Consider the following 144,179-nt stretch of genomic DNA (forward strand, 5'->3'; position numbering starts at 1 on the left):
AGGTTCTGTACCACTAGCACCACCTTCTGCTGCTGCTAAGTCACTTCAGTCGTGTCCGACTCTGTGCGACCCCAGAGACGGCAGCCCACCAGCTCCACTGTCCCTGGGATTCTCCAGGCAAGAACACTGGAGTGGGTTGCCATTTCCTTCGTCAATGCATGAAAGTGAAAAGTGAAAGTGAAGTCGCGATGCCCCAAATCAACTATCAGTTCAGTTCTTTTCAGTCGCTGAGTCGTGTCTGACTCTTTGCAACCCCATGAATCGCAGCACACCAGGCCTCCCTGTCCATCACCAACTCCCAGAGTTCACCCAGACTCACGTCCATCAAGTCAGTGATGCCATCTCATCCTCTGCCATCCCCTTCTCCTCCTGCCCCCAATGCCTCCCAGCATCAGAGTCTTTTCCAGTAAGTCAACTCTTCACATGAGGTGGCCAAAGTATTGGAGTTTCAGCTTTAGCATCATTCCTTCCAAAGAAATCCCAGGGCTGATCTCCTTCAGAATAGACTATACATCAGTATAAATAAATATGTACATACAAAATTCTACAAAAAATAAAAATTTAATCTGTTATAGTCCTCCCAAAGATAAAAGGTTTGGGGGGGGTGGGGAGACAAAGAGTGCAGGGAGAGATCTGAGACTTTACTGGGGAAAGATGGAAGAGGAAGACCCAAAGGCTGATAATCAACAGAGATGGAGAAAAAGGTAATGTGATTCTGTAGTGAAATATCATACATTACCTGCTGCAAGTTCTCCTGTCTTCTCCTCTACAAAACCGTTAGTAAATTTGCAGTGCTCACTTATGCTTTATAGAGAATTCTTTTGAGGGGGAACTGGACAAGAACTGAATCCAGCTCCAAGTCTGATGTGAGGTTGAAAGTAGCTGTCCACAGAAGACATCTGGGCTCGATAATGGACAGAAATGGTATGGACCTAACAGAAGCAGAAGATATTAAGAAGAGGTGGCAAGAATACACAGAAGAACTGTACAAAAAAGATCTTCACGACCCAGATAACCACGATGGTGTGATCACTGACCTAGAGCCAGACATCCTGGAATGTGAAGTCGAGTGGGCCTTAGAAAGCATCACTAGAACAAAGCTAGTGGAGGTGATAGAATTCCAGTTGAGCTATTCCAAATCCTGAAAGATAATGCTGTGAAAGTGCTTCACTCAATATGCCAGCAAATTTGGAAAACTCAGCAGTGGCCACAGGACTGGAAAAGGTCAGTTTTCATTCCAATCCCAAAGAAAGGCAATGCCAAAGAATGCTCAAACTACCGCACAATTGTACTCATCTCACACGCTAGTAAAGTAATGCTTAAAATTCTCCAAGCCAGGCTTCAGCAATATGTAAACTGGGAACTTCGTCATGTCCAAGCTGGTTTTAGAAAAGGCAGAGGAACCAGAGATCAAATTGCCAACATCTGCTGGATCATCGAACAAGCAAGAGAGTTCCAGAAAAACATCTATTTCTGCTTTATTGACTATGCCAAAGCCTTTGACTGTGTGGATCACAGTAAACTGTGGAAAATTCTGAAAGAGATGGGAATACCAGACCACCTGATCTGCCTCTTGAGAAATTTGTATGCAGGTCAGGAAGCAACAGTTAGACCTGGACGTGGAACAACAGACTGGTTCCAAATAGGAAAAGGAGTACATCAAGGCTGTATATTGTCACCCTGCTTATTTAACTTATATGCAGAGTACATCATGAGAAACACTAGACTGGAAGAAACACAAGCTGGGATCAAGATTGCCAGGAGAAATATCAATAACCTCAGATATGCAGATGACACCACCCTTATGGCAGAAAGTGAAGAGGAACTCAAAAGCCTCTTGAGGAAAGTGAAAGAGGAGAGTGAAAAAGTTGGCTTAAAGCTCAACATTCAGAAAACGAAGATCATGGCATCTGGTCCCATCACTTCATGGGAAATAGATGGGGAAACAGTGTCAGACTTTCTTTTTCTGGGCTCCCAAATCACTGCAGATGGTGATTGCAGCCATGAAATTAAAAGACGTTTACTCCTTGGAAGGAAAGTTATGACCAACCTAGATAGCATATTCAGTAGTAGAGACATTACTTTGCCAACAAAGGTCCATCTAGTCAAGGCTATGGTTTCTCCTGTGGTCATGTATGGATGTGAGAGTTGGACTGTGAAGAAGGCTGAGCGCCGAAGAATTGATGCTTGTGAACTGTGGTGTTGGAGAAGACTCTTGAGAGTCCCTTGGACTGCAAGGAGATCCAACCAGTCCATTCTGAAGGAGATCAGCCCTGGGATATCTTTGGAAGGAATGATACGAAAGCTGAAACTCCAGTACTCTGGCCACCTCATGCGAAGAGTTGACTCATTGGAAAAGACTCTGATGCTGGGAGGGATTGGGGGCAAGAGGAGAAGGGGATGACAGAGGATGAGATGGCTGGATGGCATCACTGACTTGATGGACATGAGTCTGAGTGAACTCCAGGAGTTGGTGATGGACAGGGAGGCCTGGTGTGCTGCGATTCATGGGGTCACAAAGAGTCAGACATGACTGAGCGACTGATCTGATCTGATGAGGTGAGAAAGGATTTCTTTTTTTTTTTTTTAAGATTTTTTTTGATGTGGAAAAAAATCTAGTCTTTTTTGAATTTGTTACAATATTGGTTCTGTTTTATGTTTCAGTTTTTTGGCCTAGAGGCCTGGGGGATCTTAGCTCTTGCTTCTTTACTGAATTTGTTACAACATTGCTTCTGATTCATGTTTCAGTTTTCTGCCCCTGGGCATGCCCGGTCTCAGCTCCCCCAGGAGGGAGCAAACCTGCACCCCTGCCCTGGAGGCGGAGTCTTTACCACTGGACTACCAGGGAAGTCCCAGAAAGTGTTTCAAGGATATGATTTTCAAGTTAGCGAATCATTTTCTTACCTAAGGCCCAGAATCTCTCATAATTTGTATAGACAGAACAAAATCTTGACTTTTCTAAGGAAAGCAAGCTTTATAGTATTTGAAAGAGAATGCTTAGTGTGTCCTGCCCTGAGTTTGTCAGGGAGCAAGGACTGTCGAATATATAAATACAGTTCCGTAAGTACCTTAAACCCACAGTATTGAAATTATGTAAACAAGTTGGTTTGCTTTGGATTTCTGTCCCTTGCAATGAAAAATCTACTGTTTTTGACCCAAAGGACACTTCTAGTTATCACCAGTAGGTCAGTCAGGACAAGGAGGGTCATAAGAGAGGGTAGAGTTAAAAGGAAAGAATTTGGTAGCTGAGGCAATTTGCCATCCTATCTACTGGGGTCTGACCAGTATCAACCTCTAGTCTCAGTACCAGGCTTAATACAAGAGGAAGAAATCTAGGGACTGCTCAATGAGAGAAATGTCCTCTTAAACTCCAATCATGCCTTAAGTACTGAGGAGCTTTCCAGCTGTTGACTTGGATGTGGAGGACCAGTTGGGGAGAAAGTTCTTTAGGGATGGGGTTAAGCTGGCTGAGGAGGAAAGATGTGAGTATTCCATATAAAGGTGTATAATGAATTGCTAAGGCTATTCATGGTCTAAACATCTGGGTCTTACTACTGAGCTAACATTGACCTTACTACCTTGGCTACTTCAGCCAGTTTTTCCCACCTAACTGCACCTACTTCCCATTCATGATCCTGGCTGAAGCCACCACTCCATCCTTGACCCTGCTGGCACAATCATTCCTTCCGCATAACTCCCCTGGAGATTGCTGAATCTGGGCTGACCGTGCCTCCCTTCTGTGTTTGTGGTTGAAAGTTTAGACTCTTACTGTTTGCCCCCTTATCCTGCAGGCCAGTATGCAAGCCAACACTGACAAGTTTTATCCAGGCACTAAATTTTGTCTTCTGGAGATTTTTTATCCCATCTTGTACTGTGAAGGTTATCTGTAAAGCCTGGTGGTGGTCGTTTAGTTACTAAGTCGTGTCTGACTCTCTTGCAACCCTGTGGACTGTAGCCTGACAGGCTTCTCTGTCCGTGGGATTTTCTAGGCAAGAATACTGGAGGGGATTGCCATTTCCTTCTTCCTGACCCAGGGATCGGACTTTCATATCCTGCTTGGGCAGGCGGATTCTTGAGATCCCATGGACCGTAGCCTGTCTGGCTCCTCTGTCCATGGGAGTCTCCAGGCGAGAACGCTGGAGTGGGTTGCCATTCCCTTCTCCAAAGGAGCCTCCCAGCCCAGGAATCAAACCCGGGTCTCCTGCATTGCAGGCAGATTCTTTACCAACTAGTGGATGGTAAGAACTAAAGTTTCAGTCCAGGAGAAAATATAAGGACGGAGAGAAGTCACAGCTTGGAAGAGAGTGGGAAAGTGGAATTAAAGATAATAGTATGGATTTTCACTTTTTCTCCATGAAAGGAAGACCTCTGCTTTCCTTTATTCTATCTGCCAAGATTAGTGGGAGAGTTCTAGTCATGATTCACCAGCGACTCAGGATGGTGAGCTGCCTTGATGGTTCAAATCTTCATCGTCTGGCCCATCTAGGCTGGAGCAGAGAAGACTGTTGACTTTAAACATAAAACAGCCCGCTATTCCACCAGCAAAGTGTGTTTATTCGGGAAGAGTAGAGGAACTGCCTTTGGGGATAGGCAGGCTATGGCAAAACCACAGGCAAAGAGGAAGGTTAGTTGCTATAGGAAAAGGGGGAAGTTGGGAGGAAACAAAGGCCGTTGGAAGAAAGTGAGAGTTCAGGCTGCTGACAGTTTCTCACTGGCTGGGGCTGCTGCTGATCAAGGAGCAAATTTTCCCTCCTCTTGGAGATGCAGGTCTCTTCCTGCTTGCCCTCTTTGAATGGCAATGATGGGTAGTGCCTGGGAGCGCCCCTTTCGAGACTCCATCAAAATGAAGTTTCCTTTCATCAGTTTTCATAGGGTCAACTGAACAGCAGAATGCTGTTAGTATTAAAACTTGTTTTGACTCCCCACATCTATTTTTTCTGTAACTCCTTCCAATCTGTCCTTCACCTCAGCTTTCTAAAAATCTGCTCATGTCACAGTCACCAAAATGAACTTTTGAAAAATCCAGTGGGAAATGTTGAGGCATTCACTCCTCTCTCCTCCTGGATACATTCTCTTCACTTGCCTTCCAGGGCACCACACACTCTAATCCTCTCCTCCTTGCCCCAAGTAGTGCTTCCTTCCAGTTTTTTTCCCTGACTCCTCCTCTTTCTCATTCTTTCAACACAGGGCTTAGTCTCTGGACTTTTTTTTTTTCCTACACTCACTATGTTGGTAATATTTCATCTAGTCTCGGGGCTTTAAGTACTTGCTATATACGAATGCTTCTTTAATTAATATATCTGACCTGGACATCTCTCCTTAACTCCCAGCTAATATATATATAACCACCTACTAATAGAAATAGTCTCAAAATCAGATTATTTTGTTCCCCTCTTCAAAACTATTCAGTGTCTCCCAGAGTAAAAGCTAACAGCTTTTCAAAGGCCAAGAAGCCCTACACAATCTGCTCCTCATACCTGTCTGGCCTCGTCTCTCCCTCCAGCCCACACCCTCCCAAGACCTTTGCTCTTGCTGCTCCGTCTTCCTGGGAAACTCCGCTCCTGAGAGCCACATGCTCACCCACCTCACCTCCTTGGTGTCTTGGCTTGACTACCATGTTGTCAGTGGGTCATTTATCACCATCTGACATAGTCTATGTTTTACTTGCCTGTTCTATCTCTCCGGTTAATGTTCTGTCTCTCCAATTAATCTTGTGTTCCACTAAGGCATGGAATCTTGTTCTGTTGTCTTCTGGTCCCCACCTAGAACAATGTCTGGCACAGAGTAGGTGCTAATGGAGACTGGTTGAATGAATGAATGAATGACAAAAATAAATTGCTATTTCTATTGCATGACCTTCCCCCTTCCTCCAAAGAGAAAAATTCAATTAATAATGTTACTCTGCGTAGGCAGTTTTAAAGACACATTTTCTCTCCACTCATTTGTTTTTTATCATGGTTTTATCATATATGTTTAAAGACATTTAAGTGTTTTTAAAAAATGAAGTTGATAAGGAAAAAAATCTGATGAGAGCTAAGTTTCCAGGAGACTAAATATAAACAATTATTTAAATATACAATGATTATAAAAGATTTGGGGGGGAAATCACACTGGGGGGATATAAAGTGAAAGCAAGCATTTAAAGAATTAAACAAGTAGATACAGATAGGTTTTTAAAAATTGAAGTCAAATGATAATTTTTTATTCCTATTGTTGATCTGCTATGAAATCTTTAGATTATGGATAAGATAGTAATTGGAGCCAAAATAGGCTTTGCTTAATCTACATCATCCACATAATGCCAATTGGAAGAGCCCTGAAACTATTACATTCAAAGCCTCTGACCAACTTTAACACAATGTGACGATATGTCTAATACACCGTTTCCCTACTAAAGCCTTAATGATATCTACGCCAAGGCATTGAGCAGAGGAAAAGTTCAATGTTAAATGGGGAAGTTCCACTGAAGTATCACAAGAAATTTTCTTTGTTAAATTAAAAGCAGGTTAGGGAATAGCTTACCTAGAAATGAATTAAATTTGAGATTTTTTCAAATATATTTTTGTAAAATATATCCTACAGCCTTTTTTTCTTTCACAAAGGGAGTATTTAAGATTATCCTCAAGGGACTGGTTTTCAATAATATGAGCTTAATGCCAGGAATCCAGGAGACTGAGATGGCAGAATGCAGGTTTAAATTTGATAATAATGAGGAGGAACACTGAGGGGAAGATGACAGATAAACCAAAAGATAAATCTGTAAATGTCTTTTACTGCCAAATCCATTGCATAATATTTGTATCTATCAACCCGAGGCTTCCAAAAGCTAAAAATACCCGAGGAATCCATGTGGCAGTGCCCTTCTTCCCCTGTTCACCTCTTTTCTCTCAACCTTGGCCTGCGCTCCTGGCATCTTCTCCTATCTCCTGGAATCAACTTCCAGAAGCACTCTTAGTTAAACAGATGCAAGCATGCTATGCATACACGACCCCTTCCTTCACACGCACATGCATACACACACACAGACACGTCTTATCCTATGCATATACATTTTATACTATAATATATGGTACTTATAGACAACAGTACCAATAAACTAGTTTATAAACCTTAGGACCAACACTGGTGGAAGCTAAAAAATGAAACATTATTTAAATTTTTTTGCAAAATTTTATGTATTCATTTATTTTTGGCTGTGCTGGGTCTTCATTGCTGTGCAGGCTTTTCTCTAGTTGCGGTGAGCGAGCTTCTTATTGTGCTGACTTCTCCTATTGCAGAGCAGGGGCTTTAGGCATGCAGACTTAGTTGTAGCACATGGCCTAACTGCTCCATGGCATATGGGATTGTCCTGGATCAGGGACAGAACCCATGTGTCCTGCGTTGGCATGCAGATTCTTTACCACTAAGTCACCAGAGAAGCTGAAAAATGAAATATTAAATCCACATCTATTACCATTTTGTCAATTATACCTCAACAAAGCTGTGAAAAGTAAAATACTTCATTTCACATAGAAAAATAAAGATTTAATAGGATTGTTAATTATATATAATTCACTGATGTCAAATAATTGAAGAAATGTTATATGTGAAGATACAAAGATAAGTGAAAGGCTATAATTTGCTTGAGACTATTATTTGTTGAAGTTATTTGGAGCTTCCCTGGTGGCTCAGATGTAAAGAATCTGCCTGCAATGCAGGAGAGCCAGGTTCGATCATTGGGTCCTGAGAATCCCCTGGAGAAGGAAATGGCAACTCACTCCAGTGTTCTTGCCTGGAGAACTCCATGGACAGAGGCTATAGTCCATGGGTCGCAAAGAGTCAGTTACGACTGAGCGACTAACACTTTCTAAATTTTCCTTATCTTATTATTCTAGTTAATGGGATTTCAACCCCCGCCCCTTTTTCCTTTGAATGTATCCCTTGTCTCCTGGAGATTGTAGAAATAGATGTTTTATTCAATCTACAGTCCACATGGTTGCAAAGAGTAGGACACCACTGAGCGACAAAACAACAACAAATATATAAATATATTAGCAAAGTGAAAGTCGCTCAGCGGTGTCCGACTCTTTGCAACGCTATGGACTATATGGTCCGTGGAATTCTCCAGGCCAGAATACTGGAGTGGGTAGTCTTTCCCTTCTCCAGGAGATCTTCCCAACCCAGGGATCGAACCCAGGTCTCCCGCATTGCAGCTCTTTACCAACTGAGCTATCAGGGAACTTTTAATCCAATAGCTTGTGAGAGAAAGGAGACAATCACAGCAGGGAAGTGTACATGAGAATGTTTGTTTCTCTAAGGCAAAGGGTAAGTTCTAACCTCAGCACAATTTGAAGTTCCCTACGTCCCTGGGAACATCCTCACCCTTCGAAGAAAATGCAGACAGATTATTTTCACATCTAGCGACTAGGCTCCTTTCTCATCAGGTTTTTGTAAAATTCCCTTTATTTTAATTGCCCAAATTAAAGTGTTAGAGGCTTCCCAGATGAAGCAGTGGTAAAGAATTCACCTTCTGATACAAGAGACACAAGAGATGCAAGTTTGACCCCGGATTCCTAAAGATCACCTAGAGGAGGAAATGGAAACCCACTCCAGTATTGTTGCCTGGAAAATTCCATGGACAAAGGAGCCTGAAAGGCTCAGTCCATAGGGTCGCAAAGAGTCAGACACAACGGAGCATGCACACACACACACACACACACACACACACACACACAAGTTAGAAAAGCAGTCATAAAAAAAAAGTTTCCCACAAAATCATCATTCATTCTTAATTTTTTCATGCATCAAGTCTCCTAAGTTCTAGCACTGTCTTTGATACATGAATTAGTTCATATACAGACGAAGTGGACTGTGTTTGTTAATTTTTGTTAACTAAATGTCTTTTTCTTTTTTTTTTCAATTCTTTATAGTCTTTGAGTCTTTCACACACAGTGGCCATTCTTGAAAGACGTTTTCTAAAAAGAAAACTACTTTTTAGAGGAAGCATAAATGAAATAGCCATCAAAATTCTCTGTGCCCCTGCAAAGGGTTGAATTCAGAGACTTAGGTACTTCATCCAGAAAGTGTCACTATGATGTGGATGAAATGAAATGAAAGTAATCTTTATATGAGAAAAAAATCTAGTCCCTTAGAAATCTTATAAATGCTTACTAGTTCAGTCTTTATGAGTCATGAGCCATGATTAGTGAAGCATTCCTCCTCAGTTTTCAGTAACCATGAAGGTAGTTTTTATAAAAGTAGTTTTTACTCTACCCGTAGTGATAGCTAGAAAAGATAAACTCCTACACAAAGCAGTGGTGGGGGCAGCGTGGGACGAGGTTCCGATCTCTGTGGGAAGCTGTAGGTGGTTGGGGACGCCTCAAAGTCCAAAAGGGTACTCCGTCTCATCTACTTTAGCAGTTCCCAGCTACGTTCAGTTGCTTGGCTGGTCTGTTCTCTCTCTGTGTGTCCCTTGATTCAACACAGACATTCACGAAACACCTAACAGCTCTCACTAAAGCACTTGCGTTTGTAATCAACCTGCACCAGCAAGTGGAATAAATTATTAAGAGCTTATTCACACACATTTTATCATTCAAGCCACGTGTTCCTGTAAATTTCTTATTGAGTTGTTCCATTGAGAAATAAAGAAATAAAGATGCTGTGTCATTCAACATATTAAACTCAGCATTTCATCTGAAATTCTTCAAGGTCTTGGGTCATAGTGTTCATGTTGTTGTTTTTTGTTTGTTTGTTTGTTTGTTGCCAAGGATATAATGTCTATCTTTTGCATCATTCTATTTAAGATTGTGGCTCAAATTTACCTTGGCAGAGAATGCACTCTTCCACAGAAACACTTATCGAACAGGAACTGGTATGCTGAATGTTAATTTTTACCTCTTAAAATAGGAAATTCTCCAAGGTCTTGGGTCAAAATTTAAAAGAACTAGTTTTTAAATCTTGATTTAAAATGTAAGTTAGCTTTTATTCTATCAAAAACCAATCTCAACCTTTTGTATTATGTGTGTTTTATGTAAATGTGTTCATATGTGTAAATTTCTATGGCTTTACATGTATTCTGCTATTCTGCATATGTAAACGCACACACATAGAGAAAGAGAAGGGTAAATGAAATAAAAAAGTAAACAGAAGTCAAATTAGAACATTACATTCTCACAACTTTTCTGTTATTTTTGCATGCCTACCACTCCCAGAAAAGATGAATGGTAGGCATGGAGAACTGAGCCGATGGAGATGACTGCATGCACCCACAGTTTCCCCAGAGCTTTGAATGATGGTGAGGCCATGCCCCTCGGTCATAAGGAGCCGTCTTGCTCCTCATCAATACAGGGCATTTCAGCTGATACACGCTTACTTCCTTGATGTACCACTGCAACCTGAGGAGGTAAGGCGGTACTCCCTATTTGTCCACAATTATGGCACACATTTCTTTGGCCTAATTTCCAGAAATTAGCTCCAATTACCAGTCCAGTTATATCTGAGAGCCCTAGGGAATCGTGTCACATGCCCTCCACAATGAGAGCCTCGGGTTTCCAGATTCCTACAGAGTTGACCTGCAGTCATTCAGCGGCCGTGACTGAGAGGCCCTCACAATCCTCTGGTCCTTTGAGGTCAGTCCTGCAGTGCGACTCTGCTAGTGCTCCCTTCTCGGCCTTGGAAGTGTGCTCCTCTCCCTAACTTTCAGCACCAGCGAAGACCAAGATGTGATTTTTGCAAGAATCTCCTGAAGAGTTAAAGATAACAAACACGTAACTCCCAACGTGTTTTACAGCTGCCACTAGAGACCTCAGAGATGACCCTTTATAACTCTAGGGAGCCTGCTCTTGAGGACAGTGTAGCCCCTGACTCACAGGAAGCTTCAAACATTGGGCACTCCAGGCCCTGATGAAAGGACGTGCTCTCTCTGGCCCAGGCTGGTTGACAGAACGTTTGCTGTGTTCTGATTACTTTTTATGCTCCATTTTCAATCCTCATAGCAACCATGTAATAATGACAATAGTAATAACCACCACCATAACAATCCTCTTTACAACAGAGGAAAATCAAGTGAAAATAGATTAAAGTCATCTTACTCAAGATCATAAAGCCAGAATTTGAAATCCAAGTGTCTGACTCCCTAACTTCAGGAATCTAGCTGCTGCTGCTGCTAAGTTGCTTCAGTCGTGTCCGACTCCATGTGACCCCATAGACAGCAGCCCACAAGGCTCCCCATCCCTGAGATTCTCCAGGCAAGAACACTGGAATGGGTTGCCATTGCCTTCTCCAATGCAGGAAAGTGAAAAGTGAAAGCGAAGTCGCTGAGTCTTGTCCGACTCTTAGCAACCCCATGGACTGTGGCCCACCAGGCTCCTCCAGCAACTGCAATTCTGGCAGTGTTCAGAAAGCTAACCTCAACATGATTTATTGAAATTTTGACAGATTATTGGGTAAAGGGAATGAGGGGGGCACTTGGCCATGAGGAGGGAGCCAGGAGAGGGAAAGAGGAACCCCCTACACTCTGGATGGGCTAGGAGGAAGCACTGACTCTGAAATAGCACCTACTATTTCAGCCCTCCACTCTTTGCAGTGTTAAAGTATGCACTCTGAATCCAGAGGAAAAGACCTTCCTCCAGCCACACAACTGAGCGCCATCTGCCTTACCTTGTGACAAAAATCACAACATATCCTAATATTCCACTCCCAATGTCATGAGTATCAGGGGGGGAAGAGAAAGAGATGATGGGGTTATTTCTACTCTCCTTGAGAAAGCTTCCTTCTTGTTCCAAAGAATAGAAAGATACTTATAGGTAAGCAACAAGTAAGCCATGATCCATCTGCTGGCTTGGACTATGAAGGTGAATATATGTGTACATCAGAAGTTACAGTGCTATCTTGCAGAGACATGAAAAGTGATGTGGATGCTATAGAGCCAAAAACCAGATCCTGGGGACCCAAAGGCAAAGGCTGAGGATATGGTGTGTGAACTCCACAAAAGGATGTTCACCCCTGGAGGGAACAGAGGCCAAAGGTGAACAAGAAACAGTAGGTCTATGCCTGGTGGACAGTCAGGAGTCAAGCAATAAGATCAATGCAAAATATTCATCAGTGACAGCAAGAATGCACATTCCCTCCTCCTCAAAAATATGGGTAGCAATTTGTAGTTACGCCCATTTGGCTTAATTAAACTCACTGGAGATGGTATTCTTTGTATTGTCGTGTAGAGCATACAACCACTCTGAAAATATAGCCCTTTTAATGGTTCATTACTTTGGTTCCTCTGCTCTCTCAAATTAATTGATGCAACAGCTTTCAAGTCACAGCACTGTTACCTTCAAGATTTTGCAAGCACTGAGTATCAACTATAGTAATAACAATTACTGTAGAATTTGAGGAGTGTGTGCTCAAGTTAAAATCTGAGCTGAGAAAGTAGAATGCTTCATGAGATTTTATTGCAGAAATCTATCCTAACAACATAATATTTACTGTCTTCAAGATGATTAAAATAGGAACAAAATAGCACACTTCTTCCTCAGACAGGCTATATAGATGATTACTAATGATATACAGATATTCCTGAACAACATATTTTAGCTCTCCCTCTAAGTATAACTAAAGTGAAGTCGCTCAGTCGTGTCCAACTCTTTGCGACCCCGTGGACTGTAGCCCACCAGGCTCCTCTGCCCATGGGATTCTCCAGGCAAGAATACTGGAGTGGGTTACCATTTCCTTCTCCAGAGGATCTTCCCAACCCAGGGATCAAACCCAGGTCTCCGACATTGCAGGCAGATGCTTTAACCTCTGAGCCAACTGGGAAGCCCCCCCTAAACTTGACTACAATCCAAATTCTCAGACTAACAGTTGAAGAGCATCTTTCAAACAGCCAAGCAACAATCCTGCCTAAAGAAAAGTGTCCATGTGCTAACACTAGAATCTACCCTACCTAAAATGACCTTCCCCTGGAAGTTAAGTTTTACTAAACTTTTCAGATTCTGACTCAATACAATTTAGTGCTTCTGTTCAACTAGCCACATGCATGATCTCAAGTCATGCTTTCATTGGTCAAGATTACTAAAAAAATGGCAAATGAATGAAATCATACTGAGAGAATTTCTCCATGTCAGCGATAGACTGTGATTCTCATTTCTTATATGTATATATGTTCAGTCATGTCCAGCTCTTTGCAATCCCATGGACTTTGTAACCCACCAGGCTCCTCTATCCATGGGATTTCTGAGGCAAGAATATTGGAGTGGTTTGCCATTTCCTTCTCCAGGAGGTCTTCCTGACCCAGAGATGGAACCAGCGTCTTTTGCATCTCCTGCATTGACAGGCAGACTCTTTACCAGTGTGCCACCTGGGAATGCATATATATGTTATATATAACTGTTTACTTATTAGAAAATATATATACATATATAACACATATATATAATTCCTAAAAAGTACATATATGTGATTTCTAATAAGTAAACAATTATTTCATTGATCCCTTTCAAATATTTTCAACTCTATTTAACTGCTTCATTTATGTCTACCTTTATTCTTCAACATTTTTGGCCAACTTAGTTTTGCCATCTACTTATAACCATCAAATGAAGAGTCAAAAAAAGAATTCAGTCCAGGATAAGACCTTTAAGCTCCAGCACTTCTGTTCCATGACTATGATGAGGTGGACCCAAAGAAAGGACCTGGGAATTGGATGATTTCACTTGAGGTTTTGACCTTTTCCACCTTCTGCTCATGCCCAGCAAGCTTAAAGCCTCACTTCAGTCTCCCCCTGGGGCTTTCCTAACAGTGGGCAGGAACATTTGTTTAGCTCTGCACAACTTTCCACTCACAGATACAGATCCATTTTAGGAAGGAAAGAACCAAGTAAGAAAGTTTAGCGTCTCATCTCAATGAGGTTTGGATTACAATAGCTTTTCTTACTCCTGACCTTCATGGCTGATTCCAAAATGTGATAATGGACTCTGACCCAGTTCCCTATCTGAATACTTTGGCTTGTTTATCCCTTGGTTCTTGTTCCTGAATTTCTCCAGTAACTTAATATCCTGATTCATTGTGTTGACTGAGTTTTTTCCTGTACTAATTGGCAAGTCAGACCTCCCAGTCTACCATAGAAACCCCCAATCCCCATAGCTCACCTGTACCGCACTCTAGTAGTACCAGTACTACGTGGTAGTATTAATACTGTCTAGCAATGCTAGCAGCTAAAGGTGACTCTACGATGAGACATTTCCATTAAAGTTCTGGCAACTACTATAACCACTGCTTTCTAATTTCCACTTGTTTTGGAGATACTTACCCACTTGAAGACACTATGCATTTTTAGTTAAAAGTGAAGTTGCTCAGTCAAGTTCGACTCTTCACAACCCCATGGACTATAGCCCACCAGGCTCCTCCGTCCATGGAATTTTCCAGGTAAGAATACTGGAGTGGGTTGCCATTTCCTTCTCCAGGGGATCTTCCCCACCCAGGGATTGAACCCAGGTCTCTGGCGTTGCAGGCAGACGCTTTACCATCTGAGCCACCTTAAGAAGTTATCTTCTATTTGGGAATTCTGTTTGCTCATAGCCTCAACTCACCCTTTTTTCCCCAATCAAGTTCCAAGTCTGGGTATGCTCTTGAGGGGTGACCATGGCCATACATCCAGTAGAGAGTCTAGCCAGCCCCCAGGTGAAGGTGTGAACGAGTTTCCCACTTCCAGGCTCCTTCTACATCTCATCTTCAAATGTGGACATGAGGTGGTTTTTTGGAAACATTTTAAAGAGTTTCTCTGTGAGAAAAGTCATCAGAGTGAGGAAGGAGCCCAGCTTTTCCAGGAAGCCTGGGCCACGGCTGTCTCTGGGAGCAGGCAAGGACAGGAGGCAGGCTACTGGGCCCTGGGGCACAGCTGAGCAGGCAGGGCAGGTCCACAGTCACTCTCTCACTCAAGGAGGGTGACTTTTTGAGAGACAGGAAGTGAGGAGCGTGGGTGGGCAGGGCCTTCGACAGAATTTTGAGGAGTGGTTTCAGAATGAGGCAAGAGGGGCTCCAGGTCAGCTTGAGGGACTAGAGAGTGAAGGATAGGGGACGGTTTGTGCTGTTTTGTTTATTTTTCTCAGAAGTGGGGCTGTGAGCTGTGAATTGGATACCCTTTCATGTTTCTCAAAAGACAAAAATAAAAGCGGATTTAAAGTTTAGTGTTAGTGTACATTCTTTAGTATCTCATAGGCCAGTCTATCACTTAGTTTTTGCCGTGAAACAAATCACTCTAAAACTTAGTGATGGAATAAAATGGCTAATTGTTTAACTCACATTTCTGTGCATTGTCCTGGGCTCAGACAGGCAACTTTTGTGTCAGTGGAACTCATGTATGTTGGCAGTCAGCAGCTGGTCGAGAAAGGCAGTCAAGCTTCGGGGGGCTGCTGGTCTTAATGAGGCAGGAGATGGGGCATCTAGGATGCATGTCCCTCCTCTTATTGGGAAAGACTGAAAAGTTGCCTTTCTTCTCCCAACGGTAGGGTAGAGTCTATTTCTCTGTGCCCTGCGTGTGGACTGTGTACCTTGCATTGCTGATTTAACAGGTAGGAAGCCAAGTTGTGTCATTTCTAAGCCTGTTTGCTCTCTTTTTGTAGAATCTTGATTACAAGTCACAAAAGTCACAGAGGAGACTGGTGGGAACCTGGCTCCTCTGCCCATAGGATTTTCCAGGCAAGAATGCTGGAGTGGGTTGCCATTTTCTCCTTCAGGGGTTGTTCCCAACCCAGGGATTGAACCCACATCTCCTGCATCTCCTGCGTTGGCAAGCAAATTCGTTACCACTGAGCCACCTGGGAAGCCAATGAAACACTAACGAGATGTTACGGAAATCGGAATTGCAATAAGCAGATAAATGCATAGTTCAAAATTGGCTCTGTCAGATAGAGAATAAAATTTACATGATATTGTGTTGCTTCAATAACTTAAGGAAAACTCAGTATTTCTCTTATAAAATTGTCGAGCTGTCATCACTTTTCACCCAACATCCATGAAGCTCTGTTTCCTGAGAAGTAATGTATACCTATGTGGGTATGCTTCTTGATTTGATGATTGTAGACCTGTGGCTGTTTCACTAATTGATCCCAGATTCTTCATGGAGGTGGCTATTACCATGTAACTTGTAATCAAGCAAGCTTTGAATTATGGGCATAAGGTATTTCACCATAAACCAGAGAAATTCAGAGAGTATGTATCTCTAAGAGCCTAAGGAGAAGACTGAGTCTTGTTAAACTTTATCAGTGACACAAGACAGTATGGAAGTCTCAGAGGCTCATGATCTCAGAGACATGAACACCGTGTAGAATGATCTCAACTCCCAAGAACAAGTGATTCAAAGTACAGTGACTAGGATTCTCGTGGCTTCAACTTCCCACTCCAATTGGAGGGGATTCAAGACACTGGCCCGAGATAGCTAAGGTGCACATCAAAGGAGAGATTTCAATGAGCCTAGGCTCTTGCATCTTCCCATAGGTGTGTGTGTGCTTAGTCGTTCAGGCTCCTCTCCCCATGGGATTTCCCAGGCAAGAATCCTGGAGGGGATTGTCATTTTCTTCTCCAGGGGATCTTCTTGAACCAGGGATTGAACCAGGTTTTCCTGCATCATGGGTGGATTCTTTACCACTGAGCCATCAGGGAAGCCAACAGGGGGCTAGTTACTGAAAAGAATAAATGAGATAATGTGTTCTTTCTCAGACTTTCAGTTCAGTTCAGTTGCTCAGTCGTGTCTGACTCTGCAACCCCATGGACTGCAGCATACCAGGCCTCCCTGTCCATCACCAACTCCCATAGCTTGCTCAAACTCACGTTCATCAAGTCGATGACGACATCCAACCATCTCATCCTCTGTCAGCCCCTTCTCCTCTCGCCTTCAGTCTTTCCCAGCAACAGTCTTTTCCAGTGAGTTGGTTCTTCATATCAGGTGGCCAAAGTATTGGAGTTTCAGCTTCAGCATCAATCTTTCCAATGAATATTCAGGACTGATTTCCTTTAGGATGGACTGGTTGGATCTCCTTGCTGTCCAAGGGACTCTCAAGAGTCTTGTCCAACACCACACTTTAAAAGCACCAATTCTTTGATGCTCAGCTTTCTTTATAGTCCAACTCTCACATCCATACATGACTACTGGAAAAATCATAGCTTTGCCGAGAAAGACCTTTGTTGGCAAAGTAATGTCTCTGCTTTTTAATATGCTGTCTGTGTTGGTCATAGCTTTTCATCCAAGGAGCAAGCATCTTTTAATTTCATGGCTGCAGTCACCATCTGCAGTGATTTTTGGAGCCCCCAAAAATAAAGTCTCTCACTGTTCCCATTGTTTCCCCATCTATTTACCATGAAGTGATGGGACTGGATACCATGTTCTTCATTTTCTGAATGTTGAGTTTTAAGCCAACTTTTTCACTCTCGTCTTTCACTTTCATCATCTCAGATTTTATCTTTCATTAATAAGATTCCCTCTCATACCTACCTGGATATCTTGTTAAAATGCAGATTTTCATTTAGTAAGTTTGGAATGGGGCCTGAGATTCTGCCTTTCTTACAAGCTTTTTGATGGTCCAAAGACCTTACGTTAAATGTTTGTAAAGCATGTGGGATGTAACGGATGATCTGAAATTACTACTAGTCATTATCCCAATTAACCTCATCAAATTCATAAATGTAAACTGCTTCCATTTATATTTAACTATCATGCCACACAACAAAGATAAGTTATCAAATTACCCAAGATAATTTTTCTTATAAACTTGGCTTAATCTCAGCAACAGTCTCTGTCTCTATGTGTTTATTTTCATATCACCTGGTTCATTATGCACAATTTTAAAGACCAGAGAGAATGACCATGAAAATATCTTTAACTTATAATTTGGTTAATTATCTATGTCCATTTTAGTATATAAATAAGAAAATATAATTTATTGAACTGCAGGAAGTTCAGTTCCTACTTTACCCAATCAAAAAATATTATTGTCAATAGTAATACTGGTTGATTTCATTCAGTAACAAAATATTATGCTCAACAATGACACCAATTGTTACGTGTACCAACAAGAAAAAAATTGGAGGAACATGGCCTAAATCATCTAAAAATGCATTATATTTGGAAATCACAGCCTTGTATCAGGAGTTAACCTCTCCATTTTTTTTCTTTCTTTAATGCAGTTTTATTACTCTTAAACTTTGCATAAGTCGTATGTTTGACATTTGTAATATTTAAATTCAAGGAAAAAGTATTATTTTCCTTGTTTACTCTTGACTTTCTCAAATTAGCATCTTTGTAAAATAGAGAAAATATCCTTCAAAGTGAAGTGTTTTCCTTTACAGTTAAACATTTTTACAGAACAATGAAGGACATGATAATTTTTCCCAAGGCCTAGTTACTCCTTGGCGGTAGATAATGCATTCCAGTATAAAGCTTTTTAATTGTGCTGGGAGTTCAACTCTTCTGTCTTTGATACTTTGGATTAGGAGCTGAAAGAGTTAATATAATTCCATGAGTAAAATCAACTCAGAGTAGACACATTGCACAACAATAGAAAGGTTAAAATTTTGTAATTTTTTTCCTCAACTATACAAGAGAATTGAAAAAGCATAAAACCAATCAAAATGGAAATGTATTGTTTACTATTTAGGGTGATATCAAATTATAGTATCTTTGACCTGAATGGGATTTTCAGGCATCATCTGGTTCAATCTCATTTTTAGGTAAAGGAACTGAATCTCCAGGGGTTAAATGAGTGCAGTTTGTAGTGAGGTTGTTAGGATGAATGCCACAGAATAATGCATTGGCTTAAATTAAACTTCTATAAACAGATCTTAGCATTTTATTCTTTTGTGTACAAAATTATTTCCAATACAAGCTTCAAAATTATTTTGTGAGTTTCAAAGTGCTGAAGGTAAAGTCTTACATTTGTTTATAACCTTCTGAGTCCTATGGGATAAAACATTTATGGCCTCTCCCAAACTTTAGCAAAGTAAATGACTTTTCCTTGAAATATCCATTTTAGGAACTGTTTCTACAAAAGTTCCTGTCTATTCCCAAGTGTGTGAACCCCATGATGCTATGGATTTGGAGTTAAGATCTGAAGATCACATGAGACCAATTGGCTTTAAGTGAGGGTCACAGAAGGTGGAAATTAGAACTTACGATCAGAGATTATTTTTCTGTTTTAGATTTTCAACTGTAAACAAGAAACTGCTATAAGAAAAATGTCTCTTCAATAGGATGTGTAGGCCTTCCAATACCCAAACTCAGCTTTTGCACAGATGGAGAATGTATATTCACTGTTGGTCTTATAAAATTTGGTCCAAAATGCCTGATTTCTAAGTGAATGCTCTTTGGGTGGTAATTCCTGTTAAGATAGGAATGATCAAAGCAAGTTTAATGTTGAAAACAGGTATGATTCCTGAATTTGGATGAGAAATTTTACTCATAAGTATCAGAAACAGAAGGGATACAGTCTTGTTGAGGGTAAAAGTCTAAGGGGTCGAGTGTCAAAGAGTTCCCTTGAGATGTCTCTGCAGTGTCAACACCTGGGGTTGCTCTTTAAAGATCATCACGTCTTTAGGCCTGGTGTAGAGCAATAAGGAGACTTAGGTTCCAAACAGCTGCATTTCTGATTTATCTAGATCCATGATTCATATCCATTTTTTCATTCTCTTTAGAAATGAGATCTATGCCTCTTCTCCCACCCAATTGTTTGCCTGATATATCTTCTTTTTGGCAGAATTTTTTTTTTTTAAGTTGAATCTCAACCTTACTAAAAAGTAGATCTGTGATATTTTAATGATTTGTATTATTTGCTGTTCAACCCTTTGTTTTCTATACCGGAGTCTTTTTTTAAAACAGCATGCAAACACACACATACATGCACATGGTAATGAGGAAGAAGTCAGTGAAAATGTATGGAACTACTCATTTTCTTAAAATGATAGTTTTATTGAAAAAAAAATAATGTACAAAAACCCTTTACCACTATCCCAGGAGTATAGCTGTTCCTAGAGCTTTATGGAAAAGTATTCCATTTTACCAAGTGACGAAAAAAATTATTTTCTGTGTCAGTTTTTACCCAGGTGAAATTTTATCAAATTTCTAATCAGCTCTAACTTCAGCTCTAATCCTGGTTGTTACGGGAATTCGAGAGGAAAAAAATGCTATCTTGTATGAAGTAGAAAGCTGTGGGGAGAGAGCAAATTAGCGAAGACGGCACGTTCAGGCGCTCTCCCCCCACGTTTTGTAAATAATTATGCAATGGCTGAGATCGCTCATAGCACTAAGGTGAGGAGCTGCTTTGGGTGATATGGATATGAGCCCCACCCATAAAATGGCGGGAATTACTGCTGCCTCACAGCGGCGTCCCTTCAATCCGCCAGAGAGGGAAGAATACAGCGTGTTTACTGTTGCGGCTGGCGTTAGCCAGGAGAGAACGCTGGTGTGGCTGCTGTACCAGTCAGGAGACAGGTTGTGTTGTGTTAGGTTGTGCTGTGGCCGCTGCCAAGAGAGAACAAACGTGCCTGCGGTTCCTACAGCTCCTCTCATCTCCTTCCACCCTCTTAGCTCACGCCTTGCCTACCCTAGGTTCAGTGAACAGTGCAAAGAGTATAAACAGCGAGACAACTGGCATCAGGAACAGAATGAACAGAGATACAAAAGCCCAAATTAATACTAATGTCTATTCTTCATAAACTACGCGAGGAGACAGTAGAGCAGAAGTCATGATATTACTCTTCTGGTTTGATAGCCATCCAGCTGGGGCTCCTGGCACAACCATCCCCATCCTGTAAGTAATATCGCAGGTGACGTCCTGAAGTTGTAATGGAAATACACTCTCTGGTTTGAATCTCTCAGGGAAACGATGACCAAAGTTTGGCAAGAGGCCATGGCCTCCCTCTTGAAGGACTCTGGAGGACTATCAAAAGTCTCCAACCTCCAGAAAGCTCTCACCCAACAGACAGAATCTAGTTTGAACAACTCCCAAGGACACTGTATTTTAATGGGACCAACATTGCTGGGTTGGTTTTACCACATTTCTTAAAAAACCTTATGACAATAAAGCCTTCAGAGGTGAATTTCTCAACGGTGGTACCTACATGAATTGTCTCCATTCAATCACCAATCTTACGATTGAGAATCTGGGAAATTAAGAAGTTGAGAGGGAAAGGAACATGAGTAAGTGGTAGAGAGGGAGAGAAGTCTGGAATCACGCCAGAGAGCAAGCATGTGGAAACGCTTTGTCTTCCTGAGGACGCCTGTGGACGGCTGCACAGGAGGCGCAGCTGAGGTCCATGGGAGCCTGATTATTGAGTGACATGTTCAGCTCATCTTTAAAGACAGATTGGACTTGCCCTTTCTCGAACCTAAAGCTGGAAGACTTCCTTTCCTTAGCCTCTTTAATACTCTTCATATTACTTCCGGACAAAGGATGAAATATTGAATATGACTTTTCTTTTCCCAAACTCAACTCTCAATGGCCTTTTCTTTCTTAACCAAGTCTCATTTTCTCCATTTCTCACCTTTTCCCTCAGACACTTGTGCCCTCAAACCATGTGAAATTAATTTTGGATCAATCACTTTAGGTACTAGTCTAGCTCATTTCCTTATTTTTCCCTGAAGGTAAACCTCTAAACAAAATGCTCTTTTGTGAACAGTAAAAATCGTTTGGTCAGCAGATCGCCACCTTTTGCTTGCAGTTGATGTTAACTGGCTTAGATGTGTACCCTAAGCAATACGGTGCTTTATGGACCGTACTTCAGGACAGGATTCTAGGGAAGGTCCAGCTTCCCTTTCACAGTCAGAGTGGTGGGAGGTTGAGATAAGAAGATCTGTCCTTGTGTTTTAGAGACTCGCCCTTCTCCAACATTTTCATGAAGTAAATGAAAATGATGTCTACTCCATCTTCCATTGCCTAGAACCACCACCGCCATTGTCCATCTCATAGTTTTGTGTGTTTTTTTTTCAATTTTTTAACAAAATTATTTAGTTAGTTTCAGCATTCAGGCTCAGCTGCAGCTTATCTGCTTAGTTGCCCTGAGGCATGTGGAATCTTCTTACACTATAGATCTAACCCATGTTCCCTGAATTGGCAGGAAGATTCTTAAACACTATACCACCAGGGAAGTCCTCTAGCCCATAGATTTAAATGGAAATAATCTTGCTTAAACTTCAATAAATTCTGAAAGAAACTTCTATGTTCTCTCCACATACTTTAATTTATAGGATCATCCCAACGTTGGTCCTGAGACTCATTCTGGGAATACTTCAAAGTTTTAATCAGTTCAGTTCAGTTCAGTTCAGTCGCTCAGTCGTGTCCGACTCTTTGTGACCCCATGAATCGCAGCACGCCAGGCCTTTCTGTCCATCACCATCTCCCGGAGTTCACTCAGACTCACGTCCATCGAGTCAGTGATGCCATCCAGCCATCTCATCCTCTGTCGTCCCCTTCTCCTCCTGTCCCAATCCCTCCCAGCATCAGAGTCTTTTCCAACGAGTCAACTCTTCACATGAGGTGGCCAAAGTACTGGAGTTTCAGCTTTAACATCATTCCTTCCAAAGAACACCCAGGGCTGATCTCCTTTAGAATGAACTGATTGGATCTCCTTGCTGTCCAAGGGGCTCTCAAGAGTCTTCTCCAACACCACAGTTCAAAAGCATCAATTCTTTGGTGCTCAGCTTTCTTCACAGTCCAACTCTCACATCCATACATGACCACTGGAAAAACCATAGCCTTGACTAAAGGGACCTTTGTTGGCAAAGTAATGTCTCTGCTTTTCAATATACTATCTAGGTTGGCAATTAATAGCAGCAATTGTGTGTGCATTTGTATAGCACTCTGTAGTTTTAAAAGAAATTTCAGAAAATGAAAGCATCAGATCTAAAACTTCCAGTCTATAAGAATAACTTGACTTTCCACCTTATTGCTGTCACCTGATAAATGTCTCCTTGCTCTTTTGCAATTACACTAAAATGGCATACTCTTGTGAAATACTAATTATTTTTCTCACATGGAAAGAAACTGACTGGGTAAATGTAATTTTGTGTTAATTCGAAAGACCTTTTAGAAGACATGTTATAAAGACTTTAGGAGATCTTAAAATAACAATATTGGTATTTTCATATCAAATATGTTTACTTTAGTAACTCAGATTAAAGACAGATTGCATACTTCTTAGTTTCTGTTTAGATTTTGTAAGTTGATGGTATATGCAATCTACATTGCCGTATAGATTTTTTCTTCTAAAAATTTTTGAAAATACAGGGGGAAAAAAGAAAAAAAATACAAGAAACAGTCATGATTTTGCCACTCAAAATTGATATTTTTAACATTTTTGTCATTAAAAAAAGTCAAAGTCCTCTTTGAAATTCATTGACTTTCTAAAGTGTGTTTGTAGAAGTGGAATTATAAAAGTGGGATCTTCTCATGATGTCAATCTGTTTTTCTGAAGTATAATGCCTGTTGTGATAAAAGCTGAAATATACCAACAGTCAAACTCTGATATAATCTGACTTCTCCAGTGTGTTGCCCACATGCTATTGGCTGTTACTTACTCTCACCATGACTACCAGATAAATTAATACATCAATATAATCAAATGATATAAATAACCACTAATGATACCTGTTGGGTATTTTATCCACAATGATTTCATTTCTGAACTCATACAAACTTTTTATTACTTTGGAGAGGTTTGCCACTGCTAATAATTATATTAAGTATTTTCTTGTATGATGAAAAAAATATACATAATTCCTATCCTGTAATGCTAGTAAAGCAACACAGAGGCCATAAATACAATTTCTCCTGTAAGAAAACACTCAGCAACTCTTTTTTTTTTTTTTTTAAAGGGAGTGGGCTTATTTCTAAATTACTTTAAAGAACAAGTATTTAAGTGTTAACCTGGGTGCTAGCTCTCTCAGGGAAAGAAATAGGAAGATGAAACAGAGGAACATTCCTAGAAATGAGTGCGTGACCTATGTGGTTCTTACAGTAAATTATACTAATTCTACATTGATGTTTATGTGTTGTGGCCCTATTAAGCTGATATAACTTTTCCATTAAGTGGGCAGGTGGATTTCCTGTAGTACCCCAAGTGCCTGAAGAGGTATATTGTTTTCTTGTGTTTCCATTACAACATAGCGACTCAGAGGGAATCCTCTGTGGTATTTTCACATAGGTTGTGAATCTTTTATCTGTAGGTTGTGTTTGTATCTGGGAGGTGAGTATTAATAGCCTGTTGGCAGCAGAGCGACTTTCTTAAAACAGGAGTTTCCCTGTGTATGGGTGGATTAACCTTTCAAAATATATGTTTCTACTTAAACCACTTGGTTGCTGTTTGATTCAAAGGCTGTCATAAAGACACCCTCTCCACGTCTCTATTAGAGCTTATAGTACACTCCCCTAGATCTGAGAGGAACTTTCAGTACAGAACAAGGTAAGTAACGTACCCTCCTGCCTGTACTTTCATTTCGCTTCCTTATCAGAGTTTGCTGTAACTTAATTTCTTTTTAAAATGCCTAGAGCTTTCATGTCAAGCTGGTGTGCATGATTGATTTTTGAGTTTGGTAATATTAGCAATTAAGATCTGGTTTCGTGTATTCCAGGGGAAATGAGATAGGATTTATAAAATGTAGTATTGTGTGGTGTTCTCCTTCAAAATTTTTACAGCGTTCACCCGTTAGTCCTTTGGGGCATGTCAGATAAGAGAAGCTTCTGAAATGACACATTTAACTAAGTGACGGTATCCTATTTACTATTTCTGACAAATCTTTAAATAATAGCTAATTTAGGCATTCATGAATAGTTGTACTACGTTTGTCCTCTTAGGTGATGTTGCAGGGTTCAGCAGTCTTGAGTATGCTGTAATCAGTGCAAGGCTCCAGGCAGCGTGTGTCACAGTGGTGGAGAGCCTTCATGATACGTTTCATGTATGATTCATGTAGCATCGTGTTGATGGGAAGCATAGAAAGTTCTAAATATAAAGTCACTGGGTTGATTTATTTAGTCAAATTTTCCAAAGGAGAGTGGAAAACAGACTTTCATAGGTATAATTTTAATGTCAGCAATCAGATTGACATCCCAGGAACATTCATTCTTAAAGCCAACAGTGAACAAATGTACTCAAGATGACTAGGACAGAGTCATGATTTTTTCACTGATGTAGCAATATTAGGTGTCTGGTTTAGTCACAAAATTTTCTACTGTGAAATACTAAGGGACTTCATTCCTGGGAATCTCAGGCAATGCCGTGTTGCAGAAACCCGGAAAGACCTTTTTAAAATGGCAAAGCATCCAAGGACTTGCTCTCACAGCAGAAGGTCTGCACAGGATCTTAACATTATGTGTGACAAGCAAGTATTTGTAAAATGGATCAGTGTGTGTAAAATGGATCAGCCTGTGTAAAATAACACAGGCTATTTTCAGAAATGTTCTCAAATTTTGAAATCTACTTTTTTTTCTTAAATAAGAATTGTAATACATTTCTAAAATCCAGAAAATGAAGAGAAACAAATCTTCTCATTTTCTCCTTTCTTTTTCACTTTCTTTACATCTCTCTCTGATTCTTTCCCGTCTTTTGGTCTCTCTCTCCTCTCTGCCTCCTTCTCAGCTGGTTTCCCTCCCTCTTCACTATTTATATTTTAATTAATACATCATTGGCTTCCTGTATAATTTTTCCATTGAGATTTTTAGCCACTGAATAGTTTCCCAATTTTAATGAGATAAATGAGGCATGAATGGGAAAGAAATAGTATCTCTTAAACATAGGAAATTTAGTATTAAACTCAATTCCTTCTGCTAAAGGAACCCAAAAGACAGACGTCAGAGGGACCCGAGGAACAATGAAGAGACAGGCACCATCCTAGGTGCCTCATCAGTCAAGGTCGTGACAGACGCCTTGACCACCTTCTTCCACTGGGGTTAAGTGTCTTTACCTACATAGTAAGGGGGTAGAGGGAGGAGGGGATGAAGATGCTTACTAAGTTCTTTGTCAACTGAATACTTCCTGCCAAGGATAAAGCCTGAGGCCTTATTTTAACTGTTAGCTTTAAAAAATTGCTTTTTCATGTTTTAAGTGCTTTAGCTATCCATTTGTAAACATTGCTTCCTCATTAAGATTAGATAATGAAGAAATCTCAGAGGAAAACCTGTTAGTCACAGTTGTTCTGCCATCTGTTTGGAGTTGTGACAGTTGAGATATTTCAAATTTTGTTTTCATGAAAGAAGAAGGATTTAAAATAAAATAACATATTTTACCCACATATGTCCTCAAGTCTTTAAGAAAGAGGACAGAATTTTTAAAATGTCTTTCTACTGAAATTGCCCAGAGAATGAGTAAAAAATCAATTTTATTTGAAAACACTAAAACATGAAGCATTCCCAGGTTTTAAAATAAAAACAACATATGAGTGCAAATTATTCTAGTGACTGCAAAGCACAGTTCCAACAAATGGATCCCTTAATTGATTTAAGAATGTAAAAAACCTTGGGTGACAGATAAAGAGTCAGAGTGGGGCAGTTAGTCCACAGTTAGTAGATTATTATGTAAGTATTTAAAGTTATGGAGAAGGCGATGGCACCCCACTCCAGTACTCTTGTCTGGAAAATCCCATGGATGGAGGAGCCTGGTAGGCTGCAGTCCATGGGGTGGCTAAGGGTAATTGTTCTATGCTTTTGCTAATCTGATGCACTAAATTCTTCAAGAAGAAACATATTAAGTAGAGTAATTCATAAAACACTTTAGAAAGTAAATTACTTTTTTCACAGTTTTAAAATATATCTTAAATTACAAAGATGGTGAAATGTTTCCTTTTGATGTGAATAAACATTCATAAATAGTTATGTCCAGATGACGGATTATATGCTTACAAGGTATATCAGTAGATTCTCAGTAGTTTGCCATATTTGCTATTTTTCCTTCAGTTTTAAGGAATACATTATCACTTTTTAACCAACTCTTGACTAGGAGAAAAGTGTTCAAAAGTGTTCTGGGAAGAAAGCTTACTTTTTTTTTTAACTACAAAAGGCAAAACAACTGTATTTATTAAAACATACAAAAAAACTGTTCAGTCTAAACTATAGGAAAATGTGCTCCCCTTTTTGAATTTTTCTTGTAGAGAGGAACATAAAATATCGGAAGAGTATCAAAAAAATCAAATTTGATTTATAATTGAAAAATATGAGTAGGAAGATTCTTAACCTTAAGATGTTTCATGTAGACAAATTTAATCCTACTTAAATGTGTGTTAAAAATAACAGATTTCTAATTAGAGATTATTCTGTTGCATATAAAAACAAGAAAGAATATCAAAAAAATAAAATCATAAATATTAACATTAGATAAGGCTATAACAGAGACTGTATAATTAGTCTGAAAGGATCTTGAATTTCATAGTGAAGATGAAAGGATAGATTCTCTCTCTATTTAAAATCATCTGTCCAGGGGTCAGGTTTCATCTCAACTTCTTATTAAATCAGAAAGTATTTATTAAAATCTCAGAACTGAGCTTAGTAATTATTAATTTTTATTATACATGCATTTTTGTTAAACAGTAATTTATTTTCATTTGAGTCATATTGAGATAGCTTAGTTCTTTATATATACGTTTGTTAATCTGGTGCTAATTACCTGGACTTTAAAATTCCAATGTAATTTATATGTAGTCATAGATATTTAGATTTATCACAATTCCTTGATATTAATAATAATGATAATAACATGTTATTATTATTCTTTTGAAAGTATAGTCACTGATATGGCTTCTATTGCTAAAAATTTGGTGCATATTGCCATAAAACAATACATCATTAATCTCCTACTTTCATGATTATCAACAAAACATAAATAAATAATAACGTACATAAAACATTCATGTCCAGTTAGAATCACTTTTTCTCCAGTTTTCTAGTGAGTTTTGAATGTTAAAGCATATTTAAATTCTACAGTATTTATTTAGAACTTACTATTCACCAGACAAGTCAGGGCAAATCTTGTAGTGGAGGCAAGCTGGCAATGATTTCAAGAGTAACCTCTTGGCTAACCTTTATGTTTTTCCGTTTGAGGATAGGAAGTATTACTGTTACTTCACAAATGAGGATACTGGGGGTCAGAGAGTTTAATTTGCCAAGAGTCACAAAGTTTGTTGAGTGTTAGAGATAGACTGGAACTCACATCTTTTGACATTTACTTAATCTAATATTTTTTGTAATAGGCTCAGATGGTAATGGAGAAGGCAATGGCACCCCACTCCAGTACTCTTGCCTGGAAAATCCCATGGACAGAGGAGCCTGGTAGGCTACAGTCCATGGGGTCGCTAAGAGTCGGACACAACTAAGCGACTTCACTTTCACTTTTCACTTTCACACATTGGAGAAGGAAATGGCAACCCACTCCAGTGTTCTTGCCTGGAAAATCCCAGGGACAGGGTAGCCTGGTGGGCTGCCGTCTATGGGGTTGCACAGAGTCGGACACGACTGAAGTGACTTAGCAGTAGCAGTAGCAGATGGTAAAGAATATACGTGTTAAGAAAGGTGAATTTATAAATTAGGGGACCTCAGTGAAGTTCTTCAACAGAAATCTGAAGTTTGAGAATAATTCCTTAGACAGAATTGGATAAAGGTCCAGAGTAAGCACATCTTTGTCCTACTGTAGAATAAAGGGTCATTCTATGGACAATGCATTCCTCTCTATAGGGTAAGAATTGGCCATTGGTCACATTTCAGCAAGCATATAAGATTTATGTGTCACAAGTGATACTGCAATATATGTCATTTTAGGACGACCAACTTCACAGCACCTAAGTGTCGGAAAAGCTCTGAGCCATCGTGATATCCTGGAGAAGGAAATGGCAACCCACTCCAGTACCCTTGCCTGGAAAATCCCATGGACTGAGAAGCCTGGTAGGCTACAGTCCATGGGATCTCACAGAGTTGGACACGACTGAGCGACTTCACTTTCACTTTCACTATTGTGATATCCAATCTCTTGAAACTTGAGGGACCAACTTATCCAGGGATGAGCAAGTTTAGTGACAGCCTTGGTGACGTAATCTTGGTCTCTTGACTTCTGATTCAAGAACTTTTCCAATTTCAGTCCTCAAATGTTAGTTTTTCATATAGAAGTAGTGTAGGTGCCCTGAAGTTCTTGAACAATAGAGAATCTGTGGTTGTGAAGAATTTTACTTTACTACCATAAAGCAAAAAAGGCTTCTTAGAAGGAAATAGATGATAAAAGTCCCCTAATTTGGCACCTTTCTCAGAAATATGAAGTGGAAAAAAAAAAAAAACACGGCCCTTCTTTTAAGTTTTTTTTTTTGGTTTAGCCAAACAATGGGTACCCCAAAATCTCTTTCTTATTTTTAACTTCCCTCATCATTACTGTAAATGAGAGTAAAGTGTAATTTTCCTCTCTTCCAATTTCTTCTGCATCTACAATCAAAGGGCCTTAAATACTTGTTTAGGAATCTTTCTCACCAGAGAAAGTAAATGAATGAAAACCTAGAACAAATGCTTATTTTTTTTGAATGGCATTATTGTATTCTTTAAAAGCCTTGAGCATATGTCTTATTTATTTATAATTTATAGAAATTTTGTGAAATATTTCAGTGAAATATTAGCTGTTTGCTTATAAATTTAGGTTGTTCTTTTAAACACCTGGTATGCTTTATAGACCCTTTTCCAGGCTAAGGGAATCCCTTTTTCAATATAAAATGGTTTTAATAGGGAGCTCTGGGGGTAAAACTTGAACAGAAAAAGGTTTCAAGAGTGATTTAGACTAAACTAAGGTTGTACTCTTGCCTGGAGAATCCCTTGGACAGAGGAGCCTGGTGGGCTACAATCCATGGGGTCACAGAGTCGGACACGACTGAGTGACTGACACACACACACACGCGCAAGGTAGTATTAGGAAATCTTATTCAATATTTTGTATTAAAAATGTTACAGTTCCATGTACAGCTAATTGCTGGCATAATTAATATTCTTCAATTCATTCAATAGTGTGGTGCATTTAGCATATTACAGGCACTGTACCAGACACTGGGAATTCAAGGTACGCAAAACACATGAAAAAATAGAGAATTTACAGTCTAGTGGAGAAGAATGGCCTTAAACAGATACTCAATCATACATCAAAATAGTGAAATTAAAATTATGATAAATGCTCCAAAGGAGAGATGCATACAGCTGTAAGAATCATGCTAAAGGAACCTGTGCAATAGAAGTCAGGAAAGATTTACTTTGAGGGGAAGAGCCATCCAAAAGGAAGCAACAGCAGCTTCAAAGTTTACAGCAGAAGGGAGAACGGCACCTTCAGGGAACTGACAAAAAGTCTAGTGGGTGATAAGAAAACTGGTTGGAAGGTGCTTCTGGGTCAATAGGGGAGAGGGGAGCATTTTCAGTTATCATGACTGGGTGCCGGTGATGTCAAGCATCTTGCAAAACCAGGAGATTTGCCCCACAAGAAAGAACCATCTCTTCCTACATCCAATAGTGACCAGTTTGAGACAAGCAGAGCCTTTCAGTGATGATAAGGACTTTAGTCACTGTAATGGAAAGCCATGAAGGTGGTTTATTTTAGGGGTAGAGAGAAGGGAGATGACAAGCTCAAATATGTATTTTGGAAAGATCACTAGGTCTACAATTTAAAGAGCAGACTGAAGGGAGCCAAAACTGGGATGAAGCAAACTAGTTAGGATGCAACTTTAGTGGTCCAGGTGAAATATCATCAGTGGTTTGCAAGCATTTGGTAAGAAGCTATAAAATACTTGAAATAATTTCTTACCAGCAAATGTAATAGAATAGTAAGCATAAACAGAAGTTTATTTGGCCCCTTTTCCCAATTTGTTCTTGAGTTTTGTACAAGTCACTTAATTCTATTTTAAGGAGAACCAAACACAGAAGACTGGCTTCCAAGGTGCTGCAGTGGTAAAGAATCTACCTGTCGATGCAGGAGACAAAAGAGACACAGGCTCAGTCCCTGGGCTGGGAAGATGCCCTGGAGCAGGAAATAGCAACCCACTCCAGTATTCTTGCCTGGGAAATCCCAAGGACAGAGGAGCCTGGCAGGCTACAATCCACAGGGTCACAAAGAGTTGAACACGACTGAGTGACTGAGCACACACGCACAGAAGAGCAGCCCCATGTCCACTTCCCACTGCAGAGGCTCACCCAGCAGTGATTCTGGTCGTCGTCCTCAGTGCTGGCAGCGCGTATTTGGCAGTGATTATCACAGAATTTTAGAAGTCAAGGGACATTAAAGGTAATCCAATTGGGCCCTGATTCTGCAGAAGAGGGCTGAAATCTAGACAAAATAATTAAAATGCTTAAAATTTTACATCTAGTTAACTTAGGAATTGGGGCCAGAAAAAAATAATAAAAGTTCCTACAAATTCTACTTTCTAATCTAGTGTTTTTCTCATGTTTCTTTCTTACTAATAATTGCAAGTATCTAAAAAAGTATGCATGATTATCTGCATATTGGGAACAAATAAACTGGTGCTTTGAAAATTATAAACGGCTATGAAAAATAGATCTAATAGTTGTGGAAAGTCAATAGAAATATTTTTTAAGAGCATTGTTTTTGTTTGTTCACTTTGCTTTTGTGTGTGTGTTTGTGTGTGTGTGTGTGTTAATGAATTTTAAAGCCTTTAGGCAGGACATTTATTTGCTTGTTCTCCACAGGCCCTTCCGCCACCTAATGCCATCAATTTATCTTAGCTTCCTGACCCTGCAGGCATTTTCCCACTCCTGACTGAAACCATTGCTCTTTTCCCAGATTCTACTTAACCAGCTCAGCATGGACTAACCATGCTGTCTATTCTCTCTCTAAAAATGTAGACTGGCACTCAAGGCATACTGCATGCTCATAGCTAAGGACATTCACTTATTTCTGCCTCTAAAAGTTGAGCGGCACATTTACCAAGAGTAGGTCTTATTTGTTCCCCCAAGCAATGTATGACCAGTTTAAATTTTTTTTTGTAATTACATAATTTAAATAAAATGTATATAAGCTGATGATTCATGAGTACAAAAAAGATAAAAGAATTGCTCAGTGCAAGCTAATTTGAGTACCTTGGAAACATCCAATGAAGGTAACTTGCCAAATTTAAATTAAATGTGGGTGAGGCAAATTTAAAAGATTGGAAAAAGATCATAAAGTTCTAAAAGCATTCTATTTTCAGACAGCATTGAAATGGCTTACAATTCTAGTTCCCTTGTAAAGAAACTAAAACTAGAATTCACGGAGGGTTTGTTGTGGGCCTGACTGTCTATGTGAAATACCATCAGTAGACCCCTTCTGAGAAAAGAAGGCTTGGCAACTCATGCACACTTGTGTATCTTAAGTGACAATGAATGAATATGGTATTAATGTATTATTCTTCATGAGTCTCAGTTTTAACCAAGTTTTTGATCCACTGAGTACCTGTAAAGTCTCTTTTGTGATGATGAGAAAGCATTTATGTATATTAGACTAAAATATATCATTTCTTTTAAAATCAATATAACTGATTTAAAATATGAAAGTATGAGTGTATATATGTATATGTATGTTTTTCAGCATACTGTCTTATAAAATATTATTTATCTCATAGCTATAAGGATAATAATTTTCATGATGGTTTAGTACTTGCCTAGGACATTTCATCCTAAATGTATTTGAACCTGGTTAACATTTAATTTTTAATTTAGTTAAAGTGGCCTCTGGAATGAAACAGGTTTTCTGGGTAAGAATTATGAGTTCTAAATTATATACCCCAGAGGGCAGAGCATTTTATGTTGATAAAAATCACTTGCCAGCTTCAGGTTCTGTTTTAAGTAAAACTTTCATGCCTTTAATTGCACATTTATTTTGACACATTTCAATGCTATAGCATAGTCTTGATCAACAAAACAAACTTATACAGTGGTAGAAGAATTCTTTGGCAATTTTTTAATGTGATATTTTCAAGATCTGTAAAACCCATTTCTGCATTGTTGACTATGACTGGTAATGCTCACACCCTAGTCCTTGAACCCGACTTTAAAAAGCCAAGTGTATTAAAAGCTGTCACCACAAATGGCAAAACATTCATAAAACTTGGTTTACTTCCAAAAGTAAGTTTATCCTCTAAAGTTGGGTTATTTTGGAACTGTGAATTCTGTAAACTTCTGCTTAAACAATCAGTTTATGATCTTCACTGAGGTACTGAAATCCATCCAAGAATCCAAGACATCTTTCGGTTTAGTTAAACAGAAAGCAACAGCTGTTTCTTGAGCAGTAAGAAACTCCTTGAAAAGAGGAAAAACTGGTAGGGGAAGAGAAGAGGGGGAAAAAAAATTAACCAAATTATGTAAACAAATGTTTTTGGTTTTAGCCGAGAGGATGCTGTAAACCAGTTAGGTACTCTAACTTCCGTGGTCTTTAATTGTAAATCTTTTGGTTTCCAGAAATTACACATGGCTTATACTAATTTTCCCTCAGGAAATCAAAAGTATAAAACAACTTTAAGTAAAAATTTAAGTTATTTTGTTTTCAAATTTCTTTCATGCAAATGGTAAAAATAAATCCACCAAAAATATCTGAGCAACTGCTGTTGGCCATAGTAAAACCTATTATCCTCAAACTTTTACTTGTCAATATCAGTCATTTTTTATTTTCACATCTCTCTCACATTTTCACATTTCACACATCTTTTATACAATTAGGTATCCTTCTTAATTCTACTGTTAAAATATTTGATCCTCACTGTGATATAAGTACCAGGTAGGATCCTGGTTATATGAAAATAAGAAACACCTAGATTTGGGCCTCTAAGACTTAGCATCCTATTTTCTCAACCAGATGATGAATTCTTTGAAAGCAAATACCTATTTACTTGGAATCTTAGAAGAGAGAAGCTTAGAGTCAAAATGAACCTTAGAAGATATCATCTATACCGATCCCCATACCCCAAGCTCTCCCAATATGAGATCCTTTCACCCACCATGAGTCAAGGGGGTGAAATGATCACCATTATTTGCCTCCTTCATCCTAAGACTCCATTACAATGATACCCATCAACAAGTATAGTGTGCTAGCTACACACGAGGCACTACTGTATAAATATTACATGGATCAACATATTTTAGCCTCATTACAGCCCTAATGAGGCAGATACTATTATCCCCACCTTACCCAAGAGCAAACAGAGACATACAAAGGTTGTAACACCTCAGTCAACAGTCATCAGAGGGGAAAGGATTGCATTTGGGCAGTCTTGTTTCTGAGTCTGCTCTTAATCACTATGCTATACTCTGCTCCTGTAGATGCAAAAAAAAACCAAAAGTTTGTAAAATTTTAAAAGTTAAAAAAAAAAAGTTTACAAACTAATATTTTTCACTAAATATAAAGTTTACAAACTAATATATTTAGACCACTGATATTACTTAGCTTTACTGTCTTCACCTTATTTACCAAACTTTTAAAGGCCAAAATAATTTAGGCCTTTTCCAAACATTTCCAAAAGAATGTGCCATGGATTCTAGAAGCAATTTCAGAAGAGAGGTCTTAGTATTTAACGCACAGTAGCTTTGTTTGCAGGGAGCAGTCATGTTATGGTTACACTTCTCATCAAGAATGATAGTGTAAGGTTCTGTGTCTCATGGACCACATATGTCAACATATCTGGGAGAAACTATGGCTTCTCAGATGTCCCTGCAGGGTAGAGACAAATGTCACAGTATGAAAGAAAGGAAAGAACTGTTAATTTCTACCTGAAAGTTAACAGAAATAAGAGTATAGCAAGCAGACATCAAAATCAACAGTGTAAACTTGACTGGCTTATGTTTTAAGTAGTTCAGGACAAGCTATCTGAGAAATTCACATTGAGTGGGCCAAGACCAAGGTTAAGAGGTATCCTATCTTTTCTTTATCTTTTCACTATTTGATAGGTACAGTTCTCTTTAATGAAAGCTCACCATGCTCTGTGTCTGATTTAGTTATCCCAATTAGGATCTGCCTCAAATATTGAACATGTTTAGCAAAGCAAAAAGTTTGAGTTACACATTTTACAAGGAATGAATGAACCTCAGTTGAGCTGCAGAAGGATGAGGTGTGCTGCTCTAGAATAGGGAGTTCTGAAGACTGTGTCTCCTAGTTCCATGTAACAGATGCCTTGTTCCTGCCTGTTCTCATGTCTCCACATTAGCCAGTTCAAATCCAGGAAGTCCATGGTCTCCCAGGCTGATTTTGTAAAAAATTAAAGGAGCAAGAACTTCAGTAGAATTCCTTATTTTATGGTTTAATGCCACTGTAACTTGTAATTAGTAAAGTGCAGAGAGGCACACACATGTTTGCTAAGTCTTATGAGACTTCTCAAGTGGTTCATTTTCTCTACAACTGAAAAAAAGTGAGGCCTTGATACTGAGAAAGACCCTGTGTCTTCAGGGTTGACTTGGTTAATTTGTTTCCACTTGAAAGAGAATCCGTTTAATTGCTGAGTGTCTTTCTCTGATTGCCTGTTTTTGTTCCAATGGAAAAATACCTGCCATGGGAGAAGTGGATAAATTATTAGAAATTATGATTATTCCTATAATAGTGACTTTTCTGATTATCACTCTTTGATATTTTGACTTCCTGGGTAGAAGCATAAGAAGTGTAAAATTTCAGCCTATGAAAAGGCTCTTTAGAAGAAAATACAGTGTTCAGTAAATTACACATTTGAGACTATCTATTTCATCTGTTTCTAGTGCCTTGGAGGTATTATCTGTGAGTTTTAAACTATAACATTTTTAAGTCTGGAAATTGCCTCTCCACAGGCTGTTTTGGGGTTTTCTTTTTTTACTGCTGCTGCTGCTGCTGCTGCTAAGTTGCTTCAGTTGTGTCCGACTCTGTGCGACCCCATAGACGGCACCAGAATTCAAATAAAGCAATGTCCTTGCCTAAGAAATGTTTTTTTAATGAGGTTTCATTTATATATTACTTTTTAAATATTTTAACATTAACACTAGATCTCACCTATTTCAAACTTAAATTACATGTGACTTATACCTGTATAGTGTTCACTTGTGCGACAGCAATAAAAATTCATGGACTAGGGGTTGAATGGTTTAGCATCTAATCCTAGGTCAGTCATTAATTAGCCAAATCATTTGTCCTCTTTGAGCTTCTGTTTCCTCTGTAAAAATGATGGTGTCATAATTCTCAGTATTCTCCAATGTCTCAAATTCTATGATTCTCTGAAACTCGGATTCCATGTGCCATTTCAGGTCTGCTGGAAAATTAACATTTTTTAAAAAGTAATTTTAGGAATAATGAAACAATTGAGGATATTTTTTAAACCTCAGTTCAATTGTAATTTATTAACAAATTAACTTTTAAAAACCTCATCTTCCGGAAATTTCAGAGTGCACCCTTATTGCAAGTCATGCTTTGTCAGGTAGCATATCCCTTGCATGCCTTTTCAAGCATTTGCAGAATTGTACGGTATTTCCAAAATGCCACATGAAGAAATGGGGCAATTTTGCAATTTTATATAGATAAAAGATAGCTCTACTAGTTGGTGGCCTGATTCCTACAGCAGTCCTTAAAGGCATTTGCTTTCATCCAGTAACTGGCTGCTGCTCCTAAGTCGCTTCAGTCGTGTCCGACCGTGGTGGTAATGGATGACTTTTAAATAGCTGTCACAAGCTGAAAACAAAACAAAATTCAAAGCCACCCTCCCACACTATGTAAAGACAGCTTGCCAATACCTAAAACAAATCCTTCTTGGAGCATTTTAACAAACAAACTTTTTTTTTTTCGGGCTGTTGTTACACTTAAATAGAAACTCATAAAACTCAAACAAAGGGGCTTCACATTTCCCGCAGACCTGAACTGCCTAACATTTCTAATGGGATCACAGCAATTAGTGGTTTCCAGATGCATTTCAAATGTGTTAAGTGCATGCAGGAATTGGCTTTTAAAACATACACAAGTCTTCCAGTGCTTCAGTCTCAAGAATCTACTTTTATCCCCACAAGGGACTATGATGTCTGTATAATGTTTGGCCACAGTTTGGTGCTTAAGTTACAATTAATATTAAATAAGAAAAAAAGTGGAAAATGGAAAAAACTTGGTGTCTTACATACATCTCTAAATTTCCTACTTTTTTTTAATAATCACGTTACTAGTTCTTTGTACCCTAAAAATCATGGAAATAATCACTAACTCCTATGGGAGAAAAAGTTGGAATGAATGTGGTTCTGAGAAGAAAGCTCTTGGTGTCATTGGGTCATTAGGCTCTCCTGGAAAACTCATTCATAGACTGTGGCTAATTGAACTACAAACATGTCAGTCTGACAACATGAACAGTTTATGACTCGTGCATTGGAATGTCCAGCTTTCTTCACTTGCTCCTGGACAATTTCTCCCTGTCAAGGGATTCTTCCTTAACTGAAAGACCAGGTCCTCGTGTTTACACCCAGTATTTTACCTCTGATGGAAACTAGACAGAAGGCAAGTTCACAGTCTGTCTTCTCATAACTGGCAGTGCTGAAAACAAGACATTAGAATAAAAACATGGCTTTGGGGGAAATATGTGTTTAATAGGTGGTTTCTCCTCCACTGATGGATATATTTATCTTCCCATGAGATATGGCCAAGTCTCAAGTCCTTTTTTTTTTTTTTTTTTTTTGTTAGATTCTATGTGGACAACTCTTAAATAAAAACAAGAAACACGAAGAGAAACTGGTCATGTTCGCCAATCAGTCAGAAGATTCTGAAAGGTAATTGCAGACACTTTATTTACAGAATGTATGCCTGTAGTAGAAATATTCTAATTGGAGGACTTCAGCTTTCAGACAAAAGGTTTGAGTCTACTAAGAGTAGATGAGAACTTATCTGGTGTTAATCACTATCATGTCCAACTCTTCGCGACCCCCATGGACTTTCGACTGCCAGGCTCCTCTGTCCATGGAATTTCCCAAGCAAGAACACTGGAGTGGGTTGCCATCCCCTTCTCCAGGGGATTTTCCCAACCCAGGTATTGAACTTGGGTCTCCTGCATTGCAGGCGGATTCTTTACCATCTGAGCTACCAAGGAAGCCCTGGAACTTATCTGGATACAGATATCCAGATACAGGTATCAACTCTTGAGTTGATAAGAAAGCTGACATTGTGTATAACAACATGGAGTATTTGAACAGATTTGATATTTTTTAACATGTTTGGTAAATTTCCCTTGACAAGTTTGGATCTTAAGATAATTTCTCTTGAAGAGCACACATTTTCTTCTAGGAAGCAACCTATTTCATTAATAAGATGAAGAGTAGCTATATCTTCTCTCCTGAGTTATTAAATCCTTAGCTCAGGTATAGGGTGAGAAATTTATTAAGCCCCTTATCAAAAAACTCCTTTTTCAGTCACTTGCTATATTCTATGATCGTTTCTGGCTTTTATCAAGCTTCACTCTATTCATTGACATCGAAGTTATTTCTTCGACTTCTTATTTGGCACAAGATGTTGTGCCAATCACTTCTAGATGGTGAATTGGATCCAGTCCTTTTCCTCTAGCTGTTTGCAGTTTAGAAGTAAAAAACCATGCATACACACACACCCCTAAGTATAATGTATGTTGAATGTTTTGTCTCATAAAAAAGAGGCACAGATAATCTGTCTTGAGATATGAGAGGAAGGTAAGAATCCTATTAATGAGCATCAAGATGTGTGTGGAGGATTTATTTGACTTAATTTCTGGCAAAAAAAAAAAAAATAGGGGGATAGATGGAAAAAGAGAAAAATGAAAGAATATTCCAGGCTAAAGGCACAAAGTATACAAAAAAGTCATGTAGGTAAATTGAGGACTTGTATTGGACCAATGAGTAGTTCAGCTTGACTTCCACATCCAGTATGGAATACAAACTATGTCTTGACTGAGAGACTAAATAGCTGAGGGTTAATTATACAGGCCAATGTTTCTCTGGCTATGAAGACAACTTCTTTCAAGTGAAGGGTAATTTAAAGAAATAATTACCCTCAGGTTCTCAACTCAGGAGTACTCAAACTTGGATTCTCATAAGCTATGCATCTGGAGACATAGTCTCAGGATTCTTAGATCATGAAATTTTTTAATTAAAAGAAGCTCATGTGTACTTCCACTGTGAATATCACGACTGTGCACAAGGGAAGCCATTAGGATTTCTGAACAAGGGTTCACAATCAGCTAATCTGGTCACAGTGTCTGAAATTGGCGGCGGGGAAGTGGGGGAGGGGGGCGGGGGTGGGATGACCAGAAGTTTGAATATATGTAGAAATGCTGATTTCTCCCATTCCTCTCTACCAGTTGTATTCAGTATCAATAACAAGCATTTTAGTCTTTAATTATACAACAAACATTTTACTATGTACTACTCTTTATTATTCTATAATTTGTGCTGTATGTATAAGTCTTGTCTTCTGAATAAGATTTTATCTACCTCAAGGAAAAGAAATTGGCATATAACCCACTTTAGCAGTAGGTCTACAATCAGCGTTGATCAATTTCATATAAATTGTTATAAAATGTGTAAGTAAAATAGGAATTCACTTCACAGGAGTAGTTTGAATATTAACTGATTTTATTGACAACCTCTAAGATACTGTAGATATTATAGAAGTGTAGAAGACAAAATATGACATTGAATGATTTCTAGGAAAGATGATACCCCATTCTCCTTTGGTAGCAAAGGTCAATATTTGGCAAATTTTACCAGTTTAAAATGAAACGAGTGGAAGAAAGGAAAGGAAAAAAGAAGAGAGGAAAAAAGGAAGGAAGGCAGACAAATCTATTGTTTCTGTGTTTTGAAGATACGTATACCCTATGTATCTTTATATACCCTACGAAGCTTTTCCTTCTGTATAACCATGATGCAAAAAGGTAGGGATCTCCTTTTTGGGGATCCCCTCTCTCCCTCTCCCACACACACACCATTTTTTTCTATGTGGACAATTATAAAGACTGTAAGCTCCTGAGTCCCATTCTATTGCTTCCTCTCCTCAGCAACCCAAATTAATGTTTAGATTCTCTCCATTTACCTATGATGAAAATTACTCAGAATTTAGTAGTTAACATAGTTTTTTCTACAGTAGTAAAATTTTTGATTTTCTAAGAGAATGAGAGACATAGGTCTTTTGACAGTAATTTAAAATGCTCAGGAGATGGTTTTCAGGTTAATGTTTTTAGTGTATATGACTTGGGGTCCAGAAGAAGGATAGGTGGATGAAGGCTGCAGCCCATGCCTTCATCTCAGGGGATGTTGAGAGAGACAGGAAGAAAGGAGAGCTGTGAGAGACCACAGAGTGGGAACTGAATAGTGAGTGCCGGTCATCTTCCCCTACTTCTCTCCTAAACCAACCCCTTTCTACTTGAACCATTTTAGGTTCTGCAAGGGTAAAATTTGCCACCTCATGAAGGTGATACACTAGTATGACTAGTTGTCACACCAAACTTCTTTTTAAAGTAAAGGAGCAGAGGAAACAACTTTGATCCCAGTGAGACACTATCAGTAAATTAATATTTTATGGTTTTTATATTTCCTGTTAATAGAACCTCAAGTCACATTATTTAAAAAGCAACCCGGGGACTTCCCTGATGGTCCAGTGGTTAAGATTTCATCTTCCAATGCAAGGAGTACAGGTTTGATCCCTGGTCAGAGAACTAAGGTCCCACATGCCTCTAGGCCGAAAAACTAAAACATAAATCAGAAACAATACTGTAACAAATTCAATAAAAACTTGGAAAGAAATGGTCCACATCAAAAAAAAAAAAAATCCCACTCAACGTATGATGATCCTGGGGTCATCCTGGCTTTGATGTTCTCTTACAAGACCAGCTCCTGTTTGAATTTTTCTAAAGCAGATTTTTTTACCCCTTGTTCTAATGTTCATTTTAAGAAATGTAAGTATTTTTTAAAATAATGTATTCAGAAATTATAATTATTACCTAGCAAGAAAAACTATTATGATTCATTATAGACTCAAGTAGAGGTAATCTCAGTAGAGTAAAATGAATGTTAAATTCCCATGACGTACGCCCTTTAACTGGCATCAAACCCATTTACGTTAGCACTCGTTCATCCTATATATTGAACATGGTCGACCACAATCTATGTTTTTCATTGTCTTCTGGGAACAATATACTGGTTTTGAACAATATGCTGGTTAAGGACCTCCTGTGTCTTTCCCCATGTTCGAAGCATTTAAATGTCTTTATGTAAAACACTGGTGGGCTTAAAGAAAACTAAACAATAGGCTTTTTTTGCCACATGAATAGTACACTTGCCTCCAGATGTAGTATTTGGCAGCCAAACAGCTGCTGACTATTAAAGGTCCTTAAAAAGCTTGATTTTTTGCTTATACAGGGAAGAGTAGCATAGGGACGTTTATGGGGTGATAGGCAGACATTTTGGTTGGAGCAAGACTATGTGGTAAGCAAGAGCTAACACGATCATTTTTATGATATTATCAGCATTTTTACAATTCTTTTGGCCTCTGTTTTTAACCTACTTCTTACCTGACTCTAAATTAAACTGTTCTGGAAGGGCAGAATAAAAGCCCAGTTATAGAGTTGCTATCCACATGGTGAAGAGAGAAGTTAATGGTATCATCTACTTGCTCAGACAGACATATTTTCTATCCATTCAAATTGGTTCATCAGATAAAAGAGAAATTAATTTTGAAGTGCTGAATAAGTATTTTAAAGACTCACTGAACCTCACAGATCACCATCTATTTTTTTCTCATAAATTTTGCTAACTCTTAGTCATGGTTTAATTTAAATAGTTTCAGTATTAAAATTCATGAGACAAATCTGTCCGTTTTTCAGAAATTATGGTTCTTCAAACTAATAAACATCAAAGTTACATTGGGCTTCTAGACAACAGTCTAATTAAATCTCTTCTCTTTCCAAAATAAGAAAGTAGCATCTTGAACATGTGTTTATGTGTAATATATTGCATAAAATTAACTTTTATTGGATGGATACATTCACGGAGACCTAAGACAGGGGGTTTTTAGAAAACTTGTGTTCTCAGCCAGACTCCATTAAGCACATTTCGGAAAAGGTTTTTTTTTTCCCATGCAAACAGCACCCATGGGATGAACATAGACTTTCCATTTACTAAGGCCTAGCTTAAACAAAATGCCCAAGAAGACATCCACAATATATCTTTTGTTCTGAATGTTTTTAATACTTTATGCCTATATAACCTTTTCTTTGATTGAATGCAACAATCATTCCTAAAGTTCCTACTATATGCTAGGAGGTGTTTGGGGAAATAGTGTTGGAAAAAATAGCAAGTTAGAATTCTCCAAAGGAGCTACTTGCCAGTTATCTAGGAAGAACTGATACTACCTCTCAGCATGAAATTTTGTCTCTGGAGATTGAATCTGCCAGAATTTACCTCAGTGGAAACATTTTTGGTATTCATTGTGGAGGCACAGAGCTCTCTTGGAGGTCTAACTAGGCCCCTGTCAGGCCACAAAAAACATACAGCCAGCTGAATGAGTTACAAGACTGTACTTTCTGTGTGTGGCAACTCTTAAGAGTTGCCTTTTTTTGCAGAAGGCTTCAGAGTTTAAGCTAATGGCTTGTCCTCCGATGTGGTTATTAAATACATGGACCCTTCTAAGGCAGTACATTTAGTTTTTGTGGCTTGAATTTGACGCAGTTCAAAGGCAAGCAACAGAATGGAAGATACGCGTTAGCAAAATTCCAGTTTTCAGGGCAATTTAGAAGTAATGAATTGACAACTCTCTTTATGCTGCCCTGACAGGAAGTTATATCAAAACACTAAGTGAGGAAAGAACACAGAAAAATGAAGAGACTTGAGTTTGGAAAATTCGATTTGGTTTTGGTTTGGGTCTTTCTCTTTTATTCCTTCATATAAGTGAAATTTTAAGTTTAATGAAATGAAACTCATTCAGTCGTGTCCCACTCTTTGCAATCCCAGGGACTGGAACCCACCAGGTTCCTCTGTCCATTAAGTTTAATACCCTTAGTGAATTGGGTTTTTTCATTGCTGGTAGGCTTCTATTAATATTTCAAATACTATGTACATCTCTGTTCAAACCTAAGTTTACTTTAGAAAGTAGGGAAGTTATGTTCAGAATTTGTTTGAAATAAAATGTTTTTTCCCTGCTCTTAGTCATTTATGTCATTTGCTAATTTTTATATTGAAATGCTGTGCTCACTTTATATTCTGAATACATTGCTTTGTTAAGGAAGGATTGTAATTACTTAAGTTGCATCACCTCACTTTCCAAGGCAACTGCAGTAGAGAATCAATTTTCCATTTTATATCTAGGATATATTTCTAAGCTGGAGATATCTGCTTTCCAAACTCAATTATTTATATTGTTCTAACCATGTAAGTTCCATTATATTCCTTATATTACTAGCTCAGTGTTTTCAATTATTGCATAAAATATTAAAGTGAAATACAATGTAAGACTCCAATCATTTGGCTGATTTGTCTTTTAAAAATTTTTTATTTTACTCTGTACACTTTATTTTAGAATATAAACAGAAAGGAAATGTAAATAATAGCAACAAAACTTAGATGAGTTTCCCACTCTACACTGTCCTTGTTATCAATATTTGAATATGACACTCTTGGGGTGCCCTTATTCATAATCAGATTTATACTACTTAGTATTTTATGCAGCTTAGATAGTCCTTTCACGCATATCTAAATTTAAAGTAGATTACAAACTACACGGAAATATTAACTTCAGCATATGATTCTTGGTTATTTCCAATAGCTTCTGTCTTACCTGCCTAAAGGTTAATTGCTCTTTATAGGAAAAGAGCTGAACATAGTGAGTAAATGTGATAAATGCCCTCAAATATTTATTGAATGACTGAGTAGAGATTAATTTAGCCTGAAAGATTACTCCTCTGCTAAGCAGAAAATTTCTCTGATTATTAGAAATTAACCTGCTGCCATGCCATCCTCTTATTCTTCTTGTCTCTCTCTTTCTTTTTGAAAATAGTTTCTATTTTCTAATTATAACATTAAAACATGAGCTATAAGTCAGTTCTTTCTGTGTGTGTCAAATTTAACAGTCACTGCAATTATGAAGACGGCTTTAGTGTTTGCAAATACAGATGAAAAGAAAGAAAAGAAAATTCAAGTTTAGTACTAACTCTCGAAATGTCTACTAATTGAAGTTTCCAGATCTCTCTCTACTTCTTTTTTTATCCTTTTTCCATAAAAATGAGACTATAGACAAAAAGTTGCTTATGAAAAATTTTAAGTAGTTATATCTTCCTGAGTAAATATTCATCTCTACAGTATCCAATTATTAAGCCATATCACTACTGATTTAACTGATTTCCTGTATGAGACATTCCAGTTGTATTTAATTTTTTACTATTAGGAACAGCGCTGCAACAGACAGGCTTATATTTAAATCTTTGTACACATTTGCTTTTATATTCTTAGGGTAAATTTCTAAAAGTGGAATATTGAGTGAAAGTACAGAAAAACTTAAAACTTTTGATATGCACCCAAGCAAAATAACACTTTCCCTCCAGAAATAGAGTAATTTTTCTACACTGTTATTATTGCTCCAGATATTATTCACTGTTGAGCCAAGTAATTCAGTGCAGTCAGAATGTCTTTCCTAAGAATACTATCCCTTACTGAAGTTAAAGTTGCTCTGCCACTGCAGTTGGTCTTCTTTCTAGAAGCCCTTCTCACAGAGAAAACCTACCCGTAGTAGGCTTTTGCTCTACAGTCAACGCCATCAGATAACATCCTCACTTCTTGAGTTCCCTGTCCTTCTCTCCAATCTGGCTGCTGCTAAGTCACTTCAGTCGTGTCCGACTCTGTGCGACCCCAGAGACGGCAGCCCACCAGGCTCCCCCGTCCCTGGGATTCTCCAGGCAAGAACACTGGAGTGGGTTGCCATTTCCTTCTCCAATCTCCAATCTGGATTGTTGGCCAAAGGGCCAACCATACAGTCTTTTTCCTAGAACCTCCTTTACTACCTCAGAATTTCTAATCATTGGTCTTTTCTGGCTGTTCAGTTTTTCTAGTAAGGGTTTTTCCAACTACCAATCTTGAGATATACAAATGGCTGTACTATTTAGAGCAAAAGGGAGGGAACAGCTCTCAGACTATTTACAGTTTATTTACTATGTAGATTTTCATGCAACCCTTCGCCCCCACCCCAGACTTCTTCTGTGCCTCTTGTCCCTGAATCCAGAGACTTTGGGTTTCATCTTCCCAAAAGAATCAGCCTCTGGCCATGTGTGGGTATTAAGATAGTTGCCTGGCTGCCCAGGTTCTTCTGAAAACAGACCTCAGCGATTCAAATGCTCCAAAATCAGAGAGCAAATCAGTTCCCTTGTTTCAACACTTTTTCACTCCTTTCAAATGCTCAGCTTCTCAGAGATTCATTCTATGGCAGCAAATTGGTCTCACTTCTTGGCAGCGTCTCTGTCTAAAGACGTGGGTTTTAACTTCCTCTACTCCAGTCGTTCAGTTACAACTTCTGCTTTTCTTTTTCCAAAGACTGATTGAAAAAAAATTTATCTAAGTTGTCTTCTCTCCCAATTCTCTGTGTTCTTGTGGATTAATGACGGTTTAAAGAGTTTGTTTCTTGGTATTTTAACAGGGATTTAAGAAAAAAAGTGAAATTCATATGTGCTATATACCTGATGGAATATCTGCCCATTACTGAAACAGAGCAAGTCAAGATCAATTTTGAGAATAATTTCATAAGTGAGACTTTGTGTTTAGATACTGAGGCTTAATGTTTTCTGACATTTTCAGTTCAATGGCCAGAGACTTGGTATGTCATCAAGTGTATTTATATCCAGTTAACTTCACAAAGTATTAACTTGTCTCCCTTAATGATTAGCACCTGAATTCTACCTTGCTGAAATCAACCCCAGCACTCCTATTGTTGTTTTTATTTGTCTCTTAGCCCAAACCCTTACTGTGACCCTCTCAGGATCATTTGGTTTTGGAGTGTCTTTTCTACTCAGCACAGAGATGGGTTTTGCTTTGTAAGCCATGATCAATATCTTGTTCATGAAACAGCTGAGTTAAACCCATTTACATTTGTCGATATGATCAGTATGTTTGTTGTCAGTTCTGTCTTATTATTTAATATTAACTTTAGATTTACTGTGTTTCTTTCCCCACTTGAACTGTCTTCTTTGCTTATTCCCTTGATCTCTTTCCCCCCTTAGTTAGGTTTCTCCTCCCTGGTTTGTTAGATTTAAATGATACTCTTTGACTCCTATCTATAGTCTATGCAGCAATGAACTTATTCTAATTTTTACTTTTTTCCTTCTCCTATAACTTTTAAAATTACTTTTATTTTGTCAGAACCCATATTTAGATAATACTTTTCCACACTTGTTCTCACTTTTGTTTTAGTCTTGAGTATATTCTTAGATCTACTATTTTAATATTCATCAGCAGTCCTTTTGCCAAATTTTCCTTTAGTTTTGATACATGTAAAAAGGCTTAGTTGGATATAAGATTCTTTACTCATATTTTCCTTATTGTTTTTTAAATGCTGTGTCATTTTTGTCTTTCTTCTTTGTTTCAGTCAAGAAACTAGTTTCTTGGTATTTCCTTTTTCCCCCAGAGCACTGATTCTTAAAAACTGAATAGTCTTACTAGACTCTATCTTGTAATTTTGAAGGTATATGGTGGCGGGAGGAACCTTTCAACAATAAGATTAAGACTTCATTTTTTTTTTACTTTCATTATACTTTAAATGCTAGTTTTATTTCATTGTTTTATTTTTCTTGTTCAGAAAAATCAAATATGTACTGAATTTTTTTTTCACTGTTCTATATCAAGCACTTTCTTTTGGATACTACTTATTTCATTATATTTTTGTCTCTCTACTCAAAATCTCTTATGAGACTTGTAGTCAGATCTATCCCTCCTTGGATACCATGTAATTTGGCCTTTACCTATGAGATAATTTTTATCTTTTTTTTTTTCCAATTTTTTTTCCTGAATTTGGTCATATCTCACCTTACACTGTTATTTTGCTCACTTCTATTCTGGGTTTTCTTGAATTCATGATTTAAGATCCATTTTATATCTAAAAATGCTTATTTAGAGATGTTTAATGCTTTTTGGGATAGCTGTTTTATTACAGTTTTCCTGAACTTCATGTTTGGCTTTTTAGAGAATATTTTAATCAGCTAAAATCTTTTGATTCTTACTTTCTGTTTTCCTTCTTGTAGTTTTTAGTGGTTGTCAACTCTCCATTTTATAATCATTTCATGGACTGGGAATAGCAGTTGTCTATATATAGACGCTGAGAATTTCTTACTAGGTTTCTTAGCTCAAGAGGATGCTGATAAGACAAATACTTTTGGGGGTTTTTTTGCTAGTTTATGTTGTCAAAGTTGATGTATCTTCTGGTTTTGTTTTTATCGGGTTGAATTCCACAGCCTTTTCTTATATCCTTTCACCACTAGACTCCCCAGAATGCTTCCTTCTTCCAAGCCTCATCCTCTTCTTCACAATAGTGCCTTCTCAAGGCTGTCACTGCCAGGAAACAATTCTCCATGAGGCTCCCACATTCATGCATGTCTTACAAGCAGAGGCACTGACTGCCTTTGTTCTGGGCTACCTTTCCAAACTTTTCATTTTAAAAAATTCTTAGAACAAAATAATGTCTTCTCTGAACTAAAGGGCACAATTGCTTACAATTTTAGATTATAGTGTCTCTCTTAATAGCAGGGGCAGGCATATTTACTGTCCAATATAAAATATTCACTTTTCTAACATCAGGGCTCCTCTTCTGTAGTGCAATAAAGCTGGTCATAAGTCCACCTTTGCATCTCATTCTGAGAACTGAGCTTGAGGGACTAGCCCAATTTATCATAAACACTGATACTCTGTGAGCTGATATTTCTGTGAGCACTCAAGTCTTTTGTTTCTGAAATAGAAGTCTCATTGCTGCTATATCCATGAAACATTGATGGGCTAAATTATTAGCCTGCAAGTAGAAAGCATCAGCCTCTTCACACTTCTTGATGGTGGCCTTTTGATCTTTGGGTGCCCAGAAACCAGTTTGCAGACACATTCTGAGTATTTTCCCATTTGGAATGGGACTTTCCCCTCCTTTTTTTTTTCTCAAAATTCTGATATATTACATTTAAAAATATATTACGACTATTTCCTAATATATACAAAAGCAGAGAAAGCATTATATTGAAGCCCTTAATCATCATAGCAGTTTTTATAATATTCAATACATGGGAAATCTTATTTCAAACTCTATCCACACCTAACCCCCAATTTTGGATTATTTTGAAGAAAATGGAAGATGTCATTTCATGTCATCTGTGAATTTCTGAAAGATAAGACTTTCTTTTTTAAAAGACACCCAAAATATCTTTATTTAGTTCAGTCACTCAGTCATGTCTGACTCTTTGCAACCCCATGTACTGTAGCACTCCAGGCTTCCCTGTCCATCACCAATCTCAGAGCTTGCTCAAACTCATGTTCATCGAGTCGGTGATGCCATTCAAGCATCTCATCCTCTGTCATTCCCTTCTCCTCCCGCCTTCAATCTTTCCCAACAGGGTCTTTTCCAATGGGTCAGTTGCTTGAATCAGGCAACCAAAGTACTGGAGCTTCAGCTTCAGCGTCAGACCTTCCAATGAATATTCAGGACTGATTGCCTTTAGGATTGAGTGGTTTGATTTCCTTGCAGTCCAAGAGATGCTCAAGAGTCTTATCCAGGACCACAGTTCAAAAGCATCTACTCTTTGGTGCTCAGCTTTCTTTATTGTCCAACTCTCACATCCATACATGACCACTGGAAAAACCATAGCTTTGACTAGATGGGCCTTTGTTGGGAAAGAAATGTCTCTGCTTTTTAATATGCTGTCTAGGTTGATCATTGCTTTTCTCCCAAGGAGCAAGCATCTTTTAATTTCATGGCTGCAGTTACCATCTGCAGTGATTTTGGAAACAGAAAATAAAGTCTGTCACTGTTTCCATTGTTTCCCCATCTATTTGCCATGAAGTGATGGAACCAGATGCCATGATCTTAGTTTTTTGACTGTTGAGCTTTAAGCTAACTTTTTCCACTCTCCTCTTTCACTTTCATCAAGAGGCTCTTTAGTTCTTCTTTACTTTCTGCCATAAGGGTGGTGTCATCTGCATATCTGAGGTTATTGATATTTCTCCAAGCAATCTTGATTCCAGCTTGTCCTTCATCCAGCCCAGTGTTTATCATGATGTACTCTGCATGTAAGTTAGATAAGTAGGGTGACAATATACAGCCTTGACATACTCCTTTCAGTTTGGAACCAGTCTGTTGTTCCATTTCCAATTCTAACTGTTGTTTTTTGACCTGCATACAGATTTCTCAGGAGGCAGGTCAGGTGGTCTGGTATTCCCATCTCTTTAAGAATTTTCCACAGTTGATTGTGATCCACACAGTCAAAGGCTTTGGCATAGTCAATAAAGCAGAAATAGATGTTTTTCTGGAACTCTCTTGCTTTTTTGATGATCCAACGGATGTTGGCAACTTGACCTCTGGTTTCTCTGCCTTTTCTAAATCCAGCTTGAACATCTGGAAGTTCACAGTTTACGTATTGCTGAAGCCTGGCTTGGAGAATTTTGGGCATTACTTTGCTAGTGTGTGAGATGAGTGCAATTGTGTGGTAGTTTGAGCATTCCTTGGCATTGCCTTTCTTTGGGATTGGAATGAAAACTGACCTTTTCCAGTCCTGTGGCTACTGCTGAGTTTTCCAAATTCGCTGGCATATTGAGTGCAGCACTTTCACAGCATCATCTTTCAGGATTTGAAATAGCTCAACTGGAATTCCATCACCTCCACTAGCTTTGTTCTTAGTAATGCTTTCTAAGGCCCACTTGAATTCACATTCCAGGATGTCTGGCTCTAGGTGAGTTCACACCATCGTGTTAATCTGGGTCATTAAGATCTTTTTTTGTGTGTAGTTCTTCTGTGTATTCTTGCCACCTCTTCTTAATATCTTCTGCTTCTGTTATGTCCATACGGTTTCTTTCCTTTATTGAGCCCATCTTGCATGAAATGTTCCCTTGGTATCTCTAATTTTCTTGAATAGATCTCTAGTCTTTCCCATTCTATTGTTTTCCTCTAGTTCTTTGCATTGATCACTGAGGAAGGCTTTCTTATTTCTCCTTGCTATTCTTTGGAACTCTGCATTCAACTGGGTATTTAACAATATTAACAACTCCTTAACATCACAAAATATCCAGTGGTAAGATTTTTCCCAATTAACTTGTTTCTACTTACAGTTTATTGAACTAGGATCAAATATTTAATTTGATTGGTATAGCTCTTAATTATCTTTTGGTCTATAGCTTCCTCTGTCTTCCTCTTCTTTAATTTTTCTTGCAGTTGTGTTGTTTTGTTTTACTGTTGTTGCCTCTTGAAGGAACTGGGTAATTTGTACAGTTTGCCAGTAGCAATCATGTTGATCATACAATAGATGTTCCTCTGTCCACTGTACTTACTATAATTGCTCCCTAGATCTAAAGGCTTGGTCAGAATCAGATTTTATTTATTCATTTGACTCAGATGGTAAAGAAACTGCCTGCAATGCAGGAGACCTGGGTTCAATCCCTGAGTTGGGAAGATCTCCTGGAGAAGGGAATGGCAGCCCACTCCAATATTCTTGCCTGAAAAATCCCAGTGACAGAGGGGCCTGGTGGGTTACAGTCCATGAGGTTGCAAAGAGTTGGACATGACTGAGCAACTAACAATTCCATTTGGCAAGATTTCTTTACTTTATAGGTGACATCACACACTTCTGCCAGAAAATAGTTGCTTGCTCATCTCTTGTTTGGATTACTATCAACCTCTGATACTTGTCTAGATCTATTCATTTATCATTATGATTTTAAAATAGCCATAGAACATTCTACCATTTCTTCTTTATTTTGTAGAATAATTCTATTTAAAAAGTTTTCCCATAAACTATATGACTATTCTGAGATGCAGATCATATAGCAGAGGCAATATAAACAAGTTGAATCTGTCATGTACTTGTTTTTTAAATAATGAGGACTTTTTTCCTTGGGAAGATTTTATTGATGTTCATCACCGCTAGACCCCAGTGCTCCTGTTTTCAACGCATCCTTCACCAGATCCTGATCTGGCATGGTTCCCAAACCTAGCTCTGTTTGTTTGAGGTTAAAATTTGTAGTAATCTCTGACCCCTATTGCTGTGGACTGAATTGTGTTTTCCCCAAGTTCCTATGTTGACCCCTAAGCCCATGCGACTATATTTGAAGATTAGGGCCCTTAGGCAATAATTAAGGTTGAATGAAGCCTTAAGGGGCTTCCCAGGCGGCACTGGTGGTAGCGTACCTGCCTGCCGATGCAGGAGACGTACGAGATGCAGGCTGGATCCCTGGGTCGGAAGACCCCCTGGAGGAGGGCATGGCGACCCACTCCAGTGTTCTTGCCTGGAGAACCCCGTGGACAGAGGGGCCTGGCGGGCTGCAGTCCACAGGGACATAAAGAGACACAACCAAAGCAACTTAGCACACAGCACACACAAAGTCATAAGGGTGGAGTACTGGTGCGATAGGATTAGTGTGCTTTTGGGAAGAGAAAAGCTGGCTTGAGCTCTCTCTCTCTCCACACACACACACACAAAGAAGAGATCGAGCGAGCACCCAGCAATACGGCACAATCTGCAAGTCAAGACAAGAGGCCTCAGAACTAAACTCACTTCACTGGCACCTTGATTTTGAACTTTCCAACCTCCAGAACTGTGAGAAATACATTTCCGTTGTTCAAGCCACCTCCTCTGTGGCATTTTCTTAGGAAAGTTCGAGCGGGCTGAGACACTTTTTTATGCTACAGATACCTATTTGGGGTTTTATTTGCCCTTCTTGTTGATCTGTGAGAACTTTGGGGGATGCATGAAAGAATTTGGATTGGGCAACTGCTAAAATATAACAGGAAGCTAGAGTTACAGGCAATGTATTAACAAATATTGCCCTAAGAAACACATGGACTTTTACCATCAAAAGTATAATTACCAAACCTGGTTCAATTTAAGACTATTAGAAATATTCTAGACTACAAGGATTTAGTTAATCTCTATATAGTGGCGATCTTTTTAAATTTATTTTCTAATTGGAGTATAATTGCTTTACAGTGTTGTTTCGTTTCTGCTGTATAGCAACACGAATAAGATATAAAGTATACATATATCCCCTCTCTCTTGAGCCTCCCTCTCCCCTCCCCCCTCCCCCACATCTCACCTCTCTAGGCCATCACAGAGCACCCAACTGAGCTCCCTATGCTATACAGCAGATTCCCATTAGCTATCTATTTTACACGTGGTACTGTGTATGTGTCAATACTACTGGCTCAACTTGCCCCACACTCTGCAAACAGTAGTAATCCTTCTTTATTATATGGTGTAATTTATTAGAGGATGATGAGACACCTCATCAATGGCTCAGGTGGAAATTCTTATTTATTGACAAGTAAAAAGCATCCACTATCTCACTGACACCTTTTAAAGACAGGTTTGTGGTTAAGAGTGTGGGTTCTTGAGTTAGACTGCTTGAGTTCAAATCACATTTTTTAGGTAACTTACTTATCTCTCTAAAAATCTTCATTTTCTCATCTTTCTGATGGGGATAATAACTGTTGTGAGGATTAAATAAGATAATACATATAGAGCTTCTGACAAATAGTAAGCATTCAGTCATCCTTCAGATGTATTTAAACAACCAACTTAGGTATGGTACATAAAATGTTTTGCCTTAAAAATATTTTAAATATCAATAATTTTCTCTATTCTTAGAAGCAGTCATGTAAAATTAGGTATAAGTCTATCCAATACTCCCAAATGTGTCACTGACTTTTTTCTTAAAATAAGAAATATAAGAAGCATTGAGGACAGTACTTGGCCTATCATAAGCTTCAATAAGTATTTGTTGAGTGAGTGAATTAAAATCACAATATAAATTATGTAAGTGATCTTTATCTCACCCCATTTGGGATCAAAGTACAAAGGACCTTGATTCGCCTGCAATTATTTTATAGAGCTTCAGAGCCACACATGAGTACAGGTAAGACTTTCCATACTTTCCTTTCCCCAGCGGCTCACTGGGTAAAGAATCTGCGTGCAATACAGGAGACAAAGGAGACACGAGTTTGAACGCTGGGTCAGGAGGATCCCCTGGAGGAGCAAATGGGAACCCACTCCTATATTCTTGCCTGAAAAATCTCAGGGACAGAGAGAGGAGCTTGGCAGGCTACAGTCCAAAGGGTCGCAGAGTCAAACGTGACTGAGCACGAGTGCGTTCCATAACTTTCCCGACCTGAACTCACAAGGCTGATTTGGAGCTTTGCTATTTCCTCTGGGCTCCATATTCCTTCCGTGTGTAACACTGCTTGTGCTCATATAAGCATCACTTATGCCCGTGTAGTAACACTTTCTTCTGACACCAAATGAGTGACTTTTTCCATAACCAAATCTCCAACACCAACTGAGTGTCCAACAATTCAAATCAATCTGACCCTAGATACCTGGAGTTGGAACTGACCCCACAGGTTAAGGGCTCAGTCTCACAAGGCTGGTCTCACTTTGAATTCCAGTCACAGAGGCCAGCTGTACTTCTGACTGACTGGTTTTCAATTTGGGGCAAGGGGAGTGGGGGTGGGGGGAGGAGGGTGTCCCATAACCCTCTCCTCAAGTTCTGCAATTTGCTAGATTTTAACTCAGTGTTAGAGCAGTTAAATAGAACATTTAAAAATAACTAGGCTTTTGAAATAAGGTAGAGAGATTTAAAGAAATATAGCATCTACATAGAATTAGTTGCTTAATTAATTGACATTCAATAAATCATCTACAGAGGTCTCCAACTTATGATGATTTAATTTAGAATTTATTTCATTTATGATGGTGCAAAAGCAATATGCACTCAGTACAAACTATACATTGAATTTTGAGTTTTGATCTTTTCCTTGCCTAACAATATGTGGTGGAGAAGGCAATGGCAACCCAGTCCAGTACTCTTGCCTGGAAAATCCCATGGATGGAGGAGCCTGGTAGGCTGCAGTCCTTGGGGTCGGGAAGAGTCAGACATGACTGAGCAACTTCACTTTCAGTTTTCACTTTCGTGCATTGGAGAAGGAAATGGCAACCCACTCCAATGTTCTTGCCTGGAGAATCCCAGGGACCGGGGAGCCTGGTGGGCTGCCAAACAATATGTGGTACCACACCATCTTGTGAGGCTGGGTAGTGGCATTAAGTGGCAGCTCCCAGTCAGCAATGTGATCATGAGGATAAACAACCAATACACCTATAACCATTCCATCCCCATATAATCATTCTGTGTTTCACTTTAAGTATTCATTGAAATAAGCTTTGTGTTAGATGATTTGATTCAACTGTAGAGTAATATATGTGTTCTGAGCACCTTTAAGATAGGTGGTTTGGTATATTAAATGTATTTTCAATGCTTTTTTATGAAGGGTTTATTGACATGCAGCCCCACTGTAAACTGAGGCAGGTCTGTATTAGTATACTCTAATTGGTTTCTACAAACTTGAATAGATTTAATGTTAATAAAATCTTTTATTTTCCTGAGACTTGTAAATTAATTTATCTTTGTGATTTAGAAGTTCCCGCTATCAAAGCTGAATGTCTTCTTTATGTTCTCTGTCATATACCATTGATTTTTTTTTTAACTGATCTTAAGGATGTTTTACTCTGCTCTTATGAATAATTCTCTGAAATTCCATGATCTCTTCATCTTTTCAGTTGTGGGTATTTAATAACACCAACAAACAAACAGCAAAAAAAAAAAAAAATTCCAGTCTCACTAATGTGGTTCTCCATTTTTCCAGTGAGAAGATTTTCCTCTACCTAACCACCGTTTTCTGTTCTTAGCTTTTTGCCCTTTGAAGTCAATGCTTAAATTTATTTCTATTTTGAAGTAAAATGTTAAGAAGCAACCCGCATATATATAAAACTAGTTAGCTCTGTACATTAAGGGGCTTCAGTTCAGTTCAGTCACTCAGTCGTGTCCAACTCTTTGTGACCCCATGGACTGTAGCACACCAAGCCTCGCTGTCCATCACCAACTCCTGGAGCCTACTCAAACTCATGTCCCTAGAGTCAGTGATGCCATGCAACCATCTCATCCTCTATTGTCCCCTTCTCCTCCTTCTGCCTTCAATCTTTCCCAGCATCAGGGTCTTTTCTAGTGAGTCAGTTCTTCGCATCAGGTGGCCAAAGTATTGGAGTTTCAGCTTCAACATCAGTCCTTCAAGTGAATATTCAGGACTGATCTCCTTTAGGATGGACTGGTTGGATCTCCTTGCAGTCCAAGGGACTCTCAAGAGTCTTCTCCAACACCACAGTTCAAAAGCATCAGTTCTTCGGTGCTCAGCTTTCTGTCCAACTCAGGGGCTTAGTACAAGAAAAAAATCCAGATCATATCCAAGTCTAACATTTCAACACCTTTAAGTAAATTTGTATTTAAACACTCAGAACACTAAGTAATGTATGATATAGTGCTTCCGACAAAAATGAATAATTTGTAGACTTCTCATTTCTCAAACTACCCAAATTTGCTTCTCTGTCAGTCTTCTGTCTCAGTAAAGAGGAACTGTTAATACCATCTCTGCTAGATTGCTGACTAGCTTTCTTAGTCTCCATGCATTTATCCTTGCCTCCCTGCAGGCAACTCTAAACCCAGCAACCAGTGATCTTTCCAAAATATAAGTCACATCCTATTACTCCTTTGCTCAAAATCCTCATATCCTCGGAGTAAAAGTCGAGGTTTTGTTCATACCCACAGACCTCCACGAGCTGGCTGTCTTTTACTGCTAGTATTATTGACTGCCACTCCCCTTTCAAGCTCCCTCTACTCCAGGCATGCCTTCCTCCTTGGTGTTCATTGTACACCCAGGCAAGCTGTAGCCTCAGAGTTTTGGCACTAGTTACCTCAATAGAATTTGAAATATTGCTTTCCAAGCAAGCCACATCATGGCTTACTCTTATACTTCCTGCAAGGCTTGCTCAAATGTCGCCTTCTCAATAACTCCTGCCTTTGATCACTCTATATAAAGCTGCAATTCCTACCTCCCCAGGCCAACACTCCAGAGTTCTGACCCCACTTACCTTGATTCGTATTATTTTCTATAACACCTCTTGCTGTTAAAATGATGACTAGACAAAGAAATACTGCAAATGGGAAAGTGAAAAGATACCCACAAAGAAAAGTCAGTCAAGAACCAAAACTAACAATTAAGAAGAGAACAAGCAAATAAAAACAAATATATTGAAATATGATCAACATCATTGGTAATTAGGAAAATACAAATTAAAATAACAATGGAACACTCATTGTTGGCAAAGATATTAATATATCTAGAGCCAACGTCAGTAGTAGGAAAATAAGACTTCTTATAGATAGCTGATAGAAATGAAAATTGCTGCAACCAATTTGGAAAGTAATCTAGAAGCATTATTAGAAGTTTATACTTTTATACCCTTTGACTCATCAACCTATCTTTGATAAGTCTATCCTGTGTAAATAAAGTACCAGTGTGTAAGAATATATCTAGACAAGGATTTCTTTTATTGCACTGATTATTGTGACATGTAAAAGAAAAAATCATTAGAAACAACTTGATATTCCATCACAGAGAGACAAAAACATTTGGCCCATTTATAATTTTCAATATTATTTGGCTATAAAAATATGTATGAACCTGGAGAAATGTCCAGAAAAATACAAAATAACCAAATAATCGACAGAGTGATGTCTGACTGTATTTTTATTTTTTTTTAAAGGGAAAGAAATATCATTATGTATAACTATAATTAGTAAATAATTAAATTAATCAAATATAATTAAATATAATTCATATTAGCAGCATACACATATTTACATGAACATAGAGAAAAATGTGAAATATTGGTGCTAATACTAATTATCACAGTAAAGTGGAACTGAGGGAAGAGTAAGATTATTATTTTTTAATCTTCTCTGTTATTGGCTTGTTAAAGTAAATACACTTTTACAGTGTGAAAATATCCAATAAAGAAAAAATAAAATGGGCTATTATTTGAAAATACATAGGCTAATACTTTGATAAATGCAGAATAAGTGTATGTACCGTATCAGAGGACCTAGATTTTTATCACAGTTCTCCAAAAAAGGTGACATTTAAAATTAACTCTATGATCCCAATGCTGAATTGATCTAGGGTAGTTCCTTTAATTTACATATGAAGAAAATTAGATTATCATGCACAAGGTAGGTTCACAGTATAAGGCCACTGAATAAATGAATAGATGCATTAATCACTAGACAGAGCACGAGCCAAGCAAGTACTTGCCTAAATCCCAGCTAGTTAAGGGCAGAAGTGCATCTAGAATACAGATCTTCAGATTCCAGTTGCAGGGCTCTTTCCCTTGGGACATAGACTTGGGAAAGCATCTTGAGAAAGCTGTGTGTGTACTGCCTAAGGCAGTGATAAACTCTGGCTCTAAATTTGCCTAAGGCAAAAATCACCGTGCACATAGTTAAGGTTCATGACTATCTTTTCCTCTTAGAAAGCTTATTACTCTTTGTTTCAGGCTTTTTGTTTCTACTTTTGTGTTTTGCTCTTTGAAGCATATGAACAATGCTTTAGAAACTCATTTTAAACACAGGAGACACAAAACAACACCTGACAGCCAGATGCCCTGCTCTGGGGCCTGCGGCTCTGTGAGAAGCAGGCCAGCAGAACGGCCTTGTGGTTTCTGTGTTGAGTCCTCCTCTGATTCCCTCCGAGCACTAAATAAAGCATCAGTGTGGGTACCCAGTTGTTCCCTTTTGTGGAACATTTGATTAGCATGTTTTCTGGACTTTCCTCCCACCCCAAAACTTCCTCTCTTGCCCTCTATTCATTCAAGCTCGTCAGAAGTGTCCACTGACGTGGCTTAGAGTCCATTCATAAATTAACCCTAATTATTGCAGCCACCAAATTTCCCCCTTGACCTTCAACTCCTACTCTTTTCCCCAACACATAGTTCTGCTTTTACTAACATTCAGAGTCTCTTACCAAAAAGTGACCTTTACTTTCACTCTCACCTACCAGATCCAAAGAACCAGTTTCACTTTGTAGTACTTCCCTCTGGGTTTAGTTCCACCTAAAGGTACGTTATTTTCCAGCAGTTTTGTTTTGTTTTGTTTTGTTTTGTTTTGTTTCTCTAAATGGAGTCTGAGCAGACATCTTAAAATGGCCAGCTGGGCAGGGCGTTCCAGAAATTTTCTGGATGAAAAGGAACAAAAGGCTCTCCGAGGGAATAAAAGCAGAAACAAACAAATGCAAATCTGTTGAGAGAAAAAAAGATAGACAACAGGCTTGTTCACTGGCAGTAATTCCCTGATCATTAAATCAACCACACAGTCAGTGTCAGCCACAGCTCTCTTTGAACTGGATTGTTCAGTCACAGGAAAAGGATGTTTTTTAATCAGCAGTTGGTGGTGGTTACCACAGCACCGCAGGAGCTGGGAGCTTGCTGGTCAGGGCATGCGTGTTCAGGGATCCCCTCTGGCATCCAGAGACTGCCGGTGATCCAATAGCTGCCAACTGCCAGAACTTTGTGTAAAGATGAAAGACGTTGCTCAGAAGTCTGGAAACCCCCCTGAGCCTAGCAAGTTCTAACTAGGTACAGTTTTGAGAAATTGGGTCTAAATAAAGATAGTTGAGGCCCCTACTGTGAAGTTTTTGAGAAATCTTGGACTCTAAAGTGTCCTCTTCTTAATTTGAGATTATGCAAAGGGAATTCATAATTTGTATAGTGTCCCCTTCATCAAAACCCTTTTCTGCTGTTGTCCCAGTAAACCAATTGTTTAATACTCTCAGGTGTGGTTCTTGTTGCTGTTGTTCAGTCGCTCAGCTGTGTTCAATTCTTTGCCAGCCCGTGGACTGCAGCACGCCAGGCCTCCCTGTCCTTCACTATCTCCCAGAGCTTGCTCAAACCCATCTCCACGGAATCGGTGATGCCATCCAACCATCTCATCCTCTGTCGTCCCCTTTTCCCGCCTTCAATCTTTCCCAGCATCACGGCCTTTTCCAATGAGTCGGCTCTTCACATCAGGAAGCCAAAGGACTGGAGTTTCAGCTTCAGCATCACTCCTTCCAATGAATATTCAGGGTTGATTTCCTTTAGGATGGGCTGGTGTGATCTCCTTGCTGTCCAAGGTGTCACCTATTTGGGTGAGAACAAAGGCAAGAGGAGTCTCCTTTAGTGTGCCTGTCCATTTGGGGGCAGTAAAGGAACTGATTCCAAGTGGTTGCCATGTCTCAACACACAGACAGAAGAAATGCCAAATGCCACCCCAATTTCCAGGTTAAGGGATTGGCCTGTGATGATGGTTTAAGAGGAGACAGGGTTAGCAGGGCACCGCTAGCCCAGAGACTGCCTCTGTGTGACTGAGAAACAGGGGTTCGTTCTTCTGGGTATGTGCAGCCCCACACAGGGGTGCCCAGCGTGGCAGGAGGAGGACGGGTCCTCACCCCAGCCCTCCCAGGACCTGCCAGGTACCCTGACACAGCCACCCCTGCAGCTTCTGTCACTGAGCTGCCCTGCAAGGTACCCGCTCTATCACCTCAAAAGAATGAAGCAAGCTTCCTGTCTTATCTGAGGGTGGCACGCTGTGACTTGGGTTAACATGATCCGTTCCTCTTCCCCAGCCACTGCAGCTTGGTACACACAAGGAGTTCCAGTTCAGCGTAGGGGAATTTGGAAGATAAAAATCAGTTCAGTTATTAGTTTAGTCTCACATCTCTCAGCTTGTCATGGTTGAAATCTTCAATCAGTGGTTCCCAGTTGCCACTTCCTTTTCTAATCCATTGACCTTGACTTGTGGCCAGGGCACCTGGAGTCCTTGTTTTCCTTGCCCACTTACTTCTACCAGGCAGGGGTATTTCCAAGCTACACAAATATCACCACTCCTTTCTTGTAGGCCCCATGCCTGATTTCTTTTACTTTTCAGTGGAAACTGCTGTCTAAGTAACAGTGAGCTTTATCTATGTATCTTTGAGCTCAGTATCCTACCGATGTTACAAATATTTTATTAAACTTTTCCTGGCTTTTGTATTCATCACTTACTGGGTCCTTAAGTTTGTGCCAATGTCCATCTCCCTGATTGTGTCTCGGGTTTCCTTTTCTCTGGATTGCCTCTATATTTTCTTCTCCTCTTTTGTTGTTTTGAGTTTGAACTCTCTCCTCTCCCTGGTCCTTGCACAGTGCTCTCAACTGGGCCTGTTGTGTGGCATCTGGATTCCCTCAAGTTTTTTGTTTTCCAGTTTCACTGAACTTTCTAATTTTTTTCCAACTTTGTATCTCTAGCCATCATAGAAGATCTACACCCTTTTCAAAAGACCTCTTTAAAAATGTTACATGTTAAAGATAATCTTTCTTACTATACTTCATAATTCTTTTTTTTTTTTTTATTTCAATACCCCAGATGTGTAAGAGTTCTTTTATGAGGAAAAACTCTAGGATCACAGCTGATGTCACTTTTGAGAGGATGGGTTCTTCTCATAACATATTCCACGATTTTGTTAACACTCTCTCTGGACCTACTCATGTTTTTTAAGCAGATATGGTGGTAGTGGTTTAGTCACTAAGTCACGTCTGACTCTTGCGGGCCCATGGACTGTAGCCCACCAGACTCCTCTGTCCATGGGATTTTCTAGGCAAGAATACTGGAGTGGGTTGCCATTTCCTTCTCCAGGGGATCCTCCCAATCCAGGGATCTAACCTCAGTCTCCTTCACTGCAGGCAGATTCTTTACCAACTGAGGTACCAGCTGCTGCTGCTGCTAAGTCGCTTCAGTCATGTCCGACTCTGTGCAACCCCATAGACGGCAGCCCACCAGGCTCCCCCGTCCCCGGGATTCTCCAGGCAAGAACACTGGAGTGGGTTGCCATTTCCTTCTCCAATGCATGAAAGTGAAAAGTGAAAGTGAAGGCGCTCAGTCGTGTCCGACTCTTAGCAACCCCATGGACTGCAGCCCACCAGGCTCCTCTGTCCATGGGATTTTCCAGGCAAGAGTACTGGAGTGGGGTGCCATTGCCTTCTCCGCTGAGGTACCAGGGAAGCCCCCAAAACTCATGTTTTTTAAGCAGGTATACTGGACTCTTGATAATCTTAAGGCAATTAATCTTCTTGATAAGCATATTTGACCCTCACTGGGTCTTCTAAGCCATGTTTATTAATGAACTTAACAGCAAATTCTCTACAGTTTGTTTGGAGGCAGGAAAAGTTGCTATTTTAAAGAAATCCTAGAATGTAAGCTCCACAAGTGTGGGCATTTTTTTTTTTTCTCTTCTGCTCCTTTATATCCTGTGCCAACCACTAGAAAGAATGTCTGGCATATAACAGATGTCCAATAGTTATTTGTTGAATGGATAAATGATAAAATCGGGTCATTTTTTATTTCACTTTTTTACCTCTGTAGCACTGTGAGGATGATTTCATAGGCAAAAAATCTTCAATACTTTTGATGCCATGTAAACCTCTTTGTAACTAAAAATTTAGGCCGCAGAGATCAAATTCTCAGGGCTTCCCTGGTGGCTCAGATGGTAAAGAATCTTTCTGTAATGCAGGAGACCCAGGTTCTATCCCTAGGTTGGGAAGATACCCCGGAGAAGGGAATGGTTACCCACTCCAGTATTCTTGCCTGGAAAATTCCATGGACAGAGGAACCTGGTGGGCTACAGTCCATGGGGTCGCAGAGTCAGACACGACTGAGTATACACACACACATCAAATTCCTATGTTTTGGGTTGTAGTTTCTCTGAATGTGATTCTCTACAATGAAGGTGATATACTACTTTTCAGCCTATTACCTTAAATTGATGTATCTTTCCCATAGTCCGTCCCTTTTGTTTTAGCATTTTGGAAAAGGCTCCTGTACTGCCATTGTTATTGTTTATCTTTTCTTTCCTGTAGTTTACAAGAAAACCAAAATGAAATCTTTCCTAGCCCAGATCCTAAGAGAAACCAGATCCCTATGCTCACCCAGAAGGTCTATAATCTTACATCCTTTAGTTCTTTTCTAGAATCTATTTTTTAAAGCATGACAAAAAATTTTTACATGTACTCAATTTTTAAAATTGCCTTTGCATATAATCTTAGTGAAGAGATTTTATGTGTGTATTTAATCAATCAAGCAAGATCTGTCCTTACAGAAACTTTTCTTTCCACAGCTTGTTACTTTCATGTTATTAAAACTATATTATAAATTATACTACTCACTGACAAGGTCTTTGAAATTCTTATATGGCTATTATTAATTAAAATAGTATTAGCAATCCTTGTGTCTCTGGTGGCTAACATATATTGAGGGAAAACCCTAAATGTGTCCCATATTTCGTCAGAATTCTTGGGTGAGTCCCACTATCATAGCTAGGCTTAAAATAGACCCTCTGTGTACTTAAGCTTGGACGTAGATGTTAAGGAAGACTCAAAACCTTTAACAGTTAAGCCAAAAATCAAGTTTCTTAACTCTGAACAGCCATCCACTTGATGAGTACAACTTTTACTTTTATCACACATCAGGACAATGTCCTGATAGCCTCATTGCTTTCTGTTTTTTTCCCAGTCTTTGATGTCCTTTAAATGCATAGTATTTTATTAAAGTTCAGTAAACCTAATACTTTGAGCCAGGTCTGTTCATGTTTGTTCTTGAATGTTTTACACTGAATTTCTATTCTACTCATGGATCTCTTACCAAAGGAAAGGCCTTTAATATTCTGACTAGAAAAAAATAAAGTACTTTATATACCCCTAGTCCCAATTTACAAAAATATACATGTGCATATAAAGGAAAAGGGTAAATTTACTGAGATTTTATCCTAAATTTTCTATATTAAAGCTATGTTAGTATTATAACAATTATAAAAATACTTATTACAGAAAATTTTCCTAGATATGCATACTTATATTTGATATGAATGAATATTTAAGCAATTATTAATTACTAATTTTAATACTATTAATTATTAATTTTTCCATCTTCAGAACTAAATACTGCCTATTTATAATCCCATTTTTAAAAAATAAGTCTGACCAATGCTTTAGTTTTTCAAATTTCACTGGCATTCTGAATTTAATTGTGTTATGATCTCCATTACACTGGCAAGCACACACAATTACTTCCTGAACTCGTTCCTAATTTTTAGCTTTTAAAAACTGAACATTGTTCATGGTCCTTTTTCTGTTACTTTTTTAAAAGTCCTTATTAAAGAAAAAAGAAGTGAAGTGAAATCGTTCAGTCGTGTCTGACTCTTTGCGGCCCCATGGACTGTAGCCCACCACGTTCCTCGGTCCACGGGATTTTCCAGGCAAGAGTACTGCAGTGGGTTGCCATTTCCTTTTCCCGAGGATCTTCCCAACCCAGGGATCGAACCTGGGTCTCCCGCATTATAGGCAGACGCTTTACCATCTGAGCCACCAGGGAAGTCTTAGAGAAAAAAGAACTACTTATTAAAAAGATCTGTCTCTTCCAGGATTAGAACAGTTGATATGTTCTAATTCTTTACTTTTGGCAACTTACACAAAAGCTCTGCTCAAAGAAATGCAGTGAGAAGAACTTGCCTTGAGCAAGTTACCTCATCTCTGTGAACCTCAGTTTTCTCACCTGAAAGACAGCAGAAGCACTTCCTAACTCAAGGAGGCTTTCTATGAGGTGAATGGAATCAAGCATCTGCCGCGCTTAGCCCAGTGCCGGGCTCAGTGGACACCACCATCACTCTCAGGGGACTGCGTGCTTGTACAGATCTCAGCAAGTCAGCCGAGCAGGGTGAATGTCATTTTTTAGTAGCATGCCACTGTTTCCATCTACTCTGTCATCACTCCTGAGAACAATGTCACCTCACCCACCTGCTGGTCTTATTTTCACTAAACAATGCTACCTTGCCTTTAGAGATGATTTTTTTTGTTTTTCACTTTATCTTGGAAATGCCGGTTAAATGTGAGATTTGCTTCTTCTGTCAGATATTCCAGCTTACCCAGTTTTTGGAATTCCTCCTCTAGTTTTTGTATGGTTGCATTTATACAAGCACCTGAGTTATTTTTATGTCAACCCTGTAAAGACTTTTGAAGAACAAAAAACAGTTTTATACCAAATAACTGTTTCACTTTACTGGTTTCTCACATTATCATGACCCTTGATAATTTCCACTGAATACAATGGTTTGATGTTTTGTAACAAAGAGAAGCCAGTGTTTCTTTTTCCCATCCATTCTCTATAATCAGAAATAGACAAGGTCAACAGTAGCATTATTTTATAGGTTTTGTATCTAAAAATAATGCTGTGATAAAAATCCATTTTAAATCCCTGTGATATTCTTCAATGCTCAGTCATATCATTGTGCTTTTAAAATGTAGTTAATAAAAGAATAAAAATCTTTTATGCACATTTCTTTCTTTTGGAATCTCATTCAAAATCATGAGGACATAGGCTTTGGAAAGTTAATGGACTTTACTACATAAAGAAATTTTTAAAGAAATAATTGTTGACTTAAATGAGAAAAAAGCCTTTCTGAGTTTGAGCTTTTGTTCTGTTGCACACAGTGTGAATCATGTTCAGTCATGTCCAGCTCTTTGCAGCCCTATGGACTGTAGCCCACCAGGCTCCTCGGTCCATGGGATTTCCCAGGCAAGAATACTGGAGGAGGTTGGCATTTCCTCCTCTAGGGCACTCCCAGACCCAGGGACTGAACTGCATCTCCTGCATTGGCAGGCAAATTCTTTATCACTGAGTCACCTGGTAATCAATTTTGGCATTAACCTATGTCTCCAAAAGCAGTCTTCTACAATCTGAGTATTTGAACAATTTTCAATAAATTTATTATGAGAAGTCCACAGGGATATGAAATGTCAGATATTACAGAGTAAAGATGAAGACATTCAAGATTTGGGGGTTCTGTTAGCTTATGCTGTGTATTTTCCTATCTGGGCTTTAAATATTATGATGAAAATAGCTCATTTAATTTTTGGAATCCTTGGGCTAGAAGAGAATATCAAAGTCATTTGATTCACACAAACTCTCTTCCACATTCTTTTAGAAAAGCAAAGCAAAACATTAAATCATCTTTGCTCTGTTCTGGCTAGCACTAATTTTGCAAATCTCAGAGATTTATCGGCCTGTGTCTTAGTTTTTGTACCATAATGAAATGCTAATTTCATTTTCATAAGATGATTTCTGTATTGAATATAAGATAACGTGTCAAATCAGATTTTTTAGGCTTAATATTTATGTATTTTTACTTTAATTTCAAACTCTCAAAAATTTCTAAATATAACAACATTTTATATTTTTACTGAATTACTCAGAAATAAATTACTACTAGATTGTTTAGTGTGCATCTCCTACAACCAAGGACATTCTCCCAGGTAAGCGCAGGAAAGAAAAAACTGTCTTTACTCTCTCAGGGTCAGTGTCAGGGGGCCTGCTGATTTAGCTGACAAAGACTGACTAACAGAAGAAAAGGAATACACACATTAATATTTTTATTTGCATGAGAGTTCACAGAAAAGAAATGAAATTCAAAGAAACAGACTCAGGAAGTTCTGTACCCTTCTTAGCAAATAACATAAGGTTTGGCTTTGGGGGACAATAAATTGTAGGGCAGTAACTAGGAGATGAATGGAGTATTTTATATAAGGTTTATTTACGCAGACTCATTGCGCCTGCCGGTGCTTCATCTCCAGAGATGAGTTGTTCTTCTCATCCTGGTACAGAAAAAGGACCAAATTTATGCTACCTTCACAAAAGGAAATCGATACCCTGCTTTCAGGGAGATCATAACAATCCTCGTATCAAAGTAGTGTGTTTTTAGGGTGGTGTATTCTGATCCCCTTCACATCAAAATCAGAAAATGAACACTGCTAAAATACTACCATCTAATACTCGGTCATTCAATGTTCTGCCAATTATTCTGTTCGTGTCCTTCCTAGGAAAAAAGAAGGATAGAACCCAGGATCAGAGACTGCATGTAGTCTTTCATGATTTTTAGCCTCTTTCAATCTGGAACAGCTCCCCAGTCTTTGCTTAATTTTCTTGACCTGACAGTTTACACATTTTCAGCAGGAATACCACAATGTGAAGTTGTGTTTCTGAAGGCATCTTATCAGATGTCTGGGTTTTTCTCACTACAGGTGATTTTAATCTTGATCATTTCATTAAGGTGGAATCTGCCAAGATTCTCCAATGTAGTTATTCTTCAGTATTTCTTTTAGTATTCACTAAGTACTGGGGGAGGGAGATGCTGTGAAATTATGTAAAGATCCCATTCCTCATCAAAATTTCAGGCACGAGTTTTAGCATCCATTGAGATTTCTATTTAAATTATACTGTGCTGGCTGCCAAATAGTGATTTTTTAATACCATAATTTCTTCTACATTTATTAGTCACTATTCTAATGTAAAGAAAAGATTTCTTCTGTCCCTATTTATGTCTATTTCTAAATTTTTATCAGTATACATTAACCAATCCTATTTTATTTAATGAGTTACAATGCATTTTATTATTACTTACTTTGATGCTGAAATTGTCCCAGATCTAACCAGTTCTTTAATATTTCCTAATTCTGGCACAAAAAGAAATTCTAGGCTCATCATTTTCACCTGCATATGAACATTGTGAAAGAAAGAAAGAAATACAGGAAGGAAGGAAGGAATATAGATCATTGCAATAATTAACAAAACTTATGTACCACTATAGGAGGAAAGCTACTTTGTGTAAGTCTATTATATAAATGTTAAACAATGACTGCAAAGTTTAAAAACATATTAAAAAATAATTAAAAATTATTTTTAAATTTTAAATTCAGTTTAAAAAAAAGGAAGCAAACTACAATTGGTACAAATGTGCACACCACACATTTCTCTCTCCTGAACTCAAAATTCAAAGTTAATATCAACAGAAAATGTGGGCAACATCAGAAAACTATAGTTTCTACCTGAACTGAATGCAGACTGCCCTCTAGAGGCACCATTTCATCAACACAATCCAATGTTTCCAGCCACAAACGAACCTATTCGTATCTCCGTGTAAAGTTTTCAGAAGCAGTTCTCTCTAAATATGTAGGCTTTACTCTGCACATGAGCTTCCCTGGTGGCTCAGTGGTAAAGAACTCACCTGTCAATACAGGAGATGTGGGTTCAATCCATGGGTCGGGAAGATCCCCTGGAGAAGGAAATGGCAATCCACTCCAGTAATCTTGCCTGGGAAATTTCATGGACAGAGGACCCCGGCAGACTGGAATTCATAGAGTCGCAAAGGAATCTGACACAACTTAGCCACTAAACAACTGTACACATACTAATAACTCATCATGATTTCCATGTATTGTGTGCCACCTCTAACAAAACTAATGCAAACAATCCAACAAAAAAAAAAGTGGCTTCCATTTTATCAGCTAAACAAAAGAATTGGGACATGTGATCACAAGATAAGACATCAAATTGTCATATGGTAGTTTGTGACTTTTGGTAAAGCTGTTAGCAAATTCAAAATCTCCCCAAAATTTCATGCAGAAGAAATGTCTGCATAATTTATTCCATTATTTCCTCACCATCTGTAGATGAATCCACTGTGGATTCAGCTTGGAAACTGCCCCACTGGGAGGTCTTCACTTGGCTCTGAACCTTCATATGTGCTGCCGCAAACTTCAAAACTGCTGGTGAATTAAAATCAAGAACTGTAGTCACGTCTTGAAACTCCAACACAGGTGTAAAAAATCCACATTTAAACCGATAGAGTTTAAATAAATATTACTTAAGAACAATCAAATAGAAAGGTAAACTATTTCTCTTATCATAAAAATTTTATATAGCTCTCAAGAATATTGTGTCTAAATTATTCAATACTTCAGATACAGTTATTAGAAGTATCACTTTCTCACCTCCTTTGCAATAATTTAAAATAATTTGAATAAAATTTTTTTTGCCAATGGCTGTTCCTTAAGAAAAAAGTCCTTTCAAATATTTGTCCCAATGAAATTCAACTTTAACAATATAGATTTTAGAGAATAATTTTAAGATCATATTGTTTTACTTGATGATATTTTTACCTAAATCCACACAGTAAATATTAAATAGCAATGTGACACTGAGGAAAATATTATAATTATTGGACATGACTTAAAATTTAGTCTTCCAATCCTCCTAGCTGCTAAGTCGCTTCAGTTGTGTCCGACTCTGTGTGACCCCATAGATGGCAGCCCACCAGGCTCCCCCGTCCCTGGGATTCTCCAGGCAAGAACACTGGAGTGGGTTGCCATTTACTTTTCCAATGCATGAAAGTGAAAAGTGAAAGGGGAGTCGCTCCGTCGTGTCCGTCTCTTAGTGACCCCATGTACTACAGCCTACCAGGCTCCCCCATCCATGGGATTTTCCAGGCAAGAGTACTGGAGTGGGGTGCCATTGCCTTCTCCGAATCTTCCTAGAGAATGTCATAACTTGGTATTATGTACAGATCTGAGCAATACATTTTGATAAATTAAAGGAAAATTATAGTTGACACCAAAATATGGTTATATTCATATGAATATAACCTGCTCTAATTTTCTACTTTGCTTTTTTGATATAGACACAATTATAAAATATATAATGTTCCTGCTGAAATGCTTATTTCCAAGAACAGTGTAGAGGAGGAAAATTTTTGTCTGGGCTCTGTAAGAAAAAACAGCTTAATAGGAGACAAGCTCACAAATTTTCTGTGACATGGGAGCCCTCTTGGGAAATGAAGACCTGAAGAAGTGGCAAAATCTAAATACTTTTGTACTAAACTGATCAGAGAAAGACAATTGTGGAAAAGTAACTGTAACTTATGAAGAGGCTAAAGGAAGATAAGAATTATTTTAATGAGGTCTGTTCATATGGATTCCTCTTCTTAATTTCCCATCCTTGATAATAAACATGCTTCTTTCTTCCTAGTATAGGGAGGGCATCTTTCACAAGCTAATTTTATCTCCTGTTTGCAGGAAGAAAGAGGGGAGATCAGAATGATTTTTTGTTTCTGCTGTTTTTCAAGTATCTTTTGTTCAAAATAATCCTTATGCTGAAGTGACATATTTTGGGGTGGCATACTCTGCCTTGTTCCACATTCACAATAAAATTTATAATTTTGCTCTGCATGTTCAATTTTGTTTTCATTAAATCAATATGAGCATATTTCCTCTGCAGACAGTGTACAAAAGCATTAACCACATGATACAAATGTTAGAGTAAGTGCCAAGGTTTTCTTGACATAAAAACAGAGGTTTAACTTATTTACAATGCTGGTTGAGAATTATGTTTCCTATCTCCTGAATCTTTAATAAGAGTATTCACTTTTTATACTCTCTGCTTCTTCAAAAGAATGGAATTTTATATAAATAAAAAACAACCTTGATGGTAGTATGCCATATTAAAACAACAAGAATAACAAAAACCATGGAATCTACTCCTATTGATCCATAAGATTCTCAAGCTACGTCCTTCCTGTAGGCCGGTTAGAGGGTTGTGTATTTTCAACCCTGTAATAAATGGTAGCATAGCAATATTTGGATGACTTCTTTGCTCTTCTGCTGTCCCTATAGAGAAACTCACATCGTAACAAACTCTGGTATTCCAATGTCAGCCTATCCAGCAAATCTAAGATCTAAAAACGGGGTCATTTTTCTCTTAAAAACTCAGAGCTTGTTAGGAGAGGAGAGAATCATGCTTACTACTTGCTCTTGGACAAGATTTTATCCTTATTTATACTTCTCAAGCATCTACCTGACTACAGTTTGATTCCAGGGAACAGGGAAGGACCCCTCAGCTCTGAAATCCCTCCAGGACCCTGTTTGCTGGGGCTTCCCAGGTGGCACTGTGTGTGTTAGTCACTCAGTCATGCCCCACTCTGTGCAACCCCACAGACTGTAGCCCTCCAGACTCCTCTGTCCATGGGATTCTCCAGGCAAGAATGCTGGAGTGGGTTGCCATTCCCTTCTCCAGGGGATCTTCTCAACCAAGGGATTAAGCCAGAGTCTCCCTTTTTTCAGGTGGCTTTACCATCTGAGCCACCAGGGAAGCCAAAAAGAACCCATCTGCCAGTGCAGGAGATGTAAGACATGGGTTTGATCCCTGGATTGGAAAGATCCCCTGGAGGAGGGCATGGCAACCACTCCAGTATTCTTGCCTGGAGAATCCCATGGACAGAGGAGCCTGGCAGGCTACAGTCCCTAGGGTGGCAAAGACTTGAACACGACTGAAGCATGTTAGCACGCATGCACCCTGCTTGCTGATGCCTAAAGCTCTATGGCTTGCAGCAGAAAGGTCTCCTTTTATGGTCTTCATAGCTGTTAGGACTTCCTCAGCTCCTTCTCCCACAAGCAGAAGTACTGAGATGAGGAGGGAAGAAATCACATGGACTCCGTGGAGAGAAGGCATCTAGAGAGAACTGATGAGCAACCCACCCATGACGTTGTATTCCAAGCAACCCCGCCTTCAGGATTCCCTGGTATCCTTGTTGACCTCAGTCCTAGTTGTTCCTGACTACTTGTTCTCTTGTCAAACATTTAATGATCATTGTGAGGCTCTGGAGGCGCAGTGATATCAGCAAGCTAAACGCGTGCCTGCCTTCAGGGTTTCTAGTCTAAAAGAGCAAACGCGCAATTACAATCAAGTGTAATTAGCAGCCTAATGTAGCAAATGCAGGTTGCTATGGAAATACATAGTTAGAACATTTTATGTCACCCTCTCATACTTAAGGTGAGAACTGCACCATGGCTAACATTTAGCCAGAAAAAAATGCCAAGGCTTGCATGTATCACAGTATCTCTTATCGAAACAGTGTATAGACATCGATGCTGTATCCTGTCTCAGCCTGTCACTCTGCCCTTGTGAACGAGAATGTTTCACTTGCTCAGAGCAGTCCCAGTAAGAAGGCCAAATCTCATCGCCGCAGGATAGTTGTAAGAGGATGTGGTTTCTCCAGAACTGTGCTCACCTGTAACCTTTCGCGGTCTGAACAGCACCTGCAGCCGCACTTTATCTTGGTCCAATCTGGCGCCGCTGCCCGCGCGCTCCGCCAGAGCACCGCCGCAAGAGTTTTGGCAGAGGGCTGTGGCATCAGCTCAGCGACTTGGCACATCACAAAAGCAGCGGTGCAATAGACAGGTATGCAGGCTGAGGGCAGTCACAGAGTTCATGTGTATAAGCAATATCGCCATTCTCTAGGCTCTCTTTTCAGACATGCGAAGACCACATTTAGACACTTTTTAAAATTATTAAGCTACATAACCTTGGGTTAAACTCTTGAAATATTCATTCTTGCCCGAAGCCAATGCTACTTTGAAAATTTTGTGAGCAGACCTTTTCTCTTCTATTACCTCCTTAAGCCACACAACTGTTAGAGCTCCCAATCACTAAAATAATTCAGATGCCATGCCTTCTGGATCTAAAACACATTTACACAGAGTAATTTCTTTATTGAGTAATTTCTTCCTCCCACCAATAGCCAGGAGCACGCTCAGACTACTAATCACAGTAACAAAAAGTAAAACCTAAAAGTCATGGATTGATCGTAGTATTTCAGACAACACTGCTCATTCTGTGTCTCCAGAGGTGCAGTCCTGGTCTTTGAACATCTGGAAACTTCCATTATAGAAGAACATGCTATTGATTGATCCTTGTCTTATATTTGAAAATATGCTTTGTTCTTCAGAATCTTCCCTAAAAAGACTTGGCTTATGATTTAAGATCAAAGCATAACATGCGACCTTGGTGGCAGGCTGGGAGGAAATGTGGACATTTGAGGGGAAAAGAACACTAGAGTCCTTAATTCTTGCCTTGGCATTGCTATCTGCCACTTAACCCCTCTGAGTCTCATTTCTCTGTCTTCCAAATGCAAGAGAGAAATTAAATGATCTTCAGGTTATTTCCAAGATTGTGGCTTCCGTTTTCTCTGTTGAGTGTACTTGTTTTCCTTAGGAGTTTGTACTTCTTGCATATACTAATGAGGCAACTATAGCATGTAACCATTAAAACCAAGTCTGGGGCTTTGGGGCTGTGTGCTCCCCAGCAGTCACTTTCGGTGACTGGACATTCCATGGTTTAAAGTATAGATATCCAGCGTTGCTAATGTACAAGGCACAGAGTTAAAACCACGACTGTTCTACAATATAAAATGAACATATGTCCACAGTTTTAATTCAGCTCATTAATGAGGTTTCCATTCAAAGAACATTTGAAGAGTTGGGGATTTACAGGCAATTTAATAAAGGAATGTTAGAATAAGATGCTAGACTAGATACAAAAATGGTAATGCCCTAAGAGGCAGTAAGCCATAAACTTGAGATTCTTTTCTATCGATTCTACAAATTAACAATGTCTTGGCTCTAATCAAATAGTAGAATTTAAATAATTAAATAATCCTTGAATGAGCCTATTAAACAATGGCATAAAAAGACTTCACTTTATCAGATAATTTTTTGGGGAGGCATTTGCACTGAAGACCCTTGAATGTGTAATAAAAGTCTGAGGGCTCCAAATATATGATCTCTGATACACCTCTTTCTCTGATTCCTCCAATTGCTGGGTTACTTGGCAGATTATTACCTCTCAATTGTAGTCTAGGGGAAAAAGAGTTCAGAAATCATACATAAATTAGGGAAAACTATTTGTAAAATAAGCTTCATAGTCACATTGGCCTAACCTAATATCCCATAGGTAAAAAATAATTCATATTAATATCATTTCTATTAACTTTCTAGACTGATTTATTCTTTGAGTGACAGGTAAGAAGGAACAACAGTAACACAGGAAGTTTATATCCATTTAAGCTGAAAGCAAGCAGTGAGTAAGCAAAGGGTCTAACAGGGATTTACTAGACTTCCTTGTCACCATCAACTTGGAAAACTCTTAGCCCAAGAATACTGCCTCTGTAATTCTCTGTTCACTTGAAATGTCACAAGGAGGCCACCTCAAATAAAGATTTACTTAATAGTATTTAATTCAAGGGGTCATTTTTTAAAATTTTCATAGTTTTTCCATGGTTAAAAAAATACATTTTTTTCAATCAAAGTGTACTCTTAGACAAAGAAAGCCACAGTAAGATTTGAATTTAAACTGGCCGCTCATGGTGATAACTTAAAATGGGTCAGTGATTATTGCCTTTTTCAGTTCAGTTCAGTTCAGTTCATTCACTCAGTCATGTCCAACTCTGCGACCCCATGAACCGCAGCACGCCAGGCCTCCCTGTCCATCATGAACTCCCAGAGTTCACCCAAACCCATGTCCATTGAGTCGGTGATGCCATCCAACCATCTCATCCTCTGTTGTCCCCTTCTCCCCCTGCCCTCAATCTTTCCCAGCATCAGGGTTTTTTCAAATGAGTCACTTCTTCGCATCAGGTGGCCAAAGTATTGGAGCTTCAGCTTCAGCATCAGTCCTTCCAATGAACACTCAGGATTGATCTCCTTTCGGGTGGTCTGGTTGGATCTCCTTGTAGTCCAAGGGACTCTCAACAGTCTTCTCCAACACCAGAGTTCAAAAGCATCGATTCTTTGGTGCTCAGCTTTCTTTATAGTCCAACTCTCACATCCATACATGACTACTGGAAAAAACCATAGCCTTGACTAGATGGGCCTTTGTTGACAAAGTGACGTCTCTGCTTTTCAATATGCTGTCTAGGTTGGTCATAGTTTTTCTTTCAAGGAGCAAGTGTCTTTTAGTTTCATGGCTGTAGTCACCATCTGCAGCGATTTTGGAGCCCAAAAAAGTAGTCTCTCCCTGTTTCCATTGTTTCCCCATCTATTTGCCATGAAGTGATGAGACCGGATGCCATGATTTTAGTTTTATGAATGTTGAGTTTTAAGCCAACTTTTTCACTCTCCTCTTTCACTTTCATCAAGAGGTTCTTTAGTTCTTCTTCACTTTCTGCCATAAGAGTGGTATCATCTGCATATCTAATGTTATTGATATTTCTCCCCGAAATCTTGATTCCAGCTTGTGCTTCCTCCAGCCCAGCATTTCTCATGATGTGCTCTGCATATAAGTTAAATAAGCAGGGTGACAATATACAGCCTTGACGAACTCCTTTTCCTATTTGGAACCAGTCTGTTATTCCATGTCCAGTTCTAACTGTTGCTTCTTGACCTACATACAGATTTCTCAGGAAGCAAGTCAGGTGGTCTGGTATCCCTGTTTCTTGAAGAATTCTCCACAATTTGTTGTGATCCACACAGTCAAAGGCTTTGGCATAGTTAATAAAGCAGAAATAGATGTTTTTCTGGAACTCTCTTGCTTTTTCCATGATCCAGCGGATGTTGGCAATTTGATCTCTGGTTCCTCTGCCTTTTCTAAAACCAGCTTGAACATCAGGAAGTTCATAGTTCACATATTGCTGAAGCCTGGCTTGGAGAATTTTGAGCATTACTTTACTAGCGTGTGAGATGAGTGCAATTGTGCGGTAGTTTGCACATTCTTTGACCTTTTTAGGAAGGTCAAAAGGATTTTGACCCTTTCTTCAGAAAGAGACATTGAACATATAACAGATATAATATAGTTTTGTACTTAATTTGACTTGGGGTGACTCATGGACCCCTGCATCTCATCCTGGACCCTAATCTATAGTTCCCAACTGAGAAAAACAAGGAGCCACCTAAAAGGCCATCGGTGAAGCAAGTGGTCCTCATAGCTTGTCTCCCAAGCCTCTCCTGATATCTGACTCTGTAACTCAGCTGACTTTCAGTGTGGGCAATGATAGGTTGTTTTCTTTGGAACTGAAGCAGAAATGCCCCTCACAGTGGAAAACCTGAGCCCGGTTATTTGGGAATAACACAGTCCCCTATAGTCCTGCTGTAGCGGCAATTCACTAGCCACTCAAAAGTAGATTAAAAAGTCATGGGTCTCAGAACACATTCTTATCCTGCCCCTTACAAGTCAAGTGACCTTAAGAAAAGTATTTAACTTCACTAAGGCTCAAGTTTAATTGAAAAATCAGGATGATTAAGGGGTGGGGCCCTGAGCAAAGACATCTGGAGCCATACTCCTGACCTAATCAGCTAAGTATTACAGAATCAGTGAACGGATCCCGGGTGAGGATAATACATACCCAGTGAAACTACTGCAAAGTTTTGAAGGCTTTGTTCTGTTTGTGTTTAAAAGTTTGGTAGTGATGGCCTTTTAGGTGGCTCCTTCTTTTTACTCTACTCCAAATCTTGGGTCATAATGTCATATTAAGACTATAACTTTGTTGCATGCAATTATTTAGTGAACTAGAGAGGAAAGCAGAGTTTTAGAGCCTCTGTTAATGCTTCCTTTGTGTCCCAACTTTATCAGTTCTTTGAGGTTATTTGCATACATTTTAAATAAGCATCTAATTTACTGTTAGATTTGAGTTAATATTTTGAATTTAACTTCATCACACAGTCATATTTATTCAAGAGCAAATATTTATGGAGAGAGGTCATTCTATGTGCCAAGAAACAGGGCAACAAATAAAAGCAGACAAATGCCCTTCTTTCATGGGACATATATTAAGCCTGTATGGGGTCTGGGGAGAACAGTAAACAAATAAGAAATCAAGATCATAAAAAATTATAAGGAGAAAATTAGAATTAAAGGCCAGTAGTAATGGGTATGAAAAGCCATTTTAAATAAGTTCATCAGCAGAGGTTTTCTTAATAAAGTAACATTTGAGACAGACTCTGAAGGGCATGGGGGAAGCAAGACGTGTGGAGGAAAGTGCAGACACCGAGCTCCTGGGTGGGAAGCACACTGGCGTGTTCTGTGATGGGCTAAGCGTGCCTAGAAAGGCAAGGCAGAGGGAAGTGGATGATACGAGCTCAGAAACGGAGCACAGGAGCTGGTCATTTGGGGTCTTGGAGGTCACAGAGGGTCATATCAAAATGATCCCCTCTGGGATTTGGGCTCAATAACATGTTTGTCACAAAGGAATGTAACACCAGAAAGTGTTGTGACCTCTTGGCAGGCAAGTCTGGTTCAGAATAGGTCAGGAAAGCTGCCTCAGAGGCTTAACAATCAGTCTAGTCCAATTCCATTGGACTAATTAATTAATTGGTAATCTAATTAACCTGAAGGATTTGGAGCACATATTAAAGGAATTTTGAGACATTTAGAGGATTGCAGGAAACGCTGGGCATAGGCTAACAAACTTGATACTACACGTATATAAGCTTTGGGGCCATGAAGGGTTACACCCAGTAGTTCTATATGGTGACATCACATGTGGGCCATGAAGCACAGATATTCCACAGCTCGAGGAAAGAATAAATAGAAATATGAGGGTTGAGGTGTATTATTCAGAGATTTTTTTCCTAATACAAATAACAGACACCGAAAATCTAGCTTAAGAAAAGAAAAATAATTCATTATAAAAGATATGGGGTAATTAGCAGAATATAAGGGTAGGAAGGCAGTCATGGCTTAGGGTTGATTCAAGACTAGAAAATTGCGAAGACTCTCCATCTCACAGTTCTGCATTTCCCTACCCAGCTGCTTCATTCTTAGCTCCCTCTGCACACAGAAGAGAATCTCACTGGCCAAGCTGGAATCGGTTATTTACTCTTGGTCCAATCAGCTATAACCAAGGAAATGAGGTCAAGTAGTATCAACAAGCATGGCTGTCAAAGCCTCTGCCTGGGACCCACTCTCAAAGAAGGTAGAGGGTTGGACAGACAGCCCAAGTAACCTCTGCCACATCATGTGATTAGATCATCCACCTATTTATTTTACTTGGAGACAACTTTGAGAAGTATTCCTGAAAAAAATCCCTATCCCAATTCAAGGGGTTGTTTTCAGGGGATGAAAAATGATGAGGAAGACAAAACAAATGTAAAGAAAAATAACATAATGAATACATTTTTCTCTTGAATTATGTTTTTAATGAGAAGATTTCTCCATCATGTCAGCATGATACAACCGAAAGAAAAATGGACTAGAGTCAGAAAATCTGATTTAAATTTTTACATTATCAGTTAATAGTCATGGGAATATAAGCAATTCGTTCTGGTTCTCAGATAAATGTTGCAGGTTGGACTAGCTTCTTTTTAAGGTAACTTCCAGATACCCTTTGACTCTGATATGATATTTCCATTTGGTGGCAAATAATCCTTGGGATTTGTTGTCAGTTCATTGAAGACATAGAGCAAAAATGGCCAAGAGACAAGCTATAGAATCCTACACATCTGAGTGTGATCTTGGCCCTGCCACTGTTTTGGAGTTTGACTTCGCATAAATCAGTAAGTTAGTTACTAAATCCAAGTTTGCTCATCCGTAAAATGCAGGTAAATGCTGACTACTGTAATGAATTGTACCCACTGAATAAGAAAATGAATGTAAAGCACCTGCCTTACTGGGAGTGTTTAGTTCTGGTCATTGTTATCAGCCTGTGAAAATCCCTCAACTTGTTTGTATCTTACTAGATTACTTAGAATAAATGTGCGGGTAAGTGAAACTTAAACTCCAATACTCTTTAAAGTTCTCTAATGGCAGCAACTAATGAATATGAGATTAGAGACCTGGAAATTCTAGGGGTGGGGGGCATCATACATAAATAACACCTCCATGTCATTCACAAACATAATAATTTTTTATTACCTTTGTAAAATGTGGCTTTCCCATGTCCCCCGGGGGCAGGTGTGAAAGCATGGAGCTGGATAATAAAATCCTCAGTCTGATTGAGAGGAATACTTCTGATCCCAGAGGGGTCAGCCTGGGGGCCACGTCGAGTCATAGAAGTCCCTGTTCTGTGAAGGTAAGGAAAACCTTCTGCTTTTTCTCAATACACCCTTCAGCAGCGTGGTCACTGAGAAGAACGCACGGGGAGAGTCCCTGAATCATTTCCAGTAAGGCACTTCCTTGATGACTGAGAGGACAAAGTGAGCCCGTGCAAACTTCTCTTACACAGTCACTTCCTGTTACTAAAAAAAACCCTTCACAGAAGCTCCTTCCAGTTTAAAGTGTGATACCAAGGGACCGTCATTACAGGAAAGGGAGGTGGAGCTCATGCTATTAGAAAGAGTGCTTAATGCAGCAACAACTCTTTTATTGGGAGGAGCTAACCTAATGTATGCAAACTCACTTACATTGGGTTACTAAAATCCACACAATTCATGCCCATTTTTTAAAGGAAAAAAATAAGATTTTCCTGATTAGATAAGTTCTTTGAATTTTCTCTTGTTTCAGGATATTTATCTATGGTGCTTTATGTAACAAATAGAATTCAAGGGTAAGCTCAAGCTAGGAATTTTGCAGATACCTTTCTAGAAATACATCATGAATGACATCACAAGCTCGTAAGCTCTGCAGTCCTTCCAATTAGAAACTGTCTCTAATGATCACTTCAAAATAAATCTAATGTAAGTAAATTAGAGAATGTGGCTGACCTTAAAAATATTTACATAACTTCTGCTTTGGTTTCTTAGTTCTAAAATGATCCAGGCTCGTTATGGAACAGCTACACTAAGCATAGAGAAAACTATAGAAATCATGTATAGAGAAATGTATTGTGGAGCTAATGGAGTTTGCAGTCCCCTAAACAAATATTGTTTTTCAACTAATTTGCGAGGTTGCCTCAGGCCTCACCAAACGTGGATCAGCCTCTGAAATCTCCTCCATGCCCACTGCTCCTAGAGAGCCTTGCTTAGCATTGAGATCTGTGTGTCTCCTTCTGGCCCTCTCTCTCTCTCTGACACACACACACACACACACTCACATTCACACTCTCTCTCTTGACACACATACACACATACTCACATTCACACTCTCTCTCTGACACACATACACACACACATTCACACTGACACACATTCTCTCCCACACACACTCACATTCACTCTCTCTCTGACACACATACTCACACACACACACACACTCACACTGACACACATACTCTCTCACACACACACACTCACATTCACACTCTCTGACACACATACTCACACACACACTCACATTCACACTGACACACATACTCTCTGACACACGAACATTCACACTCTCTGACACACATACTCTCACACACACACACTCACATTCATACTCTCTCTCTGACACACATACTCACACACACTCACATTCACACTGACACACATACTCACACACACACTCACATTCATACTCTCTCTCTGACACATATACTCACACATGCACACTGTTCTGTCAAACACTCTTTTCACTTAGTAATTCGTTATGGACCCTCCTATACCTCTTTCATTCACTTAATGAACAAATAGTATTGTGTATGTTCTTTCCACTTCTCCCTGAAAAAGAAGCATTTGTTTTCAAAGTGAGAAATGCCTCTCTGCTAATGATGAGGGGCCAAAAAAGGCTTTTCTCTCCACTTCCTTCCTTCTCTTTTCATCCCCACCCCCACTCTCATACAGATACCTCTAACTCCCAGTTAAGACTTACTTCCTTCATGGAAATGCTTTTTTGTAGTGGTCATCTACTTTAAGCCCCAAAAGAAGTTTAATGATGAGAATTTGAATCCCCTCCAGAAGCCTGATCCACGTATTCTCTATTTATCAACCCCTAAGACTCATTCGCTCATGACTGGCTTCCCTGCGCATTCTGCTCACTTGTTCTCTGGATCCCTCCTTGTACAGCAAAAACCTCACAGCCCTATTGCCATGCTCTTGGCAACTAGTTCCCTGTCTTCTGGGGACTTGACTGAACTTCTCTGTCTCTTTAAGATACTGTTTCCCCTATCTCTTCCTTGATGAAATTTGCTCATCTTCCTATACATTTCCAGGCAAAGGAGAGCAGGCACCTGGCTGGTTCTTATTTTGTCTTGTTTGCTTTGTGAAATGTAAGGTAAAGACATCCACAGAGAATGAGAGAGTAAAGGTGAAGTCCAGTGGTTAAAACAGGGGAAGACACCCACGTGGCTCTAGCGGTAGAGAATCTGCCTGCAATTCAGGAGATCGGGGTTCGATCCCTCCGGTGGGAAGATCCATTGGAGAAGGAAACGGCAACCGACTCCAGTATTCTTGCCTGGAAAAATTCTATGAGCAGAGGAGCCTGGTAGGCTACAGTCCGTGGGGTGACAGAGTCAGACACAACTGAGTGCCTGAGCACACACACACATGAAATGGCCACTGAGAGACAGAGATGGGAGAGAGGGGCAAAGCTAAAACGAGTTCCTGGGGCGCAGTGAGGACCACGGTATAAGACCAGTCACTAACGAGTGTTTGGGCTCCTAAATCTTCAGACTCCCCATCACGTCTTACCAGCTTAATTCTCCTCAACTTTTAAATATTGAGACTTCATACTATTTTATGGGTAATGTTCTTTGTTCACCATTAAGTATGATTTTATTTTATTTATTAATTTCTATTGAAGTGTACTTGTTGTGTTAGTTCCAGGTGTACAGCAGAGTTATATGTCTATATTCTTTTCAGGTTCTTTTCCATTATAGGTAATTACAAGATATTGAGTATAGTTCCATGTGCTATATTGTAGGTCCTTCTTGTTTATCTATTTTATATATAGCACTGTGTGTCTATAAATCCCAAAGTCTTAATTAATCCCTCCCTCCCTCCTCGCACATTACGAGCAATGTTCTAATTCACTCTTTCACATCCTAGCCAACGTTGATCATGACATCCAAGTTTTTCCAACCACTTGTCATACCACTCACAAGCTCTACCTTGATAAACCCATGGACTCACGAGCTCCACCTTGATAAACCCATGACCATTTTGCATCTGATTTTTCACTTGTCCTTTCATTTGCATTTGATACTATTCACTAACTTTCTTAAAATGTCTTTCTCCGTCGCCATCTATAAAAGTGTCCTTCGACAGCGTCCTTTTCCCCCCGCCCGTGCCGTCTCACGTGCCGTCACCAGTCTCTCTTGTATCACCTGTCTGTGACACTAGCGTCGCCCAGGCATCGGTGCGTCGTGCTTGGCTCACTAAACTTCAAACACGTGCCGATGGCGTCCGACACACACACGTACGAAACAGGTAGTTCTTTTCTAGATTCCTATTGGCTTCACTCAGCATGTTCAAAGATGCGCTCAGTATCTTTCCTGTTAAGGCTGTTGGTTGTTTCTCCGCGCTCCATTTCCCACTTCCCAAGATGCACCTGTCCCGCCACCCCACCCTCCTTTACCAGACCGTGCAGTTCCATGTGCTGTGCTTTTTCACACGCTGTTTATTCTTCATGGAAACCCTCGCCTCCGTGCCCCTTGGATGCACTGTGTTTCCAACTGTGTTTTCATGCGAATTGTGAAATCATAGTACCTCCCTCTTTAGTCTTACAGAGTTCCCTGGTCCCCTTTTGCTCTGTCCTAAACTATGAGAAAAGTAGACTTATAATCACCTTATCTCTAAGAATCCTTCACAAATAATCTCAAAGTCTACAGGAGGGATATTGAATATACACTTAAAGCTCAGCTTCTCATCCTAAAGCTTTTGACTGGCAGTGATTGTCAGATGCCCACCTATCACTGCTGCTTCGAGATGTTAGCTATACCACTCCCGGGGCACTTTGTGGTACCACTCACGGTGACAAGTAAGCCTAATATGTGGCTGTGCTCTCCAGAGCCCAAACAGAGCTAAACACTGTGGTTCTCTCCATGTCAATGGAGAGACCTTTCTTTCCCAACTTTAGCTACACAGGCCCCCAGTACTACTTTACACATCCACTGTTTGCCAGAAATATGTGTGACCGTCTTTTTGATTTTCATCCTTCTGCAAATGGGGAAACTGAGGTTCAGTGACGCTAAGTACATTTCTCGTGGTTTCTACTATAGCTAGTAGGAATTGCATTCTGGACCTAAACCCAAATCTGTCTGGGTTGCTCTATACATCCTGCTTTCAATGACCTCTTCCTCAAATAAGAAGCATCTGAAGTGACTGGGCCTGAGCTCAAGCTGTTACCAGGAACGATGCTATTGTCAGACCAATCCCCGCTTTCCTGTGTGCGGCATCACCCTTGCATCAAGCTGCAGCGCCTCTACTCTCTCTCTCTGAGGATAAGGTCTCCCAGGAACAATCCCCAGAAGTGTCTCTTCATCTCCCAGACTTCTGGCATCTCCTTCTCAATTGTCATCTGAAGTATCTTCAAATATTTGAGTCCTTAAGTAAACACAATTTCCAGCTGAAATCTCTGCCAAATTACTATTTACAATAGCACTCGCAGAAGGAAATCCTACATTCAAAACAAAAATGTTTCCATTCTCACTGATATATTGATGAAACTGAAAAAAAGGATAAGAAAAATTCTTTTGGAGTAAGACAAGGGTGGGTCAATGACCAACTGTGGAAGGCATCTCTCATTTTCCCACTGGATGGAGCAAGCGTAAGAACAGTAAGGGAGACTCCCTTTCCAGGAAGAAATGTATTTCATTATGACTTTATGAGATGGATAAAATGCTTCAAATTGTTCAGAGAGTATAATCTTTTAAAAGATTAAGTAAGTTTCTAATTATAAAGAAATATGATTTAATGAGAAGTCCTGAGACATATGTCATGTTCCCTTTATGGTCTGCCTTTGCCAAAAATAAGAGGGAGAATTACTATAGAGAAAATGAGAAGAAGTGAAATGAAGTCACTCAGTCGTGTCCAACTCTTTGTGACCCCATGGACTGTAGCCTACCAGGCTCCTCCATCCATGGGATTTTCCAGGCAAGAGTACTGGCGTGGGTTGCCATTTCCTTCTCCAGGGGATCTTCCTGACCCAGGGATAGAACCCGGGTCTCCTGCATTGTAGGCAGGCGCTTTACCATCTGAGCCACCAGGGAAGCCCATAGAAATGAGAAGACTAACTCATTGCTTTGAGGAAACAGAAAAACATTATTGATGAATATGAGGAATATTAATATGAAGTGGGTTTTAATATTCTGTTAACACAGAAAAACATTGTTGATAAATATTATAAATTATAATTTATAATAAAATATAATTAATATTTAATTAATATTATATTAATTTAATATAATCTATAATTAGATTTATAAATATTATAAATAAATATTGATGAATATGATAAATATTAATATGAAAGCGGGTTTTAATATTCTGAGACAGTTGAAAGTAGAAAGTTGGTGAACAGAAGACATTGAAAGTCTTGTAGGCAAAGAACAAATCATTTTCTAAGTGAGAATAATACTCAATTCCAAAGTGGACATTAAATGGAACTTACACTAAACTAATACAGTGACAGAATTAATATATGAACCTTAATTTATTACCCTGTAATTGTTTGTCTTCAAATATGAAAGGAAATGATAGAAGACTTGAGATGTTTTCTTGAACTAACAAATACATCCCAATAATGCTTGGAAACAAGGGTTTAACCTGGGATGGGAAGGAAAAGTGTTTGAATTTTAAGATCTACCAAAACCGAATTTGCTTAAGAGTGTTGCCATGTGTTTAGATTCTATTTTGCTTTTCTTATTTTAACTAAGACACAGCACTAAGAATTGACTTTTAATAACTTTGGTACCAGTTGAGGAGCAATTTCCCAGTAATTGGAGACAAATTCTAGCTCTGGACATTCTTCCTAAGGCTAAAAGTCTTGGTAAAATGCTTTGAATGGCTCAGAGAGTATAATCTTTTAAAGTGTCCCAATATGAACTTGGGGCTTCCCTGGTGGCTCGGTTAAAGCATCTCCCTGCAATGTGGGAGACCTGGGTTTGATCCCTGGGTTGGGAAGATCCCTTGGAGAAGGAAATGGCAACCCACTCCAGTATTCTTGCCTGGAGAATCCCATAGAGGGAGGAGTCTGGTAGGCTACGGTCCACGGGGTTGCAAAGAGTCGGACATGACTGAGCTACTTCACTTTCACTTTCACTTTCAATATGAACTTATGACACTTTAAAAGATTATGAGAGAAAAACTTCTTGGAAACTACAGTAAGTTGACAAACGTTTTCTGTAACCACATTTGTTAGGAAAAAAACATTAATTTCCCTTTCCTTGTTTCTTTTTTTCAAAAGTTAAGCTATTTCATTATCAAAATCTTTTTTTCTCATCTCTAGACTGGGATGTGATAAGAATAAATGGAGTGAAAATGTGAAAGCATTTTCTAAATATAGAGGGCTAAATTGCTTGCATACATACGTGCTTAGTGGTGTCCAGCTGTTTGTGACCTGAAGGACTGTGGTCCACCAAGCTCCTCTGTCCATGGAATTTTATAGGCAAGAATACTGGAGTGGGTTGCCATTTCCTCCTCCAGGGCATCTTCCTGACTCAGGGATCAAACCCACATCTCCTGCATCTCCTATATTTGCAGGCAGATTCTTTACCACTGAGCCACCTGGGAAACCCAAAGGGGTAAAACACAATTCTTATGATGATGGTAGTGAGATAAGCTTGAGCCTCAAAGTCTTCTTATTTTTTCTCATACAGTTACTAGCTTACTCTTTGAATCCCATTATTTAATTTTGAGTCATGGTAACTATGGAATGTTTTGATCTTTTTTTTTCTGTTAGGAAAAATAAGTTGCATTGTTGTACGAGCAGCTGTTTACTATTCCCTGGGAAATGTCTGAATAGCTGGCTAGGAAAACAGCAAGTTCTTAGGCAACAAGAAGGCCTGTCTCAACTCAGCTGCTGTACTTTGTGGTGTTTGAAGCTCACAGTACGCAACCTGGGTGAAGTCATTTAAATGAGCTATGTATCTTTCTCTTAGCTCTAAGTTCAGCTAGTAGTTTTTAGCTTTATAATTCTAAAAGTATAATCAAATCTCGAAACTAAACAGGTTGGTGGACAGAGAGACCAAGCTGTGTTTCCCAAGCTATTACCATGTCTAATATATGACATATGGCTCCTTCCGTTCATTTTGAAGGTTTTAAAAGCTTCCACTATACATAAATATCAGGTATGTGTCCAGATAAGAAGATCTTGCTGTGTATGTTCACCTTGAACTCTATTTTTGTAATAAGATATAACACCAGAAACTGCAGGAAAACAAGATCAAATTCTAAGACACAAGAATTAAAACTCTTATAAAAGAAGAGGGACAAAGCTCTCCTCCCATTTGAGAGGCATCCATTTGTTGCACAGATGCCTATCTATAGGAAAGAAGAAATGGGGCAGTCAACTCAGGCTCCTCTTGTTTGATAAGTAAGAGATACTTTTGAGTAGGACACTTTCTTACTCAAAAGTTTTCTCTTCCATCGCTGGGAGGATTTGCCCAAGGTTCCACAAGAGATGGGGTTAGAGAACACTGGAAGATGCAGGGTGTCCTTTGGAAGATGTGAGTGATAGGTACAAAAGGATTCCTTCTGCCTCCGTGAAAATAAGAATCCTAGAAGCTCCAATCCAGGCCACTTTGGCGGCCCCAGGAGGAGTGCAACAATCCCAGGGGGTGTTGGTAAAGGAGGGCACCAAGCCTGGAAGGAAAGGGCGACATGTGGGTGGAAATTAGAATAGACTTTATCACTTTAACATTAAAAAAACATAAGGCATCCAGGAGCCTGCAAAGAGAAGAAAAAGAATTCGGAGTCTCAGGGTTTCCATTGAACAGATATCTTCACCTTTGGAATCATTGTCTTCTCCTAGATTTAAATGACTTCAGCAATCACGTTTGGGAAAAAAAAAAAAAGCTGTCCCTCTTGTTATGCAAAAGGAAGAATAACATCAGCCTCTTGATTCAGAAATTTGTGAATTAGTGACAGTACTAAAGGCAGCAAAATTCTTGGCTTGGAAGATTATGAATAAGCACGCTTGTTTAAGAGTTGTTTAGCAGGTTATGTGTTCTTTATGTTCTAGATCTGTTCATTGGGTTGGCCAGAAAGGTTGTGTAGGTTTTTGGTTTCTGTTTTTTTTAACAAGATCTTATGGAAACTAACATTTTGGCCAACCCAACAGCTTTCTGACAGAATTTGGGTCTCTCATAGGGACCTCCAAACCTAACCTGGGTTTGGGAATCCAATGCCTCAAAAGTCATTTTTTTTTTTCCCTCAAGTTTGATTCCAATTTCTAGTTTGATTAGAAACAATTTCTTTAATGGGTGTGGGGAAAGTACCAGCAAAATGGGCATTTTCAGCTCTCACTGAAAAAGGTTCATGGCATTCTAATATCTACCTTCTAGGTGAAATGCACCTTAAGACTCTTTTACCATTTTTGTACTTGTGAGGAGAGTGAGACTTGACCCACAAAGTGTATAAATATCTTAGGATTCTGGGATAAGCAGCAAAAAGTAGAATCATGTATTCGTTTTTTCCCCCTCCAGTGAGGAAGATTTACTTTTTAAAGTAAATTTTCCTTAAATCACTAAAGATCAGTTAGCAAATATCTGCAATTTTTTCAGGCTATCATATTGAAAGACTGTCTTTGAGTCAGGCTCATTTTCAGACAAAACAGTCCCGATATACACTATTTGATCACTTACGTTTCCAGAAGTCATCACCATAGTCTAGCATTATTCCTACATCATCTTCATATGTACATCCCCTTTCTTAATTATTATATGTAACTATGGTTTTTGCTATTTAAAAGTAGTATCAAAATCTATGACTTATTGAAATGTATTGTCTCAGGAAGAAAGTGATATCTTTCACCTGAGGTCTCCAGGCTAATCACTTGGTGATTATGAAGTGATGCAGAAAGGATTTCATCATTAATGGAGTGGTCCCTCTAATCTTCAGATTTTATGTTAAAAAATCAGAAAATACATGAAAGACATGTCTGTTTTGATTTTCTAGTACTTAACACATACCCAGTTCACAGTCTATAACCTGTAAATATTTAAGAATGAGTACATGAATGAGGTGAAGTCAACACATGTATGTTAAGTACAAGAAAAAAGTGATTTGCAAATATGCTGAGTGATCATGGATTAAAGTCCTTGCAGAACAGAGAACATTTTTTAAAAATTCAGTTGCAGGCTTACAATATTCTAAGGGTAAAATTCTCTTTTCTGACTACCATTCATTGGCAATAGAAATTAATTTCTAAGTAAGTAGTGGTAGAAAGTAGTAAGACTTTGTTTGGATATGATCTTAAAGGTCAATCTGGTTTGTATATACCCCACAAGAAGGCTCAATTCCCTCAAAAGTTTTTTGAATTATATTTCTTAATGGCTCAGGCTCCTGCATCAAACAAAGTAAATTATGTTTTGTCCAGTGATTTTTTTAGCCATGTTATTCATGTCTCCTCACATAGGTAAAATGCTCTTTGTTGGGATTAAGCCAGCAGGGCTGAGTTTTGGTATGGGTTCAGCCACCCTCTCATCATATCTCTTGAACTTCAATTTAATCCTTCTTAACATCAAAGAAGCTCAGGCTTCCCTGGTGGCCCAGATGGTAAAGAATCTGCCTGCAGTGCAGGAGACCCAAGTTCGATCCCTGGGTCAGGAAGATCCCCTGGAGAAGGAAAGGGCAACCCACTCCAGTATTCTTGCCTGGAGAATTCCATGGAAGTGGAGCTAGACGAGCTTGAGTCCATGGTATGGCAGAGTCGGACATGACTGAGCAACTAGTACTTCACTTCACTAAGATCAAAGATGCCTCTTCTGACAGCCTTATAGAACTACTATGAAGTTCAAATTGAAGCAGATAAAATACTGCAATCCTCAGAACTCACATGTGCAAAATTGTCATTTTCTTTATTTTTTAAACTGTTTTGTTTCAATCTGGGACCCCCATCCTACCTTTTGGAGAATAATTTAATAGTTGACTGCAGGAAATCTCAGCCACTTTGGTGTTTGCTCAGACAGTTTGTATTTTCAGTGTAGTCCTACGCAGGAATTCTCTCCTCTGTCTTCTTGCCATAGCAGCACCTACAATCTGTGAAGCAGATTTGTGAAGAAATCTGGCTGGAGTAGAGTTGCCAGATGTGGTAAATAAAAATATAGAATGTCTGCATGCATGCTAAATCATTTCAGTCATGTCCAACTCTCTGTGACCCCATGGACTGTAGCCCACCTGGGATTCTCCTCTGTCCCTGGGATTCTCTAGACAAGAACACTGGAGTGGGTTGCCATGCCCTCCTCCAGGGGATCTTTCCAACCCAGGCATCAAACCCAGGTCTCTTACGTCTCCTTCATTGACAGGTGGGTTCTTTATCACTAGCGCCACCTGGGATGCCCATAGGATGTCTGCTACTGCCGCTGCTAAGTCTCTTCAATCGTGTCCAACTCTGTGCGACCCCATAGACGGCACCCCACCAGGCTCCACTATCCCTGGGATTCTCCAGGCAAGAACACTGGAGTGGGTTGCCATTTCCTTCTCCAATGCATGAAAGTGAAAAGTGAATGTGAAGTCACTCAGTCGTGTCCGACTCTTCACGACACCATAGACTGCAGCCTACCAGGCTCCTCCATCCATGGGATTTCCCAGGCAAGAGTACTGGAGTGGGTTGCCATTGCCTTCTCCGCATAGGATGTCTAGTTAATTTAAATTTCATAAAAACAACAAAACATTTCATGGGAAAAACTTTTTAAAAAACTACTCTGCATCTAAAACTCAAATTTATCTGGATGTCTTATGCTGTTTTGGCAACTTTAGGAGGAAAGCATCAAGTTGCAATAATCCATCATCTTACACTGCCATTAACAGCAGTATAATCTAATCCTTCTGGTCTTTTCATTGGCTTACATCTTCACTGGCTGCTAGGTCCCTCTTCTCATCTCTTGTCCCCAGATTCATGTGATAAATACTGCGTTTTCCTCAATCTGACAGCCAAGCATTCTTAAATCCATAGAACCCGAGTTAACCATTTTTATATCATTCTCAGGAATGCAGGAAATTTCTGACTGTGCTTTCACAACACTCTGGGGTTGAGGTGTCTGTCTAAGGACTCCCCCTACCTAGACAAAGTCCCAGCTGTGTGCCTTGAGGCTCTGCAGAAATTCTCTTCAAGACTTGCCCCTTCCCCAGGTTTAACTCAGGGGATAAGGCCTCTCGGCCCTATGATGTTCAGTCTGGGCAGTTTGATAGATGATGGGTGAGTTCCTAGAAGAGTTGGGCTCAGTTTCCCCAAGAGGAGGCACAACATTCAGGTTTTCCCTGATCCCTTCCCCATTCTTCCTCAGGGCCTTTATCTATTATGACCTACTTTTATCTACCATTCCCTGGGTGGGGGGTGGGAGTGGGGAGTGTGGAAGAGGTAAAGGAATACCATCTTTTCATCTTCCCTCTTTATCATTTATGGTATAAGATTTTATGCCCTGATTCTGTTTTTTTCTCAAACATTTTGTTATGAAAACTTCAAATATATAGCCAAGTTGAAAAGATTTTGTGATGTACACCCATAGATTTCACCATTAAAAATCTCACTCTACTTGTATATCACATATCTATCCATCTACCTACTGCTCATTTCATCCATCAATCCATGTTGCTTTTTGAGACATTTCAAAATAAATTACACAAAAGGAATTAATCTTAAATTTTAAAAAATATATTGCTAGAAATACTAGCTTTGCAATTCAAAACTTCAGTTTTCAGGATGGCCTCTACTGAAGAGTCTGTTTTGAAATCCAAAGGCTGAATAGGGACTGTTTTTCCTTTTGCATTCAATAACAAACTTGTTCAGCCCTGAGACAAAAGGTATTTCTCACTGAGCAAAAAAGGATTAGTTACATGAAACAAAGAACCATGTATGTTTGGGGGAATCACCAGTTAATATTTCAGGACATTAACTTATATAATAAAGCACTATACAAATGTAGGAAATAGTATTGAAAACCACACTTATACCTTTAAAAAAATCCCTCATAGCATGTATAATCATTGATATTTTGTATTTATTAAATATTACCTATGATTAGGAGAAAAAAATTTAAGGGGTTTGTATGGAGAAAGTTAATGTTGATCATTTAAACAAAATAAAGGTGAAATATTTACCTATAAAATGAATAAAAATAAAATATATTCAAACAGAATAGCTTTTTAAAAATGGGTAGATACTCCTCCTTGATCCTTTCTTATTTGGAGACAAAATATATATCTTTGTTTATTCCTGTGGTCTTTCTCCTCTGGACTGTGTTTTAAAAAGTAGCAGTGTACTATGATTTCCTACTAAATAAAGATTTATACATAAACAGATTTTTTAAAAATGTATATATCACTAGCCTGTGCTCTAAAGATACTATGTTAGTTCCCAAGACTAAAATGATATTGACTCTACCTTCAAGAAGCGTACAGCCTTGAGAGAGAAAGGTACATAAAATGACGGTTTTATGATAAGTGCAGAAATTGATGCCTCACACAGCAACCTGGGATCACAAAGGAGGAGGTAACTAACTCCTCTGGCAAACCAGAGAAGCCTTCAAAGGGGCTGGTGGTCAGACTGGATCAGATGGGTTACTGCTTTGGGCAGTGTTGAGAAACTTTTAGACTGGAAGTTTCATAAAGTCTTCAGTTTCATAAAGACTAGAGAACAGTCGGCAAAGTCCAATTTGCCCTATGATGTAACTGAGATGCACTAAAAACTAGAATTGTGCAGTGGAAATAGACATATATGTACTGCATGGAAGAAGGGCTTTAAACTCCAAGCTGGAGGGAAACAAGCCTGTCTCCCCCAAGAGGGTGTGGAATTTGGGACATGCCTCTCAGGGGACTCATCTAGTCCAAGCCCAGATCTGGGGGATGAAACAGAGGTCATTTACTAGTTTGGACTCCAAGAAGTTGATGTTCCTGATCCTGAGATCTTTTTTAAACTCTTGAGTAGGTACCCATTTCATCAACATTGCAGATTTAGTTTGGGATGGGGAGAAGGCTTTACATGTGTCTGAGCACTGCTTGGACTTGCACAGGTACTAAAATAGTTGGCACTATTTTAGGTTTAAGAAATGCGGAATAAACAGCAGACAATAAAAACATATAGGGTTTGACATACAGTGCTATGGGAAAAATATAGCAGGAAAAGGCTGAGATGGGGAACAGTTTTCAATAGGAGGCCAGGTAAGATCTCAATGAAGAGATGACATTGAAGTAATTACCCACTGAAGGGGAGGGGATGAGCCATGGGGTTATCTAGGAGAAAGATGGTTCTGAGCAGACAGAACAGGGTGTGTACATGAGAGGTTCATGGACCAGTGGTGTGGCCAGGGCAGGGTGGAGTAAACCAACAGGAGGATACTGAGAAAGAGGTCAAGGGAGCACAGGCAGGAGCAGGGAGGACCTTGCGGGCCACTGTAACCATAAAGTGTTCTGCTTTCACTCTGAGTGAAACAGGAAGCCACCGAGAGGTTCTGAGCAGAGGAGTGACATGAAATGACATATTGTAAAGACTTGCAGTGGCTACCGGATTGAGAAAAGATGGGAAAGGAGCAAGAGTGGAAGCAAGGAAGCTGTTACGTTACAGCAGTAATGCAGGTCAGGTAGCTGGTACAGGGTGGACTAGGATTTGATGCAGGGACAGGCATCAGTCACTACTTGATGCTCTTTTAAGAATTTTCATGTGAACAAAATCAGGAGGCAATTATTGACATTTCCAATTTATTTCATTCTTTTCTTAAACTGGGAAAACTCTTGGCTTTTGTGGCAATGTGTTGCTTTCCTTTCTGGATGTATTTTCAGAGACCCTAAAAAATATCCAGATGAATTGGGTAAAGCTGTGAGGAAAAAGATAACTCAAGGATGACTCCAAGATTCTTAGTCAAGGGCATGAAAGTTCTCACTGATTGTGATGGGGAAGACAAGTTTTGTCGGAGAAGATAAGGAAATAGCTTTCATACAAGTGGTGAAGGAGGTATCTATTAAGCATCCAAACAAGGATGATGAGCAGGCAATTAATATAGGTGTTTGGAGTTCAGAGTTGCGGTTCATTCTACATGCCCCAGATGAACTGATTATTAAGTACTTTGATTACCATGAATTGTTAAATATTTTGGATATTATTTTTGATAATATCTATTAAGTGGTATTAGAGTTGTCAATCTAACCCATTTAATACATAATGTGCCTATCCAGGTTTATTTTTACTAAAAAGCCACTTTGATTATGTAATTCCTTTGCTCAGAGGTCTTCAGTAGTGCCCCATGGTCTATGTAATAAAGTTAAAATTTCTTAGTCTAAAATTAAAAGCTTTTTCCACTTTGATCCAAATCAACTTTAGGCAGAGCACATGAGCCCCTCTCTAGTTACAATGGGCCTGTAAGAATCCTTCATACTTAGGCTTGTCCATCTCTGTTTCCTTTAAATTGCTCCCCTTAACAGTAATAAAGCCCAGTTCTCACCATCTATGAACATCCAATCCATTCTTCAAGGACCAGAAAAAATTCCAACTCCTGCAATAACTATCAGATCAGATCAGTCGCTCAGTCGTGTCCGACTCTTTACAACCCCATGAATCGAAGCATGCCAGGCCTCCCTGTCCATCACTAACTCCCGGAGTTCACTCAGACTCACATCCACCAAGTCAGTGATGCCATCCAGCCATCTCATCCTCTGTCGTCCACTTCTCCTCCTGCCCCCAATCCCTCCCAGTATCAGAGTCTTTTCTAAATAACTATGAAAGCTCAGAATGAGCTCCCTCTGAATTTTTACAAGCATGCTCATATATATATATATGTTTCATTGAAAGTAGGAACTTTTATTTTTCCTTTTGAACCCACTTAGTGCCATGTGCATAGTAAGTGATATGTAAATGACTGATGGGCCCTATCCTTAAGGCCATATTATTATTAATATCTAAGCTCTTATATGTGTTATTATGAACAGCAACCCTAGGAAGAGGACATCTTTACTATCCCTAGTTTACTATGTGAGATTTGAGACTTAAGGGCCTTAAGCATCATTCCCAAATTTATAAGCAGTGAATGGTAGGGCTGAAATATGAATCCAGATGACTGCTTTCTAAGGGCAGATGTTTTAGTCACCACCAGATACTCTGTCTCCTAGTTAGATAGCTTGGAGTAGGTAAGTACTCCTGCTTAGAGTGGGTGGCCTATCCCTTCTCCAGCGGATCTTCCCAACCCAGGAATAGAACTGGGGTCTCTTGCATTGCAGGTGGATTCTTTACCAACTGTGCTATCCAGGAAGCCCACTTAGATAGCACATTCACTTAAAATCCATGCAAATAGATCCAGAAAGCAAAGGAATTTTTTCAACTGCCATTCTAAAAGGATATTGAAGAAAAATCCATGTTTATTTCACCTACCAAAGAATCTCTCCAAGCATGTATAGAAATGTGATGATTTCTCTCAGACTAATTTTGAGGGAGTTATCATCAACTGGAATGACTGTTCCTGACCACTGACTGGTAGCTCCTTGGTCCTTCACTTCACTGTATTTCCATATGTTTGTTATTTTCCTCTAGATATTCATATTATTTTAGTCACTTGAGAAGTGAGAACTCCTCAAGCTTGCTTTAGAAACATGGAGTGACATGTCCGTTTCTCTGAAAGTTATTGCAGCTACTAAGGCTTCTCATGGAGAAGGCAATGGCACCCCACTCCAGTACTCTTGCCTGGAAAATCCCATGGACGGAGGAGCCTGGTAGGCTGCAGTCCATGGGGTCGCGAAGAGTCGGACACGACTGTATAACTTTCAAGTAGACAACCTGAGCGACTTCACTTTCACTTTTCACTTTCATGCATTGGAGAAGGAAATGGCAAGCCACTCCAGTGTTCTTGCCTGGAGAATCCCAGGAACGGGGGAGCCTGGTGGGCTACCGTCTCTGGGGTCACACAGAGTCGGACACAACTGAAGCGACTTAGCAAGGCTTCTCAGGGAACAGAGTTTGGCTAAAAGTCAGACACTGAAAGTATACAGCATATGTGAGGCAGTGGAGGTGAGGCAAAGAGAGCAGGTTTAACAGAAAATATCCAGTGTATTCCTGGGACTGTACTAATGCACATTCCTTTTTTTCTCTGACCAAACTTGGGGCACTCCAGAAGAGTTATTGTTTATTCATAAATCACCACATGGCTCTCTGAATCTAACAGAAAATCCATTTGTTGTTAAACTGCCATGGCAGGAGAGGCAAAAAATAATATAGTGAAAAATGCAAAAATACTGAATTTCCATTCAATAGAATCACTCACACCCTGATAGGCTACAACAACAAATGTTCAACAGGATACCCATACAGACAGGACCTACAGACAGCAATGCCTGGCAAGCAAGTGTTCTGTCTAACCACTTCTTTAGGTCAGTGCCACCAGATCCACTGGGTTATTCTTACTAAAAATGCAGATAAGGCTGAAGGGAACTTTGACTGTATATAGCTATGCTTTGAGTATGTGTGTATTTGGAAGGAGGGGTTGGGAGAGAAAAGAATACATTTTTATGTTATTGCCTTTTTTTTTTCCTGATGAGTGGATTTGACAGTTAATGAAGTGTCAGTCTCCAGGAACCCCTGCTTATATTTCCTAAAATCAAATCACACGTGACTCGTTTTACCTTAAGAACTCTGAACAATTTGTTTCCCGCTTGTACTTTTGGATATTGCCTTGCTATGCTATGCTATGCTAAGTCACTTCAGTCGTGTCCGACTCTGTGTGACCCCATAGACGGCAGCTACCAGGCTCCCCCGTCCCTGGGGTTCTCCAGGCAAGAACACTGGAGTGGCTTGCCATTTCCTTAAGGAAATATTATTCTATTCACTCAAGTGTACCCCCTAAACAGACCAAGAAACCAACAGAAAGTACACACACACACACACACACACACACACACACATATTCCAGATGGAGACAGCCACAGTTATCAGGGGCATGGCCAGTTCAGGAAGCAGAGGGAATTCAGTGTGGCAGGAACACAAGAAGCAGAGATGGAGAGCTAAAGATGAAGAGCTAAAGCAGACAAAGGAAAGTCAAATCCTAGCCACCCATTCATTCCCTTTTAAAGAGTTTGAATTTCAGGAGTTTTAGGATTTATCCTACATATATGTTGATACTGAATAGAGAGTTCTAAAGAAAAATGTAAACTAAGTAACTAAATTCTTTTCTCCTTTCAGCCACACATTCTTTTCTTTCTATATTCTTGCCTCTCCCGTTGTTCCTTTTCATCCAAGGCAAGAATGAGGTCTTCTGCTCCATCACGGCCCCTGTGTGTAGCTCAGAGCACCTGCTTTCCTTGCTTTTATCTGCCCTACCTATCAAGTGCTCCATTACCTCAGTGCCTCATAAAACTACAAGCCAACTCATTAAAGCTGAATGTTAGTGAAAAAAAAAAAAAAAAGATTTTACTTCCCTGGAGTTATGGAGAAAATGTGGACCAACTACAGAAAAAACAAACAGTCTTGAGACTTTACACTTGAGAACCAAGTTTAAACTTCCTGCCAATATAGACAATTAACTTTACAAACAATACCCAATAACTTTGTAATGAATTATTTTCTTTTTTAGTTCCATAAGAATTAGTAGCACTTACAGAATTATGCATGACATTAAATTTCACACAGTTAAGCTGATACACTTAAGACATTGCCAGAAAATCCAGCCCTTAGGGAAGCAAGTACCCCGAGTTGTCAAAAAGTCATCAGTTATTTAATTGATCTGGGAAATACAGTGAAGTTATGGCAATTCGGCTACTGAGGAAAGACTTGGTGTGCCTAGGCTAGTCTGTGGTAACTTCCTCCTCCAGTGAGAGAAACTGCCAGTAAAGGAAGAAAGGAAATTTACATACCATAGCAAGCCTATCTGCCTTGTGTGTTACTCACAGCCTGCCAGCTTGAGACATCCTGGGAAGCCCCTAGCTGGAAGAGAAGAAAAGTTATCGTCACAGTTGCTTTTAGCCTTATTCTGTGTAATTCACATACATAGTCACTTCTGTACATTTTCAGTGAAATATTGCTACTGTTGTTTTCTGTCACGAGTTAACTATTTTTTAAATTACATATATTTTGCTCTCACTTTAAAACACATCATTTTCTTCTTTTTTTCTTTCTGCTCTCCAAGCCTCCAGGAAAAACAGCTTCTGTGGCACATTTCTTACAGAGCACAGCTAGAATGAGTGGTGCAGAAAGTTCTACGGATCATGCAGAGGTAAGAACACATTTCTGGGAGATGTATTGACCATACGTAGCATCAACAGCATCGCTAATGGCTAATTATGCAATGACTAATAAGAATAGAAATGGCTAGTTTGCTTTATCTTTAGCTAAGATAGGCTGTACATACTTCAACAATGCTATTCAATAAAGAAAAAATATCTAGGTGACTGGTTGCATTTTCTTTGACACCTCTGAGCTACATTTCTTTTTTTTTTTTTACGAAGTGAGAAATAAAAGCCTGTCCTTTCAGCTTTTCAATTCTATGTTTCACATTTTGCTCTTGACTTAAAAAGGAATTTGGTTTAATGTAAATTTTAAGAGAATATTATATTGGTGTGCTTAGAAATAAAATCTATTATAGCAATAGAGTACCTGTGGTAAAATACTTATATACATGCAATTAATATCACATTCTTTGATCTGTTACTGTTTACTGCAACAGATACTAATTGAAAGTGTTTTCTTAAAGTATTTTTTAATGATAACTAAGATATAATAGGAAACAGACTCTTTTGTCCATTCAGGTATTTAATTTAGCAGTCCCAGAACTTGAATCTCTTAAAAGCTGATCTGGGCATTAGGGTAAATGAGAAAGCAAGGTCTGAATAATTTGCACATAGATGTACGTTTTATTTGGGAGTAATTTTTATTTAAATGAGCCCTTAGAAGGACCAGTGACCTAAAAATCTTTCTATGCCTTTATTAGCAAATAAGAAGCACAGCAAAAACAGGTGAAAAGTTTCTCCAAAACTTTGTATTTGACTGTTTTGTTTCATTTTAATACACATCTATGTCATATGAATGGTGGTAAAATGTTGATTAATCTCCACAGAAATTCTTAATGATATATCTATGACTTGTAAATTATACCTATTGCTGTGCTTTTTCTGTCTTGCAGATTTAATATATTTACTAAATCATTTTATAAAAATTTTATAAAAGTGAAGTGAAGTCGCTCAGTCGTGTCCGACTCTTTGCGACCCCATGGACTGTAGCCTATCAGGCTCCTCTGTCCTTGGGATTTTCCAGGCAAGAGTGCTGGAGTGGGGTGCCATTTCCTTCTCCAGGGGATCTTCCCGACCCAGGAATCGAACCTGGGTCTCCTGCATTGCGGGCAGACGCTTTACCATTTGAGCCACCAGGGAAGCCCTCCAAAATAAAATTTATAGAGAATTAAAAATAACTTTTAAAAGAAAATCAAGGGTCAAAATACTTCATAATTTTTCAGAGAAAATTGTATATGGAAAAAATGCTAACTATCTGATTACTCTCAATCTAAATTCCCAGAAGGCAGGGTCATACAAATGTCTGTTGGTCACAGAATTTTTTTTGTCTTTGTAGTAAATAGAACCCCAAATTCAAATTCTGAACCATGGTGTGGAATGGAGGAACCTTGAACTTTAATATGACTCATGAAAATCAGTGGTATTTATTAAAAATAGAGGTGGAATGAATAGGTGGAGCAGAGAGAATTTTAAGACAGTTCTACAAGACATTCTACAGGATCTTATAATGATAGATACATGTCATTATCTATTCATCTACAGCCACAGAATGCACAACAGCAAGAAGGGATCGTAATGTAAACTGTGGATTTGGGTGATAATGCTGTGTCAATGCAGGCTCATCTATTAACAAACATACCACTCTGGTAGAGGATGCTGTACGGAGAAGGCAGTGGCACCCCACTCCAGTACTCTTGCCTGGAAAATCCCATGGACGGAGGAGCCTGGTAGGCTGCAGTCCATGGGGTCGCGAAGAGTCAGACACGACTGAGCGACTTTGCTTTCACTTTTCACTTTCATGCATTGGAGAAGGAAATGGCAACCCACTCCAGTGTTCTTGCCTGGAGAATCCCAGGGACGAGGGAGCCTGGTGGGCTGCCGTCTATGGGGTCTCACAGAGTCGGACACGACTGAAGCGACTTAGCAGCAGCAGCAGCAGAGGATGCTGACAATGGGGAAATCTACCCATGTGTTGGGGCAATAGCTATATGGGAAATCTCTATACTCCCCACTCAGTTTTGCTGTGAACTTAAACTGATCTAAAAAGTAAAGTCTATTAAAAAGAAGATAGAGTGCTATAGCTCCCTTTCAGAAATTCTGATCGGTGTTCTGGTTGCTCTATGTTTATCAAGCCCCCAGGTGAATGCACCCTAGTGGTGAGAGAACCACTAGTCTAGAATCCAGTCTTTCTGCATCTCTGCTTCGCCAAGCCCAGCACAAAGTAGGGTTGCTTCACAGCATTTCCCAAATCAGCTATGACTAATTTTTAGTATGTTCTGATCCATAATAAGTTCTGTCCCTCAGAAGTCTTCCTAAAAACCAGAAATCTCAATTGCAGGACCCAACATACTTCTCCCCTGGAAACTGATATCACTTCTGGCACTGGGCCAAACCAGTTTGAGGTCAAGAAGCAGGTATAGTCATCCTGATTTTTGTTGACCTACAGAAGAATGCCTCTTTTTAAACGCAGTCTTAGTTACACCTGTGTCTGAACAGGAAGTAACTAAGAAAACTAAGAACAGTGTCTATAGAGGTGTAAAACACCATGGAACCCTAAACACTGAGACAAAAGCTAGCAAAGATAGAAAAATAATTTTATAAATCACTTCTAATGAACAAAGTCCTTGAAATTCCATGAAGATCACAAAACAGCATTTCTTGTAACATTTCTGGCAAAGGCCAACATGTTTTGAAAATATTTCTTATTGTTCATGAATACCCTTAAGCAATTTCTCAGTCCACAATAATTATTGAGCCTGAGACTAAATGGCAGATTTCCAGACTACCCTCATCATCCAATTCACTGCATTACTTTATGATTCAGCCATGCAATGGTTTTAAGACTATTGAGTAAGAACAGAGAAAACAGTACTTTAGTGAACTTTGCTGGTGATCACTTTAGACAGATGGTAGGCAGTTTCCAGAATTTTTGTGCTTTCTTTAAATGAATAATATTTTCTTAAAAATAAAAAAGTGATTAATTTTTCACCATGCCAATGATTTATTATTAATCTAAATTTGTCACCTAGCAGCTTTATACATAGGGCTGGTTAAAATTACACAACACGAGATAACCTAGGCCCACCTCTCTAAGATAATCATATGATGGTCACTGAAGTAGTTAATGTATTATTATTGCTTCAGAATCAGTTTGTCTCCATGTAACATACTGTGTTAGTCTCCTTTTCTTGGTTCTATCATTCCTCTGACTTTTAGGGCCACTCCAAATCATGGGCATGTCTATGTAAATTTTTTTAAATTTTACCAAGTACATACCTAACATGTATCTATGGAACTTACCTGATTTCTATATACATTATATTATGTATTTTCATTTTAGGGGGAAAATGATTGAAATCCAAATTCATAAAATTCTAATTTCTTGCTTACCTCTTATATAGATACATTTGTAATTTATTCAATAATTATCTAGGTAGTTAATTCATATAAAAGAGTTTCTAAAATATAAAGCTTTTTCATCAACAGTTCTCTATGAAGGAGATAATATTTTAGCAAAATTTTTATAAAGTACAACATGAGAGCTTGTTAAAGGCAGCATTTCTCCTGTTTACTTGATAGACTATTCTGCTTTGCTCTTTTTTTTTTTAAAGTGTGCTCAATCGTCAAGAAGAAAGAACTTAAATTCTCTTGAACAAAAGATAAGATGTCTGGAAAAGCAGAGAAAAGAGGTAATTTTGCAATATTAGTTGGAGCCACATGGGCCATGAATGAATGCTGAGAATAAGAGACATCTAGCGCCTTTTGTTTTTGTTGTTGGTTGCAGTATGCGTCTGCAGGGTAACAGACTGCATTGTACTGAGAGCAAATGCTTCTTTCTTACTCACCTACACGTCTCTTACTCCGTCTCTCAGTGCTTGTGCAAATGAATAAAAATGACAAACCCATAAATTCAATGATTATAATTTAATTTTTTTAATTAGACATTTCTTCCACATGGGCCAGGTGAGTTTATCATCTGGGCTGTTAATGCTCTGCAACTTGACACACCTTGAAACTCAAACTGTCTAAGGCTTTATTGTATAGCTGACTTGGGTACCATGACATAATGAGTTGGCATCTGACCAACAGGGATTAAGGAGCATTATCACAAAAGAAGTTTGTTTTAAAACGTCATTGGACATGTAATGGATATTATTTTGAGTTCTGTTTTTCTGAGTTTAACGAATATTAGAACTTCTTTATTCTCCTTGACAGAGGAAGAGGTAGAAAACTAACAATTCTGGCACCGCGTTGTCAATCTGGTACTTCCTTTTCTACGTCATTTTCTACATTACAGCCTTTCTGTCTTCTTCTTCGGTGTCCTCCACCCTTCTTTGATACTGCGTAAAATAGTGTGCTCTTCTGGGGAAGTACTGAACTTCAGCAAAGTAATGTTGCCAGAGCACAGAAATGTTAGTCCCTAAAATGACAGCAGCTCGGGGATTTTTATAAAATAATATTATATAGTCTTATACTAAAAAGTCATATCTATTTCTAGCATAAGAGTTACCTAGCTACTGCCACTCTGGATGAGATATTTTGTTTTGTAACTAAGAGAAAGTTTTGTTACCTTTTTAGTCATTATATCTATCTTCTCCATGTCTGTCATATATTTATAGTTGTTGGAATTTCTTTTAATGTAGAAAACTGTAGACTTCCCTGACTAGAAAACTAAAATGAGGTCATAGTGTTTTTCCTTTCATCTATTTAGCACATAGTTTTGAAGTTTGAAACAAAGTTTCAAATTGCAGCCTAAGTTGCTTCTAAATTTGTCTTATGACAAAACTATTATTCCTCCAATAATCTAAGCTTTCAAAAAAATGATATTATCTATTAGTTGAGTATATTATACAAATCATGTACTGATTTTTTTTTTTAAAATAAACACATTATTGCAAGCAAATGATTATCAGTTAATGAGACTTGGAATTTTTAATATAAATTCTGCCTTTAAAAGCTGTAAGAAATATTACATTATAATAGTCAAGGTAAGCACATAGAAAAATATGGAAAGATTTGAAAAAAGACTTCAAAGATGAATAAATATTACAGAAAACCATTAATGCAATTTGTATCAGGTTCTAGTTGGATTGAACAAAGAAGATGAAAATTCAAATAAGTATGCAAAGTTAAAAGTTTCTAATAAATTGATTGGCTGACTAGTCAAGATATACCTAAGATGTACTAGTTTTTCATACGTGAGCCAATTATGAAAAGTGAATGTGTTAACTCATCCCAATCTACCAGAACTTGGTGGAAAGAATACTGTGTTCACCAATGACTTCCAAAATCTTACCTCAAAAAGTGATTTCATTTTGACTAAATTTCCAACTGGGCAGAATCCTTTTGTTGATTTACCAAATTCTAATAATTTCAGCTCCTGGAAGTTAACCAGCAATGGGATCAGCAATTTAGAAGCATGAAAGAGTTATATGAAAGAAAGGTAAACACCTCTCTTTTTGGTATTTGCTTTAAATCAATAATCTGAGTGAGCCAAGTATGTGAAGATTTTCATTGATTTCAACTACAGGAGATTTGTGAATAGCCAGCCATCTGTTGAAAAATGATAGGGGGAGGGTGCTGAGTGTTTTACTGGCCTCTTGGTACTGAAGATTAATGAAGGAAGCAAAGGTGTCAGTGAATTGTCTTGAGAATGTAAAAATAAAGATACTAAAAATAGCCTCCAGCAATATCTCTAAGTTCTTACGCACATTTATCATAGCTCACAGAGCATCCTGGCTCTGTTAGCAGCAGCCATAAAAGCACAAAGTTATATGTGAGGTGAGAGATGGCTTAAAGTTCATACTGTTTTATACAAGGCTGGTTCTCTAATTCTTTATAGCATAAGCTGTTTCCCACAGATAAGGAAAGAATGCTAACAGTGAGTGAGGGAAAATGGGGCAAAACCCTCTTCTCTCTAAAGCATGTTCTCAGACAAGAAACTTTTGTTTTGGCGAGAAATAATCTTTTTTTTTTTTTTTTTTGGAAAAAAATTATATTTAAAGAGGAAAAGTCAATTTATTATTTAAAATCATTTCATGTTTCAAAAGAGAGAGAAGAGAAAGTAAACTCCCTAAATAATTCAAAATTAAGAAATTTGACCACAAGTGAGAAATACAGCAGAATTGCTCTTTGCTTCCCCATTTTGATACTCAAAGTATTACATTTAGAAAAAGCAGGATAGTTTTCACTACACCGGGCCATGGCCAAGCCACCTTATATAATAATATTCAGAGGGGCAGCTTTTGAGTCTCCAAATTTTAAATCACATGATCCCAGAGAAAACATTTAGTTACCTTCCCAAAGGGCTTGCAGCTGCGTGAAGACCCAGGGTTAAAAATGGTCACACTCCCCATCTTTGATGACGTGCTTGTTCCTAAGGCTTCTCTCGCTGGACCCCTGTCACCCAGACACCTAATTTGGAATTTAATAGCAGGTCAAGAGGCTTAGCACACACTGCACAGCAGGTCAAGAGCTGCAGGTTACTGAGGAGCAAAGGCCTTATCTGTTGTTCTGCAATGTAAGCACGTTCACTGATTTCCATCCTTCACTGCCCTCTTCAGATCAGGCAAGGCACACCTTGCCAGTTGAAAATAGAATGACAAGCCTCGATGGCTCCCATAAGGTCTAAGGGTTTATTCCCTCCAAAGGGGTGTAGTCTGGAGAAAGGAGCCTACAAGCTGTTTTGGTGTTTGCTTTTTCCTCTTGTAGAGAAAGCATTTTTTAAAAAAGTAAAAGACCTGATCTTGGTTTGGGACAGTGGGAAGAAGAGGCCCTCCCTAGGGGATGCCCAGGAGTGAGCCAGTTCTGTCCCCTGGTGTTAGGTTGGGGAAAAATACAGGGGTCGGTGGGCTTCGGACTAGGTGTCTGCAGCTGTCTGTGAACCACTCCTGCAGGTCGCAGAGCTGAAATCGAAACTGGATTCCGCAGAAAGATTCCTGGGAACACTGGAGAAGGAGCGGCTGCAGAGCCCGAGGGAGAGCTGCCCGCCGCACTGCAGGACCAGTGAGCCGCTGCGGCGTGCGGAGGTGGGCGGGGCTCGGGAGCGAATCCCCGCCCCCAGGAGGACGGGGCCCCTGCCACCGACGGGCCAGGGTGTACAGGTTTCGCAAGGGCCCAAACCAGGGGCCAGGTCTCTAGAATCAGAAGGATTCGCTTCCTCCTTTGCCGTTCAGCAGGCTTCATCCGCAGGGAGAACCAAGCCACAGATTTGGGGGTGTTTTTCTAGGGTATTGCAGCCTAGGAAAAAATTCATTTTGCTTTTTTGCTTTTACTCATACTGATTTATTTTTACTGCTATTGTTGATAATTTGACAAATCTTTGTACAGCTGCTTTTCAGCTTACAAGAAGCTTTACAAATAAGTATGACTTTTGTCACCCTAAAAAGATAACATTTTTGAAAAACGCCTCATCCTCTTCATCTCATTTAACATTCTCTGCCCATCTGTGAGAAAAATATTACCTTTGTCATTTTAGAGATGAGAAGGCTGAGGTGTAGAGTTTAGACGGCTTGTCAATGTCTATAAGTAACACATGGGAAAATGGGACTTGACCCCAGTTTCCAGATTGGAACGGTCCTTTAATCCTCCTGAGAACTAGAAAGTGGCATTGAGATGATGCCTTTTCTTAATGTGGACTGCTGGTTTTACTTTTAGTTATGGGACTTTACAGTTATGGGACTGTGGACAAAGCTAGTAAAGATGATGGAATTCCAGTTGAGCTGTTTCAAATCCTAAAAGATGATGATGTGAAAGTGCTGCACTCAATATGCCAGCAAATTTGGAAAATGCAGCAGTGGCCACAGGACTGGGAAAGGTCAGTTTTCATTCCAATCCCAAAGAAAGGCAATGCCAAAGACTGCTAAAACCACCGCACAATTGCACTCATCTCACATGCTAGTAAAGTAATGCTCAAAATTCTCCAAGCCAGGCTTCAGCAATACATGAACTGTGAACTTCCAGATGTGGTTTTAGAAAAGGCAGAGGAACCAGAGATCAAATTGCCAACATCCACTGACTGGGTCATCAAAAAAGCAAGAGAGTCCCAGAAAAGCATCTATTTCTGCTTTATTGACTATGCCAAAGCCTTTGACTGTGTGGATCACAACAAACTGTGGAAAATTCTTCAAGAGATGGGAGCACCAGACCACCTGATCTGCCTCCTGAGAAACCCATATGCAGGTCAAGAAGCATCAGTTAGAACTGGACATGGAACAACAGACTGGTTCCAAATTGGGTAGAGTATTTCAAGGCTGTCAGGCTGCTTATTTAACTTACACGCAGAGTACATCATGCAAAATGCCAGGCTGGATGAAGCACAAGCTGGAATCAAGATAACTTCAGATACACAGATGACACCATCCTTATGGCAGAAAGCAAAGAAAAACTAAAGAGTCTCTTGATGAAAGTGAAAGAGGAGAGTGAAAAATTTGGATTTAAACTCAACATTCAGAAAACTAAGATCATGGCATCCAGACTATCACTTCATGGCAAATAGATGGGGAAACAATGGAAACAGTGAGAGACTTTATTTTGGGGGACTCCAAAATCACTGCAGATGGTGACTGCAGCCATGAAATTGAAACACACTTGCTCCTTGGAAGAAAAGCTATGACCAACCTAGACAGCATATTAAAGAGCAGACATATATCCTCCCCTTTGAAGCTCCCTCCCATCTCCCTCCCCATCCCACCCCTCTGATTAATGTTGAGGTTTGACAGAAAACAGCAAAATTCTGTAAAGAATTATCCTTCAATTAAAAAAAATTAATTAAATTAAAAAAAAAAAAGCAGAGACATTACTTTGCTGACAAAGGTCAGTCTAGTCAAAGTTTTTCCAGTAGTCATGTATGGATGTAAGAGTAGGACTTTAAAGAAAGCTGAACATCAAAGAATTTAAGCCTTTGAACTGTAGTGTTGGAGAAGACTCTTGAGAGTCCCTTGGACTGCAAGGAGATCCAACCAGTCAATCCTAAAGAAAATTAGTCCTGAATATTCATTGGAAGGACTGATGCTGAAGCTGAAACTCCAATACTTTGGCCACCTGATGCGAAGAACTGACTCATTTGAAAAGACCCTGATGCTGAGGAAAATTGAAGGCAGAAGGAGAAGGGGACCACAGAGGATAAGATGGTTGGATGGCATCACCGACTCAATGGACATGAGTTTGGGCAAGCTCCGGGAGATGATGATGGACAGGGAGGCCTGACGTGCTGCAGTCCATGGGGTCGCAAACAGTCAGACACGACTGAGCAACTGAATTTCACTGAACTGATGAGACTTCATGGATATTGTAGGAAAAGAGCAGAGGCCTTTGAGCTCTTAACGGCCTCTCATTTTTTCAGACAGGAAAAAGAAGAATAAGGCTAATTTTCTCAGGTGAAGTCTTGTGACTGATATTGTGATGAAGTGGTTGTGTTTTACAACATGTACCAGTCTTAAGGCAGTTTCACAAATTAGTACATGACAACGTCTTTTCAGATTTCCCACCTTGCTAAGGATATCTTTGACAATGTCCAAAGAAAGCACAGTTTAGCAATTCCCTTTCTGCCATGTAAAAGTTCCTTTCTGTTCCATCTATACCCAGCACAGGAATCATGGTTATTTTTTTCCCTATGCCATTTGGATCATTTTCTAGTTGAAATAATTTTCTCTTAAGCTATGCTAAATTAGAAAAAGATTGGTGAATTTTCTAGGTGTACATATAGATCTAGTCTGGTTAAACAAAGGCAAATAGAAATGTTTTCACTTTTAAAGAAAACAACTCACCTAAAGTTGATTTCTTAAATCATTGTTTTGGGAAATAATAGCTATTAAAACAATATATTTTAACATATAGATTTACCTAAACTCTAGAATATTTATTTTACTAGGTTAAAATTTTCTTCTCATTAAGAATCCAATTCACTCGACAAAAAGTTTACTGCCCAGAATATAAAATTAAGAGATAAGAGACAGCTGTTGTCTGAATCCAGAACCTGTGTCTAAGCCGCCAGCCTTGCTTCAGGTACTTAAAACACTGGATTGCTTGAAGGTGTTCTGAAAAGTGGAGGAGTGATGGCAGTTGGACCAGCCCATTTGTACATTTTAAAAGTAATCATCACAAAAATACAGCACTCTGAGTAATTATCTGTGGTGTAGGGTCTTATTGCCTGAGGTTTTATCCTTTATCCTCTCTGTCTCTCTCCAGGCCAGAATGAAACAGGGCTTTGAGATATTGGTATTTTTTGTTGCAATGACACTTTTTGCATTTTAAAACTTTCAGTTATTTTTCAGTGACTCAGTCTTTCGTCACCACCTTATAACAGTGCATAGGGAATAGCTTATTCTGCAGACTTATTTTGGAGAAGGCAATGGCACCCCACTCCAGTACTCTTGCCTGGAAAATCTCATGGACGGAGGAGCCTGGTAGGCTGCAGTCCATGGGATCTCTAAGAGTCCGACAGGACTGATAGACTTCTCTTTCACTTTTCACTTTCATGCATTGGAGTTGGAAATGGCAACCCGCTCCAGTGTTCTTGCCTGGAAAATCACAGGGACGGGGGAGCCTGGTGGGCTGCCGTCTATGTGGTCACACAGAGTCGGACACGACTGAAGTGACTTAGCAGCAGCAGCAGACTTATTTGATCCTTCAAAGTGAGGAGTGGGGATTTTGACATCTTGTTCTGGGGTCACAAAACTTAGTAGCAGTAAGGATAATATAAAGGTTTCTTCTATCTTAATCCTAACTTCCACCCAGAGTTGTTGTTGTTTAGTTGCTAACTCACATCCGACCCTTTTAAGATCCTACGGACTGTATTCTGCCAGGCTCCTCTGTCCATGGGATTTTCCAGGCAAGAATACTGAAGTAGGTTGCCATTTCCTTCTTTAGTGGATCTTCCTGATCCAGGGATCAAACCCACATCATCTGCATTCACAGGCAGGTTCTTTACAGATGAACCATGAGGGAAGCCCACCCAGAGACTATTACTCAAGTGGGATGTTAAGTGAAAATCTAGTAGGTCTTGTTTTGTTGTTTTAATTTCAGTGGTAGTTCTACAAAATCATCTCATCTGAATTTTATTGATTTGGAATTTGTTTTCTTGCTTTCTATTTCAGAAGGAGAGCCTAAATGGAGAATTACATGAATTGAAGATAGAGAATAACCTTTTGAAGGAAAAAAATGCTCTCATGAACCACAAGAAGCAACATTATGAATGTGAAATAAAACGCCTCAACAAGGTATCAAGCCAGGTGAAGTTGGAGAGGTCAAATGTGAGGTTTCTGTATAAAGAGTACATTCTGGGCTGAAACTCACAGCACAATCCACTCACACTGCAATGCAGCTCACAGGCTTGGGGGGCTTGCACAAAAGGTCTCTGTAATTTTATAAATCTCTCCTATATTCCTCGTTCAGCTAGACTTGGCTAAGGATTTTTTGGTGAATTCGTGTCCCTGCAAAGACTGTCATTAAAAAGATAAGGAGATATTATAAAAGAGAGTAAGAATTTCTTCTTTGGTAGTTCAAAGAACCACATAAAGCAGGTGGGTGGTTGTGAAGAGTAGCGTATGTCTTGGTCAACCACAAAAGTTTCCTGAGGAAACAGACTGCACTTTAAAATCATCACTGTGGAGCTGCTAGGTGTGAAGCAGACTCTATGGAAGCAGGCTAAATGCCAAATCCAAGAATGACGGCCTTTCTGAGAAAAAGCCTTTTAGGGGGGAGAGTGGGGATAGATCTGTTAAGAAAATGCCGGTGATTTTAATGTCTTCGCTCCAACTTAACTATTCAAAGAAACCACCTTTGAATTCTGCAAAAGAATGACTTGTGAGTGAGTGTGTCTGTGTGTTCTTTCACGGACTAAACCTTAATTTTCTGTGGGAAGGGATTGCTGACTTGTTCAGAGGGAAAAAATTAAACCCTTTGCTGTTGACTTTTTCATACATGGACCATAGAAATACCTGTAGGAGCTGAAATGTTCATCTCTCAAGCTAGGTATTTCTTGGCCAAAGTAACAGAAATCGTCTGCTAAAGTGAGTAGGCAATTGGCCTTAAACTCATGCTCAGTGCTTGCATTTTGGACTATGTGCCATCCTGTAGTTAAGGAGTTTCCAGAGGTATAACTTAAAGATTCCCAGAGCGGTAACGATGTGCCTGTACAGCTGATAGGACGCTTTACAAATGTGACGCTGTGTTTGATCTGTTTATGAGGCAAGCTAATATTCAGGATAAAGTGAGAAATTGGAGGTTGACTTCATAAACAGTGTACTTCTCTATCCTTTAAGAGAGAAAATCAATGTTCAGAGATACAGATTCAGGGCAAATGGATTTTCTCTCTTATTCTCTGCTGGAAATTCTCTGCAAATGAATGAGAGGAACTGACATTAATTGAGATTATACTTGAAATTTCTCCCACTTTTGGTATGTTATCGCTTATTAGTTCTCTGTTTCTCTAAATGTGGACATAAGGATATAAAGCCTGTATAAATTATAACAGTCAAGAACTCTGTTTTTAACTCGAGAAGCTCATATATAACCTTAATTTCTGTGTATCTGCTTTTATAGTCGACAAAATAAAAACTTTTAATAAGTAAAAACTTAATAGCTCATGATAATAATCCTGAAATCTCAATAAGAAAAATTAATTTGAGTAAAATTCAAAGTTTGATACAAACGTCATCTTCTCAAAGAGGATTTTTCTGGATATCCTAACTAAAATTATATACTACACCTCTAAAATTTCCTGTTTTAATTTTTCCTTGGAATTCATTGCTATTTAATACATGCAAAATGTCTCATGTTTATTATCATATTTGCTTACTATCTCCCAGTCTTGATTGTAAGTGCCGTGTGGGCAGGATTTTTGCAGGGCAGACATCTCTGCTAGGCATGGTAGACCCAATGTTGAGTACTCACAATACTTTTAGTGGCCCATTGAGATGCTTACTTTCTCTTAAGGTCAGAGGGAAAAAAACTCAAAGTTTTTTAGGTCGAAAAAACATTTCGTATTAATATTAACATATTCATCTTTGTAAGAATGCAATTATATAACTTTACGATCAATACATATTGTTTGAAGGAGGAGACACACAAGGACAATAGTCATAACGGGGCCCTGAGTGTCTCTCTTTTGCTCACTGCTGTATTCGAAGTGCCTAGAACAGGGCCTGGCTCATAATATGTTCTTAAATATTTGTTGAGTGGATGAATTAACTAACTAATGTAATTTACTGATAACGTAATATGTTCAATAGCCAATTGTGATCCTGACATTTATGCTTTAATAGGCATAATGCTTTACTCTTATTTATGAGTAGTAAGAAAACATAAAAGTGTACTTCAAACAAGAAGAGATTTCATCTCCCACATCTATACCTTCAACTGTCACTTTTAAACACAGATAAAAAGTGATGAGTTATAAAAAGAATTTTTTCTCTTTTTTTTCATTTAGTACAAAGAGATTTTTTTCTCCTTTAGTGTCTAATGAAATGTAAGAAATTATTGTTTTATACTGTAGATTTTTCTTTTCTCTTTTACCACTGTAATAAATAGAAGTTACACAAAAATGATGATTTGGGTAGCTAATTGTGCACACCATTCATCACAGGATGGAATTTGGGGCCCACCCTGCTTGCTCAAACTTACTGCCTGCTAACCCAGTCTCTCAGCAGAAATGCATAGCATGTCAGCTTAGCAATTAGCAGATGGTTTTCAGAAGTTCACACAACTACATATACTCAGTTCTACTTTTTTGCTTTGAAGGAGATACCTAAGGGTATTGTTTTCATAAAGTCTGGACAAGAGAATCCAAATGTTTAATCTAAGTGAGAAAAATTACCTGGGGCTAGTCAACCAGTCAGAGAAGGCAATGGCACCCCACTCCAGTACTCTTGCCTGGAAAATCCCATGGATGGAGGAGCCTGGTAGGCTGCAGTCCATGGGGTCGCTAAGAGTCAGACACGACTGAGCGACTTCACTTTCACTTTTCCCTTTCATTCGTTGGAGAAGGAAATGGCAACCCACTCCGGTGTTCTTGCCTGGAGAATCCCAGGGATGGGGGAGCCTGGTGGGCTGCCATCTATGGGGTCGCACAGAGTCGGACACGACTGAAGCGACTTAGCAGCAGCAGCAGCAGTCAACCAGTGCCACCCATGGGCAGAAGTGACGTGTCTGCCATCTCACCATCAATGTGTTTAGTATATCTTATCTGTACTGATGGTAAACTGCTGTTCTAGAATAAGTTACAGTTATTTGTTCAGGGAAGTTGGAAAACCCCAAGATGAAATAAATATCTGCTAAACTCACCTTTCATTTATGATTCATTTGCAAAATTTCTAGAAGTCTGAATAGGTAGATCAGGAAATTCAAATATTACAAGACCCACAAAAAGTCTATTTATAGCTGTAGGATAAGGAGCCAGCATATTTGATTACCTTGACTCACTTCATTCACCCCACCTAGATTCTGATGCTACTAACATGTTTTTTTTTTATGTAGCTATCATGATAATTCCTAGAACTATGTAGATTAGCAATACATTCTAACAAAACACAAATTATTAAACAACTTCTGTTGTTTTAAGAATTCCTGGAGGAAGAAAAAAGTTCTTGTTTTTCTTACAACCTCCTGAAAAATGGTATTTAATCAGAAGTATAGCTATCATGATAATTCCTAGAACTATGTAGATTAGCAATACATTCTAACAAAACACAAATTATTAAACAACTGTTGTTTTAAGAATTCCTGGAGGAAGAAAAAAGTTCTTGTTTTTCTTACAACCTCCTGAAAAATGGTATTTATATCAGTCTAGACAGCATCCATCACCCCACTCCAGTCCTCTTGCCTGGAAAATCCCATGGACAGAGGAGCCTGGAAGGCTGCAGTCCATGGGATTGCTAAGAGTCGGGCACAACAGAGCAACTTCACTTTCACTTTTCACTTTCATGCATTGGAGAAAGAAATGGCAACCCACTCCAGTGTTCTTGCCTGGAGAATCCCAGGGATGAGGGGAGCCTGGTGGGCTTCCGTCTATGGGGTCGCACAGAGTCGGACACGACTGAAGCGACTTAGCAGCAGCAGCAGCAGACAGCATCCATAGACTAGATGACATCCTATTAGGAAGTTTCTAGTCCTAATTATATACACATTTAACACCATAAACTTACCTTACTTTTCTAACCTTACAACCATATTACACAGTAATGCAGGGAAGTGAGTTACTAGTAGAATCATCAAATGAACATCACTGAAGCAACTAACGAGATACAGAGGAAGTAAAGTCTTGTAGCGTTGGAAGTGAACTTGTCCTATCTGTATAGAGGACTCATTCGATAAGGAGCAAGTAGTCGTATTGTGTGTGGGCTTTGATACCACAACAAGATGAGGTATGTTCACCATTTTTGGCAGCCATTTTATTTAACTCGTCACAAGGCAAAGGTCTTCAGAATAGAGACAGTATCTTTTATATAATCTGACAAAGTGTAGTATATGTAAGAGTACCATGGATTTATGAGTAAGGATGATGATCTGGTTAGCAAATCTAAGAGTCTCTTATTTCTTCCACTTCCTCACGCCATGGTGAAAACACCAAATTGTACTGAATGTCAAGAAAGCAGAGCACTCTCTCCACCTTGTGGGCTTCCCTGGTGGCTCAGTGGTAAAGAATCCACCTGGCCAATGCAGGAGACGTGGGTTTGATCCCCAGGTCAGGGAGATCCTCTGGAGAAGCAAATGGCAACCAACCCCAGTATTCTTGCCAAGGAAATCCCATGGGTGAGAAACTTGGCAGGCTACAGAGCATGGAGTCACAAAGAGTCAGACACGTCTTAGCAACTAAACAACAACAACTCTCTACCCTGTGGTGGGTTAATGGATGTTTTATTGGAGAATAAATACAACTGTAGCTAGGCCAGGGCATGGTATGCTGAAGGAGTGCAGAGCAGAACAGTGCCACAGATCTAATGGTAACAAATCTGCATGGATTCCCACCTCTCCTGTAGGGGACATGGTTATATAGCAGAAATATATTACTCAGAATGTCATCCGAGATCATCAGCTGCAGCTTTTGAAGAATGCAGATTTTCAGTTCCAACCCCCACATATACTGATTCAGGATCCTTGGGGACAATGCCCAGAGATGGGCATATTTGCTGCCTCTCCAGGTGATTCTGACACTTCCTAAAGTTTGAGCTTTATTGATGGAGCATATATTTGACTGAAGCAGAGCCATGATTAGTCAGGTGGGAGGGAGGGTCTGTAATATTAAAAACCTTCTTAGGTAACAATGAGAATTGAATAACATAAGCACCATCATGGAGAAAAGACAGAGATTCTGGAAAAAAATGCACATATGCTAGAAAATCAGAATAATGTTATTTAGTGAGGCCTTTAAAAATGAACTTCTACCTTGTGAGTGCATTTGAAATGATTGTAATAATTGCAGAGAAATACATATGTGGCAACTCTTAGGTCAACAGTGTGCTTATCTTATAACACAGGCTCTGCAGGATGCCTTGAAAGTGGATTGTTCTTCATCTCCTGAGGACCGTTTGGGGAAGCCTGAAATGGAGTGCAGCCGTGAGGAGATGCGAACAGAAATGGAAGTTCTCAAACAGCAGGTGAGAAGTTGAAAGTGGAGCAATCTTGAGGAGAACTTAGGGCCTGTTGTTCATGTGCTGCTTTAGACATTTCTAGAAGTCCTGCTTTTCACATTGTGTCAAAGGTTTTTGCATGTATTTAATTATAATTACCTAATTTTAAAGTTTTATGGGAAAATTTAGATCAACTAGTCCAACTCTCACGCTTTATAAAAGAGAAAATTGAATTTCAGATGGGTCGAGTGGCTTGCCCAAGAGCACACAACTTAAAAGAAGGGCATGCTAATTAACCTTTTAGTGAAATTCTATTAGTGCTGGTTCCAGAGATTTTCACGCAGACACAATTTATTTCGAAGACACTATTAACCCAAACTCTGGACCTTTTCAGAAAATGGTAGCAGCTGGGGTGCTCCTCCATAGCTGCAGACCTTCCAGGCTTTGGAACAATGAGGGCAGTTTTAAAGGGAATACTCTGCACTGATCACAGAGGAGGCACGTCTGTTTATCTACTCCCACATATGGATGGCACTGCCTGGGAATTTACTGACGAGTTATGGCTTCCTCCTTTCCACCCACCCTGCTTCACTCACTGTTGCCAAGTACACAGCAAGAGTCAAGGATGCTCGAATAAGCTCCTGCATGCATCAGGGGCACAGGGCTATGGGACATAGCTCTGTCTAAACTACCGGAGCCTAGATTCAGTTCATCTAGCTGGAACTGGGGAGAAGGCAATGGCACCCCACTCCAGTACTCTTGCCTGGAAAATCCCATGGATGGAGGAGCCTGGTAGGCTGCAGTCCATGGGGTCGCTGAGGGTCGGACATGACTGAGCAACTTCACTTTCACTTTTCACTTTCATGCATTGAAGAAGGAAATGACAACCCACTCCAGTGTTCTTGCCTGGAGAATCCCAGGGATGGGGGAGCCTGGTGGGCTGCCGTCTATGGGGTCGCACAGAGTCAGACACAACTGAAGTGACTTAGCAGCAGCAGCTGGAACTGGCTTAGCCATGGGGCCACTCGAGCATATCACATCTCTTTTCCTATGAGAGGTAAAATGAACTAATATAGGTAAAAGGCTGGAACAGTTCAAGGTGATATTGATAAATACAGGAATTCCAATCCTTGAAGCACACATTGTTGGTGATATATTAACAATGGCAGGTTGCAGGGCAGGATGTCATAGAACGAAGAGTGGATATGTATGATTTTCTGATGTCCCTGGGAGTAACTTGTTGGCTGTTTTGCTCTGAGCAAGTGCCAATTACAAGGAATCTTGATGCAATACATAGAAGAATTGAGCAACTGTGATATTGTTATTTACATTACTCTTATTACTTCGTAGAGTGTAACCTATGTATAAATCTAAAATATCCAGAGCATTTGACGTAAAGTTGGATCTTTTTCTTCTATCAACTCCATTTGAATAATCTGCTTCATTACATTCAGGATCAAATATACAGCTTAGAAATAAACCCATGGAGAGAATAAGGGTATAGTCAGAGTGTTAAAACTCTGCCACATTGTCAGCCCCTGAAGTATCATTGGCACAAGCCAGGATTCCTCTGAAAAAAGGGCTGCTTATGTTCGACACTCGAGTCATCTTCATTGCTCTCACATAATGTGAATTTCACGCAGGAGAGTTGCTCTTACGTGCAGTGTTGACAGCAATGGTTTAGTTTGTATTTGATAGAGACAGTGGCAAGTATTCTTTTTTCATAACCCCCCAGAGTAGACCAGAATTAATCTCCTTCATGTTTGGCCCTTTTGATAGCTTTCTGCATTCATATTTTAACTGTGCACATTTCTAACTGGGTACCTACTATCATTACACCACCAAGTGCTGCATGAAACTCTAGAGGATTTAAATTCACCAAGAAACTGAGCTTGAATTGGCCACCTAAGTGATGACATCACTATAAGTGTGTTCTGGTCTAATCAATGGGCTTCTCCCACTTTAGTTGCCTCTGGTAATTGTTTATTAATTGTACATTGATTAAACTGTATCTGTGCCTTAAGACTGGCACTCTCAACCAAAAAAAGCCAACACCAGAAAACAAAATGTCAGCTTGACTGCGTATAGTTCTTTTGCAATGCTTCTGATGAAAAAAGGCTTGAAATTAAATATGTAAATCTGTGTATAGGGCTATATAAAATGTTTCATTTTTTCCTCTCTTGCCTATTACTCTTTGCTCTATTATTATTAACTTAAAATTGATAACCCTTTAGTTCAAATTTGTTGCACTGTTGATGATGGTGCAATGTGGTTTAACATTAATAGACAAACATCTAACTGGCAGGTTCTCATGTAAGTTATAATTTAAATCTAGTTTTAGAGGAATTCCTTTGCTTCACTCCTTAAGCTTCATTTGTTTTCATAACTCCACATTCTAGTCTCCAAGCCACCAATCAACACTATGCCAATTAAAACAAACAATAATTAAATCTGTTCTGGGGCAGGGCTGTTTTGATTACTTTTCTACAATATTTGGAGTACCTCTCAAGAGGCATTCCACTAAAATGTTCCTCTTTTTTATGATATGTGCCCACAGGTACTTATAAAGGGCAACTCTGGTGAATGTCCTTTAACAAACATCCCTTGCTTTCCCACATACATGAGCCTTTCATTTTTAACTTGTGCTCAACTTATAATTTCTGTTTAGAAACTTTGACATGTCAGTATTCAGTGGTTTCGCTTAGCTATTGTCAGTAAACTGACCGAAGAACTTCAAGCAATATTTATATGTCAAAGTCTTGTTTTAGAGATGAATGATTTGTTCCAAAACAGTGACACTTAACATTGATGGAGTCGGGGGGTCAAGGTTTCCTCACAGTCACGTAATATGCAATAGAAATATTGGTGAAGGGAATTTTTTGCAAAATATCCATGAATTTACTTATGAATTACTGCTCAATGAGAAAAAAGTTGAGGAAGTACCATTCTAAACAAACTAAAAGACAAAATTATAGTCACAGGTATCAAGATGGAGTCCCACCATAAAGAAATATTCATGAAAAGAGGACATCCATGTCAGATTGGACAAACCCAGACAGCATCTCTTCTGAACTCATTTAAATGGCTTAAGAGAAAAGGAAGCCAGCAGTAACAGCATGTTAATATTTCCTAGGTGCAAATATATGAAGAAGACTTCAAAAAGGAGCGATCAGACCGAGAAAGACTTAAGCAAGAAAAAGAGGAGCTACAGCAAATTATTCAGACTTCTCAATCCCAGTTGAACAGGCTGAATTCTCAGGTATAAGTTCAAATAACCTTTGCCAGCACATATGTATTTTATATTTATTTTTCATTAAAAAATCAAGATATTTTGGCTTCTGTTAATGGCCATTTTTTTTTGAGAAATTAGCATCTGGGATGAAATCATTTGTAAACAATTTTGTAAAGAGATGAAAGTGACTGGTGATTTCTTTGAACTTAAGTATATTAAAGAGTTATCCAAGAAATTGGATTCCAAAGTCTTGTACAAAATCCAATTCTTTTGATCTTTTTTCTCATAATATTTATCTTGGTAGAATGAGAGTTGGGACTAAATAGCACTTAAATTCAAAGACAAAACACTCCAATACATTGAAGTTGTTTCTAAATTCTTAGCATTTTTCCTTGAAGGACTACATTGGAATGTTCCTATCTTCCAAAAACATGCATAATAAATGTCATTTATATATCTAGTGAGACCAAGAATTTTGTTCAGTGGGTTCCCAGATTTAATGTAACTGGAGCGCTCTCAAGGAAGCCACATAATATAAGCCACTTTATTAGAACAGAATATTAACTGTAAGCATGCTAAAATTAAGTGCAATAGAATTTATTAAACATAGACTCAAGAAGTTGCCATAATGGGTAAATATTGATGTTAATGAGGGAAATATAGCTAACACAATTTAGGCTTAAGATAAGAAAAGGGAAGTCGCTCAGTCGTGTCCGACTCTGTGCAACCCCATGGACTGCAGCCTACCAGGCTCCTCCGTCCATGGGATTCTCCAGGCAAGAGTACTGGAGTGGGATGCCATTGCCTTCTCCGAAAGATAAGAAAAAGAACCACTAAATTTTTAATTTGCAAGATTATGCAATGTGTTTCAATAGATAGGAAATTGTTGTGAGACATGCTGTAACAGCTCTGTAAGTTCAAAATTCTTAGTCTCAGAGCAGATTTTAAACTTTCTGTCATACTCTTCTTCCTAATACAAAGTAGATTGTGAATTAAATTCTTTGTTTCTTCTTTGACATCTTTTTTAAGGATTAACTTTAAATTCCTAATTTCACATGGAAAATTATTTAGAACAACCATTTCCTTTCTAAGAAATTGGAAGGAATAAAATAATGGTAAAAACATAATAAAATGCTTTTTCCAAAAGCAATTCATGCAACCTACTTTTATAACTGGGTGAGAAATGTTCTGATTGTTCTTAGAAAATTGCTCTCAATTTTTATGTCTTACATGCATAACTGTCTTAATTTCTTTGAACTTGTCACTGCACAAATCATTTTACTACCTGCCATATTTTAATTTTATTCATTCTACTACATTAAATCAGATTGATGATAGGTATTTACCTAGATTGGCAATGTTCTTCCCATTATAGAAACTCTAGTACAGCTAGAAACACACAATCATCTATTTGTGTTATAGACTATAATCCACAGTAATTTTCTGTGTCATCTGTAATTTCTGTTTGATATCAATAAAATGAATGTGTTGTTTAATCACAGTGCTGTGTAACTGTGCTTATGAACTAAAGGAGGATGTTAGTAATATGTTAAAACTATCAAAATTTTCTTTATAATGATAGTACAAGCATTTATTCTTCAAAAGTCTCATTTACTCAGGTAAAAGTAGGATAGAATTCACAAAATGTAATAGATGGTGTAACAATCTGTATTAAATGCCTTAACAGCAGATTAAATGCCATAATATAATAGAGTACTTATTTGAGTAGTATATTCCCTGTGGTCCAAATGGACCACTTGACCAAAGGAATTTTTAGGTCAAATCCATCTGGTACTAGTTGCTTACATACCAGAGTGTATTCCTCCTATCACTGAGGACGGTGATTCCTCCTATCAACTCCTATTGAAAGGTTGTTGTTGAATCACGCGAAGACACCGGGATTCTTGGCCCTCGGAGGAGAAGAATTCAATCCGGGGCCAGAGACGAGGCTTGATCGCTCAGAGCTTTTGTGTAATAAAGTTTTATTAAAGTATAAAGGAGATAGAGAAAGCTTCTGACATAGGCATCAGAAGGGGGCAGAAAGAGTACCCGCTTGCTAGTGTTAACAATGAAGTTATATAATCCAAAGAATGTCTGGAGGTTGTAAAGACCTCATCAGACCTACTCCCATAATTTACATTTTAAGATAACAGAATTAGCCAGAAGGTTTAATCCAGAGACTGTCCTCAGGCACGATACATTATTGTTACATAATCCTAAGGAATGTGGAGAAAGAAAAAAAGTTTGTTCTTTCTTCCTCCTTGAGAATTCCAGACCCCTCTCTCCTTGGGAACCCCTAGACTCCTTATCAACCTGCCTAGGAACTGACTCTCTCACTATCACTGCCTCCTATCATTTAAGGCAATGACTGGTAAAAATAGTGTGGCAAAGTGAAAGATGCTTAGGCGAAATCTAAGGATAAAAAAGTCTGATGTTCATGCCTGCTTTAACAACAATTGGTGAGGATCTTGAGTAAATATTGAACTTTTTCCTGTACTTCCTTTTCTTCATCTGTAAAATGACAAAATTGAATTAGATGATCTCTAAAATGTTTCATGTAATTCCAAAACTTCTCTCTCTAAAATAAGTTAGTTAACTTCTCTCACCATATGCGTGCTAAGTCGCTTCAGTTGTGTCTGATTCTTTGTGCCCCTCTGGACTGTGGCCCTCCAGGCTCCTCTGTCCATGTCTTCTCGAGGCAAGAATACTAGAGTGGGTTGCCATGATTTCCTCCAAGGAATCTTCCCAACCCAAAGATCAAACCCAAGTCTCTTAAGCCTCCTGCATTTGCAGGCAGGTTCTTTACCACCAGCCATGCTGCTGCTGCTGCTAAGTCGCTTCAATCGTGTCCGACTCTGTGTGACCCCATAGATGGCAGCCCACCAGGCCCCGCCATCCCTGGGATTCTCCAGGCAAGAACACTGGAGTGGGTTGCCATTTCCTCCTCCAATGCATGAAAGTGAAAAGTCAAAGTGAAGTCACTCACCACCACCATACTCACCTGTAAAATATAATGATACTTGCCTCATGACTTCACAAGGTTATTCTCAGGATTAAGTGAAAAAAACAAAATCTATTCAAAAACATCCAGCCCAAGTCATGGCTCACAAGTATTTTGTAAATAGTTTATTGGAAGGGAGAATTTATAATAGTTTCATTTAGTTTTATAATTAGCCTGCCACATTCAGTGCCTCATGATATCTAATTCTGATGCTTTCTTTCTGCAAGGCATTCTGCAATATGCTGTGAAGGAACTAAAAAATAATCCATGCTACAAAAAGGCCCACAGTATAGTGAGGGGAACCTGTATAGTCTATCCTCATTGTTTGCAGGTTCCAATTTTGTGAATTCACTTACTCACTAAAATATATTTGTCACCCCCAAAATCAATTATTGGACCACCTTTAAGTTCATTTGTGAACTTGCACAGAGCAGCAAAATACTTGACCTCCTAACACGCTTATTCCCAGTGGAAGTCCAAAAGGTGACGCTGCCTTCTTTCAGCTCTCGTACTATAAAGTGTTCTTTTCATGGTCTATTTAGTGCCACATTTTTCACATTTTTGAGCTTTTTGTTGGGGATCTCATTTTTTAATGGCCCTCAAGCTAGTGCTGAAGTGCTATCCAGTGTTCCTAAGGGCAGGAAGGCTGCAAACTGCCTACTGGAGAAAAGATATGTGTCAGATAAGCTTCATTCAGGGATGAATATAGCGCTATTGTTTACGGATCTATAGTACTTACTAAACTTCATGGCAAATAGATGGGGAAACAAAGGAAACAGTGACAGACTTTATTTTCTTCACCTCCAAAATCACTCTGGATGGTGACTGCAGCCATGAAATTAAAAGATGTTTGCTCCTTGGAAGAAAAGCAATGATAAACCTAGACAGCATATTAAAAAGCAGAGACATTACTTTGCCTACAAAGGTCCATACAGTCAAAGCTATGGTTTTTCCAGTAGTCATGTACAGATGTGGGACCTGGACAATAAAAAAGTCTGAGTGCCAAAGAACTGATGCCTTTGAAATGTGATGCTGGGAAGACTCTTGAGAATCCCTTGGACAGCAAGTATTGACAGTGGTCAATATTGAAGGAAATCAACCCTGAATATTCATTGGAAGGACTGATGCTGAAGCTGAAGCCCCAATACTTCAGCCACCTGATGTGAAGAGTTGGCTCATTGGAAAAAGGCTCTGATGGTGGGAAAGATAGAAGGCAGAAGGAAAAGGGGATGACAGAGGATGAGATGGTTGGATGGCATCACTGACTCAATGGATATGAGTTTGAGCAAGCTCCAGGAGATGGTGAAGGACAGGGAAGCCTGGTGTGCTGCAGTCCACGGGGTCACAAAGACTCGGACACTACTGAGTGACTGAACACCAAATAAGGTATCTTTAACAGAAACACACATAAAACAAGATTATGTATTGATTGATTAACAAAATTGGCATGACCAGAGGCTGGTAGGAACCTAAGCCTGCATTTCCCCAGAAGCAATGATTCAGTATTTGTTACTTCAGTGTTCATGCTTATTTTATAGAATATAACTACTGTGAATCATGAGAATTGACTGAACATAGTGCACACTGGAGTACAAAAAGTACATGTAATAAATGTGAGACCCTATATGGGAGGACCAAAGGAGAGAATCCTTAATTCAATTTTCTGTTGATGAGCAGGGCTGTGGATTAAAGATTTACTGAGCATGGCCCTGCCCATCAGAACAAGACCCAGGTTCCTCCTCAGTCAGTCTCTCCCATCAGGAAGCTTCCATAAGCCTCTTATCCTTCTCTATCAGAGGGCAGACAGACTGAAAACCACAATCACAGAAAACTAACCAATCTGATCACATGGACCACAGCCTTGTCTAATTCAATGAAACTATGAGCCATGCCGTGTAGGGCCACCCAAGACGGGCAGGTCATGGTGGAGAGGGCTGACAAAACGTGGTCCACTGGAGAAGGGAATGGCAAACCACTTCAGTATTCTTGCCTTGAGAACCCCATGAACAGTATGAAAAGGCAAAAAGATAGGACACTGAAAGATGAACTCCCCAGGTTGGTAGATGCTCAATATGCTATTGGAGATCAGTGGAGAAATAAGTCCAGAAAGAATGAAGGGATGGAGCCAAAGCAAAAACAACACCCAGTTGTGGACGTGACTGGTGATGGAAGTAAAGTCTGACACTGTAGAAAGCAATATTGCATAGGAACCTGGAATGTTAGGTCCATGAATTAAGGCAAATTAGAAGTGGTCAAACAGGAGTTGGCAAGAGTGAACATCAACATTTTAAAAATCAGCAAACTAAAATGGAATGGAATGAGTAAATTTAACTCAGATGACCATTATATCTACTACTGTGGGCAAGAATCCCTTAGAAGAAATGGAGTATCCATCATAGTTAACAAAAGAGTCCAAAATGCAGTACTTGGATGCAAGCTCAAAAATGACAGAATGATCTCTGTTCATTTCCAAGGCAAATTATTCAATATCACAGTAATCCAAGTCTATGCCCTGACCAGTAATGCTGAAGAAGCTGAAGTTGAATGGTTCTATGATGACCTACAAGACCTTCTAGAATTAATACCCCCAAAAAATGTCCTTTTCATTATAGGGGACTGGAATGCAAAGGTAGGAAGTCAAGAAACACCTGGAGTAACAGGCAAATTTGGCCTTGGAGTACAGAATGAAACACGGCAAAGGCTAATAGAGTTTTGCCAAGAGAACGAACTGGTCATAGCAAACAGCCTCTTCCAACAACACAAGAGAAGACTCTACACATGGACATCACCAGATGGTCAATACTGAAATTGGATTGATTATATTCTTTGCAGCTAAAGATGGAGAAGCTCAATATGGTCAGCAAAAACAAGACTGGGAGCTGACTGTGGTTCAGATCATGTACTCCTTATTGCCAAATTCAGACTTGAAGAAAGTAAGGAAAAGCACTAGACCATTCAGTAAGACCTAAATCAAATCGCTTATGATTATACAGTGGAAGTGAGAAATAGAATCAAGGGACTAGATCTGATAGAGTGCCTGATGAACTATGGACAGAGGTTCGTGACATTGTACAGGAGACAGGGATCAAGACCATCCCCAAGAAAAAGAAATGCAAAAAGGCAAAATGGTTGTCTGAGGAGGCCTTACAAATAGCTGAGAAAAGAGAAGTGAAAGGCAAAGGAGAAAAGGAAAGATATACCCATTTGAATGCAGAGTTCCAAAGAATAACAAAAGTGAAGAAAGCCTTCCTCAGTGATCAATGCAAAGAAATAGAGGAAAACAATAGAATGGGGAAAACTAGAGATCTCTTCAAGAAAATTAGAGATAGGGAACATTTCATGCAAAATGGGGACAATAAAGGGCAGAAATGTTATGGATCTAACAGAAGCAGAAGATATTAAGAGGTGGCAAGAATATACAGAAGAACTATACAAAAAAGATCTTCACAACCCAGATAATCATGATGGTGTGATCACTCACCTAGAGCCAGACATCCTGGAATGTGAAGTCAAGTGGGTCTTAGAAACCATCACTATGAACAAAGCTAGCGGAGGTGATGGAATCCAGTTGAGCTATTTCAAATCCTGAAAGATGATGCTGTGAAAGTGCTGCATTCAATATGCCAGCAAATTTGGAAAACTCAGCAGTGGCCACAGGACTGGAAAAGGGCAGTTTTCATTCCAATCCCAAAGAAAGGCAATGCCAAAGAATGCTCAAACTACCGCACAACTGCACTGATCTCACACGCTAGCAAAGTAATACTCAAAATTCTCCAAGCCAGGCTTCAACAGTACATGAACCAAGAACTTCCAGATGTTCAAGCTGGATTTACAAAAGGCAGAGGAACCAGAGATCAAATTGCCAACATCCATTGGATCATAGACAAAGCAAGAGAGTTCCAGAAAAACATCTATTTCTGCTTTATTGACTATGCCAAAACCTTTGACTGTGTGGATCACAATAAACTGTGGAAAATTCTGAAAGACATGGGAATACCAGACCACCTGACCTGCTTCCTGAGAAATCTGTATGCACGTCAGGAAGCAACAATTAGACCTGGACGTGGAACAACAGACTGGTTCCAAATAGGAAAAGGAGTACATTAAGGCTGTATATTGTCACCTTGCTTATTTAACTGATATGCAGAGTACATCATGAGAAACGCTGGGCTGGATGAAGCACAAGCTGGAATGAAGATTGCTGGGAGAAATATCAATATCCTCAGATATGCAGATGACACCTCGCTTATGGCAGAAAGCAAAGAAGAACTAAAGAGTCTCTTGATGAAAGTGAAAGAGGAGAGTGAAAATTTTGGATTTAAACTCAACATTCAGAAAACTAAGATCATGGCATCCGGTCCCATCACTTCATGGCAAACAGATGGGGAAACAATGGAAACGGTGACAGACTTTATTTTGGAGGGCTCCAAAATCACTGCAGATGGTGATTGCAGCCATAAAATTCAAAGACGCGTGCTCCTTGGAAGAAAAGCTATGACCAACCTAGAGAGCATATTAAAAAGCAGAGACATTACTTTGCCGACAAAATCCACCTAGTCAAAGCTATGGTTTTTCCAGTAGTCATGTATGGATGTGAAAGTCGGACTATAAAGAAAGCTGAATGCCAAAGTATTGATGCTTTTGTACTATGGTGTTGGAGAAGACTCTTGAGAGTCCCTTGGACTGCAAAGAGATCCAACCAGTCCATCCTAAAGATCAGTCCTGGGTGTTCACTAGAAGGACTGATGTTGAAGCTGGAACCAATACTTTGGCCACCTGATATGAAGAACTGACTCATTTGAAAAGACCCTGATGTTGGGAAAGATTGAAAGTGGGAGGAGAAGGGGATGACAGAGGATGAGATGGTTGGATGGCATCACTGACTCAACGGACATGAGTTTGAGTAAACTCCAGGAGTTGGTGATGGATAGGAGGCCTGGAGTGCTGCAGTCCATGGGGTTGCAAAGAGTCGGACATGACTGAGAGACTGAACTGAACTGAAAGGAGAGAATAATTCCATAGGTGGGACTTGGAAAGGATTCATATGGCTCAGATGGTAAAGAATCCACCTGCAATGCAGGAGACCTGGGTTCAGTCCCTGGGTTTGGAAGATCCTCTCAAGAAGGGAATGGCTACCCATTCCAATATTCTTTCCTGGAAAATTCCAGGGATAGAGGAGCCTGGTGGGCTTTAGTCCATGAAATCACAAAGAATTGGACATAACTGAGTGGCTAACACTTTCACTTTCACTTCAGGGATGACAACAGCATGAGTAAAGAGTGCAAGAAAAACCAGCTTTCCTTAGATGTGTCAGATGTTGGGGGAACTCAGGGGAGATGACTCTGCCAGATGGAGTACAACAGTGTGACTTTGAACAAGTTACTCAGCATCTCATACCTCAGTGACCTCTTCTGCAAAATAGGAATATAAATTTTAAGTGCCATTTAGGGGTATTGGAGGCTTGAATGAGAGTTATTAAGTATAAAGCACTTAGATCAGTGTCTGGCATGTATTAAGTGCATATGCAACTTCTAAAATGTATTGTGGAAACTTTTGACGATACAATTGACTGTACAATTACATTCAATAAGCAGTAGAAGCTATTTATATACCCACATCTATGTCTATATCTACATTCACACCTAGATCCAAATACATCAACCTAAAACAGAATTGCCGTGGTCACAATAATTTGGAATAACAATTTTAAAATACCCAACTTTGCAAACTTAATTTGGAAATTTCACAATAGAACCAATTTATGCCTGGAAAATCCAAAATTCAACTACTTTTATTGGCATTATTGTTATCAGGGCTTCACCCCTTGGATTTCTGAGCAGATCCCTGCCAACTGGGCCAGGAGTTGCTTTAAGACATCAGCTCTTTCTGATACACAAATGCTTTTGTCTTGTCCACAGATAAAAGCCTGTCAGATGGAGAAAGAAAAACTAGAGAGGCAGTTAAAACAGGTATGTTGATCCTTACTCACAACTTCTTGTCATGTTAGAAATGCCGACTCTGAGTTTTACTCACATTTATTCCCAAATGCAGCAGTTTCTCGTGGTCCCAGTTAAAGGCAAATTCAAGTTCTGCTACAGAGGGCCTAGGGCAACTCATGCTTTTCATTATCAATTAAAATGTCAGTGGAGAGATAATACTGAGGTACCAAGGCCTCTCGACCCTAACACTCAAGAAAAGCACATGCTTTACAGAACAGGTTTCAACAGGAGCACACGCCTTAGTGTGTGTTCATGCAGATAGAAATTTCTTCATAGACTACAAACACCTGGGAAATATATTTCCTTGATAGTTCATACAGTCGCTTATACTAACAGTTGAAAACAACGTCAAAGATGTCTTCTGCCTTCTTTTGAGAAAGAATATCTTCTTGGGCATTAGAGCATTCCATTCCGTTGGTTCTCTAGTAGACTTAGGAATGAATATTATTTCTCTTAATTCCTCATTTCCTCTCTGGACATTAGTTATATCATTGGAGTCTCTGGCTGCAGTTTAAGAAAATTTGTGTTATGACTTAAAGATTGGTTCTTCTTAAGTGAGGACTCTGTGAAGATAACTCAGAAACATAAAGTTAACTCTATATACATTTTCAGGTATTTTTAGTATCTTCAACATGGAAAAACAACTATAGTTTCACTTTGAATAAAATTTGGCTTATGGCTTCATCTCTCTCAGTATCTGACTTCCTATCTTGAATTTGGATTATGCCAGATTTAGGCTAAACCGTAAGATTTCAACCAAACCTCGGGGTTGTATAAAGCAAGGGTCAGTGTGACTCCCCAGTTGCACCTGCTTTCGGTGAACTAACAGCATTCTTCTCCTCAGATGTGTTTCCCAACCTGTAACTGCGGCTGGAATTTCCACCTGAGGGATCCATACCTACTGATGGACCTTGGGGCTGTGCAGAACCTACAGAAGCACCCAGTAAGTAAAGGCCTCCATTCCAACCATTAAGTTCTATGTCTCTGCTGCTAAGTTGCTGCTAAGTCGCTTCAGTCGTGTCCAACTCTGTGCGACCCCATAGACGGCAGCCCGCCAGGCTCCCCCATCCCTGGGATCCTCCAGGCAAGAACACTGGAGTGGGTTGCCATTTCCTTCTCCAATGCATGAAAGTGAAAAGTGAAGGTGAAGTCGCTCAGTCGTGTCCAACTCTTCACGACCCCATGGACTGCAGCCCACCAGGCTCCTCCGTCCATGGGACTTTCCAGGCAAAAGCACTGGAGTGGGGTGCCATTGCCTTCTCTGACTAATACTCTCTTTTGGTAGAAATGATGTCTGTCTCTGGGATACTGGCACATATTATTTTCTACAAAAAGAGCCTCTATTTATCTTAGCCTCTGATTTGCAGAGTTACAGTGGTCAATGTACACTCTAAGTATCTTTGGAACTCTGCATCTACAGGAAATATAGATATGAATACATTCACTGAAAGGTATCAAATTGAGCTAAAATTCCATGAACAAACATACCATTTGATATGGGTCATTTTTAATGACACCTGACTCTACCAAAGAAGACATTTCTGTGTCTAAAGAAAAGCAAAGTGAACATAACAAAACAGTCTGGGAGATGCCTTTTTCAGTTGTAAACTTATATTCAACTACTGTGAATATGGTTACATCTGTGCAAAATAGTCTTTGACATTTTCCAATTGAAAGGGAATTCTTAAAGGATTCAAGAAAAAGTGACCCACTTAAGTTGCTTTCTATGGCTGTGTCTACCCAGGCAAAATGAAGTGAACAGTGAAGCAATTATTTGTGAGTGGAATTGATTTGAACAGTCAACCTGAATAAGTCAGACCCAAAACACCCTCCCTTTCCTTCTCAATGGCAGTATTCCACCCACCCTCCCCCATGGTCTGGAAATTTGTCTCTATTCTCTATTTCGCCTACATAGACAGAATCATTATGCAGGAAATAAATCATGCGTTTTTCTTCATTTTGGATTGGCTCAGACAATCTCTTTTCCCTTAGTTATTATTAACCATATTTCTGATTATGCAAAGAGTCTGAAATTTTAACTGGGCTTTTCCTAGGAGAACAGTCAAGGAGTTCAGAGTTGCCTGAAACTTCTCACACTTTTGTATTTGAGGCTTTTGACTCAAAAGCCCTTTTCCAAGACAGGAGATAATTACTCTTTGGGTGGCGGAAGGATGTCAGAATTTAATGAGCATCTCTTATTTGACCCTGGTGTGACACAGTGCACAGATGAGAATTTGGTTCTTTTTGTGTTGCTGATGATTGCTGCTTCTGTCTGCTCTCCCCCCTCCATTTTTTTTTCTTTACCTGTTTACTTACTTTTTTCTTTTCATTAGAAACATTTCTGGGAATCTCCAAACACAGCTATCATTCTAATTTTTTTTCAGAATATAGAAGGAAATTAATATTGTGGGAAACATAAAGAGATAAAAATTTACTAAGGAGTTTAGTTGTCTACAGTTTAGGGAATTGGGGGGAAATGCTCTTGTGGAAGGTTAACTAGAAAACCAATGAGTCATTCAAATTTTCCTGGAAGTAAAAATGACTGTTGACTTCAAATCTTCAAGAAGACAGAAATTCACCTACTACAAAAGCACATGAGTCTTTTCCTATCAATTACAAGCAATAAGGCAGTCCAGATCACATAAAATTATCACCAAATAAAGGTCTGTATTTGAAACCAGATTCCAAGTCATGTAATGGCTACATTTTCAAGCAGTATTCAGTTAAACAAAATCTCAGTATAAGGATAAAAATTACAGAAACTCCTAGAGTCCATTTAAAAATAATATTTCATGTTTCATGCTTATTTCTAAGCCTGAATTAAAGCCCATGCAATAGTGTTTGTAAAATTATGATATATTCACCTTCTTTTGGCAGCTGCCCTGGAATATAAAACTGAGGCTCACGTCACTTATCCAGTGTTATTTGAGACATTTAAAAATAAATGAGGAGATGAAAAACAGAGATGATCTCATATCCTCTTTTAGTTTTTTCATGGACCAAAAGGAGCCAAGAGCCTAGGTGTCTGAGTGAGGATAAAGTGGAGTCAGACTGCACCAGATCCAGTATTTCTTAGCATCTTGTCAGGATGCTTGTCAGGAACTGAAATTTTAGGCTACTTTCAGTGGTCTGGCAGCCCTGTAAAATGCTCCCTATTGGCTGGTTGTTAGAGAAAATGTTCCTGAGTTATTTTCAGGTGGTAATTGAATAATAGAACAAAAGCTTTGTATTCACTGTGTCTTGGGGAGAGAGGTAGAGGAAGCAGGGACCAGCATCTGGAGCAGGAAGACAGACCAACCTCCTGGGTAAAGCTGAGACTACTCTTTTCTAAGTGGGTAAATACAATATTCTGGCGTTGGACCTATCTTTTGAAATTCAGGTCTATAGTTTATATTTTGTTTGTCTGTGTTCAGTCGTGTCTGACCTTTGCAACCCCATGGTTGTAGCCACCAGGTTGCTCTGTCCATGGAATTTTCCCAGCAAGAACACTGGAGTGGGTTGTCATGTCCTCCTCCAGGGGATCTTCCCAACCCAGCGATCAAACCCACATCTCCTGCATCTCCTGAATTGGCAGGCAGATTCTTTACTACTTGATCCACCTGGGAAGCCCATCAGTTCAGTTCAGTCATGACTGAGCAGTCATGTCTGACTCTTTGCTACCCCATGGATCGCAGCACACCAGGCCTCCCTGTCCATCACCAACTCCCAGAGTTCACCCAGACTCATGTCCATTGAGTCAGTGATGCTATCCAGCCATCTCATCCCCTGCGTCCCCTTCTCCTCCTGCCCTCAATCTTTCCCAGCATCAGAGTCTTTTCAAATGAATCAGGTCTTCACATCAGGTGGCCAAAGTATTGGAGCTTCAGCTTCAACATCAGTCCTTCCAATGAACACCCAGGACTGCCCATAGTTTATATTTATTTCACTGCAATTCATTTTACAGTTTTCCTGAGGTTCAATATGTAGCTGTTCTTAATTGGTGTACATCTAGGAGAAGTTCCAAGAGAAGAATCCCAGTGTTTACTGTCTTCTTACTGCCTTTCTAAACTATGTAAGCAATTTAGAACAGTTTCTGCAGAGGAACAGTACAAAAGGAAAGTTTTTCCCTGCTTTCCCATCCTGAGCCTCCATAAGCCATGCCCTCATGGCTGACATTCCTTCCTTGAACCACTGGAAAACATTCAACTTGGACATTTTTGTCTTTTGGTCTTCCTGTTACCTCCTGTGTGAGGGTTTTAAAAAAGAGCATTTGTTGATGATAAATTCTTTTATTTATGGGCTATAGTAAGTTTTTACAAATGTGTTTATACTTCTGCACATATTCAAAACACATCTGTTTCAAAAAAAAAAAGTCAGAATCCCAAATTCTGACCAAACACTTAGTGGATTTAGGAGGGGGGTGGGTCGGGAGATGATAACAGTGATCAGGGAGATAAGGGAGAAACAGGTTTGGGTAGCAACTACTTTTGTGTTGCCTGGGTAATAAAGCCACATAGAACAGCTATATTTTTAACATGCCACCGTGTTTGGCTTGCAGCGCATATTGCTATAATAATGTTTTATTGTTCCACACAGCCAGACTGCCAGTGGCATGCTCCTGACCAGTTTCCGCCAGATGTGCAGCACAAGGCAAGTGGTAAGACCACAGCTGGATTGAGCATTCTTTCATGTTTACATTTCAATAGGATCTTTGGGGGGGATGTTTACTCGACATGCATTCACTTGGACTTGGGGAGGACCCACTATAAAGTTGTGTTGCATACACAACTCTCATGTGATGCGCCTGGAGTTAAATCAAACTCCTTTAGAAAAAGAAAATGCTCGAGTGCAGAAATGCATGGATCTCAGTTCTGACTTCTGTTCCTATTCCATCTCAGAGTCAGTATTCCAGCTGGGGTTAGAGATTCCAGCAGAGCTCTGTTATACCAATAACAGCGCAAAGTTCTGTGATTCTACTACAAAGTACAGATGCGCGTCACTCTTTCAGGTTGAGGTTGCTAGACACATGCTTCAAATGTCACTAACAGACAGACAGACAGACGAAACCAAAAGCTCAGGGCTGTGTTCCCTAATGACTAAATGTTAGACTCCAAGTTTAGGCCAGAGTTGCCCACAACACCCACTCTTAAGTGTGCTTGAAAACAGTAAAAAGTCACTTACAAAGTACTCACAAATAAGAATACTCTTTCGTCTTATTTTTCTCTGGTTTGTCACGCTCCTCTTTCTTTTCAGAATCTGCTAGACATTCTGTTGCTTGCTTCTCTGCTCTCGTGAGGCCACCCAGAAGTGGGCTGAATAAACTGGGCTATAATCATAATCCCACTTCTGTTCTCATCACACGCAATCAAAACTCAGCAATGTCTGCTACATGCTTAAAAATCGCAACGTGACCCACACCTGGAACTCTTTAAGTAGTTAGTATCCAGATATTGGAATCCATCTAGAAAAGCTGAAAACAAGCCATAGACCAGTTTCAGGCCATGCTTGAAATGTTTTCTCCTTTAGTTCATATCTGAGGCCACAGAATTCTAGTTTCTAGTACAAAGAGTCCAGTATGGAGTGGAAGTAGGGGCCAGGATACCATATGTAGTTGCTCCGGTTGGGAACTTCCCAAGTCCAGGGGCTTTTCATGGTAGTCGGCATAAACAGAGCTCCCTACAGCTGTGCAGTACACAACCTTGACAGCTGCACACAGAAGCAGTGGAGTGCAAAGGCCACAACTCACAGTCGTATTATGCAGAAGAAAGATAGAGAGTGAGAGCTCTATAATGAATGTCTATATATTTATCAGAAAACTGTAGTACTTTCTTTTTTCTTTTCTACTACTAAGATAACCATTGTCTTTAATGAGGTTCTTGGGTTCAAGTCTTAATGGAGAGCTTTTAATTGAAAAGCATGCTATTAACCATAATGGTTGTTGCATAATGTCTATGTTTTTGAAATCCATTATTATACAATAGCTGAGTTGCCACCCAATTATAATTTCCCATTTTATATTATATTGATCTGGAATGAATATTAAACATATTTTCTCCTGCTGCTGCTGCTGCTGCTAAGTCACTTCAGTTGTGACCAACTCTGTGCGACCCCATAGACGGCAGCCCACCAGGCTCCCCCGCCCCTGGGATTCTCCAGGCAAGAACACTGGAGTGGGTCGCCATTTCCTTCTCCAATGCATGAAAGTGAAAAGTGAAAGTGTAGTCGCTCAGTCGTGTCTGACTCTTAGCGACCCCATGGACTACAGCCCACCAGGCTCCTCCATTCATGGGATTCTCCAGGCAAGAGTACTGGAGTGGGGTGCCATTGCCTTCTCCATTTTCTCCTGAGTTGGAGTTTAATCACTAGACAAAAAATTATACAGTAGAAAATTCAATAATATCATAAAGCTATTTATATATCACTATTATATTCATCTTGGACCAGTATCATAGAACCTAATAACTATATAAAACAGGAATGAATTGTGATGACCTCCAGAACCTAAATAATATGCAAATATATAATTTTATAGCCAGTGTGTGAGATCAACTGATTTTTGTCTATTTGGTAAGAAATATAGAGCTTTGTAATGTAAAACATCTTGTGTGACATGGTCTACAGATGTAAAATTACAATGAAAAATTAGCCTTTATTATGTAGCAACCTGAGTACTTTTAAAACATTGTTTTAATCTTCACAGCAATGCTATAAAGTGACCATTTTACAGATGAGGAAACTGATTAGGAAGATTTAGCCCTGGAATTAGATTTCAGGTACATTAAGACTTCCAAACCTGTGCTTTGAATCACATCCTATAGTGCCCTTGAAAACCTACCTCTCTTGCTATATTAAGCATTTTCTAAAATGATAGATATAAAAATGACAATTGGGGTCTGATCTTGGACAGTTATGGACTAGTACCTAACCCTCAATAATCTCCTCTTCCTAGGAAGTCATAGCATGCATTATCTGTGCTTCTCATTCGACACTTAGACTCTCACAGGTAAAAGACAGTGCTATGTAAGAATGTGCTTAGTCGCTCAGTTGTGTCCAACTCTTTGCAATCCCATGGACTTTAGCCCACCAGGCTTCTCTGTCCATGGGATTCTCCAGGCAAGAATACTGGAGTGGGTTGCCATGCCCTCCTCCAGGGGATCTTCGCAGCCCAGGGATCAAACCCAGGTCTCTCATATTGTAGGCGGATTCTTTCCTGACTGAGCCACCAGGGAAGCCCACGTAAGAATAAGTGCATAATAAATGTGTCGTAAGATAAATCTTGCTTGAGCAGTTCTGGCGGAAACTAAAGGGATATTACCATTTGAAACCTGACCTCCGTACCAACACAGCTCTGCAGCTAACTGTGGCTTGTCTATAGCAGGGAAAGGGTTGATCATGACCAGAGGACCATCATAGAGAGAAACTCCTTACTTAAAAATCTACCTGCTCCTCTTCTAGTTTCCAAAGCTGATGCTATTTCCAAGGTCAAGCCAGGTCTTGAGACTTGGCAGAAACTCTGAAATCACCCTGTCACAGACATTGCATGTACCATTAATTAATTTCAGTAATGATTCTTGTTAGTTTTTGTTTCATTTAATTGGAAAGCTCCTTTTGCTTTGTAGAACCAATGCAGTTGCTCAGCATGCTTGAAAATAATTTTGTGGTATTGTTTAAAATATATAGGTTTTAAAATCTTTTTATTATAAAGATATTTCTATTGTCTCATTATATGACGAATATATTTATTCTCCACTATTCAAGAATATAGTGCTAGTCAATATGGCCTGTGTTTGGGGCCAGAAATACCAAAATTCAAGCAGTGGGAAGAAAATTGAGTAGAAAAATGAGACTCTGTTTTTGATAATCTATAAACAAACTATTTCTGAAAATTGCTCTAAGTTTTACTCATATAATACTTTAAATATTTTGTTTAAATAAAAAGGATCCTTTTAAAAATATGGATATTTAAATTAATGTTAATTAGTACATGTGCTTTATAGATTGTCCTAGTTCTTGGTTTTTATTAATTTCCTATACTCATGACAGATCTATTTTTCTGACCCCAATATATGTAGGATATTTTTATCTTAGCATCTTCCTTTGTGATTCCTCTTATTATAATTTAACCTTAAATAGTGACTCTGATTTTTATACATGGAGCCTTCTGATTTTTCAAAGGTATAGTGGGTGCAAAAGAAAGTGAAATTGAAGCCACTCAGTCATGTCCAACTCTTTGTGACCCATGGACTGTAGTCGGCCCGTCTCCTCCATCCATGGGATTTTCCAAGCTAGAATACTGGAGTGGGTTGCCATGCCCTCCTCCAGGAGATCTTCCTGACCCAGGGATCGAACCCAGGTCACCCACATTACAGGCAGACTCTACCATCTGAGCCACCAGGGAATCCCAAAATATGTCGATCTTCCTATTGATAAATGAAGCTGGAAGGCCAGTATCAACTTTAGAACCCTGAGATTTCAATCAGCTCTGTGCCAGAACACAGTGGCATGGAATGATCTGGGCAGTGCCCCCATCCGTGCCCTCTCACCCTCCCCCTGGGAGGGGTCTGGAGTGTAAATTTGAGAACAGCCCAGCGGGCATATCCCAACTTCATCCATATACCCCTCACTCAACAGAAGAGGACCACATGGAGCCTGGAAGCAGACGCAGGGTCGCCTGGCAGAGAACCTGTGGGTCTACCTGCAGGTGCTGGGGCTTGTTCTAAAGGGAGGCAGGCTCCCTTAGTGAAGGGGAGTCTGGCTGGAGGAGGGCCAGAGCTGGGTCCTCTGAAGACGGGAGGAGGCACAGGAAAGGGCTCCCTGGCTGAGCAGTAAGGTCAGCAGGTATTTAGTATGCATGGGACAGTCGTCGGCTCAGCCTTGCTCTCAGTTACAGCCGTGGTTATTTTAGAGTGCTTTGGGGACACACTGAAAAGCAAATCTTTTAGAGCTAAAGAGTTAAATAAAGGTTTTCAAATCTTTGAGAGTTTCCTGGCTTTCTCTCTGCTTAGGATTAAGTAATGGCATTTTTCTACTTTGAAGTCCACAGATGTTAATGGGTTACAGTTTCTGTTTAAACGTGTGATTTTACAAAGAATATTTCAATCTCATTTTATCCATTATCAGAATGGGATGCAAAATGATTTCCATGTTTCCAAAACAATTATGGCACAGTAGAGTTAGTATAGCCTTGAAAACACATTGTTGCCTCCTTTCTGAAATGTTACAAGGCTATGGTTTTTGACTGTATTTTATGCCGATCACTTCTGTACCTTCCAAAATTCTCATATGGTGTAGAGTTAAAGTTTGTCTAATAAGCTGTTCAGTCCTTACATATTTGGAATGCGTGAACATAGGCATGCAAGATTGTGTTGTAAGCAAACATCATTATTTCTTTACAATACAGAAGATCAAAGCCCAACCATTCTTACTGGCCTTTACCAATGTCAAGTAATAAGTAATTAATAGAATAATGGCTGAATTCGTATCCTAGGGCGACCATAACAAAATACCACAAACTAGGTGTCTTATTGCATCAAAAATTTATGCTCTCACATAATTTATTCTCAGAAGTAGAAGTCCGAAATCTACGTGTTGACAAGAGTCAAGCTCCCTTTAGAGCCTGCAGGGAGGGGAGGGTCCTTCCTTGCCTCTTTCAGCTTTTAGTCATCCCAGATGTTCCCTGGTTGGGACAGCATAATCTGAATCTGTGTCTATCTTCTTCATGTGGCTATCTTCCCTTTGTGTCTGTGTCTCGATTTTCCCCTTCTTATATATATAAGGACACCAGTCATATTGGATTAGGCTAATCCAGTATGGCCTTATGTTAATCTGCAAAGCCCCTATTCCCAAATAAGGACATGTTTACAGGGTAAGGACTTAAACATATCTTTTAAAGAGGGCACAGTTCACCCTATAACACTGACTATATGCCAGAAACTATTTTAGGTGCTTTATGTTTATTATCTCATCAAAACCTTATAGCAACTGTGTGAAATGAGGACTGCCATTGTCCTGTTTTGCAAACGTGGAGACTGAGGAGCAGAAAGATCATGTAACTTGTCGAACCCCACATGGCTGGAACACAGACACGCCCCCACAGTCGAGCTCCAAAGCCCACATTGTAACCGCTAAGCCATATCAAGTAAAATGTAGTAATATCATACTTTGCACTATTGTATTTAAATAAATTCTGATGGTCTGTCCTGGAAGTCAGAGTCTATATTTCTCAGTTTGTGTCTTTAATAGCTGTTTTTATATATAAACGTTACAGGTGATTTTACATTGGTAAATGGCTTGGATTAGTTGGAGTTTTACAGTTCCCAGTTGTATAAAGAGATAACAGACCAGTGTAAATAGCAAAAACTACTCAAGAAATGTAAGAAACAGCAGAAACTTAGAGACTATGCATTGTACAATTTTCAATACCAATGGACAAAACAATATTTTTCTTTTATAAAATAGTTTACTTTCTTAGTGAATAGAGAAAGAAGAATTAATTGAAATTTAGAGACAGATAATTTCATGCCTGTTTCTAGAGTGTTAGAAAAGAGTTATAGGAGAAATGCCACTTCACCTTTAATACTCCAAAGGTCAACCTATCAGTAAACTAAGTGATTTTGCTACAAGAATACTAAATAGAACACAAAAGTACATTTACATGTACAGGAACATATGAAAATGCAAGTAGTAAATACATTCCTGCTGCTGCTGCTGCTAAGTCGCTTCAGTCGTGTCCGACTCTGTGTGACCCCATAGACGGCAGCCCACCAAGCTCCCCCGTACCTGGGATTCTCCAGGCAAGAACACTGGAGTGGGTTGCCATTTCCTTCTCCAATGCATGAAAGTGAAAAATGAAAGGGAAGTCGCTCAGTCGCATCCGAATCTTCGTGACCCCATAGACTACAGCCCACCAGGCTCCTCCGTCCATGGGATTTTCCAGGCAAGAGTACTGGAGTGGGATGCCATTGCCTTCTCCGAAATACATTCCTAGACAAACACTAATCTTTAAAAGCAATGGACTTTGGGATACATATATCACTTTGAATTAGTGCTTTTGTTTTCTTTGGCTATACACCCAGGAGTAGAATTGCTGGATCATATGGTAGTTCAATTTTTCATTTTTTTGAGGAGTTTCTATGTCATTTTCCACAGTGGCTATACCAACTAACATTCCCATCAACAGTGCCCAAGGTTTACCATTTCTCCACTTCCTTGCCAACACTGGTTATCTGTGGTCTTTTTGATGACAGTCATTTGGGCAGGTGTGAGCTGATTTCTTATTGTGGTTTTGATTTTCATTTCTTTGATGATTAATGATGTGAGCATCTTTTCATGTGCCTATGGGTCAAATGTCTGTCTTCTTTGGAAAAATGTCTATTCAGGTCTTGTGTCCATTTTCAATTGTTTTTTGTTAATATTGAGTTATATGAACTATTTATATATGTTAGCTTTAACCCCATGTTATTCAAATCATTTGCAAGTATTTTCCTCCCATTTAGTAGCTTGTCTTTTCATTTTGTTGATGGTTTCCTTTGCTGAGCAAATGCTTTCCAGTTTAATTATGTCCCATTTGTTTATTTTTGCTTTTGTTCCTTTGCCTTAGACAGATCAAAAAAATATTGCTATGATTTATGTCAAAGAAGTTCTGCCTATGTTTTCTTCTATAAGATTTGTGGTTTCCAGTGGATATTTTTTAATATAATGACCACAGTTCTCAGAAAAATATTTCTTAAACATGGAAAAAGTAACTTTTTATCTTCCTGTTACTAAAATGTTTAGCATATATTTGAAATGCCAAATGCAGGGCAGCAAATATAAAACATTTAGCATACTAAATCGTTATCATCAATCAAGAAAACCCCATTTCTTGGCATTCATATGATTTTTTAATTCTGTTGCCATGAGTAAACTTCTTTATCTTCCCTATGGCAATCGTTTGTCGCATTTTTCCCTGCTCCTACTAAAATTCCAAATTTTTCATATTGGTTTTCATGATACGCATTTACATCTTACCAACTCTGATCTATGGCCTTGGCAATAATGCACCCAGTATCATATTTTTCAAGTAGTATATTTGGCAATTATCTCTCTGTGGATTGAGTACTAAACCTAATAGTAACATATATAACTCACTTTCATAAGCAAATTCCAGAGCCACAAAAATGCCAGCAAGAATGAGGAGCAGTCCAGAGCATTCCTCCTCAGGCATGATCAGAACTAGGCCACAAGTGATTTCAGGAAATAGTACGCATATGTCAATGTTGAAAATAATAACCCTCCATTTGCCACCTCTTGATTTCGCAGTGTAAACTTGTGGGGGCTCATGAATAAAGTATTTCTTTTCTTGCCAGCCTCAAAGTTTATGTTAGCCCTAAGCCAGAAGAAAAGAAATGAATCTTTAATTTTCAATCTGAAGCATTTTCGTTGGTTTCCATAGGTCTCCCGTCAGAAAAGAAAGCCAGTCAGTAGACGCACACACCGGCGGAGGAGCACACGGGCCGGGGACAGCCTGGGGGAGGGCCCTCCGCCCCGTGCTTGCTGGGGCTCGTGACTGCCACCGCTGCGCACCCCGCCTTCACTACGGATGCCCAGGAATGGCTCTCCTTGGCAGGAATGGAGGACGAGGCTGAGACAGCTGAGATCCTGATCAAGTCCAAGGAGCCAGAATTTACAGCCTATCACAGCTTCCAGTTTCCTCAAAATGAGATTTGGCTGATGAATTATGGGTGATGCCTCGAAACTCTCCTCAGTATATTGCTGTTGGACTTTCAGGAATGATTTCATGATTTCAGCAGCTCCATTTGTGATGCAGTGATATTGTGTGTTGATTTAAATGTGTTCCCTGGGGGAAAAGTTTCTGCAGTTATAAAATTTTAACATTGCTCCCATTATTTTTGTAGAGGCTTAGGTCTTTAGCCAGTTTATCTAGATGCTACATTCATGACTGTTCACCTCAGTGAACCTAGAAACAGAATTGAAGAGGTGTATATACTTTCTTAAATAGATTCAACCTAAAGAAAATAGTAAACTTGAAACTATAAACAAATCATTTAAGATGAGAAATTGTGAGCCTACTTCATTTTTAGGTGGACTAGATTATGAAGGATAAAATCCTAACGCGATGGTGATGGCTTTGCTGTGTACCTATGTATTTAGAGAAGTAGTTCAAAAATACACGAATTTGCAGTTAAATCTGCTTTCCTTCCTGTGTATTTGCATAATTACTAACAAAAAGCATAACTCTGTCTTCTCAAACCAATTAAAATGGAAAACGGATGTATCCAAATTTTATTGCAGTTAAATTATACCGTTACATGACAGATGTCTAAAGATTGTGCTAAGTCTGATAGCCTGCCAGACTCCTCTGTCCATGGGATTCTCCAGGCAAGAATACTGGAGTGGGTTGCCATTTCCTCCTCCAGGGGATCTTTCCAACCCAGGGATTGAACCCACATCTCTTACGTCTCCTGCATTAGCAGGCGGGTTCTTTACCTTTAACACCACCTGGGAAGCCCCGAATTAAATCCTTTGAGAACTTTTCAGCAAACACAGATCAACAATTTTTACAGGTATGCTGTGCTGTGCTGTGCTCTGCTCTGCTTAGTGATTCAGTCGTGTCTGACTCTTTGCGACCCCAAGGACTGTAGCCCACCAGGCTTCTCTGTCCATGGAGATTCTCCAACAAGAAAACTGGAGTGGGCTGCCATGCCCTCCTTCAGAAGGTCTTCCCAACCTAGGAATTGAAACCAGGTATCCTGCATTGCAAGAGGATTCTTTACCATCTGAACCATCAGGGAAGCCTCCCTAAAGATTAAAGAGATTTAAAAATACTAAGTTCATCCATTTAATAATGATTCTGTTAGGACCAACTAGAGATCCTCTTTGTGAGGAGGTGTAAAGCAAGAGTGTGCGATTCATGAATATCTGTATTTCTCTAAATATCTAAAGAAAACCAGGAGCATCAGTTGAAGCTGCAGTCAAATAAATAATCCAGAGATACACCTGGGAGTATCTAGCTCCAACTTCCAGATGTTATTCTGCTTAATTCCAGCTCAATGTTTTCTATTTCAACTTCTGAAAATACTTGAAGCTTTGTATAATAGGAAGATTAAAGGGTCTTATGAAGTAAAATATTTTCAACCTCAGTCTTTGGTTGCTTAATTCTTAATGATTCTTGAGAAAGAATTATCCTTTCCTTACTAAAGCTTTGTTTTACTAAAGCTTTGTTTTTTCTACTACTTGTTAAAGAGACAAATCATTCCTGGCCAATACTTGAGTGTAAGTGAATCAGAAAAACAACAGTTGCTTCCTAACATTTTGCTATATTTTTGTAAATTCCCATTTCCTTGAATTAGTTAAAAAATCATTGTAATCCAACTTCTAGTACTGGATTATGTTTGCTAACTGAGGTGTTCCGACCAGAATAAAAATGGAACCTATATACAAGAAGTACTCCTTGACTGGCTGGTTATAGGTCAATTCAGCAGCAATAATACATGATTTAATTTAGTGAAGACATCCTATTACTAATTAGCAAGTTGCCAAACATTGGCAAGATTTTACAAATGCTAATGTACTGGGAGAAAATCCAGTTTAGGTGAGACCTAATTTCTTTTGAACTCCCAGTGGGTGACGGCAAAAGTACAAAGAGGACCCTTGCTCAGAGTACTACTGCAAATCCGAGACCGACTTCCACACCCCTCATCTGCAAGCCAGGCAGCCCCTCCTGTCCCTCTCCCTGAATCATTAGGGGACTACTTGTGAGGGTCATACCCCTAGGCCGTGCACTTGCTTCTTTATCACACACAATGTTAGAAACTCTATGAGGAATAGCCTTGTCCCTTTGAAAGCAGAGGAAGTCACAGCTCACAGTCTCAGTCTCCTTTGCTTTGGAAAAGTAAGACCAGGCATATTTTAGATTTTCAATGATCACAGAGAATTTGATCTTTGACTTGAAGGTATCACATTAAAAGAAAAGCATATTCACTTTGTCATGGTTGTGGGGTGATGTTAGAAGACCTTCCTTGGAGCCTAGTTAGGTCTGGGAGTGGGGCCAGCTTCTAATGCTCACTCATGGGCACAGAGGTTTTTAACTTCACTTTCCTTATCTGCAGAAAAGACTATTTCAGACTAAATTTCTAATATTATTAAGCATGGGCTAGCTTCCAGATGATTCTCCTTAGTTTATTTACTGAGCTCCATCACCAAGCAGAAGAGCCATATGATCCTCTTGCTACAGGTGATTGATCAAAATGTCATGGCAAGAAAATGACAGAGCCAGGATTCAAATCTTCTCCAGGGCTGCCCGGTTCTGTGCATGCTTTAATCCTGCTTCTAAATTATTCCAGCAAGTTCCACTTGTTTTACAATTCTTTTGGTCTTCCTCATGTTGCAGTATGAGAGCATACTTCTTAAGAGAAAATATTTTTATAAAAATACTATATATTGTATAGAATTTATGCTACCCCCTGAGTAAAGAGAATTATCTCATTTAAGCTCCTACATAGAAAAAGAAAAATAAACGTTTAATGTTAAAATGCATTAAAGGTACAAGTATGGACCTTGTAGGTTGCTTTCACACATTGACACTTTTTCACGTACCTCAGTCACTGGTAGAATTGAATCTAAAAGACATATATCTCCCAATTCCACCATTAAATTTAACAATTATTCTTTAAATACCGGCTTGTTTTAAGCAATGTCCAGGCAGGTCAACATATCTCATGCCTCTTTCTCTCTGCACTAATTTTGATTGAGTCCATATCTGAAGGGAGGACAGACTCATTTAGCAGCCATTATTCTCCCCAGTGTAAGATCTCTTTGCCTTGTCTCATCTCTCACTTTTGTACTGATCTTCCTGGTCACCTGCATGATAGTACATCCTGGGCAGATATAAAATCAGGTGCATTGCTGCTGCAACTCTACTGTGATCTGGCTTAAGCTTCAAGTACAGGCTCAAAAGAAAAGAAAAATACTTGCTATAATCCTAACTTTTACTTTTCAATAATTTTAGAAGTGATTTCTCTTGCCTACTTTCTTTTTTTTTTTTTTTTTTTGAGGTTTACGGACTGTTTTATTTTATTTTTTTAATTTAATTTTATTTTTAAACTTTGCATAATTGTATTAGTTTTGCCAAATATCAAAATGAATCTGCCATAGGTATACATGTGTTCCCCATCAGTCTCCTTTCCAAGGGAGAATGGTATTATGAGGAAACAGTTACACCCCCAGCCTTTGTGGTTCCATAAAAAAGGAAAGTTCTGCTAATACACACATGCCATACACACACCCACAGACATTACAGGCACGTGTGCACACACACACACACACACACCCCGCACCTCTGCCTCCCCATCCTTCCAGGCAACACTTGGGCCTCCGGTTTCTCTGTCTGTGGTTGGGTAGATAGATTCAAATGGAAAATTTTCCATAATAAAGCTATTTATTTCCATTTGCCTCAAATGCTTGCATGTGTATAATATATTTCCAGGAATATTGACAAACTCTATCTTATGCTTCCTACAGGAAGTGATAACATTGAGGTCTAAAACCAATTAACTTGCCAGTAATTGCAAGTTATATGAGGGGAATTTAATGTTTGTGGAAAGGTGTGAGTCTCACTAATTTGTGTCCTGAACTCAGAAGTTAAAATAATTTCTCTCTGCTCTTCTTCCACTTTATTCCATTCCAATATCCAAAAGAAGAGCCCAATTTATGAGGTTCATGAAGTAACGACTTGGGTAAACTAAACCCAACCCATAGGGCTTCCCAATGCCCTTAATTTATTACTGAGAATTAATTGGCTGGGAGAATCCCTCAGTTCCTGTGAACCGACTTTCTGGAATCTGCCCTTGACTGGGGGGGAGTGTGCTGGGGTGGCCTGGTGAGCCCGTTTGCACATCTGCAGGGAAGCCTCTCAGCTCCCTTCTTACTCCTCTGCAGCCCTCAGATGACAGCCCACATCGGCCAACACAGACGCACAGGCAGCTGGCAAGCACGAGGCCCCCTCCGCTGAGACACCCCTCTGCAGGCAGGAGAGTGAGCTTCCTGCTGGTGAAGCTACTCAGTGGGTCCCTTCACGTGCCTTTGCCATGCTCAGTCCTCATCTTCCACCTGCCCTGGAAGGGGGGCTGAGAGCACGTGTGCGAGTTCTCAGGGTCCGCCTACGCTGAGACTGCATTTCTAGCAAGGGGATACGGCATTAAACAGAATCTAGCATGTAAAGGAGGAGAAGGCGATGGCACCCCACTCCAGTACTCTTGCCTGGAAAATCCCATGGACGGAGGAGCCTGGTAGGCTGCAGTCCATGGGGTCTCGAAGAGTCAGACACGACTGAGCGACTTCACTTTCACTTTTCACTTTCATGCATTGGAGAAGGAAAGGGCAACCCACTCCAGTGTTCTTGCCTGGAGAATCCCAGGGACAGGGGAGCCTGGTGGGCTGCCGTCTATAGGGTCGCACAGAGTCGGACACGACTGAAGCGACTTAGCAGCAGCAGCAGCAGCAGCAGCATGTAAAGGTTGAGACTTATGTCTTCTCTCCTCCTTTGATTCGGTTTAACTTCCATCGGTTCTTTCTGTCCTGGGTGGAGGCTCTAATGTCTTCCTGTTTCCTGACTGCTTCTGAATGACTTAAATCAAAAACATGTCTTTCCCTTCAGTGTCCTCTATTTCTTTTTTCATACTCATCTCACATTCTTTTAAGTAACTGAAGTTTGAAAGAGGCAAGATGGATGCTAGCATGCATATCAACAGTGTGATCTCAAGTTCTGTCTTACATGGGGGTCTCTAGATTCTTATTTCTCAATCCAGATCCCTCTCCTGGTTCCTAATTAGGAGCCTAACACTTCGCAAACTGTGAGGAATGACATCTTCCCTTCTAAACCCACTCTGTCTTCTATACCTGATTTTCATCTACAGAATTGCCATTCATCTGGTCCCACAAACCAGAGGCCTCTGAGACAGCAGCGCCTCTCCCCTCTGCCTCCTCTAGCTGCCCATTTCACTGCCCCCATGTCACTCAAATCTCTCTGCTCCTCTCCAGATCCTTCACTCTCAACATCTGTTCATACTTGCATCAGCTCTCACCTACGCTACACCTGTAGTTCAAATGTCAGCCGGAGACCTAACCCTGCATCCCGCCTAACCTCTCCGGGAGCAGCTTACATTTTTTTTTTTTTTTGGCAACACTGGGCCCTGAGCTTCTGCTTCTGATAAATGAGATAGATCAGTCTTGTGGATCATCCCAATCCTGCTCCAAACGGAGCTACCCTCCCCATCCAGCCGGGGTACCTGACTTCTTTTCTCTGACATCCCTCACATGCACATGGGTGCACAATAAGAGACTTGGGGAGATCAGTGAAGACACTATTAGATAAGGGGATCTTCTAGACCTAGGGATCGAACCTGCATCTCTTACATCTCCTACATTGCCACGAGGGTTCTTTACCACTAGCGCCACCGGGGAAGCCCATTGTGTACTATAGATTATTTTTTGTCACCATTTTCTGCAATTGCTTAGGGAATATAATTCATGTTGGTGAAAAATAAATCTGTATACAGCTCACATACACTCAGAACAGAAGGGGAGGGAAAAAGTGGAAATAATAGATTTCAAATAATGAATCTGATAGCTTATATTTCACTCTTTGCTGCTGCTGCTGCTGCTAAGTCGCTTCAGTCGTGTCCGACTCTGTACGACCCCACAGACGGCAGCCCACCAGGGTTCCCTGTCCCTGGGACTGGCAACCCAGTAAAAGTGGCAGGGCTCTGGTATTTTGAAATTGTGGTCATGAAGTCCACTGGCAAATCCTAAGAGCCACCGCTAGGAGCGATAGAAAGACATTTGGCAAAACTAATACAGTTATGTAAAGTTTAAAAATAAAATAAAATTAAAAAAAAAAGAAAGAAAGACTAGTTAGTTCTCAGGGCCAGGGACCCTCTACCTGATCCAGAGAGAAGTTCCAAAGCCTTCTGATAGACATGGAAACAGAGCCTTCTTTAAGAGCTCTGTTGTTGTTCAGTCGCTCAGTCGTGTCTGACTCTTTGTGACCCCATAAACTGCAACACACCAAGGCTTCCCTATCCTTCACCATCTCCTAGAGCTTGCTCAAACTCATGTCCATCGAGTCAGTGATGCAATCCAACTGTCTCATCCCCTGTAATCCCCTTCTCCTCCTGTCTTCAATCTTTCCCAGCATCAGGGTCTTTTCAAATAAGTCAGTTCTTCGCATCAGGGGGCCAAAGTATTGGAGTTTCAGCTTCAGCCTCAGTCCTCCAATGAATATTCAGAACTGAATTCCTTTAGGATTAACTGGTTTGATCTCCTTGCAGTCCAGGGGACTCTCAAGAGTCTTCTCCAACACCGCAGTTCAAAAACATCAATTCTTTGGTGCTCAGCCTTCTTTATACTCCAACTCTCACATCCATACATGACTACTGGAAAAACCATAGCTTTGACTACAGGGACCTTTGTTGGCAAAGTAATATCTCTACTTTTTAACACTCTATCCAGGTTTTTC

The 144,179-nt window shown here is 39.3% G+C and overlaps 1 protein-coding gene, 1 long non-coding RNA gene and 1 other non-coding gene across 3 annotated transcripts; 2 read left to right on the top strand and 1 right to left on the bottom strand.

The window, feature by feature from the left end:
* Nucleotides 1-19,457: 19,457 nt before the first annotated feature.
* Nucleotides 19,458-22,958, top strand: LOC129657420 (uncharacterized). The gene is made up of 2 exons (XR_008716704.1): nucleotides 19,458-21,570; nucleotides 22,211-22,958. It is a non-coding gene; the product is annotated as an uncharacterized LOC129657420 (long non-coding RNA).
* Nucleotides 22,959-63,371: 40,413 nt separating this feature from the next.
* On the bottom strand, nucleotides 63,372-63,443 carry TRNAY-AUA (transfer RNA tyrosine (anticodon AUA)). Its single transcript has one exon. It is a non-coding gene; the product is annotated as a tRNA-Tyr (tRNA).
* A 7,507-nt stretch (nucleotides 63,444-70,950) lies between these two features.
* TNIP3 (TNFAIP3 interacting protein 3) lies at nucleotides 70,951-115,717 on the top strand. The gene is made up of 9 exons (XM_055587550.1): nucleotides 70,951-71,135; nucleotides 77,619-77,736; nucleotides 95,785-95,871; nucleotides 99,496-99,573; nucleotides 101,262-101,327; nucleotides 102,781-102,912; nucleotides 106,981-107,103; nucleotides 112,360-112,479; nucleotides 115,586-115,717. Exons 2-9 carry the CDS (start codon nucleotides 77,629-77,631, stop codon nucleotides 115,715-115,717), a joined length of 846 nt encoding a protein of 281 aa, XP_055443525.1. The 5' UTR covers nucleotides 70,951-71,135; nucleotides 77,619-77,628.
* Nucleotides 115,718-144,179: the final 28,462 nt, after the last annotated feature.

The sequence above is a fragment of the Bubalus kerabau genome, chromosome 7 (assembly GCF_029407905.1).
Source record: "Bubalus kerabau isolate K-KA32 ecotype Philippines breed swamp buffalo chromosome 7, PCC_UOA_SB_1v2, whole genome shotgun sequence".
In the NCBI taxonomy this organism is placed as follows: domain Eukaryota; kingdom Metazoa; phylum Chordata; class Mammalia; order Artiodactyla; family Bovidae; genus Bubalus; species Bubalus kerabau.

What these genes read in the sequence shown, in the direction of transcription:
- TNIP3 (XM_055587550.1), top strand. Translation starts at nt 77,629, where the DNA reads ATGGAGCTGGATAATAAAATCCTCAGTCTGATTGAGAGGAATACTTCT. An exon ending in AAGAGTTATATGAAAGAAAG is followed by an intron (nt 101,328 to 102,780) that starts GTAAACACCTCT and finishes CCACTCCTGCAG; the next exon opens with GTCGCAGAGCTGAAATCGAA. An exon ending in AGCCGCTGCGGCGTGCGGAG is followed by an intron (nt 102,913 to 106,980) that starts GTGGGCGGGGCT and finishes TTTCTATTTCAG; the next exon opens with AAGGAGAGCCTAAATGGAGA.